The sequence below is a fragment of the Mustela erminea genome, chromosome 9 (genome assembly GCF_009829155.1).
Source record: "Mustela erminea isolate mMusErm1 chromosome 9, mMusErm1.Pri, whole genome shotgun sequence".
Taxonomy (NCBI): domain Eukaryota; kingdom Metazoa; phylum Chordata; class Mammalia; order Carnivora; family Mustelidae; genus Mustela; species Mustela erminea.
Window position 1 is genome coordinate 87,906,864 of NC_045622.1, and position 144,179 is coordinate 88,051,042.

The following is a 144,179-nucleotide window of genomic DNA, read 5'->3' on the forward strand; positions in this document are numbered from 1 at the left end:
CTCCTCCTGCTTGTGCTCGACCTCCCTTTCTCCCCCCTGTCTGTAAAATAAATAAACAAAACCTTAAAAAAGGTTAAATTAAATACGTGTCTTCCCTTCTGAACTGGGAACAACATGAGAGCTGGCACCGTGTCTGTTTTGGTTATTACCTGTAAAACATACGTGGCCCATGGTACCATGTACACATGGTACATGCTCAAGGTTTTCACTGGCTGATTGTAAGTCATCATGTGATATTGGAACCCTAATGCAAGTCTTGGGAATTCTTCTTTGCACATAAATAAGCTTACCCATATAGGTCTTTGATTCATCTGGAAAAATAATTCTTCTTCTCCTAAAGTTATAGGTGGCTCGTGAGATTCTTTGATATTTATACTAACTCAAAACTCCCACATGATTCATAAAAAGGGAAGAAATGTCAAAGAACAGGCAGGTTACCTGCTGGAGGGATCACTGTTAAAGTTTTCTGAGTTTTCCACTTTTTCCTCCTCTTCCTCCTCCTTTCCCTCCTACAGACCTGGGTGAGCTTTGGTTCCTAATCATTGGGCACAGACTGTGCAGCCTGGAGGATCAGAATGGTTGTGGGGCCCACGATTTGAGCTGGGTGTGTGTGTGGGTGGGGTGGGGGGGCTTATAGGGGAGAGGGCACTAAATAACAGCAGCTGAGATTCAGGAACGGTAATAGTCCGATTCAGCAGGAGTCCTATAATAGCTACTAATAATATCTAGCTACTAAGGAGAAAACGAACAGGGGAGGGAAAGAACAGAATATATTGAACAAGAGGTGAAAATGGGAGTTCCTAAGGGTAAGCTGATTACCCGGTACTATTGCACCGTCTGATTAATGCCTTGTGTCCATCTGGAAATAAGTCTCGTCTCTCCTCATCCAGCTGATTGCTGAGCTGCAAACACAAGGATTAAGCACGTAGGGAGGGCTGGGAAGCAGGGCGTCGATGGCAATGGGGGTGGATCTTCTTTCTGCCGCTGCCATTTTTAGCCAGGGACCACATGGTGGCAATGTTGTATCGTTCCTTGCAAAACCTTCACCCGCCGCTGGGCTCCAGGTAAATTCAATTGCTAAGCAATAAATTGGGAGACACAGGACCGTGTTGGTTTAACCAGCGAACATTATACTTGTATTTGGTACCACTGATTGTGTTTTCCATGATAAAATATAGCATACTCCAAGAAAAGTAATACATTTTCACCCCTTGTTAGAACACTCTTGTAATTCAAGCAAATAACAAATGCAGACAAGAGTCTGAATTCCAGCATATAGGCTCAGTTTTCCCCAAGATCGAACTAATTAGTTTTATTCCATCCAGCCAACACCTGTTTGAGAAGAACATTTAGTGTCATAAAACAAACCACCCACCAAGAAATACGGAAACTGTGAAAGGCCCACATACCAACATCATGTTGCCAAGCTCAGCTCCGAAGCAGAGTCTTACAACCTACCCTGCTGGGTTTCTTGGAGGAAACTCTATTTTCTAATATAAGCTCCTCCATAAAAAAAAATAAAAATTAAAAAAAAATTTGGAGTGGTGAAATGTTTCTAAGCAAACGATATTGTTGGGCATCATTTCCCTCTTGAGTAGGAAGCGATCTCTGAGGACAATTTCGGGGTTGAGTTCTTTGAACCATTCTTGAGCCCTGGGAGTTCTGACTGTGCCTGGGGGAAAGGGACCAAATGAATTATGAGGCACAATCAAATGCTGTGAGGTTTGGATTCCTGCCAAGTCTGAGGGACTTGGAGGACCTACTGAATGCCTTGCCACGATTCCTAAGCTGAGGTTTCAGGTGTTAGAATTGTTCTAGAAAGGGTTCAAGTGTAAATGAGTTTCTTTTATGCAGGGCGTGAGAAAGGAGAGTATGCCACTGGCTAAGTGGGTCTTAAACCGCCTGGACAATTTGATCAAACAGCGTGGGGTGCCCCCACCATGGAGTTTCTGATTCCTAGGTCAGGGGTGGGCCCAGGAGCTGCCGTTCTAACAAACTCCCGGGTGTGGTGAATGCGGCTGGTCTCTGAGAGTCCCTACTCAAGACCCGTGTTTCTCAAAGAATGGGCAACCGCGTGATTCTCATTTTCATGCCCTGCTTACTGTGTGGAGACACATGGTCCCCATGGAATCAACAGCTTGCTGTAGGACGTGAACCCGCGAGTTTTCAGGCTCCAAAATTCAGGCGCCGCATAAACGAGGACAGCAACTTCACCTTCTAGAATCGCAATCTGTCCTCCGTAGAACAGGGTTTTCCTCAGATAATCAGGATTTGAATCCTGATAATTACTCTGTGGCTTTGTACATTACTTAACTACTCTGAGTCTGATTCTTCATGGGTTAAAAAAAAGAGGTGTTGGTTTCAGGGTTGTTTTAGAAGGAAAACATTTACTGTTAAGGATCTGCTGCTCCTTCCCTCCCTTTTATTTTTCCTTCTTCAGTTGATTTCTGTACCCGAAAGCACTTCATGAAATATAAAATCTCCAAGACACATTAGTTCATGGTTTACAGAGGCATGGCTTGAGGGGAAGCCTCCCTGGGTCTCTTACATGGTCTGTTCTCATGGCCAGCCTGGTTAGTTCAGGAAAATTGTCTGTTTTCTTTCCATAATCTCACATCTGTTTGACCGAAATCACTGTGCAAACCAGAAGTTTGCATCATGTGTAGCTCAGGTTGCTGCTCGGGGAAGCTCTGGTAATTCCTGGGTCCCTCTCCAGCTTGGTTTGGCCAGCTCTACTTCCCTCCTTCAGCGGCCCTTTTAAAATATATGAATGAAGACTCAGGAATTGGACGACTCCATGGGGGTTGGCTGGGTGAGGAGACCTTTCCAGGGCCCAGGATAGGCTGGTGCACAAGCAGAACGGACTGACTTTTTTCTGTGGAATACTGTGTCTACTGGATGTCAACAAGCCTCATTATAAAGTGAAAAAATACTCGGTCCTACGCATGTTGATGGGAAGACATTAAAGACCTCATTCCGTGTCTGTCTGTAACAAGTCGTGTAATCCTTGAGTTAGTCATTTCCTTTCACTGAGCCTCAGTTTCTCCATCTACAAAATGAAGGGTTTGCATGAGATTAGGCTTCTTAAGTAGCAGTCTATAGATGGGATTGGTGGGCCACCCCCAAACTCCAAATCTTGTGATTGTGCATTTCAGTGGAGAGAGGGGCCGTAGCTTTTTCTCAGATTCTTAAAGTGGCACTAGGAAAGCTTAAGATTTGGTGTTTCTAAAAATCATGAAGTCTGGTCTTGCATCTCTGCACTGCTACATAACCATTTCGAATAGGTTTTTAATCGCACAATTAAAAGGGATCAACTAGCTCTTTCGGTGTGGGATAGATACTGTATATGCGTCCTACCATTGAAGGAAATTAGCCTTTCAAACAACAGTGGGAAAATGGAAAAAGATCAGTGGGAAAGGAAAGGATAGAGACACAAAGTCTCCGTGGTAAAATGCAGCAGCTGCTTTCACTGTCCACGGACTGCAAGGACTGAGCTTTATCGGTATACTTAGAATTGATCGGATTTAAAGCAGTGAAGACTCACCTGTCAATTCACATGAGATTCGCAGATAAACTCGGACGCCAACGTGATTGTTTACAAGAGAAAACTCCTGCATGTGCGTGGGTGGCCCCTGTTCTGGGTGTCGAGCAATATTATTAATCAGTAGATGGCTGAGTGCAGATTCAAAGCAAAAGGAGGCAGATTCCTTTTGAGGAGTATTTGCTTGGGGTCCAGCTGAGGTCCCAATGTGCCAACATCATTGATTGTGGTTCTGGAAGGGCCTCGTAGACTTTTTCCTTTCTCCTATTCAGCGATCCCTTTCTGTGGTTTGTTAGTGGGCGCCCTTGTTTCCAAGTTCTTTGTTCACTCCTGGTACTGCTTTAAGCCAATTATTTTTGTTAGTGAAAATATTCTTAAGGATCATCATGTGCAAACCAAGTTATGTTGTTGAGATATAAGGTGTGCTTTTCTATTCACAACAATCTTTACCTTGTTGACCTGTGCTGGAAGAATCTTGAGTGTCTAACCTTATGTAACACAATGGTAGACGTCATGATTCTTGAGTTTCCATTAACTATTTCAATGAAACTGAGGCTTTTGTTCAAATACCTTTTTATCAGTTGTTCTTATGATAAGAGCCTGTAGCTATAAGGAGTCTCTTACCTCGTTCCTGGCATCCTCTGGGTTTCCCAAGAGAAGAGTCTGTCTGCTTGTTTCTCTACCAACTTGTCAGGTGAGCAAATCTCATAGCGGTTTGGGGATGATCATATTTATTCTGTGCATTCCACACAGGCATATGGAGATCACCAGGACTCTCTGCAGAACCTTGCCCACCCGAGCAGGCATTTTGTAAATTAAATCAGAAGTTGCCATAGAGTTCTAAATATTCTGCCTTCCAAAGGGAAAGGCAGCATACACTGTGAGTGTGCCTCTTAGCAAGCAAGCCTGATGTAAAAAAGCATGCACTTGTACAAAATAGTCAAGACATATTCACTGTTCAAGATGATCTCACAAATTCTCTCCTGGAGTACCTATATTGTGATTTGACTTATGAAAAATTATTGACCCAGAGCCTGTCAGAAACAAATACACCGTAAACAGTGAAACACAAGCTGGATTCACGCTGCCTCATTCTTTGGATGCCAGTGATGATGCAAAATTAGAGGCAGCAGATCTCAGTAACTCAGTCCTACAGAATAGGATTTGAGCCGCAGTCAGACCCCTCAACCTCTTACTGCCATACAATTGTCTACGTACACTTTTATCAATGCCAAGCAGGAAGTACACGTGTGAACCGAGTAAGGATTGCTCTCAGACCCTCAGTCCTCTTTATCCTTGTTTTCAATACAGGATGATAGCCCCGCCGCAGTTACTCAAGTCGCTGCTTCCCCACATTCCCTCTCTATCCTCTGTAACCACCAATGCCCTAGAAAAGTGGCTAAATTTATTTAGATTTCTCTTACGCATAAATGATTGACCGTGGTTTGATATGTGATCTACCTATATGGTGTTTGCATTTTAACAGAAAAAACAAACAAACAAAAGGAATACATTTCTGGCTCCAGAATTTCAGACCATAACAAAATGGTACGTTGAGTTTTGGGGAGTAGTATTGGGGCGGGGGCAGGGAGCACATCCCGTTAACTCAGACTTTGTGCCATATTTCTGGGCCTGAATTCTCTCTACTTGTTTCTAGCTGTGAAATTGATATTAATAACATAATGGTTACTGCCACTCCTTTGAGATCAAGCATGCGTTAACCTGTGGGGTTGTTTTATAGTAATTAAGTGATAAAACCTTTCTGAGGTTGGTGTGTGTATCGAAGGCTTTTGTAGTTGATTAGCAAGGGAGTGAAGATGAAGAGTTTAATCAACCACCAGAGTTGTTATGTTCATGTTGATACCAGCATCTTTGCTATTCTTTATGAAAAGAAGGAAGCAGAAAGGTAGGCAGGTGGGGAGGAAGAGGGTCTTCCATCCACTGAGATGGAGCACATATGTTTTTTCAGTTTTACTGCAGGTTGGAGAAGATCTGTCCTTCCATTTCTCAACCCCACGGTCAGACTATGCTGTGAGCTAACTTTGAGCAAGGGCCGGGTTCAGGCGGCGAGTGGGTGACACTAATAGAGACCGAGATTAGAATTTTCTTTAAGGGTAGAGCCTAGTTTTGTCCCTAGTCCTTTGTGCCTAGTTGAAGGCTCTCACGTAGCCATTCTGTCATCACTGGGCCTACAGTTACCAAGGATGAGGGAACAGGGACCTATCCGTATGATCCATGCCAATGTTGGGAAACGGGGGCCACAGTGAAGTCTGTTGGTAGGGCTGTGGTGATGTCATCTTTGTATGTAAAGAATAGCACCTTCCTCCTGCCTCGTTCATTCATTCATCACATCTTTCTAGCAGCTCCTACTCTCCTCGGGACTTGGTGCTGAGGGAGGTACCAAGATTGATTGAACATGATTCCTGACTTCAAAGAACTTACGGTAAAGCGGGGAGGAAGCTTGATACTGTTTCCGTAATGGCTGTATCAACTTACATTTCCACCAGCACAGTACCTGGATTCCTTTTTCTCCATATCCTCGCCAACACTTATCTTTTTTTTTTTTTTTAAAGATTTTATTTATTTATTTGACAGACAGAGATCACAAGTAGGCAGAGAGGCAGGCAGAGAGAGAGGAGGAAGCAGGCTCCCTGCTGAGCAGAGAGTCAGATGTGGGGCTCCATCCCAGGACCCTGGGATCCTGACCTGAGCCGAAGGCAGAGGCTTTAACCCACTGAGCCACCCAGGTGCCCCTCTTTTGTTGTTTTTAATGATAGGCATCCTAACAGGTGTGAGGTGATAACTCATTTTGGTTTTGAGCTGCATTTTCCTGATGGTTAGTGATGTTGAGCATCTTTTCAAATCTCATGTCTTCTTTGAAGAAATGTCTATTCAGGTCCTTTGCCCATCTTTTAGATGGGCTCTTTGTTTTTTGCTACTGAGTTGTAGGAATTCTTTACACTTTTTGTATGTCAGTCATATTTCAATAGAGTAGGTTTCTTTCTTTCTTTTTTTTTTTTTTTTAAATGTGGGAGAGAATCTAGAAAACTAATATTAGGGCACTTTGTCATATATACTATATGAAGTGAATAGAGAGGAGAGCATTATTGATTATTTCTGGGGAGATACATAGACGGTTTTTAGAGGAGATGTTTGCTGAGTGGCAGCTTGAAAAATAAGTAAGAGTTCGCTAGGTGGAGGAGTAGAAGGCTGGAATGTTCCTGCTGGAAGAAACATACGATTTACACAAAATGGCTTCTGATTTTCACTGGCTAGAGTGTAGGGTGATGGGAAAGAGGGATGGTAGCAGACGAGACTGAGAATGTATGTTGGGGCTAGAAGCAGGCTTCTGGGCCATGCCAAGAATTTTTGGAACATACCTCTTAAGTAATAGGGATCTTTAAATGTTTTTTAATCTGGAAATACTTACTTTGTGATTAAATGTTTAGGAAGAGCCTATGCTAGGGCTATCGTTGCAGGGTTTCTTGGTCATGCCACTTGGAAGAATGAAGAGGTAGACCAGACGAAGAGTGGTGGGCAGCCAAGCAAACTTTATGGAGCAAGAGTGTAAAGTTCTCAGAGAGGGAGGGGACCCAAGAGGGTTGCCATTGGAGTTTCTAAGTTTAGTGGTTTTAGGAGCTCTTTTGCAGAACTATCTTAAGCAACCAGGGTGTGTTGAGTTGTACCCATCAGGGCTTTGGGTCACACATCTGTGTACCTATTAGGTTAATGTCTATGTGCTGATGGTCTTTTTTGCTGACATCTGGGGACTTATGTCTTAACTGCCCCTTGCCTGTGATGGTGACAAATGCTTTGTGCTTAATGGTCTTATTTTAGGATGTTTTGCAGAAGTCATTTCTGCAAAGGCTGCAGAGCAGAATGCTAGTGTGGTCCTGTCTAAGCTGAAAAACAGGATGTCAGTGTTTTATCTTAACTCTCCTGACCCCATATTTTCTTGTTGGAGACCCTGGCCCTGACTGCCTAACTGTCCAGCTCACTCCTAATGCTATGGGCAGTGGATTGGCTAAAGTATTGATAGTGTGACCAAGTAGGAAGGCTGATGTCATGGTCCAGTGAGAGAGGAGGGGCTCCAAACTCAGCTGCAGTGAGTATGGTGGGGGCAGAGATAGCTTGAGGACATTGGCATCTTACTACTCCTTTGTACAACTGGCATAACTTCATTGGCTATAGATGCATGCACATTATGGGAGAAAAAGTAGAAAAAAAAATCCAAAAAAAGGAAACAAGATAGTGAAGGTATTTTTCTCAGAGAAAATGGAACTGCCTCTTAGACAGTGCTCTCGGAGAGGGCTGCTACCTTGGGAGTGAGTTCCGGGTGGGTATTGATGGGGAAGGTTGCAGGAGGCTCCCTGATGCTCAGGTGCTGGGGAGGATGAAAAAAAAAAAAAAAAAAGAAAAAAAAAAAAAGGAGGCAGGAGAGCAGAGTGCCCTGAATGGGGAATGGAGGGGGAGTGCCGCTGTGTCTTGTCAGAGACCAACCCTCCTTAGCCCATCAGGCCAGATTTGGTATTATAATAGTAGTAACAGCAATCAATTGCATAACTCTAAACACCTCAGGTACAGTAGCTTGTTTAAGAATCCCAACACCTCTGTGAGGAAAGCGAAGCTCCAAGAGGTTAATAACTTATCTAAGGTAGAGCTAGTAAGTGGTGGAGCGTGGCTTTGAACCTCGGCAGCCTTGCCCCGGGTTCCAAGGGCTCCTCACGGAGTTGTCTCCCAAACTGTTGGTAAGAGGGAGAGCTGAGCTCCTAAAACCCCACATTACGTCTGCTTCTTTATCTCAACAATTCCAAAAGGGAGTCATTCCAATTCTATATTTAGTTTAGAAGAGAGAAAGAGAGGGAAGGGTATTGTTCTTGTGTCTGTGAGTTCCAGGAGAGAGGCAATTAAGGAAGAGGGAGATCATCCCAGGTTCTGGGATGCCTAGCAGGCTGAATGGTCCTTTAGAGGATGAACTGGCCACATCTGAAGAAATGATGTCTTTTTAGATCCAAGGGTGCTGTCATTAAACCTGGGTCGTTGCCCGTCAGCCCGCTTCTGGAAATAGTGGGCAGCTGAAGCCAAGATAACAAAAAAGATTAGAGGCAACGGAGACCTAGCCAAGTCACAGACCTGGAAGATGAAAAGGTGAGTCTTGTTTGAAATTGCATCTCCTGGGTCTACTTCAATGCCCGAGCTTTCAGACAGAATTGTGGCACACACACTTTTCTTTATTTTTAAAAGGTAAAACACTGATTGTTCTGGAGACAAGAAACTCACCTTAGCTGTGAACTAGTGCCCCGGTCGAATGTAGGGATCAGTTTCTCCATGGCTTTCCAACCCCTGGGCAATGTTTTATAGCAATTACCTGTACATCCAGTTGCTATAGTTACCTCTTGTCTACACGTCAAGAGGAGAAATATCTAAGTAGGCTCGTGAGCAGGGGAGCAATATCCTGGGGTCTGAAAAAAGAGTGGGACATGCAAACATTCTTACCCATACAGCGACAAGTGTTAGAGCATCTGCCCTATTCGCAGGCCCATGATCACGTATCTCTACCTCCCCTGTCTCTCTCCTTTCCTATAGAGATCACTCCAGTTCACGGGGAAGCCCAGAACAGCCACGTTGGAAACAGATGACCACATCGCCCCGTTATAATGGGACCATGGTGAACACCTGACCCAAGCTGGGACAGTCAGAGTCTCTTCCCTGGAAATCAGGGCTGGTTTTTCTTGCTGGTTCATCTGGATAAATAGTAAAATTTGTCCTGTGTAGGCTTGTAAGCCTACGGACCGTATTCTATCCTGTGAAATGGGGAGAAGGAAAAGGAGGTAGGTGGGCAGGGAAGAAACCTATGAGCAGAAGGAGTGGAGGGGGAGAAGTTCTGAGAGTTTTTTGGTTTTTGGTTCCTGTCCCTTCATGGGTCATGATTACATTCCTGCCTTAGAGTTTTTTCTTTCTTTCTGTTGCTGTTGCCGCTGCTTTGCACTTACCAGCAGGAATTAGTTTCTATTGCTTGTCACTAAACACACGCTCCGCTCTATGTACATTATCCTCAGGGTCACCATTATGGGTTAAATTGTGTGCCCCCCCCCCCCGCCCCCGCCCCCCACCCCTGGCTGCCAAGTTCACACGTGGAAGTTCTGATTCTCAGCACATCACAATGTGACCGTATTTGGAAATAGGGTCTTTAAAGACATAATTCGGTTGAAATGAAATCGTTTGGGTGGGCTGCACTCCACTACATCGGGTGTCCTTGTGAGTAGAAGGGATTAGGACAGACGTACACAGACGGGAGACGGCGTGAGGCGTGAAGACGCAGGGAGAAGGCAGCCATCTACAAGCCAAAGAGAAAGACCCTTAGGAGAAACTGAATCTCCTGATAGTTTGATCTTGAACCTCCAGCCTCTAGAACGGTGAGAAAATAAACTTCTGTTGTGGAAGCCTTCTGGGATGCTTTGTTATGGTGGTCCCAGTGAACTAATGCCAGTGCAATCCAACGTCTGAGACTCTAATTCCTGCTCCCTCTTCCCCTGACAAAGAAAACTCAATAATGCGGTAACTGCTGCTGCTTTTCTTAATGGTGATCCTTAAAGACAGCAGCAAAAAGATCTTTTACTCAGGCTAAAAAGTAAGCCAATAACTGGCATTCAAGGACCCTGAAGGACTACAGCTCTAGAGAAATACATCTTCTTAATGCGCTTGTTTGGCTTAAATTAAAAGTGTTCAGCTTCATGTCTTCCCAAAGAGAGGTGCCTGCTAAGCTTTAATTTTGCATGAGAAAATGATTATTTTTTTAACTAATTGGAACGAATGGGAACTCTTTCTTCCATTTATTGAAACGCAGGTGAAAACAAAGCGAGTGGCTTTGCAGGAAGTAAAAGGCCTTGCAGAATCTTCTCACTGTGCTTGAGTTCTGAGGTCAGTGTATGAAAAGGCTTTTCCATCAGTTATCATCACATTAGAGAATCAGAGAAAACCGTCCAGGTCTTGTTTTTAATCAAGCAAAATGAGATGTTTAGGGAAATGGTGTAGAGATTTCAAAAAAAAAAAAAGTTTCGAGGAGAGGTGAAGGCCTGGAGTGAATAGAAAAAGAAAAAGATGACTTAGCTGAGCTACAGTGGCATTTAAAAGGCCATACATAGAGACAGGCTGCAGAAGAAATGGAAATACATTGTTTGTAGGCTCAGGAAACATGATTTGCACTAATAGAAACAGGCACCAAAGAGTTTTGGCATTTGTGTGTGCATGCCCCAAGGCAATTTCTCCTGAAGGGAGGGGAAGAATTGGGGGCATTTTGTGTCGTCTTCACGTTTTTGTGGAGCAACATTGGTTACCGCCAGAAAATACAGGGCAGATAAATTTCAACTTCCATAGCTCTGAATACTTTGGAACATCATCTCCCTTGGAGCGTTGTGTTGGGATGGATTCTGAGGGTGCATTCAGACTCAGTGCGAAAGGCTATCAGTTGGGAGGATTAACACAGGGATACATGAGTTCTCTGCAGGTGCCACTCCTGAGATAAAGTCACCAACTAGTGGCCCATGGAGTAAGTGTGGACTGTGAGAGATTTTGTTTAACCCAGATGGTCTTCTAAAAAAAAAAGAAATGTGAACAAAACATTTAGAGATTTAAATTAAGGGGTGCCTGGGTGACTCAGTCAGTTAAGTGTCTGCCTTCCGCTCAGGTCATGATCCCAGCGTCTAGGGATCGAGCCCCTCTTTGGGCTCCCTGGTTAGCGGGGAGTCTGCTTCTCCCTCACCCTCTGACCCTCCACCGGCTTATGTGTTTTCTCTCAAAGAAAAAAATCTTAAAAAAAAAAAAAAGCCCTCACATTTTCAGCTTCTCTTAAAAACTTTCAATTTTAGCAATACTAATTATTCCTATGTAACAACGGGATGGAGTTGGGTAGTGGTCCAGTTCTCGCCTGACCCCTGTGGACTCTGGAGTACGTCATGCAGGACCATACAAGATGGCCATTTGACAGAGTGTATGAGGACTTGACCATGTTTGCAGCATTTCCAAAATGAATTTGAGTGCAGTCTTTTCTGAAGGGGTTGGCAGTTGGAAGTTCTACAGGGATGGAGCTGTGGAGTCCTCCTTGGTCTATTTAAGCACTTATGTGACTTCTGGGCATCATCTTTTTTTTTTTTTTTTTAAAGGTTTTATTTATTTATTTGACAGACAGAGATCACAAGTAGGCAGAGAGAGAGGAAGAAGCAGGCTCCCTGCTAGCAGAGAGGCTGATGCGGGGCTCGATCCCAGGACCCTGGGATCATGACTTGAGCCGAAGGCAAAGGCTTTAATCCACTGAGCCACCCAGGCGCCCCTGGGCATCATCTTTTATGAGCTGAAAAATGAGACATCTCATCAAACTACCAGCTTATCTTTAAAAAAAACAAAACAAAACAGAATAGAGGTATGGACTAAATTGTTCCTTTGGTGTCTAAGGTCCCATGTCCAACTGTCTACTTGCCATCCTAATTGTGTTAAAGATACTGCAAAGGCAAGTGCCCGAAATGAAACTTAGGTCCTCTCTCAAATCCAGTCCTTTCCAACATCTACCTCGGGGAAGAGCCTCTCCCTCCATTCAGCTGTGAATGAGAAGAACCTCTTGCTCATTACCTGCTTCCTTTCTACCCCGTGGCAGTCATTATGAAGCCCTGGTAATTTTGCTCCTAACTCCCTGTTGACCATGCCTTTTTCTCTTAGGCTCTGCCACCCACCGTCCTCAGCTCTATCACTTATTTATTTGTTTATTACTTTATTTAATTTCCATCTCTTTTGCCATAACAATGGCAAAGACCTCCTAACTGGTCTCTCGCGCTGTGCTGCCTCACTCCAAACTCTCTTATCGTCAGCCACCTGCCGCCATCTTTACAGAACCCAGGGTGGGTCATGTCTCCTCCCTGCTCCACGCAGTCCAACGGCTTCCTGTTGTTCTCAATATCCATGCCCCATATTCCTTTGCACACACTTGGCTTCTCGCAAAGCCTTGGCATTTGCTCTTTTCCTGCCTTGTGTAGTTTGTCCCTTTCCTCTCTTCCTTAGCAAATTGATCTTCATAGGAAGGCAAGTCTCTGCAGTTCCCAGGCCGACGCCTGGCTGGGGATACGTTTCTGTGAGGGAGAAAGAATAGAGACAAATTAGTTGGCTTTTCTTTGGCTGATACTTGATTTTTAATTTCTTCTTTCAGGACTTGCTGTGATTGCCAGCAGTCCATTCTGGACTTTTCCTGCCACTGAACTGTTCATCTTTCTGTAAAACTGATAGAATAATTGTTTTATGTGCTTGTACTGAATAACGATAAAGTGGCACAGTGCCAGTTTGAGAGTCAGGCCTTCTAGTTCTTCTGAAAGCAAATTTTAGAAATACTTGGTTTTGGGCTATAGCTCTACATGTTATCATGTCTTCAGAGGACCGGCCTCCTCCAAGTTGACTTTTTTTGGTCTTATGAGGTCAGATCCTTAATTTTGAGTAGCCCATACCACACTGATTACTAGAAGTGGATAATAGTGTGCAGTTGCTCTGTCCAATATGGTAGGTACTCCCTAAATTGCCTATTTAAATTTATTAAAAGTAAATTAAATTAAAAAATCCCTTTCTTTAGTTGCAGTAAGCATATTTCAAAATCCCAGTATGTACATGTAGCTAGTGGCTGTCATTAGACAGTGAAGATAATGACCTTGCTGAAAGGTCTATTGAACAGCGTGCCATAGAACTTTCCAGAAAGGGAGATGTTCACTTGACATATATGATATGCTTATAGCAACAAGATTCCTTCTAATTAATCTGCTATTGTAAGGGATAATTGTTGTTAATTGGCTTTCAGTAAAACCATGAGGAAGGGAAATGAATCCATGTGGTCTCGAGGGGAGAAAATTGGTCAAATAGTAAAACACAGAATATAGCTGAATTTGAAGAGGGAGCCCAATTTAGGGGTTCTATGGGGATGGAGTGAGGAAGGCTGGATTTGGGAGGGGTTTCCTGTATCATGCTGGTTCCTGTGTGGACACAGACAAGATTATCATGTGAATTGTTTCCACAGTAAAATACAGTGTAGGGCCCTATTAACTTTTTCATAGGATTGGGCTGGTTGTCAAGAAGGAAGATGAGCAGTCCCCATACTGGCAACAGGACAGTTAAATGTCAGTGTTGTGGCACCCTTCCAAAAATTCCGGCCGCTGACACAGCACCTCCATTCATTTCTACAGTACCTTTGACTTTTAAGTTGCCTTCATCCATATACTCTTATTTTGTTGCTACTTCTACTCCCCTCTTTGTTTTCCTACTGAGGCTGTAAGAGAAGTGGATAATTCTATTTTGGTGCTTGGTGTAGGCAGGTGATTAGATTACATTAGAGTTTCGTTGAAGGATTGTTATTGTCCTCCAGCTAATAAGAATAGGAACAGCCAATGTTTATTAAACATTTTCTGTGTGCCAGTATTTTACTGAGGGCTGCATATACTTGATCTCTTTTAGTACTTAGGGTAAAATCTCTGAGGTGGTTTCCATGGTGGGTAAGAATACTGGTCTCTACCCGGGCCTTACCATTTACTAGCTGTGCCTCAGTTCCCTAATTAAAGGCAGTTCATGGTATTTATTTCACTTCTTATGCAATTAAATGAATTATGTGGAAATCATTTAGAATAGTGTTTGCCTATAGGAAACATAATGAGATATCACCTCATGCTTCTTAGAGTGCCTGTTATTAAAAGGGAAGTGTTGGTGAGGGTGTGGAGAAAAGGAACCCTTAAACACTGTTGCTGGAAATGTAGATTGGTTCAGCCATTATGGAAAACAGAATGGAAGCTCCTCAAAAGATTTAAAACAGAATTACCATATGATCCAACAATTCCATGTTCAGAAGTATTCATCCCAAGGAAATAATATCAGGGTCTTGAAAAGATACTTCACTCCCATGTTCATTGCAGCATTATTCACAGTGACAAAGATGTGGGAACAATCTAAGTGTCCATTGATGGATAAATGGACAAAGAAAATGTGGTATATATTCAATGGAATATTATTCAGCCTTCCAAAAGAAGGAAAGCCAACTTTTGGGACAACCTGGATGAAGCTGGGGGACATCATGCAAAGTGAAATAAGTCAGGCACAGACAAACATTGCTTGAGCTCACTTACACGTCTAATCTAAAAGTCACGAAAACCTGAAACTACTGTAACAATCCTTTGACCAAAAAAGTTAAACTCCTAGAAGCAGAGAGTAGAGTGATGATTGTTTGGGGTTGGGGATAGGGAGAAATTGGAACATGTCAGCCAAAGGGTACAAAGTTTCAGTTATGTGAGATGAGTAAGTTCTGGAGATCTGATGTGCAGCATGTTGACTGTGATAACACTGTGTCATATACTTGAACTTTGCTAAGTGGTTAGATGTTAAGGGTTCTCACCACACACACACACGGTAACCATGTGAAGTAATGGACATGGTAATTAGCTTGATTACGGTGATTATTTCACAAAGAACATGTATATCCAAACATCAAGTTGTATACCTTAAATATATGCAATTTTGTAAAAAAAAACAAAAAACAACAAAAGAAACTTCCTTGAAAAAACACCGATTACTTTTACTGTCAGTATCTTTATTTTTGCTGGCAAAGAAACACAGGTTTGAGGAGGCTTAAGGAGGTTGAGTAATGTTCCCAAGGCCAAGTATGTTAGTAGGAGGAGGAGCTGGGGCTAGATTTTGTCGTTTTGTTGTCAAAGTCCAAATGATGACTTGCTAATGAATTTGACCATTAGCCGGCCATGTCAATATGTTATCAAGTAAGATAATGTATATAGAAGTGATTTGAAAATTATTTAGTGAGATGAGATTATCATAATTATCTTTAGCAAAAAGGACTAGCTATGTGCTATCTCAGGTTTATCGCACCAGCTGTTTTTTGTCAAATAAGTAAATCCACTTTCTTCAGCTACTTAAAAAGGAACATTATCATGTCTGTGATTTTGAGCAGAGGTCCTGAAGGGTTTCCAGTATGTAGTAAAATAATACGTTTGGGGAGCCATCCTGAAAAGCAGGAATGCAGCCTTTATAGAAGTGAAGATATCAATTAGGAATTCAGAATACTAAAGACTCCCAGATACTTGTTGGCAATTACTCTTCACAAAGATTTGTTGATGCCGATGGTGTCAGAAACCGTATTAGGCACCAGAAGCCCAATAATAAATTAGACCCGGTCCCTACCTTTGACAGGCACAAACTTTAGTGGAGGAACAGGATCTCTAGGTGTTGATGGATGAGTAGGAGCTTTCTGAGGAGAGTAGAAAAGGCATTTTGAATGGAAAAGGAGAAAGAACAAACTCAGAGCCCTAAAGGAGTATTTCTTGATTAAATAATGAGTTGTTTGGAATGGCTCAAGCTTAGGATACATGGTGGGCAAGTCTCTGGAAATGAACTGGGGCAGGGAAGCTGTGTTGAAAATTATGCTTAGAAATTTGGACCTTATACCAGTTGCTAGGGAACTACTGAAAGTATTAGACAAAAGGATAATTAGATTAGACTTGTGTTGGCAAACCGTAACTTGGCATCTCTGTGGGAGGGCAGGTAGAAGAGGGGGTGAGCCTGGACTTGGAGAGAATAATCAAGTGAAGATTCTGGATAGTTCAAGTGAGAGTGACAGGGGTGTAGATACTGGGGGAGAGGACAGAATCAGGAGACATTTTTGGTGACCAAAAATAAAGAACTAGGGAAGAGGAAGAACTAAAATTCATTTATGTGGTGTGGACTCTGTGTGAGCATCACGTAAGCACTAGAGATCCAAAACCAAGTAAGGGTTCCTGGGTTTCAGTAGCTGGAAGGAGAAGCGAGTAATAATAAATACACACAATGCAATGCCACGTGCACTGAAATTGTACACAAGAACCTGCCAAGAACGATTCTAAGTTTTTTTTTTTTTTAGCTCCAGTGACTTGGTGAATGTTGATGTGTTCTTGAAGAGGAGAGGGAAAATGGAAGAGGAGTAGGCTGCTGGAGGTCTTTAATGCATCAGTTTCGATGTTCACTGGGTGGTTAGAACTTAAGATTTTCCAGCAATAGTCAGTCACAGTCTAGCTCATTCTGGACGTGCAGGAGTTACAGAAAAAGAAAAAGAAATAGTAGTTGTCTTTAAAAAACCCTGCTGGCATAATGCTTTTCCTTTTAAATATTTTGTTATGAATATAAAGAGAGAGAGAGGGAGAGAGCGAGAGTGAGACAGAGAGAGAGACAGACTATTAATTGCCTCTTTACCTCCCACAGTCCTGGCTTGGGTGTAAAACATTCTTCCTGCATTAATTAAGGGTTCTGTCTGCTCACCCTGAAAACTTCTGGTTCAATTACTTAAAAAAAAAAATAGAAATGGCACTGAAGACGAAATTTGTTTTCATTTTGCAGGCAAAAGGATGATATCCTCAGGGCCTCATAATCAGTGTCACCTTCTAAAGGTCAGATGACCTTTATCTTTACAGTGATCTTACCCAATATGGATTCAACAGCAATTTATGGGTAGGCGGAGGTTTATGCAAAACATTCCATAATTTGCAAAGATTAATGAAAGAGCCAAGTGTAAGTATGTTAACTTAACCAGTTGGAAAGCAAGTTTAGCAAAAGGTAGAAACGAGTACAAAACTAACTTTGAGCCTGTTCTAAACTAAACTCAGTATTCTTCTTTTTTAAATAGAAAATTTCTTCTAGGGAGCTCAGCGAATTTGGCCAATGCTATCTCAGTTTCAACACTCATCTGGAATCTCTAATATACTTGTTTGCTAAAGAACAATTACAACCCTGATGTTAGAAATCAAGGATGAGGTACGACTATAGATTTTCCATACGATAGTGGGAGAGAAGTTTTATGCATCACTGCGTTCAGGAGGAAAGAAAGTCAAACTTGGAAATAAACCTAAACAGATCCTCTCTGTGAGCATAAAGAAGGCAACGGAAAGCAGGTGTTATCCCGGGAGGGTTGTTCTCGAACTTTTGGGTTTCACTGACTTATTGAGCGCTGGGGCTTGGGGGACGAGTAACCTCTTATTTTGCCGGCATGAAAACCTATCCTCTACTAAGCACCCTAACGCATGAAAGAGGGTTTCACACGAGGTATAGGAAGGACCTTGCGGCAGGGCTGCTGCGCAGGCCACAAAAGCTGGACTACATTTCCCAGCTGCCTTGCCGGTGACCGCTGGGCGAGGCGGAAGTGAGGGTCTGCGCTTGCTCTCCCGGTCCGGAAATCCCCCCCTCCACCTTCCTTTGCACGTGTTCAGCAGATGCCCAGCCTCCCGCTAAGGTCCCGAAGCTCTAGTCCGGGCTGTTTCGGGGGAGGCAGGAACCTGTGTGCCGGAATGGCCAGTGCCGACCCAGAACATCTTCACTCTGTTGGACTCCAAGTGAGCCAGCGCGGAGCTGAAACTCAGACTATAAGGAGGGGGGACACTGGCCGGTGAAGCGGCGTCCCCCTCTCTGGGAGCCTGATGAGGCTCATTCTGGGAAAGCGGGGGAAAAAAACCTGGAAAGTGGAGCCAGCTGCTTCCAGAATCAGCTGCATCCTCCAGGTAAGAAACTGGTGCTCAGGTAGCATCAGTAGCTGTAGCAAAACAGAGCAACCCGCAGAAACACAGACGAAGAAACAAAAACAGCCCAAGAGAGCACCTGTCCCTTATCCCTCCTCCAGTCTTTCAGTCTCCTTGCCGCACTCCCTCCTGGCAAAACCTCCAGGAAACAGCCAGAAAAAGGAGAATGTGGTTTGCTGAGTTCCAGCCATAGCACCCTATAGCTGAGTATGGAAAGGTGGGTTTTGAGAAGAAAGACAATAGCTTAATCATCAGCACAGTAAGACATATACTTTTATTGTTTTACACAGCTAAGATATTTGGTGGTGGTTACAATAGCCAATCAAAACAGATCCCCAAACGAAATTTAGGTGGAAGAAATTTAATTTCACGAAAACCCATTCTACTACTTTTTTTTTTTTTTTTAATTTCACTAAGGATTTAGTGAAAATTCAGCTCTTGGCAGGTTCATGGGAGGCGTGTGAGAACCGTTGGTGTAGATAGGTCCATCTTTTCTTCTAAGTATTGGAATTCTCCAACATTTGCAGACGCACGGATGTGGTTGTGGGAAAGAAAGGGGGAATTTTGGTTGGGGGCAGGAACAAAAGGTGGCATGAAAAATGAAGTGATGGTTTAGTACCAGTTTCCTTTGGATTCCTCAGAATTTAAATTCCTTGGGTTTAAATTTCTCTGGTTAGTGGAGTACGAATGAAAACTGACTTGTTGGTGTGAGAATCTGGTGGAGGGACTGTCGTCAATAGATGGCAGAACTGTCCAAGAGAAACTTTGGATCCAAGAAGAGCTGCTTTGGGGTCCAAAGTGTGGAACAGAAATGGGGCAGAATTTATATCCTGTGCTTTTCATGGGCTGTAGCAATGCTCTGACAGCCCAAGAATTGAGGGTTTTGAGTATATCCCAAGAAACCACATGAGTTGGCCTCTCTGGCATCAGCTCTGCACCTTCTCCCCTCTCTCACCATCTCCTGTTTCTGGGACAGGCTGCTCCTACCTCAGGACCTTTGCCCTCGCTGTTCTTTTTCCCAAGGTGATCTGACCCCGGATTCTACCAGTCTATTCCTCAGTTCTTTCAGGTCTCTGCTCAAATGTCATTTTACTAGCAAATTCTCTCTATAACCTGCTCACCCATACTCATCTGGTACTCCAGTTACTATCTGACACATTTTATTTTTCTTTGTTTATGCATACTAGAATAAGTTGCTATGAGAGCAGGGTGGGGTTTTTGTTTGTTTGTTTGTTTTGCTTTGTTTTTGTCTGTTTTGTTCACTTCTATATCTCTGGTACCTAGAAAAGCTCCTGGTCTATAATAAGTTCTTAATAAATATTAGTTGAATCACTACTGTTGCTGTTGCTGAAGGCATCCCTGACATGGACATGCTGCTTATTCCCATGACCATTCTTAAAATATACTTCCCGTTTTGTTAGTCCTTTGTTTAAAAATCCTCAGGTGGCTTCTCTGTACTTTCAAAATAAATTTCAATTTCTTTACGTGGTCAGGAAGGCTTTCTCAACCTATCCCTACTAATATCTTCAGTCTCAATTTTGGCCATTCCAAATCTTTCTACTCTCCTCTTCGGCCATATTGAGGTACTTGTAGTGCCTAGTGAAACCATGGTCACTCTCATCCTCTGAGTTTTGCACATGCAGGGCCACATCTGCTTTGAAGATACTTTCCATCCCTCTCATCCTTTAGGATTCAGCTTTGAGACATCATTTCTTCTAGAGAGATTTCCTACCCTCAAGGCTGGGTTAGTCCAACATTGCATAGTATTGATTTGTATGATAGCACCCATCATGGTATATTTTGTTAGCATAATTTATTACAATTTAAGAACTAGACTGTCTTAGCTTGGGCTACCATAACAAAATATCATGACTGGGTGGCTTAAACCACAGAAATTTATTTTGCACAGTTTTGCCGGCTGGAGGCCTGAGATCAGGATGCCAATGTGGTTGAGTTCTGGTGAGAGCTGTCTTTCTGGCTTGCCGTTAGCTGCCTTCTCTGTGCACTTACATGGCCTTTCCTTGGGCCTGTGCCTGGAGAGACAGGGAGAGAGAGACACGACTTCCTCTAATAAGGCCACCAATCTTATTGGATTAGGACCCCACCATATGACCTTATTTAACCTTAGGAATTTAAACCTTAAGCCTTAGGAATTTTAACCTTAAACCTCCTGAAAGCCTTATCTCCAAACAGAGTCACATTGGAGTTGAGCATATGCACTCTCTTTGGGTGTGGACACAGTTCTGTTCATACCAAAGACTCTACTTTGAATTCTATTAGTTAGAATGTCAAACACCCACTGAATAGGGACTAATGTATTTCCAACAAAGGCGTATGAGAATGAAATGGGAGAGAAAGATGAAGCTGAGTGAATCTGGTGGGGGAAAGAGGAGATTCTGGCCATATGTGCCTGCTGAAACGCCGGAGTCTCATGCGACTGTCCACCTGAGAGAGGGTAAGGCTCAGGATGTGACGGCTGTAGCCATCTTTGACATGTTTCAGACAGTGTTTGATCCTGAGAGGACCCGTCTAGATCAATAATATTCCAGGATGCCGTCACATAGAAAAGGGAACAAATGAACAAGACCAGCCCTGGAGGCCTACAAGGAAGGGTAAGATCCAGCCGTCAGAGGGTGGAACCAGGTGGAGATCAGGACTGCGTAATCAACTGTATACTAAGGTATTTGGCAGGGAAACGGAATCTTTGTCTTTTGTACCAAGTATTTTGTTCCAAAGGGACTTGGTCAGGTAATAGGAAATAGGAGAGGCTCAGCTGGGAAGGGCCCAGGGAGTGCTGTGTGTCACAGGTTCTGAGGACATTCCTGGGAACTTGGCAGTGTGGGAGTCTCCAGCAGCTCCGAAGGAGCGAGGCAGCTGTGACTGGATCCCGGGTCCCAGGACTGGAAACCTTAGTTAACTTAACCTCATGATTATTCTCATAGCTCCAAGAGCCTTCTCAGAGCCATGGCCAACTGCGGTTTCCAGAGTAACCTCAAATACAAAGAAAAAGCCATTTCATAACTGGCAATTTTTATTATCAGAATGTCAAGAGCCTCCCGGGGAGAGGGCAGTCTAATGTCTCAAGCTTTGGACCCAGGTTTGTAGCAATCACAGAGGTATCTCTCCACCGGGGAAACCTTTTTTCCCTAATAGGAGGGAAGAGTTTTGATATGGAAACTTAGATAACCAAGGCAAATAGTTCTACTGGATTCCTACTGCCTCAGGCCTTCCACAGTTAAGGCCTGCATCGGGTTGCTGAATATCTAAATTGTCTTTTACATATCGTAGGGGAACATGGAGGATTGTCAGGGTGTCTTAACAGATCTCTCTCTCCTAACAGAAGGAATCAAGCATTTATCTGCAGATTTGTAGGGCATTGAAATAATTCTGTGTTCTAACTACCAAAGCCCAAGTGGTGGAAGAGATATGGGTGATTTCAAGATTGTTCCAAAATCATGTTAGGGTTTTAAATTGTTCCTCCTCACTTTATGGTTTCTGCCAGCCTGATTTACTCTTCAGTCCTCACACCCAAGGTGCCTGTAAATCGTGACCAGCTTACATTATTCTGTAGGATGCTGGAAGACTCAGAGTTCAGGAGTCTTGGGTTATTGACATTGGGGCTTAAGCTTATTAAGCCTGAGCTCAACTTTCTTGCCTGGAGAATGACTTCAATAAGAGTCTGTCTTCCTAAAGTGTTAATGAAACAGTGCTTGTAAATGGCCACACGGTAAACATCCAATAAATGTGAGCTTTATCACATTTACATTTCCCATATTGGAACACACCCTCCACGAGGACAAGGGAGGCTTTTAATTATCTCCATGTCTTCATACAGTCTGTAGCACGTAGACTTTTGAACGTATCTGGACCCCTGCCCACACCTGTCCCTTAGCTCCTACGAAAATGTGGACATGTGGGGGCCTCCCATCAATGGCAATAATATGCTTATAAAATACAAGCCATGAAAGTGCAACCTAAAATTGTAGTACAGTGTAGTATTTCTTCACAGATGCTGCTGGTAGGGGTACACTGCGTTACTGTTCTCAGTGATCTCAAACATTTTAATCTGAGTGGTAATATTATTGTTCTCACTTGCAGGTGCCTGACAGCCACCTGGTGTCCTTCTTTCCTTCTTGCAGTGCTGAATCCTGGGCCCTGTTACTGAGATTTTGAGTCTTAGGTCTAAAGGGGAGCCCAGGAATTTGAATATATATTTTATTAAAGATTTATTTATTTATTTGACTGAGGTGGGGGTGGGAAGTGTAAGCAGGGGGAGGGGTAGAGGGAGAGGAGAATCTCAGACTCCACACTCAGTGTGGAGCCTGACTTGGGATTCAGTCTCACAACCCTGAGATCACTGCCTGAGCCATAATCAAGAGTCAGATAGATGCTTACCTGACTTTGCCACCCAGGTGCAACAGGAATTTTTATTTTTAAAAAGCTCTTCAGGAAGGGGGCACCTGTGTGGTGCAGTTGGTTAGGCATCTGACTCTTGGTTTTGGCTCAGGTTGTGATGTCAGAGTTGTGAGATCCAGCCCTGTGTCAGTTCCATGCTCGGCACGGAGTCTGCTTGAGTTTCTCTCTTCATCTCCCTCTGCCCCTCTCTACTGTGCTCTCTTTCTTTCTACCATTTTCTCTAAAATAAGTAAATAAGTTAAAAAAAAATAGCTGTTGGGGAGCTTGGGTGGTTCAGTTGGTTAAGCGTCTGCCTTCTGCTTGGATCATGACCAGGAGGTCTTGGGATTGAGCCCTGCGTTGGGCTCCCAGCTCAGTAGGGAGCCTGCTTCTCCCTCTCGGCCTGCATGCCACTCCCCCTGCTTGTGCTCTCTCTCTCTCTCTTTTTCTGTCTGTCAAGTGGATGAATAAACTCTTAAAAAAAAAAATAGCTCTCCAGGTATTTCTGGTTGTAGGAGGGTCTTGGACTAAACTTTGAGAAATACTATTGGTTCATTAACTGAAGCTGAGTTGTGCTTGGGAAAAGCCATCTCTTGTGTATCAGTTGAGCCACTAGAAGTATTGTGGGAACAAGGGGTTGACCACAGTAGCTAGAGGTGACACAGCATGGGAGGAGCTGAGGAAGTAAAAGTGTGGAAGGGTAGGGGGCCATCGGAGAACCAGAGGAGCAGTCATGGAACCTGATGGAGACAGGGGAGCAGGTCACACACAGCTTGCAGGACATCACAGAGCCTGTGAGTTCTGGATGCTGAAGTGAACCCGCAAAGGAGGCCAGGAGAGAAATCTGGGGCAGCTGCTGCCTCCAGATGTTGGCTAGAGGCTACCCTTGTTGGGGGGGCGTGCAGTGTGAGAAGAGGGGCCGGAAGCTGGGAGGTTGCCAGTTACCTCTGCCTGCATCTGTCTGTCACCAAGTCTGTCCACTGTGTTCTGAGAATGACTTCTTCTTTTCTCCGGCAAGTTCCTCTTTTGAACAGCTCTCAGCCAGATCCATAAGGAGAGGAAGTTACGTGAGGATATAGTTGCTAGCTTTGGTAAAATGGACGTGGCGCCCTCTGACACATCTTGATGTCCTAAAAATCACACCTATGTTATCCTCTCCATCCTGCTGCTTCAGGCCTCGGAGTGCCAGACTGACCTTCACTCTTCTCGACTTTCTGTGTGTTTCAGGAGTAGCCTGCAGAGGATTCGAACATGAGAAGCTGCAGCTCTTTGCAAACCTTTATTAGAAGTTGCGTAGCTGCGCATGTTTTGTATACACAGTGAACTGCATCCTAGAGCCTGCCTGCTAGAGATAAATAATTAAAAGGTGGAAGATGTAACGTGAGTGAAAGGTGTTTAGAATCCTATCATTAGGAAAATTAGCATTTTGTGTTCCACCAAATGTCTACGCAGACAGAGAAACGTGTCAAGAAAAGCATCCCAACCAGCCTCAAAAATGGCTTTTCCAGAGCTGATGGAATGCTGTTTGCTAGGCAGAGGTGAAGGATGAGTAGGCTGAGTAATGGCTCCCAAAGATATCAGGTTCCTACCGGGAACCTGTAAATGTTGTCTTATGGTTACACATTTTTTATATCAGTAAAATACATTAAAGATGGAAAGAGGGTTTTTGCTGATGTATAAAGTGAAGAACTTAAGAATGTATAAAGTTAAGAACTTTGAGATGGGAAGATTATCTTGGATTACTGGTTGGGTCCTAGATGCCATCATAAGTGTCCTGGTAAGGGAGAGGCAGGGAGAGATTTGACCTAGAGACAGAAGGGGAGGAGGCAGTGTGACCGAGAGGCAGAGATCGGAGTGATGCAGCCATAAATCAAAGAATGCCAGAAGCCACCGCTAGCCGAAGAGTCAAGAGATAGATTCTCTAAAGGCTCCAGAGGTCCTCCATGTTGATTTCGTCCCAGTGATCTATGGACTTTTGGCCTCCAGCCCAGTGAGAGAATACATTTCTGTATTTCAGCCACCAGTTTTGTTGTGATTTGTTACAGCAGCCACAGGAACCTGATTCAGTATTCCTTTTCCACTGTCAGCTTCCTCTTCACCCCCCCTTTGGTGTGGAACCACCTGCCTGTTGGGGTCAGTCATGGGGCCGGTGGTGCGTAGGGGAGCTCAAGCATCCCTGAGCCCATATCAGGGCCATATTGGCTTTCTGGAACTTTACACTCCACAGTGGAACCATGAAGTTATTTCTTTTGTAGAAGCAAGTTTTATTGGCAGGATTCCCCACTATATGGGGAAAAAAACCCCTTTTGTTCCATATTTCGCCAGTGTCCTCACGTCCTCCAATCCTCAGCTCACAGGCCTTGGTGCCCTCTGACACTTTGGAAGTGGTTTATTTTCTCCCTCTGCTCTGACAGCTTAGATGGCTCGCTGAGGTTCTTTTTGATGTCCAGTATCTCCTTCTGCAGGCTATGGTCTACTCTTCTGCTTTTAGGGAAAAACCACAACCCTCCCTTCATTCCCTAGGCATTTGGCAGAGAAAGCAGTGAGGTGTTCTCCTGCTTGATGTAAGTGTTACTGCCCTTTGCCTCGGGGACCTTGGAGGAGTTTGGTGGGGCTGCCATCATGAAATGCCACAGACTGGGTGGTCTCTCCGCTGGACGTTTATTTCCTCACAGGTCTGGCAGGTAGAAGCCGGAGCTCAAGGTGTTGGCAGCATTGGTTTCTTCCAAGGTCTCTCCTGTGGCTTGTAGACGGGCGTCTTCACATGTCTTCTCTCTGTGTCTGTGCCATACTTGCCTTTTCACCAGTCATATCAGACGGGTGCTCACGTAATGACCTCATCTTAACTCAGTTGCTTCTCTAAGAACCCATCTTAGAACCCATAGGGTCACATTCTGGGGTAGTGGGGTTTAGGACTTCAACATATGAATTTGGGGGCAGGGAGTGCAGTTCAGTCCATAACAGAGCTCAGCCTCCTGTGCTGAGGTGATTCTTGTGAAGAGCTCAGCGTAATGTTGGGCACACGGCAAGCACGGTATGAATAATAAGTTAAACAATTACAGGATAGTTATTTTTGTTTTCTCATGTAGCTACAAAACCACCATATTTATCTGTACAAAAATGTGTCTATTTTACAAGTGTAAGTGTAAATATACATTTCTTTGGCACCTTCCTGAGTAAAATGTTAGTAATTTCATTCAAGTAATATTTCTGGGTAGTTTGTTTTCTGTTCCTCAGATTCCTTGGGATATTTAAAATATAAGGCAGGCCCTCTTAATTGTCACCCACCCGTTCATTCTTTCAGCAGAACTTTTTTGAGGGTGTTGTGCTGGCCTCTGGGGTTATAATGCTAAGATTGGCAGTTACAATTCAGTTTACAGGTCATGGTGTGGCAAGTGCATGTACCAGTGGAGTCTGGAGGAAGGGCCTTGTGATGGAGTTAGTGTGTCCACAAATTCTTTGACTCTCTTGTCCATTAAGAGGAAACGTTTCTGTCCCCTCCCCTTACACCTGGCTCGGTTCCGAGAATGCGTTGACCGTGCAATATGGCAGACGTGATGCCTCGGTCAGGCTCTAAAGAAGTAGCAGCGTCTCTTTTGAAATGTTTGCTCTGAGGGGAGCCAGCTGCCATGTCAGAGGTCTGAGTGCTCTGAGACTGCCACGCTGTGAGGAAGCCCAGGCCCTGAGAGGCTCTGGAGAGAGCTGCCCAGTGAGCTCCGACTATTCAGCCTTTCCGCCAAGTGCCAATATCTGAGCGAAGAAGCTGTCTTCGGTGTTTTAATCTCAGCTTGTATAATGTAGGAGAGAACCTAGGAATTCATCTGGAATCCATAATTCTGGCCTCAGACATGCGGCCCCACGCGAATCGTCCAGGCCGTCTCCAGTTATTCAAGCTACCCCAAAGCTCTGGGGTACACAAAGTCCTAGCTTGTGAAACTCTGAGCTTCATAAAATGGTGGCTTTTTTACTACTTAACTTTGGGGTGGTAGGGTTTGTAGCAATAGGCAGCTGGAATAGGACCCAAAACTAGACTTGGAAGATTGTTAATTATAGGTCACAAATCCAACATTAAAGCACAGAACACGGTAGACACCAAAGTCTCAGACAGCCCCTGTCTGCGAAATCCATCGTCTTTTTTCACCTGTGAGGGCTGGAGGTGAGCTCCTCTTTAGGCCTTAGGCCTTAGCAGTCCTTGCTCTGTTGATGAACTCCGTGGAAAATGCTGATTTTGAACGTTACATTAAACGGCTACCTGTGTGGGGCCCGCTGGCCTCCCGGGAGCTGGTACTGCAGTTCGCTATAGTGGCCAGCCTCCAAACGCTCTACGGGTCATTACCACAGGCCGCTTACTCAGCCTTTCCTCAGCGCATGCTTCCATGCCAGGGAATGCTCCCCAATTCTGCCACCTAACCTGCTTTGCCAGGGGTCCTGCCCTCTCTCTCCTCACTAATTAGATTTCTCTGTCCACTGCTACTTCTTTGCATTACTGGGTCCAAAGATCTCTCAAACCTTTATTTGCCCAATTGTTGTTCCTGTTACATTGTGGAAAAGCAGCATAATAGAGAGATTCTGGGTGCAGACCCTGAGGTTAGACTGCCTGACTTTGAAGTCTGCCTCTGCCTCTTACAGTCTGACCTTGTAGTCTCTGTGCTTGCACGTCTGCAGCTACAAAGTGAGGGAAATGGCAGTGCTTGCTTCGTGGGGTCAGCGGGAGGATAGAAGAGATCATTCAGGTAAAATGCCTACCACCGTGCCTGGCACGTAGCCAAGTGTTCAGCAAGTGTCGCTGACCTTTATTCAGAGCGTGTGTCTTGCAGTATGGTAATAGCTACCTGTTTATGGGTCTGCTTGTCACATTCCGAATTCCTTGAGGACAGAGTATCTTAAGCGCTATCACCTGCCCAGTGCCCTGCACAGCGTGTGACACGTGCTAGACACTCAGCTTCTTCCTGAATGAGGGAATGCCGCAAAATCAACGGAAAGACTGTTCTGTCCATGGAAGGTCAATCATGTCTTCGTAAGAGAAAGGCAGTGAAAACTGCATGGCAGACTCTCCATCATTCCAAGAATCAAAAGGACAGGAAGATGGTTGGGAGAATAAGTGTACACACCTGTACTTTTTTTTTTTTTTTTAACACATCTGGATTCTTATGTGTGCTTCTCACATCTCGTTTATTCCTGGGGGCTTACGGTGCTTGAGAACGTAAAGCAATAATGACCAGATTCCCAAAGAAGTTGAAGTGTAGGGATCCTGAACCTGAAACACCTTGATTATTCGTCAAGAAGCTGCATAAATGACTGGAGAACTATTTTTTATGCATAGGACTCACCTTGTTTAAGAACGTGGAGCAGAGAGTCATATAAAGATTGAATAAGACAGAGTGACGCGAGGGAACGGAGTCCTCTAAGTCAGAGACAGGTTAACAAGTGAGATGAAGCTGGGAGAGAGGTTTGTTCCTGAAACGCTGGCTGTGCAGTCCTATGCATTTTTCAGAGGTGAAGCTGAACTTCCTATTGGTTTTTATGTGAAAACCATAAAACAACCAATTACATGAGTCACACTTTGGAATAATAATGCTAACAGCAAGCATTTATCAAGTGCTTACTGGGTGCCAGCTACGGCTCTCAGTGCTTTGCATGTATTAACTTCTAATCCTTGTGTTGATTCTAGGAGGTAGGTACAAGGCCAAGGTCATGAAACACAGTTTTGAAGCTAGGCAATTTGCCTTCATGCTTTTATTTATTTAAAAAAAGATTTTTTTAAAAAAATTAACATATAATGTCTTATTTGCCCCAGGGGTATGGTCTGTGAATTTTCAGGCATATACACTTCACAGCACTCACCATAGCACATACCCTCCATGATGTCCATAACTCAGCCACCCTCTCCCCCTCGGCTTCAGGCTTTTTAAACATACCATTTGTTTGGGAGCACCTGGGTGGCTCAGTGGGTTAAGCCTCTGCCTTCAGCTCAGGTCACGATCCCAGGGTCCTGGGATCAAGCCCCACATCCGGCTCTCTGCTCAGCAGGGAGCCTGCTTCCCCCCTCTCTTTCTACCTGCCTTTCTGCCTACTTGTGATCTCTCTCTCTCTGTCAAATAAATAAATAAAATCTTAAAAACAGTTGTTTAAAACAAGAACCACTAGATCTCATTAAGAAATATGGAGGAGGCACGCCTGGGTGACTCATCTGGTTGGGCATCTGCCTTTGGCACAAATCATGATTCCAGGACCCTGGGATCAAGTCCCATGTTGGGTTCTCTGCTAAGCAGGGGGTCTGCTTCTCTCCCCAAACCCTGCCCTCTGCCACTAATGCTCTCTCTCCCTATCTCTTTTTCTCTTTCAAATAAATAAATAAAATCTTAAAAAAAAATATGGAGGAAACGTGGATGAAATTTTTCTTTCGGTTCTTGAATTTTCCTGGCAGTCTCAGGAGTCTCTGAGAATAGGAGACCCTCCAAGCAGAAAAGGCAATTGAGTGTATGCTCACTCGGTTCTCAAAGGAGACCCCACGTTAGTAGCTTTAGCCTCACGTGGCACTAGTTAGAAATGCCAGTTCTTGGGGGCGCCTGGGTGGCTCAGTGGGTTAAAGCCTCTGCTTTCAGCTCAGGTCATGATCCCGGGGTCCTGGGATCGGGTCCCGCATCGGGCTCTCTGCTTTGGCAGGGAGCCTGCTTCCTCTCTCTCTCTGCCTGCATCTCTCCTACTTGTGATCTTTGTCTGTCAAATAAATAAATAAAATCTTAAAAAAAAAACAAAAAAAGAAATGCCAGTTCTTGGTTCTTTTCCTGGGTGGGCTGCATCAGGCTCTAGAGGTGAGGCTCAACAGTCTGCATTTTAACAAGCCTTCCAGAAACTTCTGATGCGTGTTCAGATTTGAGAACTGCTGCTCTAAATGGAAAGGGGCTTCTCGTGACCATGGTGGGGAGCTTCAGGAGGCTCATGAAATCATGGTGCCAGCTTCAGGGACCAGAGGGACTGGACTCTTGTAGTTGCTACCCTACAACACTAGGAGATTTGATGAAAACCAGTGACTGTGTTTCTGATGAATCCACCAGGCTCTTAGGGGAAGAATGGAATAATTATAGTCCTGCCTCTTCACGTGAATTTGCAACACAGAGTTTGACTGAGTGCTTTCTTTGTATTTTTTCATGAGCTTCTTACACTAGTGTGAATTAGAGATTTTTATACGGAGAAGGTTTTACAGGTGAAGAATTAGAAGTGCAGGGAGTTTGATTTGCTCAAGGTGATATAACTGATACATCTCAGAGCCTGAAGATGCGGCTTATCTCTTCTGCCTCTGTTTCTCAACACTCTCCTCTTCTTTTCATCTCCAGCCACGGCCACTGTCTTTTGCCTGGATTATTGCATGGCTTCCCTACTGTCTCCCTTTATCTACTCTTATCCTCTCCAGTCTGTTCTTATTAAGGCATTCACTTAACGTTTGTTTTTTGAACACCCTCTATAGGTACTATTCTCGGGACTGCACCGGAGCAGTGATCAAAGGCACGGAACCGGTACCCACAGAGCCAGCCTAACAGCAGCAGGGATTCTCTGAAAAATGTAACGTAGATTGTGTTGCCTTTGTGTTTAGAGTGGTTTAAGGCGTTCCCTTTCTGCTTAGAACACAGCTCAGACACCTTGCCGGGGCTGAGGGGGCCTTCCCGGTCTGTCCCTGTCCTCTCGCCAGTCTAATCTTCAGCTCTTGACTTTCCTCCCTATATTCTGCCCCACAGGTTGGATGTCAGCTGCCTGAACACCTCAAGAACTGCCCCAACTCTGGATCTCAAATATCTCTTTCCACTGCCTGGAGTGCTCTTTCTCTCGGTTCTTGTATGTCAGAATCTTTCTCATGCCTCAGATCTCAAACGAAATGCCACATCCTCAGAGAGGCCCTTTCCATCTGTTTCAGGCCATTTGGGATGCTGTAACAAAATACCACAGACTGATCAACTTATAAACAAATTCATTTCTCACTGCTCCCGAGGCTGGAAGTCTAAGATCAGGGTGCCAGCAAGGTCCAGAGAAGCTCTTCTGCCTGGTTCATAGCTGATTCCTTCTTGCTGTGTTCTGACTTGGTGGAAAGGGCTAGGGAGCTTTGTGAGGTGTTTTTTATAAGAATGCTAATTTCATGCATGAGGGCTCCACTCTTATAACCTAAGCACCTTCCAAACATCCACCTCCTAATACCATCACACTGGACATTAGGATTTTAAGTTATGGATTTTAGGTGAGATAAACATTCAGGCCAAATTACCATTCAACATGAAATATCCAAGATGGCTTCTTCACTTAAGTGTTGTCACGTGGCTGGAATGGCTGAAGAACCAGAGCTCACTGGGCCTCTCTCTCCCCACAGCCCCTTCACATAGCTAATTTGGGCTTCCTCACAGCACAGCAGTCTGAGGCCCGTCAGGCCCATCACATGGCAGCTGCCTTCCCCTAGAGCAAGCATCACAAGAGAGCATACCACCATTTTTTAAAGCCTAGAGGAAGCTTCCCTTCTGCCACGTTGTCCTGGTCGGCACAATCCCAGAACCAGGCCAGACTCAAGGGGAGGGAACTTAGACTTTTTTTTTCACTAATGGTGATTGCAATCTCAAGAAATGTGTGGACAAACTTATTCTATCACGGGCCCTTTCTACAACCCCTCCTGGCATAGTGTGTTTTCCTCACTGTGACGGTCAAGCTGAATTCTAACTGCCCAATCCCAGGCAGCATTGTAACCGCAGAGACCAGCACCGCACCCTCAATGAATCTTGGCTGAATGAACAAATGAAAATGAAGAACGTACAGGAAGGATCTGTGTTTTAAGTAACTCTGTGGGTCTGGGAAATGGGATGAGACACAAAGCCTCACGAGGGACCACGGTCTCTCTGGTTTACTGTTACTTCCTCTGCAGGAAGCACGGTTTACGTGCTGTTTGTTGAATGACTGCGTGAATGCATACATGCTTGTGTGGCCCTGGTTCCACTGCTCTTTCGGTGGCCCAGAGCCAAGCCTCTTTTTTCTGCACCACCTCCAGAGCCACCCACATCTCTACCCTTCCTGGTCTCCTCACCCTGTAGCCTCAGGGCACTCGACAGAGACTCGTATCCCCCAGCACCTTAGACCCTACTTCTTGCACGCATGCTCAGATTCTAGAAGCAGGAGTAGCAGTGGAACATGGTGAGTTTTAAAATTCACTCAGCTTAGAGGGAAAAAAAAATGCCTTCAAAGCTAAGAAGTCTCTTAGCTGTAATGTGTAGACTCCTGGAGCTTATTCGGTTCTTTCTTACAGAGGCACATTGGAAAATAGGGAAGTGGAGAGGGCTTGGAAAAGGCTGTGGAGGAGCCTGAGTGCATGGGACTCTTTCCTCTGTGTCTGGACAAAATGCGAAGGACGATATGAACATCTGCGGGAGTTACTGAGAGGCTCAGAATTGGAGTCAATTGTTGCAATGGTAGTTTGCTTTTCAAAACTCAGTAAGATGATTTCTTGTTGGGGCTTTTTGGTTTAAACTTCCTCTTTGAGCTGGAGACCTTTACATTAGACTGCTCACTGGGTCTCACCTGGATATCCGACAGCTGTTTCAAACAGCACTTGCCCCAAACAGGATTTATTCTCTGTTCCCAGGAATGAGTTTTTCCTTCTGTAGATCCTATCGGGATCAGAGGCACCATGCTCTGAGCAGTCAGCCACCTGAGCAGAAGTGTGGACATCATTCTCCGAGCTTCCTCAACATGCGTGGCGATGGATACCATTTATTGATAGCTTCCTCTTGCTGGGTACTGTGTTCGGTCTTTTGCACCCACTAACGTCCTCAGCTCATGTAGCTGCTGTAGTTAATGCTCAGTTAATGCTATCCACTGTAGCCACTGACCGGGATGATGTTGTTATGTCCATTTTACAGATGAGCAAACTTGATGCCTCTTTGCCTGCGGTCCCTCCCCGCCACATGGCAGCTTGACTTGTGTTCTAACTCTGCAGCTGTGATTGTGTCATTCTCTTCCTTCACAAGCTTTTTTTTTTTTTTTAAAGATTTTTATTTATTTATCAGAGAGAGAAGGGGAGAGAGCGAGCACAGGCAGACAGAATGGCAGGCAGAGGCAGAGGGAGAAGCAGGCTCCCTGCTGAGCGAGGAGCCCGAAGTGGGACTCGATCCCAGGACGCTGGGATCATGACCTGAGCCAAAGGCAGCTGCTTAACCCACTGAGCCACCCAGGCGTCCCTCTTCCTTCACAAGCTTTACTTCACAAGCTCTCTTTTGTCCTCAGAATACAGCACTAACCCTTAGTCAGGAGTTCAGGAACCTTCTTGACCTGGTCACTGAGCACCTAGCCCTTTCTAGCTGCTCCTGCCTGTCACTTTCCCCACCCGTATACTGGTCATGCTGGGTACTTGCAACCTCTTGAAATGTGCATATTTTCCCCTCAGTTCATTCAATTATTTATTCATTCTACAAATTCTTCTGGGGAGCCTGACTTGTGCTAGGGACCTTCCAGGAGCTGGTGATAGAACTTGTGAACAAAAGAAATCGAGCTCCTATGCTCATGGTGCTTACATTCTGAGAGGGAAGGAAGATAGTACACAGGAAAATAGCCAAATTTGTGATCTAATGTCATAGTCCTGAGTGCTGCGTGGAGAAATAAAGCAGGGCAAGGGGCCTGAATGATGAGAGAGTTCTGTTCTATGTAGGATTGCCAAAGAAGGCCGTTAGCGAAGGTTCTGAGATGAGAGCTTGCCTGGCATGTTTGAAAATCATAAAGGAGGCCACTGTGGCCTAAGTGGTGAGCCCAGGAGGCATGGAAGGAAGGGGGGAGGTCTCTAATATAGCAAGGACCCATCATGTAAGGTCCTTGGTCTGTGGCAAGGACTTTGAATTTTATTCCAGGTGTGTAAGGAAGCTGTTGAAACTTTGAGATCAGGGAGTGATGGAATCTGATGGACTTTTTACAAGGATCATGCCTTCAGCTGTGTGACTGGTGATCAGACCATGGTGGGGCTAGAGTGGAAGCAGGGAGACCATGCAGGAGACTTTGTCTCTTGTAACCACTGAAGGGATGTTCACCCTCCACTCCCCTCTTCCCTTCTGTCTAGAGACAGTTCTCCACATTTCTACGTCCATCTGAAGATTATTTCTATGCACAAACCTTCCTGTATTCTCTTCCCCATCTTCCTGACAGAACTGTCTCATTCACAGTACTAAATCTCAGTGTTTTTCAGTTATTTATGTGTACATCTGATTTTCCTAACTGGTTGTGAGCTCCTACAGTCAGGATCTTTTCTTATTTTTCTCGTATCTCTCTAGCCCCCTGGCTTGGCGTCTGCCATTGACAGCACTCAAAGAGGGTTTGATGAATAAATGAATGACGGAAGGAACAAAGGAGCAGGTTGTTCGGGTATCACTAAACATTCAAATGCTTATTTGATTGAGCAAAGGGAGGCTTTAAATAATTCACTTCAGTCAAAATGGGCTATGTACCTATAGGCTAGTTTGGGAATATAATGGGCAGATGTAAAGGCATCAGATTTCTGAAATCCTTGCGGAAATCTGATTTGTGGCATCGTGGAGCAGTCCTTTTGATTACAGTGCCATCTGTTGGAAAGAGCTTAAGGCTGTTAGCTCACCAACCAATCTTTGTTCATGATTTCCATCCCCACTCACAGCAGGCGGGGTTGGGCGGGGGTGAGAGTGGGGGGACTTGCATAAGCTGTAGAGCCAGCACCAGCTAACCAGAACCAGAAATCACACCTTTTTGTTTCAGGTTGTCAAGGACTTTTGTAAAAACTCACTTCAACTTCATGAAGGTGTAGGATGTGGCTTATGGCTTCTTAGGTTACCCACTTGTTAAAGAGCCTTCAATTGGTTTTTCTGTATGTCTATGCGTTGCTTAAACTTGATATAAGAAGTTTTTTTTTTTTTACACAAATGACTGAAAGGTGATTTATTCGATAAATGAGTTAAATCACAATAGGAGTCCTTTAACTAACAAGGTTCTTTAATGAATTTGAAATAATGTGATTTGTTAAAGCAAAACATTGACATGCAGCTTTTAAGGGTTCTTCCGCAATTAGACTTGAGTGCTTCTAACTTGGACAGTTTCCATCCCCCCGTGCTTGTTGGGTATACCTGGCCAGGCAGGTCTCTGCTGGCTCTGGGGGCACAAAAGAATGGATGAGAACAGGTTCTGGCTCTCAGCCTTCATGTGCTATGTCTGAAATGTAGCCCCTACTCACATGTGGCTATTAAGCACTTAAAATGTGGCTAATACAGCTGAAAAACTGAATTTTTAATTTAATTGAATTATGTTACAATTAATTAAACATTTAAAACTGATATTTGATGCAGCTACAAGGGAAGTTCTAAGTATGTCTGGAACAACTTAGGTTCATGGGTTTGCTTTTTCAGTTGTAAATTTTGTGAGCTCTAAATACAGATCAGGTAATTCTGGTGAAAATTTTAGTGTACCACTGAGGGTATATCTTATACACACTTGATTTTGAAGATTATTGTAGAAAAAGATGTGAAATTTCTCACTATTGCTTCTTAAAAATACTGATTATATGTTGAAATAATATTTGGATATGTTGGGTTAAGATATGTTAAAATTAATTTCACCAGTTTATTTTTACTTTTTAAATGTGACTATGAAAAAATCTCTAAATTACATACATGGCTCATATGATGTTTCCACTGAACAGTGCTGGCTGTCTTGCTAAGGATGTCCATTACCTCTTTGCCACACATCTTCTCTTCTTTGTGACCCACACAACCTGAGCAGGACAGCCCAGTGTGCCAAGAACCCTGGTTTATGATCTCTAATTAGACCACCTTTGAATTGAGAACCATTTGGTTACTTGTGTGGTCCTTGATGGATACAAATAAAAACATCAGATTTGTTACACCACTCCTCCTGGGGACTTCTTCACAGTGAGCCAATCAGATTTTCTCATCTAGGATTTTAAAATCAAGACTCGCTAGTAAGTTGTTGGACATGGAACTCGGGTTCATTAGAGATAGCCTTATGGTAACCCAAAGTCTGCCTTTGAGAAAGTAAGAGCCTGGCAGAGGATACCAATATGGAAGTGGGGCCACCCACAGAGCCACGAGAAGAAACACAGGGGACCTGGTGGCACCTCCCATGTGGAGTTTTGGGAAATTTCCTTGTATCTTCACCATAAAACTCCCTTGGTTTGACCTAGCTTGAGTGGCTTTCTGTTTCTAAAAGCTAATGATTTCATACTCACACACACACGATTAGGGAAACAAGTCAAACATTTGTAAAAATTAAAAAGGCATCAAAATACACAAACACTGAAATTAGAAAAACGAGCATGTGTGTGAAGGCGGAGGGGACGTAGTGTGAGGGATGGGCCAGAACAGGAGTCCACACGGTGTGATTAGGAGACAACCAGGGGGCCCTGAAGGCCTTTCAAAAGCCATCATAAGGTCAAACTTACTTTTCTAATAATACTAAACTATCACTTTTCTTGATCTCATTCTCTCATGAGTGTCCAGTGTAGTTTTCCGGAGGCAACATGATGCGTGCTGTAGCAACAGACTAAATGTAAAAGCAAATATAAGAAGGCTGTCTACTATTAAACCACACCTTAAAAGAGATTTCTAAAGATGTCAAACATTGCCACGCTCTCACCATTTTTTTTTACATTCTGGAAAGTATAGTTTTTTTTTTTTTTTTTTTTTTAGAAAATATATTATTAATGTAAACATGTAAAGAGTTTATTGAATATTTTGAAGCGTCTCCATTGCTAATATGTTACACATCAGTACATACAGCCCACATGAACAAAAGCTCTTACTCAGTTACTCAGGGACGTTGCTAGCAGTAGGCTCTGAGAGTGTAAACGGTCCCCAGCAGAAAATAGTGATGTGAGTCAGCAAGAGTTCCCAGAGGGACACCTGGCATAGAGTGGCTCTGAGATTTTATTTTCTGTCCATAATGCCGAGTCTCAAACAAGGGCCGAACGAACTCAAACACAGTGCCTTGTGTCAAAATCGACTTAGACGACTGGGTGCGAGTATAGGTTCCCGGGCCTCTGCCCCTAGGTATTTGTATGAGAAAGCCTGAGAAAAGCCCCAGGAATCTGTATTTTTAAACAGGTACTTTAGGTGTGTCTTTGCACAACATGCAGAGGAGCAAAGACAAGATACCATTTAATTGTGGAGAGACAGGAAGCACAGGAGGGTGCCTGCCCCCACCCTGCCTGCTGACCTCTTCCAGCAGCTCTGTGGGGGAGCTGGGGGTGGTGGTGGGAGGGGCTGACTGCAAGGACATGGCCTATACTCGCCCAGCTGCCTCCCCGGTGGCCTGCCAGGGCAGCCCCTGGAGTGGGTTGGTGTGGGTTAATTCACAGGTTCGTGAGGGCACATCCTGAAACCCAGGAGTCCATCAGAGTTGTGAATTGGAAAAGGTGAGATGTTGTGAACATGAGCCAGTCTTTGAGCCTTATTTCTGGAGTCTTAGCTCTTTAAAAAATGTTCTCAGGTCTGAAAGTGGCTTCTGAAGCAGACACTAGCCGTATTTCAAGAGATGGACTGCATTTTGTCATTTGTATCACAAATCAGTGGAAGGTTTTTCGTGTGTGTGTGTGTGTGTGTGTGTGTGTGTGTGTGTGTTCTTGTTTCCTTAAAGGAAAGGCAGCTCCTCACTGCAGTATCTTGCAGACACATACTGATTCCTTCTGAGGGTGGAAAGATGCTGTGTCTGCCCCTCCCTGCTCACATACACAAAGAAGGCATGGGGGGCAGGGTTGGTATAGAATTTTCTTTTCATTTCTTCTCACTCTGGGGTGATATGTTGAGGTGGATTATGGGTTTATTTTGGCTCTCTAGAACATTTTCCCATCATTTGCTTTCTTCTGGAGACATAGCCTGCCCTCCTGGATACAGGAGTCCTATATGATGTAGGTTCATAATGGCCTGTCCTTGGGAACAGGGTTATCTTGTAGCACAACTGTAGCAACTCCAAATGCCACCACTGACCTAGACTTGAATGTGATCGGTGCCCCCTGGTGTTGTGTAAGAGGACAACCTTGCCCTGGAAATTAAAGTGTCCTAGTGTGGAGGCATGAGATCATAGCACCAATCAGACTTTATACCTAGAATTAATCTATGGAAGGTAGAAGAGAAAAATCTCCCTTTTCACTGGGATCGCTAAACAGGGGTGCTGGGAAACGGGGCTTTGGTGATCGTCCTCCTGACTGTATATAGGAAGATCATTGTTAGAGAAAAGGATACAAATATTGCCCAGCAGGAAACCAATTTAGGACTGGAAAGAAGAAACCTCAATGACATACTTTGAGCCTCTGTATCCAACTGAACCTGAAGTGAGACCCATTTTTAGACTCATCAATTCTATGAATCAAAAAATGTACTTTTTCCAATCAAGTTTAACTGTGTTCTCATAGACAAGTGGATTTGAGCAACTTGGATGGGATGTGAAAATACAAAGAAAAAGAAAAAAATTAAAGCCCAGCAGAACATTCGTACGTATTAACTATCCCACATTCTTTTTAAGTAGCTTTAAGAAGCTCTTTGAGAAGCTTAGCGGACTTGTTTCTTTTGATTTTGTTGGCTGTGGGGAAGAGGTTTAATACAGAAATAATACTGATGATAAAGGAAAATAAAGCAAGGTCATCCTTTGAAAGCATGATAACAAAATTTGTAGAACACTTTAAACCTTTGTTTTTGGAAAAAATGTCAATTTCTAAATCTGTCTCACATTTTATGTGCATGATATCAATAGATACTACTTTGTAAAAGTGTCTTCACCTGGTAAAACCACTTCTGTAACCTGCTGGTTTCATGTAATTTACCTCATTGCTTTTCTTTTCTTTTTTTTTTTTTTAAAGATTTTGTTCATTTGACAGAGAGAGAGAAATCACAAGTAGGCAGAGAGGCAGGCAGAGAGGCAGGCAGAGAGAGGGGAGAAAGCAGGCTCCCTGCGGAGCAGAGAGCCCGACGCGGGGCTCCATCCCAGGACCCCGGGATCATGACCTGAGCCGAAGGCAGAGGCTTTAACCCACTGAGCCACCCAGGTGCCCCGCTTTTATTTTCATTTTTAAAATTATTGATATGCTGATGATCATCTCATATATTTTGTTGTCATTTTAATTTCTTTACCTTGAATGATCTATCATTAAGGTTTTTCCAGCACTTAGGTTAATTTATGAAGCATATTAACAATTTTCTCCTAATCTATTTTGTAGATATTGTCTCCTGAAATTGCACTTCCCTTTAAACAATATTTCTTGTTGTGCCTGGGGAGTGTCTTCCTTGTTTTCCACAGATTTTTCTAATAAAAACGTAGCTCATTGTAAAGCAATTGAAATATATATGTGGTACATTCACCACTTCTAGGGGGTCTAGACCAGTGCTGTCCAATGATTAACCACATATGGCTACTGAGCTGTACAGCTGAAAAAATATCTAATTTTATTCAATTTAAATTAATTTAAGTAGCCACTCGTGGCTAGTGGCCACTGTATTTTTATATTATTCTATTTGCCTTCTGGCTTAACAGAGAAACAGTTTCTTATTAAGCCTAAGAAGGGAAAGATAAGACAGAGGAGCAAAGTCAAATGGCAGGTCCGCTTGTGTGGACCTGGAGTGAGTGTCAGGAAGCCCTGGTCCCAGGCCAGCTTCCTCACCTTCCTCACCCCTCCTCTCTGCAACCGGATTACATCCTCACATGGAGGTTGGGGCATGTATTGTGCTGTTGGGGGGCTCAGCTTGAGAGCTGGTTTCACAAGAAAGTGGAACCATGGAGTTGTGAATCTACTTCCTATGACTCACTGTACAGGAACCACGTTCCTCTTTTACTTTTCTGTGGTTTAATCGTGGACCTACCTCTTCATAGATGGAGAGGGATGTTAAAATGTTCTTTGGCCCATTCCTTTCCCTCTGATGCCATAAGACAAGCACATCCTCAGTGGGCTGTCTCTGGGGGAATGCTATGTGTCCACCTGTACGGTGACCATTGACGTGCCCCTGGTCCCTCTGGCTCAGTGAGGAGGCAGGATGTGACTTACTTCCTCTTAGCACCTGAGTGTCAGCAGGGCAGTGGAAAGTCTGGATGTGTAACATATTATCATATCAGAGTCTGGAAAGAACTATGTGAGATAAGCCTCAAAGTTACGATGATATGAATTTTATTATTCCCATTTTTCAGAGGAGAACATATCTAAAAGCCACATAGTGAGTCAGTGGAAGAGCTGAGTCTAGAAGTTGGGCCCATCAAATCCTCTGTGTCATGGATGATTTCCTGTGACATCATGTGACCACTAGCTGTGCATGCGTACACCCATTTTGTCCTTCTCCTTGATGAAGCACGTGTGTGTGTGTGTGTGTGTGTGTGTGTGTGTGTGTGTGTGTGTTTGGGGAGAATGTGAAGTAGTGGAATGAAGGCTGGGATTGGAGCTATAAAATCAGAGATCATGAATATAATGACTGAAATTGGGATTATGACCTATAAAGCCCTCATCAGTTCAGCCTAGACTGGTGTAATAACCAGTGAAATATGCAAGACCATTTTAGTGCTAGTCATCAGAGTAAACATTTCATTACATTCTCGATGTCTGCACTGGTGGTGGTTGGTTTTGGGGGTCTCGTTTCCCTGTCAGTACCCGGCTGTGAGACAGGGACATCCCCTGTGAAGGGATCAGTGTGTCTCTTCAGCAATCACATAAGCTCAAAGCTGGAATGCGAGTGAGTTTTCGTCTTAAGTACCGACTCTAATTGATTGGCGGTGGCTCTTTGGACAGCTGGATTGCATTGGGAAAGACTTGAAGGGGCTTTGGAGCTCACAAGGGCAGTATGCCACTCATTGATGAGTGACGTCTGCCATGAGACTCGATTGTAGAGTCTGCTAGGGCAGGGATTTGTTCATGTCTGTTGTATTTAGTGCTAGGTCCCTGCACACAGCACACAAATACTTGTTAAGGGAACGAGCATCGGAAGAGAGGAAAGGATGGCATCGAAGTTATGTACTTGCCACTCCTGTTAGAGAGCTCAAAGCAGAATGAGAACGCCTAGGAAGCCCTCAGAATAGCCACAGTTGGGCACTGGGTCTGCTTCTCAATCCCCACCTTGTTCTTCCAAGCCAAGGGCATCTGGCTGTATGTGATACTGTACGTGCTTCGGAGGCGAGTCCTCCCAGGATGCTGGCACTTCGAGGATGGATGTTCAGTGTTGGTGGTGCTCACTTGCCTGTTTCCTGGCTGCGCGTTCTCTCTGCCTCGCGGAGTCTTCTGCTGCTCTGGCCCCGACACTCTTGTCTGCTTACATTACTCTAGCTCACAGCTAGGTCTGACCACACCTAGCTAAAAAAGATAATGACTCTTTCTTTAATGACGACTTATTGTTTTCTAGGCATTCTACTTTATATGTAATACCTCATTTAAGCCTCATGGGATAATTACTTAGTATTTGCTGGGGAAGAAGTTGAAGCATGGAGCTGTTCACTTGCTAAAGGTTGCACTGTGAGTAAGCGACAGAGTTGAGGTTCAGATTCAGGACTGCCTGACCTCGAAGCCCTTGTGCTTGACTTAGAGGATACCGTTCATGGGCTCACACTGACCTGCTTGGTCTTGACATGTACACAAACCTCTGAAGAAGTTATGGGTGCCCCTCCCAACATCCTAAACTCCCCCTGGTCCTTATAGGTGGTGATTTATAGGAAGCTCACGCTTCCTCTCCTAACCACACGCAGAAGCCAGACAGGTCAGCTTTACGCAAGCCCTTTCCATGCCTATGCGAGAAACACATCTACTCAAACCGCAGGCAGCTCTGGCTCCCCAGCCCTCCCAGCAGAAGACGCACACTTACAGCCTCCTCTAACTGCACAGTGTGCCCCAGGGCACCATTTTGCCTTTCAGCAAATCTAATTAAATTCCTAACTGTTGCCAGTACTCTCCTTCAGGAAGCCCATTAAAGAAATTTTTGCACAATCACCTTTGGAAATGCATTCTAGCTCTTACCAACTTTGACTAGTAGCGAGTTCCTCTTTATGTCCAATTAGGATTTCTCTGGATTCATTTGGGTTCAGTTCCTCCCCACCTCACTATGCTGAGAGAAGGAAAACTACTGACCTTCCTCCTCCCCTCCCCATTATCTAGCTGAAGATCTCCGCTTTCTCTCCTTTCCCACCTTTGGAAAATAGCGATAATTCTTTTTTCCCCCGCTTTTTTGGTTGGTCTTTTTTGTCTAGAGTGACATATGAGTTTTCCATAGCTGTCATCTCAAATTATCATGAATTTAGTGGCTTAAATAACATTTATTTTAAAATAAAAGAAACATGTAGTCTAAAATTAAGTTTGTACTCTTACTGTTCTGGAGGTCAGAAGTCTGACTTCACACTGAACTGATGTCAGGGAGGTTCTTTCTGGAGGTTCTTAGAAAGAGGACATGTTTCCAGGCCTTTTTTAGCTTTTAGGAGCCACTTGTGTTCCTTGACTTGTGGCCTCTCTCTCCGTCTTCAGAGCACATCCTTGCAGTTTCTGCTGCTAGCATCACTTCTCACGTGGACCCATCCTGTGCGCCTTTTACAAGGACTCCTGCGATTATTTTGGGCTCCTCCGGATGATCCCAGAAAATCTCTCCCTCTCAAAATCTTTACTCACTTCTGCAAATTCCTTTTGCCGTATAAGGTAAGGCTCACGCCTTCTGAGCATTAGGATGTGCCCATGTTGGGGAAGAGGTTGTTACTCAGCCTACCACAAATTAACATGCCCCAACTGTAAGAGTCTTCTTTTTTTGCGAAATTTCTCATGGTTTTTCTGTTTTGCCAGGCAGGTCATTTTTCACTGATTACCTTACTCTTCCGAAAATGTTTTTACAGAGATAATGCATAGTCAATGTAGAAAGTTTAGAAAGTAGAGACAATTAAGATGAAAAAAACCAAACAAACAAACTTGGATTTAATACTACCATCCAGCCGTATTTTTAGAGGAATCTGTTCAACCATATGAGGAAAATTCTGTTAGTCATTAATACTCCCTGAAAGTCTTCAGAAGTTGTAATTTTTCCTCAGTGGCATCCTGATCCTTGGTTCCTGTAAAGATGATCTCATCTCATTATTCTGTGTTAAAAATGAGGCACAGATGGGACGCCTGGGTGGCTTGATGAGTTGAGCGTCTGCTTTCGGCTCAGGTCATGATCTCAGGGTCCTGGGATCGAGCCCCAGTCGGGCTCTCTGCTCAGCGGCGCATCTTCTTGTCCTTCTGCCTCTCTTCCTGACAGTACTCTTTCTCCCTCCCTCTCTCAAGTAAATAAAATCTTTTAAAAAATGAGGCACGGAATAGTCAGCAGTAGTAAATGACTCGTTCGAGGCCTCATACTCAGTAAGTGAAGAACCGGTTGAGGAGTTGGGTTCCCTAGTTCCCATTCAGTGTTCCTTATCTTCAGCCATGCTAATCATTTCCCCAAGGGGAGTCAGTCATTGTTAATTAATTAATTCACTTATCATTCATTTAGTAAACAATAATAAGTGCCTTTTCTGTGTGGGTAATTTTGCTTCGTTTTGGGAATAAGATGGATGTCACAGTCTCTGTCTTCACAGACACTAGAGTCTGTTGGGAGACAGATATGTAGGCAAAATATTAGTGTGGTATGGGAAGCGCAACAATGAGAGCACATACCAGGGGCAGAGGTGTCCCCAAAGAGGGAATGATTCACCTTGCATTGGAAATCACAGAAGGCTTCTTGGAGGAAAAACATCTGAGCCGGGCATTCACCAGGCGCTGGAGGCACTCCCAGCAGTGCATAGTTTATGCCCAAGTGCGGGTGGATGAAAGCTCACATAACTTAGGGGAGACTGTGATGTTTAGTGTCTCTGCAATGCCCATCTTTAGGACAGAATGTGAGATTGTCAGGATAGCGGAGGAGAGGAGGGTCCTTCTAGAATTTTGTTTAATCACTCTGTAATTCTGTTGCCCATTTGCCAGCCCTTGGTGAATGTCCAGCTCTGGGAGGCCCCAGTGGCACTGTCAGTAATGATGTCCCACTTCATCCCAGTGTGATTGGTGTTGGGAGGGACACATGGTGGGGACAAGACCAAGAAGTCTTCTCTGAGATTGATGTATGGTCACCGAGTAAGAGATGCTTTCTTTGCTCTGCAGCAGACAGATTGGGAAGAAGGTGGACCTGTGGCCACTGACTGGGTCCCTGTTGGAGAGAGGCTGCTGGTGGGGTGAAGACAAGGTGTGAGATGGAGGGAGACAGACAGAATCCAGTAATGTTGTTGGAGTCCCTGGATCCACCTTCCTGAAGATTCGTTTTTGGACTTCCCAGTCATATCAGACAAAACCTCCTTTTAGCTTAAAATGTGAGCGTTAGGTTTCCATGAATTGCAGGCTAATAACGAAGTTCTATCAGACCAGGAACTTTGATTTTACTCGATAGGTCAGAGACAGCCAGGATGGGTTTTAAGAGGAAAACTGAGGGGTGTAATACCCAGTATCTTCAGTTTCTTAGTGATTAAGAAGGTGGGAACAAGCTGAGAGTGGAGGGGCCAGGTTGGGCAGGGTGCTATCTGTGGGGACAGTGGCCAGGACACCGGAGTTGGGGCTGCTCAGGGTTTGATGGTCGCTGTTGAACAGCCACATGAGATTAACGTGATGGGTAGATTTCTTGTTGTGAAAGTGTTACTAACAAAATTCATTTCAATGGGGGTTTGAGGTTACAATTCTGAGCCTACTTTTAAAATTAAAAAAAATTGCATTTTATAAACATTTTCACTTGTTTCTACTACATGGTAGCAGAGTGGAGTGCTTCAAAAGCGTGGACTTTATTTATTTATTTTTATTTTTTTTAAAGATTTTATTTATTTATTTGACAGAGAGATCACAAGTAGACGGAAAGGCAGGCAGAGAGAGAGAGAGAGGGAAGCAGGCTCCCCGCCGAGCAGAGAGCCCGATGCAGGACTCGATCCAGGACCCTGAGATCATGACCTGAGCTGAAGGCAGCGGCCTAACCCACCGAGCCACCCAGGTGCCCCAAAAGCGTGGACTTTTGACCCCAAATGGACCTGTGTTCAGATGATATTTCTGTTACCTACTTGTTGTGTGACCAAAGGCAAGTTGTTTGACCTCCTTGACCCTCAGGTTCCTAATGTGTAAAATGGGATAATAATAACACCTGTTTACATTGAGAAAGGATACTTCTAGTTGCATGAAACTAAAAAATTCAAATCAAATGGTTTAAATAGTAAATTCTAGAAGTAAATGTAGCTTCAGGCAGGGCTTGATCTAGCATCTTGAATCCCTCATTTTGTTACTCTTTTATTTTTTTTTTTCCCTTGGCTTTATTTCTTTAGCAGTTGCTCTTGGAAGTATATTCTCTTATGTGTCCAGAATGTCTGACAGCACATAATGGGGCTGTGTGCTTATGTTCAAGTCCCACAGGATAGAAGGAGACCATATCTCTACATCCTTGACAGATTTCCTGAGGTTTCTGACTGTACTGCTCAGGTCTTGTGTGCCCTTGAAGTAATCACTGTGGGCAGGAGGCATATATTGACCAATGAATCCAGTCAAGATTCACTTCTACAGCTGGGGCTGAGGGCAATGACAGAAAACCATTTGGGGGGAGATGGTGAGGCATGTAGCCATCTTGGTTTCTCATCAGTTGTTAAGAGCACTGTTACCAGGAGGCAGGGGGAAATGAATGCTGGCAGCAAATAGCAGGTTTGTCCAGTCAACTCTTTCTCAGCATTGTTGGCAGGATTAAATGTGATAATGAATGTAAGCATTCAACACAGTGCTTGACATGTAGGATGTGCCTAATTAACATTAGTTTCAGGGGAACCTGGGTGGCTCAGTTGGTTCTGCGGGCGACGATTGATTTTGGCTCAGGTCATTATCTCGGGGTCATGAAATTGAGCCCTGTCTGGCTCTGCACTCAGTGAGGAGTCTGCTTCTCTTCGTCTCCCTCTCCCTCTGTCCCTTCTCTCTTCCTTAAAATCAATCAATTGAAAAAAAAAAACCAAAGTGTAGTATTTTAGTTATTTTTTTCTCTCTCTGTACCTCTCGTGTGTGTGTGTGTGTGTGTGTGTGTGTGTATGTGTATTAGCTCTGGGGCAGACAAGAACTGAGTGATAATCAGAAGAAACCTCAAACATTACATCCTTCCCTCCCCCCGCCACTGATACACACACACACACACACACACACACACACACACACACACGTGTATATATATACTTATATATATAAGTGTGGAGGAAGTAGAAACTACAGGTAAGCCAATTGAGCACCCATGACCGCATTCCTTTCGTAGAAAGGTGATGAGCTCAGAACGGCCTTTGGGTTGGCGGGAAACTGCAGCCTTCAGTTGCAGGGATGAGCACTTGCCAGAAGTTCCCCGGGTGGCAGGACAGGAGCCAGACCCCAGGCCAGTTGGCGCCCAGCCCAGGTGTCTTTCCCCTTGATTGTCCTGCTCTCATTAGTTGTCCTGTCTTCCCCCAGGTGCCTCTGTAGAGCTGGACTTGGCAGCCAAACTGACAATGATCTATGGCCCTGGGGGTCCCAGGGAAGGGTACTTTGGAGCTGCTCTGAACACGCAGGTTAAAGGGAGCAGCTACATCTGGAATCCTGTAGAAGCTTCCATCCAAGGAAGTGCTGTCTGTCACTCCCTGCATGTGCCCTTTTTGTTGTCATAATCTGCCTCAAACCTGTCATAATACGGGAAGCTGCCAATTAGGGAGGCCGCTTCCAGCTGTTCTGTTCTATGCCCACTTTGTAGCGATGCCCTCCCACTTCCCCCAAATGTTTCCATTAGGGTGGGAAGGGTCCCCATTATAAGATAGCTCCCTGATGGCAGCAGGACACAAAACAGCCAAATTTATGTCAGAAAGCTGAAATCAGTTATTGCTGACAACAGTAATAGTGGTGTCTCGAACATGACCTAGTTTATTGCTCAGCACCTGGTCCTGGATGATAAATTCTTTTTGAGAGACTGGTCGTGTAGGCATCCGGTGGGGAAAATAGCAGTGGGACGGTGGTAGGTACAGCTTCAGGGGGAGAGAGAGGACATGGAGGAGGGAGGGAGGGAGGGAGGACAAGAGAGAGACAGAGAGAAAAAGAGAGAGATGGAAAGGGAAAAGGAGAGATGAGGAGGAGGAGGGAGGGGGAGGGGCAGAGAGGGGGAGGGGCAGAGAGGGAGCAAGCACGACTGTGCTCGTTTTTTCCCCAGTACTCATTATTACCAGTAGTAATTGCTACCGTTTATTAAGTGACAGGCACTAGGATATGTGTTTTAAATACATTTCCTCTAACTTCTGCCACAGCTGTCCAAAGTTAATATGATTATCCCTGTTCCAGTGATTAGAAAACCAGGGCCCAGAGACATCAAGCAGTTTGCCCCAGGTCACACAGCTTGTAAATGGAGACAACCAGTTCAGACCCAGTTATGTCTGATTTCAGAGCCTAAGCTCCTTACACATTGTGCTGTTTCTGGCATATCACACTCAGCTGGTGTCTTCTGAGTGTGTTTCGTAAAGGGGCTGCTAAAATGATTTCACCTATTCTAACTAGTTGTAGGCTTAAAATCTCCTTTGGATTAGTTTTGGAGGGTTCCTATGGAGCCTGGAGACGCTGATGGGAAGGGTGTGTGCACACGCTTGTGTGTGAATCTTAATTGTACCCTCTGTGGTTGCAGCCTTTATCTGTAATAATATTTTATTAATTGTGGCCCTACATCTCTGCTGGCAGCCTAGTGTCATCCTGAGGCAATAGGGTAGAAAGTGACTAATGAGAATAATTTCTTGATCGATGGGACTGTTCCTTCCAGATTTAAAAAGGCCTTGTTAAAAAGATAGAGTCTCATTTTCTCACTGTATCTTCAATATCTAGCTATAAAAGCCTGAAAAGAAGATAAGACCTTCCAGGAACTTGGAGGACGGCCTGTGGAGCTGGCTGCTCTTTCCTGCCCCAGTACCCTAAGCCAGGCTGATCCCGCAGAGCTCAAGGCCACAGCTCCTTGCAGAGTCTGCCAGTACCAGATGCCACACCTTGCCCTTCTGTGCTCTCAACTTTCGCTTGTGTACATCTCTGTTGCTAGCAAATCACCAGTTGGTAATTAAGCTCCTAGCATGTGCCCCATTGTGTCTCTCCTCTTTGCCAGTAGCAGAGCTTAGCCTTGGGCTTCCTAGGGATGTGGATAGTGCACTGATGTGCTGGAAGTGGTGGTCCGCTTTGGCAGATAGTTTGAGGCACTGATGAAGACTTACTGCCTTTAAAATGTCTTTTTCTCTTCATCAGGTATCATGCTTAAGTGTTCAACCTTAGCCATTCATTTCTTTTAACTTTGAAGAACTTTAATGTTTAGGGAAATCTTAAAAAATTTAAGGTTGAACACCTAAGGTACTATCAGTCATAACCCCTGAGAATTCCCTAAGCCCTCGGGAGTGGAATATAGATCAAGTGTCTGGGCACAGACAGGCACAGACAGGCATCAGGAGGGGGACTAGAGGAGAAGCAAGGACACAAAAGACAATATTTGTATCTCCATTTTATAGAATGGTAGCTGCCAACAGAGGAAAGTTCTAGAAAGGGCTAAAGATCCTGTGGTACACTCAAGGACTATATGGCAAAACAGTCCTTTTCTCAGGAAAGGACAAGTCTTCTTTACGAAGAGCATCACAATTTTATATCCCTGTTCAAAGAGTGTTTGGAGAATGCCAATTGATAACATCCTATATATACTCTTTCTCCAACTGAGTGGCGCCAGGAGCAAGTTGTCCTTGAGGCTGGGCTGTCAACCTGATGCAAAGGCAGGAAACGGTCTCTTTTACAGAGTATGTGAGGAGTAAAGGAAGGGAAGAATGAGACATGTTGCCCTAGAAGACTGGCTTATTCTCATCTCACCAGCCAGAAGATCCTTGTCTTGTTCTTTTTGGCGTCTCTGAAGTGCTTGCCACATGCGAGGAGTTCAGTAAAGGTTTTCTGAGTGTAGTGAGCAAATGACAGCTGGGAGCGCAGTTCGGGAGTGGAGTCTCAGTTAGCAGTCAAGGTCATGTTTTGAGGATAGCGTCTATTCTTTTTTTTTTTTGAGGTCTAATTGTCATGCAACATTATATGGGTTTCAGATGCACATCATACTGACTCGATGTTTGTATATATTATAAAATGATCACCACAGTAGGTCCAGTGAGCAACCATCACTATATATATGTGTGAAATTTTTTTCTCGTGGTGAGAACTTTCAAGATCCACTCCTCTAGTTTCTTCCAAATATGCAATAATAGTATTATTAACCGTAGTCACCATGTCTCTACATTATTCCCCATGACTTAATTGTTTTATAAGCTGGGCAATTATTGATCCAATGTTATTCTTAGTAAAACAAATCCTCCAGCAAGGTGTGTAAATGTGTGTATGGTTATTAGGGCACTCCATCCCTTCTTTAGTCTGTCCGTGTAGCCAGTCACGTGTCTCTGGCCCTGTGCGTCCATGTGTCCATCCAGCCAGTGTTCACCAAATGCTTGCTCTTTGCCACTTTACTTTTAGAAGCTTTGTCTATGTTTCTTTTTCTAATAAGCAGTTTTTTTTTTTAATAAGTAGAATCAAGTACTTTATTTATTTTTTAATTTTTTAATTTTTTAATAAACATATAATGTATTTTTTAGCCCCAGGGGTACAGGTCTTTGAATCACCAGGTTTATACACTTCATAGCACTCACCCTAGCAAATACCCTCCCGAATGTCCATAGCTCAACCCCCCTCTCCCGACCCCCCCCCCCCCAGCAACCCTCAGTTTGTTTTGTGAGATTAAGAGTCACTTATGGTTTATCTCCCTCCCAATCCCATTTTGTTTTATTTATTCTTCTCCTACCCCCTTAACCCCCCACGTTGCAGCTCCACTTCCTCATATCAGGGAGATCATATGATAGTTGTCTTTCTCCGATTGACTTATTTCACTAAGCATGATACCCTCTAGTTCTATCCACGTCGACGCAAATGGCAAGATTTCATTTCTTTTGATGGCTGCATAGTATTCCATTGTATATATATACCACTTCTTCTTTATCCATTCTTTATCCATTCATCTGTTGATGGACATCTAGGCTCTTTCCATAGTTTGGTATTATAGACATTGCTGCTATAAACATTCGGGTGCACGTGCCCCTTCAGATCACTACGTTTGTATCTTTAGGGTAAATACCCAGTAGTGCAATTGCTGGGTCATAGGGTAGCTCTATTTTTAACTTTTTGAGGAAACTCCATGCTGTTTTCCAGAGTGGTTGCACCAGCTTGCATTCCCACCAACAGTGTAGGAGGGTTCCCCTTTCTCCGCATCCTCGCCAGCATCTGTCATTTCCTGACTTGTTAATTTTAGCCTGAATAAGCAGCTTCTTAAGCCAAGTACAATGCTTCGCTGCCACATCCATGGCACGTGTGCTAGGTCCGTCCATCTTTTCAGCATACACTGCTTGAGCACCTGTTGTGTGCAGAGTGACGGGGATGCAGTGGGGAGGGGAACAGAAGTGTCCTTGTCCTTAGGTAGCTGACAGCCTGGTGGGCATAGAATTGAATAGTAACTTCAACAAAAATTTATAACGGCGGTTAAGTGTTTTAAAGTATGAGTTCGTGGACTATAAGAAGGGACACTGGGGGACCTGACCTAGTCTGGGAGGTTGGGGCAGCTTCCCTGAGAGGGAGTAAAGGAGCTGAGATAGAGAGTAGTGGGAGCTGAGGGGAGGTGCTCCAGGCAGAGGGGCCCGCGTGTGCAGGGCAGGAGTGTGTTGGTTCCTTCTGGCTGTTGGGAAGATCACCGCAAGCTCAGTGGCTTGAAACAACGATACGAATTTCTTGTCATTCAGTTGTGGTTGTAAGAAAGTGGATGTCATGGGGCAATGTCAAAGTACTGGGGGGCTGCCCTGCTCCTGGACCTCCAGCAGGGCGTCTGTCCCTCGTCTTCTCCCGCTCCCCGAGGCCGCCTGCGTTTCCTAGCGCGTGGCCCTTCCTTGCGGTCCCTCCAGTCTCTACTCATTACCTCAGCTTGTCCCATCTCTGGACTCTGACCCTCCCGCTCCTCCTGTGAGTACACTGGGCCCGCGGGGATAATCTAGGGTACCTCTCCTTCTCAGGGTCCTTAACTTAATTATATCTACAGAGTTGCTCTGGGTCTGGGAGGCAAGATAGGCACAGGTTTCAGGGACTGGCGTGCAGCACCCTTGGGGGTGGGGGTGATTCTTCTGAAGGAGGTTTGGTGGTGTTCTGAGTAGCTGAGAGAAGCCTGGAGTGCCAAGGATCAGGGCAGGCGAAGCCGGAGTGTTTTGCAGTGGAGCAAATGGGCATTTGTCAAGTTTGTAACTGTCCACGCTCTTTGGTCATCCTTCCACATTTGGGGAATTTCCGACGTCACTCCCTGCAGCTTCTCAGGAGACCCCAGCATTCCCGTTTCCCCACTTGCCCTGCAGCTGGGACACAGCCGTGTTGTAAGCGGCGGCCGTCAGCGCGGTTTCTCCTCAGGAGAGCGAGGCGAGGTCGTGGGTGCCGGCAGCACGCATGCTTCGGTGCGGGTGGCCGCAGGGGAAGCAGCTTTCGGGAGCGGGGCTGGAGGAAGTGCTCGAACCCAGGCTCCGCAAGGGAGGGTGAACTGGGCAGTCTGTGTGAGAGGCTGAGGTCAGGGAGGGCTTCGTGCGGCAGCCTGGGTGCCTTGGCTGTTCAGCCTTCTCCCTGTCTCTCCTAGAGGCTCTCTGAGTGACCGAACCGCCTCCTGTACCTCCATTTCCTGCCAGGTCTGGTGAGAGGGGGGGTCTGTGGTGAATAACGAAGATTCCTTAACTGCTTCAGTTGCCAAACTCTATAAGGTTCTGCAAGTTCCTAGTGAAGACTTTGGTCCTCATCCTTAAAATGGTAGGAAGCTATAGAAGCTTCGGGGGAAGGTGACATACTCGAATACACCCAAGTGCATTCATGTTTTGCAAACAGATCTTCGAAGACCAGACCCTATGCTAGACTGCTGGTGTCTACCAGGCACAGTGATGCAAGAGCCAGAGCCATGCATGTGTTCCGTACCCTGTTGGTAAGTTGTGGTTGGCGGGGGCGTTGGTTTTGATGGAGAGGGAGCCCAGATGCCATTTTGGAGTTTGGTGGAGATCATCATGGGTTCCTATTTCTATTCCCAACGTTTTAAACACCAGTTCAAACATCATTTATTGTAACACGCCCTGATAACTAAATTCCTATGGCATGCTGAGGACGAGGAGGACTGTTCACAGCTGGAGGGGTCTGCAGCTCCCCCGGGCACCAGCCGGTGTGGAGGGGGCAGGCACCCCCTGAAAACACCGGTAAGTCATTTGCAGCACACAGTGTGCCCTGGCTGGACTTGGGGAGCTCTGGGTTGGAGCGCAGGGGGTAAATTTTAACCCTTTGCCTGCTGCTCTCTTGTTTGTGCTGTTTCTCTGTCCCACGACTTCATGGCCTCGGCCCCTCTCCCTGTGGCCTCACTGCTGCCATGCGGAGTGTGTCTGTTCTAAACACAGCATGCTGCTTTCAGTGTGTCAAGTGTTTGAGCTCCGACGGGTTGTCTTTGAAGTGGCCCTTGCCGGCCCCCATCTTTCATCAGTGTTCAGACTGTGGAAGCTGTATCACGTCTCTGCTGCCTTTTAGCCACCCCTCTGTACTACAGGTTCTGTTTGGGGGGCAGAATTCCCTGTTTATGAAAGACCACGCTTCAGTCATCTTTCAATTAAACTTAATAAGAAAAACAGACCTCAAATTCTACTTGGAGGGAAAGGGCATTTGAATCTAGAGAGGCTAGAGGTTCAGGGAAACAGTTGGTTTGAGTAAGGTCACAGATTAATTAGAAGTGGGCTTAATTAAAGCTGCATAAGCATCTGGACGACTTTGCCAACAAAGGGGATCATCTGGGTGTCTTTGAACGGTCTCTTTCTCTGCTGGGTGCTCGTTCTCTGGGTTGGGCCTTGGTTCCAGCTGCTGTGAGAGACTCCTGTGCCTGAAAGTCTTTCCAAGTCAATTACACAGGCTTCTCTATGGCTGGTTAGTTCAGTTAGAGCACTGTTCTAACGCAGTGCGGGCCAATCCCCACGTGGGCCCTTAGTTTTAGTCTGGTCTACATTTCTGACTGTGTATTTCCTCCTGTGGGGAGAGAACACACTACGTGGGCATGGAGTGGATGTAGGCTTTGGGGTGAGTACTCACGTCCCAACCATCTGTCTCCTTTCTTCCTTTGAGGCAGGCATGGCTCCACGTACCGTTTGAATTACAGAGGTGTTCAGCCAGTGTGTCCCTGTAGGGAACTGGATGTAAGACCTTTGTGAATGAATTGGCCTCCGATGAGAGGACCACAGGGCATGCTTTCAGGGCAGCCACACTCATCCTTTTCTTCCTGAAATCCTGTTCTCTGCCTGGCTACCATCTGGAAAGCAGCTGATGAACTAATTCATACCAAGTTGGCAACGACCAATCATGGCTTAAAGTGTGACTTGTATTAGAAGTGCTTATATTTTTGACAAGGAATATACACTTTTTTTTTTTCCCCTAAACCAGTGGTTTTAAACCATTATGAAGATGTATTTAGGGTTGGGTGACCAACCATCCCAGTTTGCAGGGAGCTGAGGGGTTTCCAGGATTTGGGGGGTTTAGTGGTGACACACACCAGTTCCTGGGCAAACTGGGATGAGTTGGTCACCCTAATCTAGGTTTTCTAGGAGAGGTGAGGGTATGAGGGGAGTTGTCTGGTGAGGACCGCTGAACACAGAGCTTGGGGTCCTAGTCTCAGTTTCAGTCAAAAGAGCAACAATTTTTATATGTTTTACATTTTGAAGTTGTGGGTAAGATTTCCCCTGAAAGGCATTTGAGAAGCCTTGCTTTCAAAGACTGTGGGTCAAAAGGAATCTGTAAGGGACAGGAGCAGGGAGGATGTCTGAGGGTAGAGAGGTTCTGAGGTCCCCCGCTTTCTGCCAAGAAATTGTTGCTACTCGGCGGACATGAAATACAGGGTTTGTCTGTAGTCCTAGCAGAGGAAGGAGGGGTTACCTTCTATGCCGTATCAAAGGGAAGGGGCTATTTTGGGAGCAGCAGGGTAATATCTGACATAATAGTTTGAATTTTTCCCTGTGTTTCCTCCTTTCATTTCCCCGCTGAAGCTGGAATCCACGTGCTAGGTTTCCTTACCTCAGGAGAGGTTGTGTCAAGGTGAAAAGCAGAAGCTGCCTATAATGCGCATTTCTTCCAGGCGTTTGTTTTCCGTTATTCTCATCTAGTCGATGCAGTTAAGTAAAGTGTCTTGGAATACACTGGAGGGGAGTAGAGGGATGATTTCTGTAGACTTTAGGAGATGAGAAACTGAAGGTCCTTGAATATTAAGGCTCTAAGAGATGGTAAGACCTCGGAAGACAATAGCTCTTTGTGCACGTAAGAACTTGGATCCAAGTTATATATACGTATATATTTAATCTCAAATGGAGTATGAAAGGATGAATCTGTCTTCCTCTGGAAGCTATTAGGACACTTGGCAGTTTTCCTCAGTCACAACAAAAGCCTAGTCTGCCAGGTAACCCATTGTCACTGTGACCCTTAAATATCACATATTTAAGACCCACTCGATGCATTTCCCTGCCCTTTCAATTCTTCCCTTTATCTATGACTTTGGAACTCTCAGGTTATCATTAGCTAATGCTTCTGTATCCTCAGCATCTTTGAGTGCTGTATTTTTACCCTAAAAGAAACAAGCTGTCCCCTGATAATATCGCTTACTCTGCACACTTCTTACATGAAGTTTATATCTCTCATAAATCAGAGCCTGGAAGTAGAGAATGCGCCTTTCATATTTCCTTCTGTTTCCAAACTATTTCTTCCCTATCTTAAAAAAGAAAATCTCCTCCTTCCAGTTTTAAAATAGAGTGAAGTAGCTCCCGTATCTACTCTTGCATTTCCGAAAAAAGGAGAACAAGAACCGTGAACTTCCATCTTAAAGAACACAAGGAGACATTTGTAACTCTGAACCATAGTATTTGAGGAAGGATTGCCAGAAGCAGTAAAAGAAGCCACATAGTAAAGCCACCTTTACTAATCTGATAGTTTTAAGAGGAAAAGAGAGTGGATGTTAATGACAACTAGCGGTAGTGGTCTTTTTTGTTTGGAAAAGGGAGGATATGTGAGAACTGGCTGCAGGAACTTTGCTAGGCCTTGCTGGTAAAGAGAATGGCAGGCAGGACTGAATGAGAAATTATACAGAGGAGGCATATTGACAGGAAACAAACTGCGGAGGAGGTAGAGTGGGAGAAAGAGAATCTGTATTGTGAAAAGACCAGATGGTTTCTAGTCATTGTTGACTGGGGGAAAGAAGAGTCTAAGACATTTAATTCTACTCATAACTTCGTATAACAAAGTTATAGCTTGGTACATAGTCCATGGTGAGTCCCCTAGATATGTTCTGCAAATGTTTAATTTGGTTAGGACTGAATCTTACTTATGAGTAACAATGGAGAACTAATGACCACAGGATCTATACAAAGACACTAGAAGAAAAAAAAAGGAGAAAAACTAACGGCAGATAAAGAATATTCAGAAAAATCTTGCCTTCAAGAAGCAAAAATTTGGTCGAATATATCACCATTAATAAAAAATAATGTAATGAATTAATTAGAAAACAAGGATCAAAAAGGTGAGATCCCAGAAAGAGGTGATGCAAGTTTGGCACTGGTCAGGGAAGAGATGGAAAAAAGAAATAAGTTTAACACAGGAATGAATGATATCCTAAAAAAGATAGACACCAGTGAAAATAAGGTACAGAAAAGTGAAATGTAAATTAACATGGACATTTCTTAAAAGATGAAAGTAAAAATAACAGATATAGAAGATTGACACAGGAAGTTATATCCATAATTGGTGTCAATGCTGAGGGTAAATTAAATAAGGAAACTGAACTAGTATGTGAAGATGTAATTTAAGAAATCCTTTTGGAAATAAAAGAAAATCTGAATTATGGGTAGAAAGGACATATTGCCACCCAGAAAAAATGGCCTTGTTAAATTAAAAAAAAAAATGCAAGGATAGATTATTATGACAGAGGCCATACTTTATGTACATAAAATAATATTTTTAAATGCGTTGAATATCTCTGACCTTATCTCCAAAGCCTTGCAACAGTGCATGTCTCTGGGAAGAGGGAGTATTTTTTTTTTTTCTCTGAACAGAGAGTGCTAGCTACTTACCAACCATTTATTTTCCTGTTCTATCTTAAAACACAGAATCCTGACTTCACCACCTGATATTTACCCGTCTGGTATTTACCACCTCTTAGCTTAAGCCAGTGGCTCTCAACCAAAGGATGTGCCTCCTCCCACAGGAAATCTAGCCATGTGAGGAGACATTTTAGTTGTTCACAACTCAGGGGCAGCATGAGGGGTGTGTTCTACTGGTATTTGGTAGAATGCTAGCAGAAATGCTGCTAAACATCCTACCATGTAAAGGACAGCCTCCCATATTGAAGAAGTACCTGGCTCAAGTGCCAGCAATGCTGAGGTTGGGGAACCATGGCTTAAGTTATGGATGGTGGAATATAAACAGAAATAACGAGTGGTACTTCTGGGATGTCTCCTTAAATTAAAAGGGACATGTCTTTCTTCCTCCTTCTTCAGTCCCGCTGCTTAGAATGTGGATGTGATGTTCTAAGATTGAGTGGCCATCCGGGACCATGAGGACAAGTGTCACTTCCTAAGGATAATGGAGTGGGAACCTGGGAGGAGCCTGGTTTCTGAGGTGTTCTTTCCTTATTCTATTCTTCATTCATGTGCCAAATATTTATTTCATGTCTACTACATGCCAGGCAATGCTCCTGATACTGGAAATATGACAGAAAACAAAAAAATCAATGCATGTCCTTGTGAAACTTATATTTTAATTTGTTTATAATAGAACAGTGGGCAAGTCAAATACATAGTATGTGAGATGTTGATACAAACTATGATGAAAAATAGAATAGGGAAATTGTTCAGGAGTGTCTGTTAAGATGTGCTTTGGATTTTAAATGGGGTGATTAGGAAAGTTCTTGATGAAAAGAACTGATGAAGAGGAGGGGTTTAGTAGGGTGGGTATCTGGTAGTGTTTCCAGGCAGAAGCAACAGCAAATACTATGCTGTGGTGGGAGTTTGCTTGGTATGTTGGAGGACCACAAGATGGCCACAGTGGCTGGAGTATAGTGAATAAGAGGACCAGTAGGAGGGGTCTGAGTTGGAGGGATGGGGAGGGCCTGAGGCTGTACGGCCTTGTGGGCATTTGTAGGGCTTTGGCTTTTACTCTGGGATAGGGAAACACTGGAGGATTTTTAGCAGAAGAATGACACAATGTGACTTAACATTTTCTTTGCAAGTTGGATAATAAGTGTTTTAACAGATTGGACACCTCGACACAGACAGATTTCAGGCTCAGGTACATTTTCCTTTTTTTTTTTTTTTTTAAATTTTTAGTTAAAAAATTGTGTATTTGCTAATTATAAAAACCTCAGTGCTCTGGGTGTAATCTGGACAGTATAGTTTTTAATAGTGCTCTTCTTTTACTGTGACTGAAATTTTCATCTGCTTCTCTTTTGTAAGGCAGATGACATATTGATTTATAGTTAAGTTTGTGGTCTTTTATCTAAGAATTGCTCCTAAGTTAGTCTTTAATCCAAGACTTGCTCTAAGAACTCCCTATCCTGAGCCAATGCCTTCATTTAAAAACTAAACAAAGCATAGGATTCTATGTATCTATTTTAAATTTTACCTGTTTTGGCAATGGTCTTTAGGTATCTTGAATATTCATCTTTTCCAATGTAAACACACACACACACACACACACACACACACACACACACACACACACACACGCAAGGGTTTTCTAGACTGTGGTTGTCTTTCCTTTGTTTATGGTGACCTAACAGTTTGAGGGATGACTCTGGCTGCTGGGATGAACTAAATTAGAGGTTGAGGGAGGAAGGAGGACACATAGAGAATCATTGCAAAAAGTCATTTAGTTAGTGATGGTGGCTTAGACCAAGAGGCAACAGTGTGCAGGTTGTTGAGAAGTTGTCTGATTCCAGGTCTCTTTTGAAGGTAGGCCTGACAGGGTTGACTTATTGATGGATTGGGTATATGGTCTTAGAGATGGAGAGGAGTCACGATGACTCCAAGGTTTTTGGCCAGAGCAAAGGAAGGATGAGATTGTCATGTATGTCAGTGGCAACATGTAGGAGGGAAAGATTTGGTTTTGGGTAAATTGTATTAGAGATGAGTATTATAAATATAAATTAAGCAGTTGATTTTTAAGTTGAGCTACATGAAATCACCCAGTTTTGACCTTTAAGAAATGGCAGTTTTGTATGACTTAACCTGTACAAGTCTGAAGTTCAGTGGAGAGTTCTTAGTTGGTTTTATACATTTTGGAGTCATCAACATTTAGATGTTATTTGAAACCATGAGATTGGATGATGTCATTGAGAATATGTGTGTAGGTAGATAGACCATGCCAAACCAAAAACAGTATGCTAGCAGAACAGTCCTGTTCACCAGACTGGGAAAACATTTTCTAGTGTCTGCCCCAAACCCCAAGAGAGAATGGGAGGATTTTGCATCTGTGGGCCTTATCATAGTTTGGTACTGATGTCTGAACTGCTTCAGGATGGGGCTGCTCTCTGCTTGGCACATCACGTGAAGTCATGTCCAGTTGGCAGAAAAATAGTGGCAAATGTTGGACTTGTTTCAGTTCATTTATTTTCTGAGCATCTGCAAGCACTGCTTCCTCTTCATTCTTTGCCCCTTTTATTGCCAGTATTGAAAACTTCTTAATGAAATATAGCATAAAAATGGAAAAATACATAGATAATGAATGTGTATTTGCTCAAAGAATTTTCACGAGTGAGATCAAAGTGTAACAGCAGCCACATCAAGAGCATACCTTCTGCTAACATCCAAGAAGTCTCCCTTATGCTCCCTTTCAGTCATCACTGTTCTTATAATAGCTGTCTTAAAATTAACACCATAATACAGTTTTCCAATGTACGAGTTATGCTGTTGATCAGTGTTTGGGGATTTTCTAGTTGGGGAATTATGAATCATGTTCTTGTGATTGGTCTTGTCTGTGTCTTTTGATGAATATATGTATTCATTTTTGTTGGATATCTACTTGGGGATGGAACCGCTGGATCAGAGGGTATGTATTTGTTTATATTTGGTAGAAACAGCCGTGTGTGTGTGTGTGTGTGTGTGTGTGTGTGTTTGTGTGTGTGTGTGTGTGTTTTAAGTGATTGTATCATCTCTCAGTGTATGAGAGAGTTCTGGATACTCCACATGCTTACCCCTTCACCAATACTTGGCATTTTCCATGTTTCCCATTTTAGCCATGTTGTGGTTTTAATTTACATTTTTTATGACTATTGATACGGGCATTTCTTCATGTGCATACTGGTCATATGGATATCATCTTTTGTGAAGTGGGTTTTTTACTGGATTACCTAACTTCTTTCTTGCAAATATTTTTTAAATGTGATATGTGATATGAGTTCTTTGTAGCATATATGTATTTGAACTATTTTTTCCCACTCTGTGGCTTACCTTTTCACTGTCTTAGTGATCTCTCTTGATGAACAGAATTTCTTAGTTTAAATGGCATTCACTTTTTCAATTTTTTCCTCATCTTTATGGTACATTTTTGTTTTGCTTAAGAAGTTTCACTTACTTCAAGATTGTGAAAATATTGTCCTTTTTTTAAAAAAAAGTATTATTTTATTTTTTATGTTTGTACCTATAGACTGTCTGCAGTGAACTTTTGTTATGTCATGTGAGTTATGATTACAACTTCACTTTTTCTCTTTATGGATACCTAATGGACCTAATGTCCTTTTTTGGAAAGATACTCTACTGCATTTTGATGTCATCTTTGTCAAACTGAGTGATTGTGGACACAGAGTCTGTTTCTATATTCTCTTTCATTATTCTCTTTTTCTGTGGTTGCATCTATACCACATCGTTAATTACTATGGCCTTATAAATGTCTTGGTTATTTTATTCTTATATATATTATTTTATTATTATTGTTATATAAATATTGTTATTTTTATAATATTTTATAATAACTATAAATATTGTTACTGTTATATAAATCGTTATTTTTATGTATAAGTTTTGCAGTGTTCTTCCTTTTTGTTGTTATCATGGCTATTCTTAGCCCTTTGTTTTATATGTAAATTTAAAAACTAGATTGTAAATTTCCAAAATAAAGCTGCTGAGATTTGGATTTAGATTTCAATATAGATTACATTAGATTTACAGGTCAGTTTGGGGAGGAGTGCCACATTAATATTGGGCCATGCAATCCATGAGCCAAATATTCCTCGATTTATCTAGGCCTTATTAAATTTCAGATAATAATATTTGGTAGTTTTCTGAATAGGAGTCTTATATATCTTTTGTTGGATGATAGCATTTCTCATTTGAGTCTTTTTATATTATTGTCAATAGTGTTCATTTGAGAATTTCATTGTTTCCCCCTTAGTTCAACCTCTGGTCCAGATCCTGAAACCATACAGAGGGTAGGGATTCATTCTTCCTTTGCGTATACTGTGGCAGGAAGTGAGAGTAAAGGAGAGGGAGAGGCAGAAAGCAATTTCCCCAGTAGGATAAAATATAGAGCCATTTGGAAAATGGAGTGAAATGATGCAGGATCAAGGGAGGGTACTTGAAACATTTTCCCAATGACTACCATTTGCAAAGTTCCAGACTCGATGGGTTCCTGTAACATTGTGACCATGTCTTTTAATACGGAGCTGGTTAGTTCTACTATGAAGAACAAGAAACTTCTCAGAGCAACCTCTTAAGGAATGACCAGCCCTGAAAAAAATTTTTTTTTTTTTGGCTTGATTTTTACCACTTTTGATTTTTCTTTCTGCTTGAGTTCTTTCACAAACTCCCCATGATCAAATTTTATACCTGTCGGTTAGATCATTTCAGCTTTGGAGACAAATGCTTCTGCCCTCAGCATAAACCAAGGACCTTCTCTGCTTCATACTGATAACCTTTGAGAAGCATGGAGGCTTCACTTTTTCCTCTCATTTGCTCCTCCAGCCAGTTAATCATTCTTAAGTGGTAGGATAAAGAATGGCAATATATATTCGTCTGTTTCTTTGAATACAAATAGGACCTCAAACTTCCGAATTTGTGTCTTCTTGTTCCTGGGCCAGATTGCTTGTGCAAATGATGCCCAACAGGGAGTAATCAAGATGGATAATGCAGTCTTACAAGACGTGGAACAAGGCACTACTAGCCAGTGGTATGGGAGATAGCATCATGGTATTGAATAAGTTCTTGTTCTTACTCATGAATGTAGTAGGTACATTAATCTGTGTCTCCCTGCATCTGATCCGCCTTCTTCTTACACAGAACTGTCTCTCATCCAGGCAACCACTTCTCCTTCACTATTAATCTGTTTGCTTTGGATGGAGTTGACTGACACTCTGGCCCCATGGGTGGTTATTTTTTAAAAAAGTTTTAAAAATTTATTTGAGAGAGGGAGTGAGTGAGAGAGCACAAGCAGAGGCAGAGGGAGAGAGGGAGAAGCAGGCTCTACACTGAGCAGGGAGCCCGACATAAGACTTGATTCCAGGGCACTGGGATTATGACCTGAGCCAAAGGCAGGCAATCTAACTGATTGAGCCTATGGGTAGGGATTTAACTCCAGTTTGGCTGACCAGAGATACGTATTCTCATCAGAGTGACTGGCTTTTAGAGATGGGCATGTTGCCCTGTCACAGCTAAGGGGACATGAGGAGGCATTTCTGGGAATGTTGATGGAGAAACACACTCTCCTTTGTGTTGGATTGCATCTTCAGAGGTTTTATTCTGGGAAAGATGGTGGCTACCATATCACCACACCGAGTCTGAGAATGAAGCCAGTGTGTAGCAGAACAGAGCTGGGAGATGAATCGGTAGCTAGCTGTCAGGTCCTGGTGACTTTCTTTGAGCCCCTACAGTTGAGATGCCCTAGATTTTTAAGTTTTGTGAGCCAAAGCATTTCCTTTTTTGCTTCAAACAGTTAAGAATTTTGTGTGTGTGTGATTTGTGTGTATGTGTATGTGTGTATATCTGTATATGTAATGAAAAAAAATATTTTAAAGATTTTATTTATTTGCGAGTGAGAGAGGACGAGTAGGGGGAAGGGCAGAGGAAGGAAAGGCGTACTCTCTGCTGAGCGTGGGCAACTCGAGGCTCAATCCTAGGATCCCAAGTTGATGAGCTGGTCCCAAGACCCTGGCCCCAGACCCTTAACTGGCTGAGCCACCCAGGTGCCTGTGTGCGTGTAATGAAAATATTTCTAATGGATACAGTGTTTGTGAATGAATACAAGAGGCTGAGCTATAAAAACTTCAGGTAAGATTCTTTTACATGGATACTGACTTGATCCTTGCCCATATTATTATGCGATGTTAAGGTTGTTGAAAATATAACACAGTAATTTTTAATTCAAGTGTAGCGGAATTTCTGAATCTACCTCCTTCCGCTAACTTCTTCATTCTCCCTTGCTGTACTGAGACCAGAAGTTACATCCAGGCCAGAACCCTGTGTCAGTTTAAAAAGAGGTTAACAGTTTCCACTACATTTAAGAATAGCCTTCTTGTTTTATTTTCCAGTGTAACCGAATATGACCTTGGACAGATCCTTTAATCAGGGTGGGGCTCACTTTCCTTGTCAAGAATATGGGTTTAGTAATGTCTGTCCTGTCTCCAGGTTACTGTGAGACTCAAATGAGTTTGATTTAGAAAGGTTTCTGATAAGGATCTGTTCAAATTTAATGGTCATTGTTACTATTGTTCATAAAAGTAAAACTCAGGAATGTCTTTAAATATGTCTATGTTTCTAAGCCCCACAGAAAAAGGACAATTCTTTTATACTAAATTCTTGAAATGTTTCCTTACGTTTCTAATCTAGATATCAGTATATTTTTTCAAAGGCAGACTTAATTCATCCGGTTTTTGCTTCACTGGAATTTATAAACCAACCAGAGTGGGTTTACTATCTCATAGACTCACTAAGGGCAGCTTTTTCATAAAGTCTATGGCCTATTTGAATAACAAATTAAAGAACCCATGATAATTGTTGGTGCACCCTGTTGGTGCACTCTGCATTCATTCTCCCTAAGGCTGCTGAGTCCCTTTTTTGTCTCGATCTCCAATCCATCTGTAGCACCAGGACGATCCTCGATCTCTAAGCTGATAATAAGCACATGACATTTCTGTAATGACAGTTATCAATCCAAGGGTGGATGGATGTTCTGAGCTGGCCCAGTCAGGGGGTGAGGCTTTTCTTCCTCTCCTGCTCTGTGTGGACAGGGTTATATTTAGCCCCAACAGTCACTGGCAGCCATATTGCTACCATGAGGGAAAACAGCCCTTGAAGAGAACAGAGAATCTGGGATTTTATGGCATCATTGTGTTTTGGGACTTCCAGTTATAGGATTTCCAGCATTTCCTTCAGTTTGAGTCTTATCTTTTCTGTTACCTCAGCCAAGGATATTTTCAATGACCCCATGTATTTTCAGAGCCTTTCTGGGAACTCTTGGGATGGGAATACATTAAAATGTATTTTATTTATTTATTTTTTGAAGATTTTATTTGTTTATTTGACAGAATGAGAAAGATCACAAGTAGGCTGAGAGACGGGGGAAGCAGGTTCCCTGCTGAGCAGAGAGCCTGATGCAGGGCTCCATCCCGGGACCCTGAGATCCTGACCTGAGCCGAAGGCAGAGGGTTAACCCACTGAGCCACCCAGGCGCCCCCCAAAATGTATTTGAATATATTCCTGTATTCCTAATACATCCTGCTCTGTGTTGGGGGCCTGTTTTACCATATTTGCTAATCTGGAGTCAAAGTTCTTTTCCTTTCTTAGGGAGACCAAGCTGAAGATGTCAGTAATCACTTGGATTCAGAATTGAAAAGGGATTGATCTTTGGCATATTACTATGCCAATCGGTTATTGCCATTTAAAAACTTGTCAGTGTATTTTAGAAGGTACTTATCTGGGAGCTGCTAGTGGGCAGTGAGACTGGAAGCTCCAGGGAATAGGGTTTCCAGATTTAGCAATTAAAATACAGGATCACTGGCAAAGTTTGAATTTCAGATAAATAATATATATTTAAAAATATAAGTATGTTTCAAACAATATTTGGAATATACTTATACTAAAAATTATTTATTGCTTATCAAATTTCTGCAGCTAAATCAATGGCTGAAGTTTTTTTTAAATGCTTATTTTAAAGAGAGAGAGAGAGAGCAAGCAGGAGGAGGGACAGAGGGAGCGTGAGAGAGAAAAATATCAGCGACTCCCTGCTAAGCAGAGAGCCCCGTCTCAGGACTCTGAGATCATGACTTGAGCCAAAATCTAGAGTTGGACCCTTAACCAACTGAGCCACCCAGGCGTCCCAATGACTGAAGTATTTTTAAATCTATGTATATAAATGTGAAAAGGAAACTCTAGGCTAGAGAAGGCAAATCTTTTTTATTTACATTTAGTATCACTGGTGAAATACACATCAGGCTTACCTAACTTTGGAAGTATTCTTAAAATAAGATGATGATAAGACAAATCTATAAATAGACTCTTTATTATGAGACTTTTAGGTACTAGGAGAAGGAGATACTTTCCCAGGTTTTCGCATGTCATATTATATAACTAGCCTTGTACTGTATTTTGGGCCCTTCAGCCCTTGTACTGAAAGTGGGCCCAGAGCATAGATCAATTATTCTATTATTTCTTTCCAGAAGAACATGAGTCTGAGCTAAATTGCTTGTTGTATATTGAAGGGATAAGTTGGAGTTCAAGATCAGTCAGCACATGCAAAGGAGATGAGTATGGCTGTGAAGGGGAGAAGGATTTGAGGGTGAAGACGTAGAAAGTTGCACAGAAACATTTCAGGAATGCAGCAGGAAAGGTCCTGCGTCATGGCTATAAATCTGGCAAAGCTTCCGGTATCTGGGTCACCTTTTGGGCCATTCATATAGAATGTGTATTCTTCAGGTTAACCTTCAGGGTGCAGGATCAGAAAGGACACAGTTATACTCAGAATTCCCAATAATTGTCCCCAGGCTTTCTTAAAATAACAGATCTTATGTGCCTCTCTTCCTCTTAGAGTTTGGGCAGAGGCCCCAGAGGGCGAGAAAAACACAATTAGGTTTCCAGGAAAATGCCAACGTGAAATGAAGTGTGAAGCTACCGATGTAGGGCATGCCAGGGAGGTTGTCAAAGGGGTTTTGCCGGCACAGGAGACCATCCATCCACTTGGGGTCCGTGGAGGAGGCTTGGAGAGAGCTGTCTGTGTTGTGCATTGTCCCACCCCCCTGGAGGAGGCTGACTGTGGCTTCCCTTCACCTTATGTCTAAGGAAAGGGGCTCCAGGGACGCTTGGAAAACTTGAATGTGGTCTCTGCAATTCAGAAAGTGTAGGCATCCCGCTGAGTACTGAGTGCAGAGCAGAGGGGTTCTCTGACCAGAGCTGCCAGGTCCGCTGCACTGAAGTGGAGCAGTAAGTAGGAGGCAAAGGGGCCTGTTTTCCTGGGGCCAAGAGTAAGGTGCCAGGGTGTGTGTGTGTGTGTGTGTGTGTGTATGTGTTTTAAGTATGCATGTGTGTTCTGAGGGCTTCCTCTGTAAGGGACTGCTTAGAGGGACAAACAGACCATGTTGGAGGGAATGTGTGGAGTGGACAGATGGAGAAGAGACATCTTGCTCCTCAAAACTGTGTAGAGGTTCCCAGCAGGGGCATCTCTGAAAAACCTGCCAAACCATCCGTGAAAGAACCAGCTCCATACCCTGGGGGACCCAGCACCACATTACAGTGGCCTTTGCTGCAAAAACTCTGACTACTGTGCTCTTCCCTCTCCCACTCTTGCCCTCTGAACCCACACCTAGAAAGCCTGGATTCCGTTTCTAGAAACATACTGTGTGGGGAGGAGTCGATGTGGCCAGCTCTGCCCTGCCTCCCCTGCAGGCGCTCAGCATGAAGCTGCGGGCAGAGGGGAGATTTTTTGTTGAATGAAGTTTTGATTAAGTTGGACAAGTGGTTATTTTTTTAAGAAATATTTTATTTATTTATTTGACAGAGATCATAAGCAGGCAGAGAGGCAGGCAGAGAGAGAGGAAGGGAAGCAGGCTCCCTGCTGAGCAGAGAGCCCAATGCGGGGCTCGATCCCGGGACCCTGGCATCATGACCTGAGCTGAAGGCAGAGACTTTAACCCACTGAGCCACCCAAGCGTCCCGGACAAGTGGTTTTAAAATTTTTATTTATTTATCTATTTTAGAGAGAACAAGGGAAGGGACAGAGGGAGAGAGAGAATCTCAAGCAGACTCCATGCTGAGTATGGAACCTGATGCTGGACTTGATCTCATGACCCTGAGATCATGACCTGAGCTAAAATCGAAAGTCAGACACTTAATGGTTTGAGCCACCCAGGTGCCCCAGGATTAGCTGTTTTAGTTGCTAAAGTGAAATTGTTCTTGACTTGATGGGACAGAGAACCCATGGCACCTGCTGACTGCTGTCCCAGGGTGGGGATGAAGGGTTCAAAGTGAGCTTAACTAGGTGTAAGAGAAAGATTACAATCAGTTTATGACTGTATCCTATCCCATATTGCCGATTAAGTGTAGCGATTACCTTCGTAAATTCAACATCCCTCTTTATAGCAATGCTATGGAGGTCGGATGTTTGCTGGAAGAAGCATTTAGGTCAGTCTCATCCCAGACTGTGAGCCTCTGTGGCATCTTCTGATTCCTTCTGTTCATTCTCTGTTGATGGTGCAATGGGCAGTAACTGTAATCCTTCAAACTGTCATAAGAAGTAGATAATTTGTAATAATCCTTATAAAGATCAACAAGGACAGGCAAAGTGTGTGATCTGCGTTTGAAACAGATACAGCACTCCCCTAAGTTTTCTGGATTACATCACAGACAGTAGGAATTAATATTCACAATAATAACCACAGGATACTATAGGATCCTGAATCCTAACACATAAATGCTTCTCCAGTCTCCTATTTGCACTGCCATTGTTCTACCAAATCTAATCCAAACCACTGTGGTCTTGCACTTGAAGTCTATGGCAGCTTCCTAATTGGTTTTCCTTCTTCCAAGCTTGTCTTCCTCTAATCTACTCTTTTTAAAAAATTAATTAATTTATTTTTTATATCTTTTCAGCGTAACAGTATTCATTGTTTTTGCACCACACCCAGTGCTCCATGCAATACGTGCCCTCCTTAATACCCACCACCTGGATCCCCCAACCTTCCCCCCGACCCCTTCAGAACCCTCAGGTTGTTTTTCAGAGTCCGTAGTCTCTCATGGTTCACCTCCCCTTCCAATTTCCCTCAACTCCCTTCTCTCTCCATTTCCCCATGTCCTCCATGCTATTTGTTATGCTCCACAAATAAGTGAAACCATATGATAATTGACTCTCTCTGCTTGACTTATTTCACTCAGCATAATCTCTTCCAGTCCTGTCCCTGTTGCTACAAAAGTTGGGTATTCATCCTTTCTGATGGAGGCATAATACTCTATAGTGTATATGGACCACATCTTCCTTATCCATTCGTCCGTTGAAGGGCATCTTGGTTCTTTCCACAGTTTGGCGACTGTGGCCATTGCTGCTATAAACATTGGGGTACAGATGACCCTTCTCTTCACTACATTTGTATCTTTGGGGTAAATTGCAATTGCAGGGTCATAGGGAATCTCTATTTTTAATTTCTTGAGGAATCTCCACACTGTTCTCCGAAGTGGCTGCACCAACTTGCATTCCCACCAACAATGTAAGAGGGTTCCCCTTTATTCACATCTTCTCCAACACACGTTGTTTCCTGTCTTGCTAATTTTGGCCATTCTAACTGGGGTAAGGTGGTATCTCAACATGGTTTTAATTTGAATCTCCCTGATGGCTAGTGATGATGAACATTTTTTCATGTGTCTGGTAGCCATTTGTATGTTTTCACTGGAGAAGTGTCTGTTCATATCTTCTGCCCATTTTTTGTTATGATAATCTGTTTTGTGTGTGTTGAGTTTGAGAAGTTCTTTATAGATCCTGGATATCAACCTTTTGTCTGTACTGTCATTTGCAAATATCTTCTCCCATTCCATGGGTTGCCTCTTTGTTTTGTTGACTGTTTCCTTTGCTGTGCAGAAGCTTTTGATCTTGATGAAGTCCCCAAAGTTCATTTTCGCTTTTTTTTCCTTTGCCTTTGGAGACATATCTTGAAAGAAGTTGCTGTGGCTGATATCAAAGAGGTTACTGCCTATGTTTTCCTCTAGGATTCTGATGGATTCCTGTCTCACGTTGAGGTCTTTCATCCATTTCAAGTTTATCTTTGTGTACAGCATAAGAGAATGGTCGAGTTTCATTCTTCTACATATAGCTGTCCAATTTTCCCAGCACCATTTATTGAAGAGACTATCTTTTTTCCACTGTATATTTTTTCCTGCTTTGTCGAAGATGATTTGACCATAGAGTTGAGGGTCCATATTGGGTTCTCTACTCTGTTCCACTGTCTCTCTCTGTGTCTGTTTTTATGCCAGTACCATGCTGTCTTGGTGATCACAGCTTTGTAGTAAAGCTTGAAATCAGGTAACGTGATGCCACCAGTTTTATTTTTGTTTTTCAACAAATTTCCTTAGCAATTTGGGGTCTCTTCTGATTCCATACAAATTTTAGGATTATTTGCTCCAGCTCTTTGAAAAATACCGGTGGAATTTTGATCGGAATGGCTCTCTAATCTATTCTTAACGTGGCAGCCCTGATGAAGTTATATACATACTCTTGTGGGATTATATTAACTAAGGCATAGCTTATCACAGAGTCTGGCTCATTTTAGGTGCTCAGTAAGTGCCCAGTCTCTTGCTGCTGTCACATCCACCACCACGTTTGTCCTGTGATGACAGATGACCACCACACAGCCTGCTCTTATCATCACTATCACCATCATCATCATCATCATCATTTTTGTCTGCATCTTGCAAGTCTTTTTAGGATCAAATGCAAGCTCCCTAATGGCCTACAAGGTCCTTCATGATCTTTCTCCTGCTTGTTTTTCAGGATTCAGCTCTCACCACTTGTCTCCTTGTGCCCAATACTTCAAACAAATTAAATTTAGTTCTTCAGAAATTCCATGTTCTCTTTCAAGTTATATCTCTGTACATGCTATTCCTTGTGCACTGAGCACAAATTTGTTGAAAAACAAAAATAATCTTCAAGTTCATGTTTGGACATCACTGTTTCTTGGAAACTTTTCCTGCTCCCTGAATCCTGGGTGAGGCATTGTATTTATGTATTCCCATGAGTCCTCCTCTTGCATTGTCATAATGTGTGTCCTGTTATATTGTGATTGCTTCCTTACTTGTACATGTTTCTTTTTTACCATAAACTTGGTGAGTGTTAAGATTGTAACATATCTGTGTATATCTGTTCTACAGCTCCATGGTATTTTATAGTAGATGCTTAATGAATGAATGAATGAATAAATGAATAGATCCATAATAGTATAAAGTAAGAATTACGATTTGTTTTGATGTTGGTGTGGCATTACAGATTTCAATAGAAGCACTAAACTGTATTTTTGCAAAGTAAAAAAAAGAAAAGAAATTTGAAGAAAAAAATCATTAAGCATTGAAATAAAAAGCAATTTTCCTTGACAGCTGACCAGAAGGTCCAAATATACTGAACTCTGCCTCCCCACCATCCCACTGCATTTCTGAGTATGTCTGCTAACCAGGGTTTGTTTACTTGTTTATTTCCTGTGAATGAATATGATTGGATCTCTGATGTTTACCCCTTCAACTTCAGAGACCTTATCACTGAATTTGAATCTTTACATGAACTTTCTCCTGTTTATCTAATACAGCTGTCTGTGTTTTCATAAAATGAATGGCATGGTAAAAGCCCTTAATATAGAATCTGAGGATTTCAGATGACATGAGACTCTTGCTCAAAAATGCTGAGAGAAATAGTTGAGTACTAGAGATTCATGGAACTGGATGGGAAATCCAGTGCTTTGGCCCCCCTGCCTCTGGCTGCTGGACACTTCTGTTTTCACATGCTGGCAGAGGTGGGATGGAAAATTCATGGCTCTCCTGAATAAAAAGCTATGCGTTTAAATCCTAACTCATCCGTGGAACATTACATAATCCATTTGATGTTCAGTTTCCTCACTGGTGAAGTGAGATGATAATGTAATTCTGAGGATTGACCAAGGTCACAAAATCAGAAAGTCTTATCCACAAGGGGTCTTGATTGCAAGTAACAGAAACAACTTCTGGGTGAGTGAAGCCACAGGGAATTTATTGGAAGTACATGGGAGGATTCAAAATTGATGAGGGGCTTGAGGTTTGAGTTTAGAATCAGCAAGAACTGAAGGATTTCTGGAGAGCAAGAAGCAGAACCCTTTTATCTAGAATTGGCTAGGTAATACATATTACTACTCTAACACATGCTCTGTAAGCATTCCTTTTGCCCTTGTAACACTCTTTCAAGATTCAGAGTCCCAGGAGAGAGGGTCTTATTGTCTGGGTTTAAGCAGTGTGCCCTTTTTCTAGCCAAGGAAAGATTGGGACCTAGGCAGTGGAGGGTGGATTCCGGGTTTATCAAAAATACAAACAGTGGTGATGGTAGGATTAATTCCTCACAAGGAAAGTAAAGCCCCAGAAAGGGGATGAATGTTGGATAACCACAACACAACAAATACAAATTAACTCCTTGGTGTGCTGTATCAGTTAGGATATTTTCAGTGAAATATACCAGAAAACCGGGCTCAAACTGTACTTAACAATAGAGATTTTCTAAGTCTACATAAGTAAAAACTACAAAAGTGTACCTGCTTCAGTTGAGGTTAGATCCAGGAATTCATTCGTTATCACCAGTGATGTGGTTTCATTAGGTCTTGCTATTCTGACTTCTAAGGGGCAGTTCATCCTGCTGCAGGCTCCCAGGGCTATTCCTGGGTAGCTTCCAACAGTGTCTAGGATTTCACGTATGCTGTTTCACATCCCGTAGCAGAGACCCACCTCTGCTGGATTATTTCCAACAGGTGGATAATAATTGTAATAGACTTGGATCCCATTTCAAGTGATCAATACCAGTACTTTCACTTGTCCTGTTATATATTCTTCTTTTGCTTTTACAGTCACCACTACTATGACCGAGTATACTTACACCATTTCTGGGCTGAGAACTTTATGTGTGTTTTCATATTTAGTCATGACCAATGATTACCTCCAGTGAAAGTCTGATATTATATTGTTAAACACTTCCTGGTGCTTTTTTTTTTTTTTTTTTTAAAGATTTTATTCACAAGTAGGCAGAGAGGCAGAGAGAGAGGAGGGGAACCAGGCTCCCCACTGAGTAGAGAGCCTGATGCGGGGCTCGGTCCCAGGACCCTGGGATCATGACCTGAACCAAAGGCAGAGGCTTTAACCCATTGAGCCACCCAGGTGCCCCCACCTGGTGCTTTTTTTTTTTTAAAAGATTTTATTTGTTTATTTGACAAACAGAGATCAGAAGTAGGCAGAGAGGCAGGCAGAGAGAGAGGAGGAAGCAGGCTCCCCCCGGCTGAGCAGAGAGCCCGATGCGGGACTCGATGCCAGGATCCTGGGATCATGATCTGAGCCGAAGGCAGAGGTTTTAACCCACTGAGCCACCCAGGAGCTCCACCTGGTGCTTTTTTATGTGTCCCAATCCTCTGCTAAAATTGTCAGCTAGTTGAGGACAGCACTTAGTCTTCCTCCTCTTCATGTCTCCAGGCTTCATTGCAATTTTATTTCCCAGAGCTAGGTCTTCTCATAGGTCAAATAAAGAAACAGGACCGAATGACCTCTAAGGAAAACTTTCAGCTTCTCCGGTTCTATATCTATTTCCCATGAGGCTTGCGGTAACTCTCACATTGACTTTTTGGCATATTGAGAGTTTATACTAATGGAAATTATTGTTGATATTATAATAAGACAACAATATTAGTCTTTTTTTCGTGGCTGTTTCAGCAACACCCAGAAGATAGCTTAGCATATAGTAGGTGCGCTAATAAATATTCATTGATTACAAGAGCTACTTATTACTGAGAACCTTTGGTGTTATCCTGTGTAGGGGCTTTACATACATTATCTCATTAATCCTCACAAGAACTCCAAAAGACAGGCATTATCCTACCCACTTGAGAGATCATGAAAGGGGGCTAATAAGGCTTTAGGAAACTGCCCAAATTTTCACAACTAACAACAGGCAGAATCAAGATTCGGTCTCAGTTTGGACTAACTCTGAAGCTTGTGTTCTTTCTACAGTAGCTTCCCACCTGTAGCACTCTAACTCTCTGATAATCTCCAAATTACAGTTTAACTGACTTCCTCATGGGGTTTCAGATCTGTACCATTTTTGTACCAGAGGTGGGACTTAGGAAGAAGCCTTGGGGAGAAGGAACTGGGAAATAATAGGCCTCACCATAAAGGGGCCATTGTAAAATAAAGAGATTAAAAAAAAAACCATGGAGATGATACATAAAGATAACAAAGATTTAATCCAACTAAACAACTATAAAATCTCCTTAGTGTTACTATCTTGCAAGAAATAACTCAGATTCTCCAAGTAAAAAATGAACCCCATATTTCTTCTACATGTAAGAAGAGACCAAACAGACAGTTGTTGATGTTCCTTATGAGCAGGCGAACAGCTTTGATGCCCTCTCCTTTTTATCTCCTCTCCTATTATCCACAAGTCCGATCAGAACCAGAGCACTTGGATATCTTTTTTATTTTTTTCTCTTTTACGATACTGTTGTTATCACAGAGTTTATGGTTCCCCTTGTATCTGCCATGCAAGCTGGCATAATTCAGCTGCTGCATCACTTTTATTCATCTAAGGCCTTTCCATTTGCTGTGAGTTCTCTAATGATTTGCCCACAATCGAACACTTTTGAAAGAAGAGAAATTAATTGAAAAAGTTTTACTTTTTAAAAATGCGGCAACTAGAAAAATTTCAGTTCCGCATGTGGCTACATTATATTTCTTTCTTTTTGTTTTTTCTTAAATTTTATTTTTTTAGTGCTCCAAGATTGATTGTTTATGCTCCACACCCAGTGCTCCATGCAATACGTGCCCTCCTTAATACCCACCATCTGGCCCTCCCAACCCCCCACCCCCGCCCCTCCAAAACCTTCAGTTTGTTTCTCGGAGTCCTCAGTCTCCCATGGTTCGTCTCCCCCTCTGATTTCCCCCAACTCACTTCCTCTCTCCTTCACCCAGTGTCCTCCGTGTTTTCCTTATGCTCACAAGTAAGGGAAACTATGTGATACCCGACTGTCTCTGCTTGACTTGTTTCACTCAGCACGATCTCCTCCAGCACATTTCTATTGGACATCACTGGCCCGGACACTAATATGGCAGCATTCTTGGACCTACCACCGGCGAGAGACCACATATTGTTTCTTAAAGACGCAGAAGTCCCTGATTTCTCTGCCTCTGTGTCTTTACTCGTGCTGTCCCATTTCAGCTGCCCAGATGGTGCCTCTTACTCACACACTGAAATCCTATCCCTCTTTAAGGCCTAGCTCAAATGTGGCCACCTTTGGGAATAGTTTTTAATGCCCCCTTCTCAGACTTTCCATGGCACTTTATTATGGTTCCAGTTTGGAACCTCTGTTCTAGGGCTAACCACCCCTGGCATCTACGCTAATGCGGTCACACTTTTTGTCCATGACAGACATTGTTACTCTATCATAGCAACCCCTATGGAACCTGATCTTAGTAGGAGAATCCGCAGTTCAGCACTCTGGGCAGCATCCACCAAAGGATCAGAGTAGAGACATGGATTGAGATGCTGAAGTGTATTAATAGGCTGGATGCCCCAGAGGTCTAATATTAATTATAGGAAGATTTCCTCTTCAAGAAGAATTCTCAGGGAGGGATCCAATATCATTGCTCTCTTGAGAGAATGGCTGTGAGGGATCATATATTTGCATAATATCTTTTCCTCTCTCCCGATATTCTAGTAACTTTTACAACAAGCTCGCTCTTTTCTGCATCTTTCCTTAGGTTTTTCCGCAAGCCTGCTGATAACATAAAATTTAGGTAACCTGACTCCTTCCAGGCAGATCGGTTGCTGAGAACTCTGTGGAAGACTGTTTTGGAATATCCTGAACAATGGAGTACCTCCTGATTCTGTGGGATTCGGGTAGTACAATTACAGGAGATCTCCATCACTTTGTTATGAAGGGCATTGAGGCAATGGGGAGGGCTAGAGTCCTGAGAAGGCTAGATAAGAGAGAAAAGTTTTCATGAAAACTCCCTTTTTTTTTTTTTAAAGATTTTAGTCATTCATTCATTCATTCATTCAATTATTTATTTAGAGAGTGCATAAGCTGTGGGAGGGAAAGGGAGAGGGGGAGAGAGGTACCTAAGCAGACTCTGTGCTGAGCATGGAGCCCAGTGTGGGACTCTGTCTCATAACCCTGAGATCATGATCCCAGCAGAGATCAAGAGTCAGATCCCCCGAACCACCGAGGTGCCCCCGGGGGGTTCCTTTTTACAACAGTTTTGGGCATCACTTGTTTCTTCCTGTGGAATATTATGTGGTTAACAGAATTTTCTCAGTTTTTTGAGCTAACCACTGACTGTTACCCTTCTGAGAGTTTAATGTGCTATAGCTGCTGAGGGTCCCTACCCATTTATGACTAATTCTTATTTATGATAATCTCTTCTATAGTACAGGAAACTCATGGGGGCAGAGACTATATATGTCAACAATTATGGGTGTTTTGTTCTTTGCGTGTGTATATGAGAGAGGGAGAAGACGAAGAGAAAGAAGAGGAAGAAGGAGGAGGAGGAGAAGACAGAGGAGGAGGACAGCGTGGAGGAAGAAAAGGAGAAGGAGAAGGTGGAGGAGGAAGGAGATTTTAGGTTAGTGACTGATAGAGGCAGAGAAATGCTAGGCGCTGTGGCTGAATACCACCACCCAGACCCTCAGTGCAGATGACGACATTACACCGTTTGATTTCAATGATGTAAAGTGTAGGCGGTGCAGTGAGATAAACACAAGACCGATTACCAAAGAATTAAGTAACAGGATGATAGAACAATAGAGTGGATACACTAGGGAACAGTTGTGTTGCCAAACACGTTATGCAGACACTGAGTGTGGTGTCCATCAAAGAGTTCTCTGAAGCTTAACCAGTATTTGCCAGGTGGCTGGGCCTGGATGAGAGTATACAGCACTGGAGAAGCGAAATAGAGAGACAGCACTCTCTCGTAAAGGAGTCCTGGCACTAATTTTCTTAAGACAGATGCCCCATTGCTCTGCAGTGTTTAGCAAGGGGAAAAAAGGGTACCTAGCCAGTCAGCTTAAGGGTGGTGGGGTCCAGACACAACTCGGTCACATTTTCCCAATCAGAAGGAGAAACAAAGTTATCAAATACCAGAATAGCAGATCCTTGGATGGAAGGTCTGACTGGTGGATTTGCTGATCCCAGGCAGCCTCGCTGCCATGTTGTGACATACAGTCCACCCCTGAGGTGGCTGGAGGCTAGCCATGCCTTTCTAACAGACCCTAGCCATGTGGTTTTGGAGATGGGCACTTGTTCTCCCTGGATCATCTCCAGGCACTCCAGAGCCTACTGGTGTTCATTCTGGATGTTTCATCCCCTGGCAGGTAGTCATTTCACCATCAACAAAAGTAGAGACAGTGGAGCGTCCTGAGGATTTGCCCTAACAGCGTCTGTGCTCATATTTGCCAGGGTTCACACCGTACTTGCGCTGTGCGAATGAGTGAGGATGATCCAAACCAGGCTGGGTAGTACTCAGGCAGAGGAGGATGATGAATCTCTCTAACACTGTTTCCACCTCTGCCCCCACCCCATGTGTCCTAGTAGCCTTGGAGTCAGAGGGTCTGATTTATTTTTGGCAGCAACCAGGAGGATCCTTGTGGAGATGCAGTGGGGAATCCACCTTGACTTTGCGATCTGACAACCTGATCCCCACCATTCTTCTTCTCCGTCCTGGACCCAGGAGGCAGCTCTTTGTTGACTAAATTCAGCCCAGAGGCAAGGATCAGGTGATATTTCTCTTTCAAGAGGGAAAAACCTTGTGTTATCTTTGACAAAGTATCTTTGTTTGCCTTAGCATTAAGATGAGCCTTAGGCATTAAGATGAACCCTAGTTTACTCTCACCAGCCTTGAAGAGGACAGGCTTTCTCATCCCAAAAGTTTTCAACTTCTGCCAATATCTTTCCTTAAATACAATCATTAGTGGTGTCTTATAAAATGGTGATGACTACTAATAAGGGTCTTTTATTCTGACTATACTTTGCAAAGCATTGTTACTTATATTATCATATTTGATTCTTGTGTTTTTAAATATGTAGCTCTTATTCTAGTCTCGCCCTCAAAGCCAAAACACTCTCACACATATAGCATATGAGTGTCTCAGAATTCTGAAGTTTTCATCACTTTCCTTTTGCCTTTTCCATATTCCTCTCATCTGTGGAGTGCTCAGTCCTTTGGTTGGCTGTTTTTTTTTTTTTTTAATGAATTATCATTTCCTAGTTCCCCAAATGATTTAAATGTCTTAACTATTTAATGCATGGGAAGTGAGGTAAAAATAAATACAGAAAGTCCCAACCCCCCTAAACCAGTTGAAAAGCACTAGGGGAGCCTGGGTGGCTCAGTGGGTTGAAGCCTCTGCCTTCGGCTCGGGTCGTGATCCCGAGGTCCTGGGTTCAAGCCCCGCATTGCATCGGGTTCTCTGCTCAGCGGGGAGCCTGCTTCCCTTCCTCTCTCCTTCTGCCTACTTGTGATCTCTGTCAATATATAAATAAAATCTTTAAAAAAAAAAAAAAAGAAAAGCACTAGATAGGGCTGTAGTTCCTTAGACTTTGAAAATATTTCTCTTTGGACAGAGTGGTTGCCCCAGACTCAGTAGAGAAGGAAAGAGAGCAACCTAAGAAGAAAGATAAGCTGTTAAAAACACAACTGAGTTTTCTTGAAGGAATAGGGAAATAAAAGACGAAAGTATACCAGAGGCATATCCTAATTCTGTGAGAAAAGATGTGACCTATGAGCATATTCCTGGTGTCATTGAAATGGTTATTCATGGTGTAGACATTAAAACGCCAAGCAAAGTCTAGGCTTTTGAAAAGAATGATGGCAGAGGTTTGGTTTTCACTGGGCTCACTGAGAGCAGGCTTCTAGAACCATCTGTGATGGCTTTGGTTTAGGAATCTGTTGAAGGGGATTCTGTCCCAAAAAATGTGGAGACGAGGAGACAGGTTTCATGGGCTCAAACAATCTCAAAGCCTTTGGGATAGGACAAAAAGCATCTGTTTTCAAGGCTAACTCACTTGACTGATCTCACTCTCAATTACCACTGAGGTGTTTGGGACTTAGGGCTCAAAGAAGAAATAGAAATGAAGAGGACTCATATCTACTGAATTAGAGAATAAACATCTCTAATGGCAAATCTGGTGATTGGGACTGATACCATTACAAATTCTTAAATTTTGCAAGAAGATGTGAATATCTCAAATATTTTTCTCTGAGAGAACGTCATCCACCCCCTGCATGTGATGGCCAAAGGATTATTGTTAACATCTTAATGCGTGGTTTCTCATATTTGAGTGTAGGGTCAAATGTAGAAATCTAAAAACGACAATAGATGCCTGACATCCCAATGAGGTTGAAAGCAAAGGATCATCTCTGTCCTTCCTCCTTTTCTGAGACACCCTTGTGACTCTGTTCTGGTCTTTGTCAACAGTGGCATGAGATTAGTTTGCTCCAAGGACTGGTTTGGGCAATGTCAGTTTGTAATTGCTAGGGGCTGGGGTTGACTTGTGTTGTATTTAATGTGGGAGTGTAATTTGGACTCATGAGAACTTGAGATTGAGTAGGTTCAGTTTCAGAAGTTTTTATGGATACCATTCCATTGGAAGACATCAGGCTACCTTTGTTGAAGTAATTGCAACTATTTTGAGACACTTCTGGATGAGATTAAGCAGAAATAAGTTTGGGCTTTAAAGTCTTTGGCCTTTGGAAATACTATAGATCTTAATTGATAAGAAATGAAGAATATAATTTTTTAATTTAAATTTCTTCCTTTAAATTTGATAGTGGGCACAGGTCATAATTGACCTTTTGTTGGTTGATATTGTTGATATTAGAGGGTCTTTATATTGCCTTTTGATTTCTCTGTGACATTTGAGGAGCTGTTTTGAATAGAGTAACTGCATAATTTGGGATGGGAATTTAATTTAGGATGAGGCATAGCCTTGTATTTAATTTGTTATATTACTCAGCCGTTGCTGTAATAACATGTAACAAACTGAACTCAAAACTCAATGACTTGCAATGATAAGCATTTGTTTCTCTTATTCTTAGGCCCACAGGTTAGCTGAGACATTTCCTCGTTGGGCTGCTGGTTGGCTAAATTTGGTTCCAGGTTGGATTTGGGTTCATTCTGTGTGTTCCACAGTCAGCCCGAAGGACCATATTCTTAGGATCAAAGGCAGGTGCTAAGGAGAGAGAACAAAACAACCTTTTAAGGCCTTAGTTCAGAACTAGATTTTGCTCTTCCATCCACATTCCTTTGGTCAAATCCAGTGTCCGTGGAGTGGAGCAATATACTCTGCTGACGCTTGGGCACTTTAAGGTCTTATGACAGGAGGCTGTGAAGAATTGAAAATAATGGTCTAATTTGCCACAGGAATATTCTTGTTTTGTTGTACCTTTTTCTTACATTTTTGTCCATTCATAAGTACAGTCAAGAGTGTACCCAGCTTTGGGGCGCCTGGGTGGCTCAGTGGGTTAAAGCCTCTGCCTTCGGCTCAGGTCGTGATCCCAGGGTCTGGGATCGAGCCCCACATCCGGCTCTCTGCTCCACAGGGAGCCTGCTTCCTCCTCTCTCTCTGCCTACTGGTGATCTCTGTCTCTCAAATAAATAAATAAAATCTTTAAAAAAAAAAAAAAAAAAAAAAAAAAAAAAAAAAAGAGTGTACCCAGCTTCCGTCCAGAATCTTCCATGGTTCCCACATACTCAGGCTCATTAACTAGTTGCATTAGGACTTACCCTAAAATTAACTGAATTTAAGAATCTCCTTGAATGGGCTTTAGGAATTTCTATTTCTTGTGGTCTTGTTAGATGCTTTCAAGATTCTTCTGGATTTTAGTAATTAATCCCCATAACTCAGGAACTCTGCTCCTATTCAATAATGGGGTCAGTCTACTTAATTTATCAGCTGTTTTTAAAATTACTAACTGGCCAGACAGCATTTTTTTTTTTCTTAGGTGTTTGGGGTTAGCTTTAGGTACATTAGATCTCTCCTGGGTCTCCTGTAATTTTCTGCCTTGTCCATGATGCTCCCGCCTTCAGAAAACCTTTCATCCAAGCTTCCTGCTTAAATTCTGCTCCAACCCAAACCCCATACATCTCAAGGTTCATGTCAAAGGCTACTTTTTCAATTCATGGTTTCTTCGTTTGTCTTCCTATATTAAGTATCTGGTCCTGCTTTTTAATAAAGGTAATTGTATATAGATTTCAACTTCCAGATTCCAGATTAAAAGCATCTTGATGGCAAGAACATGCCTCATTGATCTTTGTGTCCTTTTCGAGTTCCTTGTAGGTTACCTTTTCTCATTTTCAAAACTTCCCTGTGGTTCCCTTTGACTGCTGTCTCCCTTGTGACTGTTTTCCTCACCAGCTCCCCACATACCATCTCTCTCTCTGATCTTGGTGATTTTAAGCCCCTGTAGGTTGTGTCTTTCGGTTGTGAGCCATCTTTCTTCTGTTATCACTCCGTGCCTGCACACCTCTCCCTGGCTCTTTGATTTTCACTATTCCAGCTCCAATTTTGCCATTTTTGTCTCTTCTGGTTCTTCAGTTCACTAAGTATATTGCAGCAGGGGATATAGATTTTTCTCTTTGAAGCCTCTGGCTTTAGTCTTCCCTTGAGAGCTTTCTCTATATTATTTTGAAAAACATATCCTGCTGTTCTCTACCCTTTGGAAAAGGGGGAAGCCTTCCCGCTGCAGTTTTGATCATGAGTTTTAATCATATTTAAAAATGTCTACCTAATCCAACTGGAGAATTTGCTTATTGTATTTCATTAGTACTACATTCTCCAGCTCTTGAGCCATTAATTCTTGCTGTTTCCTTAGTGTGACCTGACAGGGAGTTCTCTTTCACTTTGCATTTTCCTGCTTCATTGTTGCACATAAATCTTAGTGGTTCGGAAGAGTCCATTTTTCTTCTGGTGAGTACATTAGGGATTGTTGGGAATGTGTCTCGTCTTCTATGGTGCTAGCTCTAGATATTTGATTTTCCAAGATCATTTTTGGATCACTTCTGTCTTTGTCACCTTGCACTAAAATATAGTTGATAATCTCTTCCCCAAACAAAAATTCTTATTTTCAGTAGGGAAAGTATCATTCCTTTAAATATATTTTATTCTTTCTAATTTTGCAAAAAGATATGTTTAGGTGGGCACAGGTTTTCCCAAATTTGATATAATTGGTCTTTGAACAAGATGAAGGATGATGTAACATAAGTACAATTTTTTAAAGTTATTTTTTGTGTCTCCCATAGTTCCTTTGAAATAATATTCAGTGTGGGAAAGCTTCCCTGCCTCCTTATGCCTTTTATCCCTCTTAGGTAATAGAAAGTTCTCAGGTTGCTTAAGTTTCCAACAAGACTTGAACACAGAAATTAGAGTGCCAACTGGAAGGTGTTAAATAAGGGAGATTTTATGTCAAGTTCTCTGCCTCTTGATATTTGGGGCTGCCTCAGGCTGGCAGCAGGCAGGGGATATGGCTTGTGTCTTTTCATTGCTTCTGCTTTGCACTTTTTCTTTCTCCTCAACTTGCTAGCTAGCTGCTGACAGCTCCTAAGGTCAGAATGGTGAGAGAGAAGAATGAAAAAGGGATAGAAAAGGTCATCCTTGGACTAGTCTGTCTTAAGCTGGTTTCTCTCTTCTTGGTGTGGCAGCTCCTTCGAGTTGATTCTTTCTCTAGGGCAATAGCACAGTTTGTTTCAGAGATTCTCATCCTGGGGACCTTGCTCCATGGCTTTTCTGACTAAGGAGCCTACATCTCCTACTCCACAGGGGGGCTTCTGCAGCCCTTAGAAATCCAGCTTCTCCTGCCACCTTTTCGTGCTTCCTCTGCCCTTTCGGGCAGTTCTGTTGGATGAGACCAAAGGCACCCTCCAGCCGGTGTCCTCCCGTGAGTGGTGCCCTCTGGTCACGCCAGCCAGTTGAGCCCACCACCCATATCACTGTGGACTGCTTCGCTTTCTCAGGCCTACATCGGGGACCAGCCCTCTGCTTCCAACCTCAGGGAGCACATCAGGCCCTTAGCTACTTATCGTATGGTCAGTTCAAGTGTGATAAGATTTCTCTTCGACCACTGGTTTTCTGAGAACAAGAACACTCATTTGTAAGGACTGTAGATTTCCACGATGTCAATACTCTCTTCTTGGCCGATATCAAACTACCAATGTGATAGCATTGAGCAGAGGGAGGAAGAGATCCTAAGAGTCCGTCTATGTGAGCCTGTCAGAGCTGACTCCTGCACACCCCTGGCTTGGTAATTCAGGCAGAGAGAATATGCCGGACAAAAGCCCCCCCTCTTCTGTTTTGGAAGGTGGTTCAGCACCAGTTTTGCTCATCTCTGCCTTTGGGAGCAGGCTTTGAGCGCTTCCTTTATAAAATCACAGCAGCCCCTGAGGTAGTTCTCTCTCCCTACAAACACCCACAGATGAATAAACAGACAAGAAAACAAGCTGGTCTTTTCCTAAAGGTGGCTTCTGGGTCCCCTCCAGAGGTTTGGAAATGGCTTTCGATTTTAAAGTGGCATTCTATTCTTTTCCTTTTGGGTCCTGTCCCACATGGCATCCTGCATATCTTATCTTCCACATACCAAATCCTGGCTGGCCATTCATCTCTGCCCCAAACTCTCGACACTCTGAGCAATGACTGGATCAGCTCACCTTCAGTCAACTGCATGATGGAAAAAGAAAGAATGAGAAGTCCTGTAGCGAGGAGAGCCTTGTGGTTCTCTGTAGGGATGAGGCAAGCAAACACTCTTTATATCCTCCACTGAAGCTGCTGTTTTTGGATATTTCTTGCAATACTATTAAATCAAACAAGCAGGTTGGCATACATGGAGGGTCACGTACATGGTGATACAATCAGAAACATGGGGAATTATAGTGAGTGGTTCTTCAGCTATGTGAGACTGACAGTTCTTACTCTCAGGAAAGTATGCTTCCCCCACCTCCCCTGGAGCAGACAGAATGTCAAACAGAGTTGTAATTGGGCTATATAATTTACATACAGATTAATCCATTATTAGTCTAAGTGCGATTCTTGACTCGGCAAGGTGATATTTATCATCTACTTGCTTTGCTCACGTAATCCAAGTGACTGTGTAACTTTAATTGTATTGCATGTTCTGGAAATATTGCCCATGATTACACCCTGTTTGAAAGATAATTAGGTGGTAATTAGCATTACAAGTTTCTTTTAAAAAATACTATCATTAGAGAGATTTCTAAATGAATTACCTGGCACTGGGGACTAGGTTTTCTTGGCATCAACACCTTTCTCCACAGAAGGGGCAGTGATATTCAGAGGCATTCTTAGGGAGAGCCTGTATTAGTTTGAAATTGCTACTGTAACAGATAACCACAAATTTAGTGGCTTAAAACAACATAGATTTATTACCTACTGTTTCTGTAGGACAGAAGTCTGGCGGACCCGATTGGGTTTCTGTTTAGACTCCAAAGGCCAAAATCAAGGTTAGCAGGCTGCATTCCTTTCTGGAGGTGCTAAGAGATGCTTGTTTATTGCTTATTCGTGTTGTTGGCTGAATTCAGTTCCTTTCAGTTGTAGGACTGAGCTCCCTGTTTGCTCACTGGCTAGCAGCTGAAGTCCACTCCAAGATATCTGAGGACTCCCGCATACCTTGTTTCATGCCCCCTCCCGCCTTCTAACTACCAATGGCAGGCTGAGCCCTCTAACGCTTTGGATCCCTCTTGCCTTTTCTTCTGGAACACTCCTTTGACTTCAGCTGAGAAGATTCCTCCACTTTTGAGGGCTCCTGTGATTAGATAGGGCCCACTTGGACAATCCAGGATAAGCTCCCTATTTCAGTTCTTTAGCCATAATCACATCAGTAAAGTCCCTTTGCCACAGAAGGTAATGTACTCAGGTTCTGGAATTTGGACATGGACTTCTTGTGGGAGGGGGACATTGTCAGCTTCCCACAGAACCAGAGACACACAGGGGTTTCATTGAGCCTACTACTGCTTCTCAGAGATGGTAGTAGTATCATAGTAATCTCTATTTGGGTGAGGGCACCTGTCAATACCTTTGGAGTATTGAGTCACTCCATCAGAAAAGGGACAACTGAGTGCTTTGATGTCTAGAATATAAAGCTAATTTCTATTAAGTAACTTGTTGGTATTTTTGGGAGAGGGTGTGTCATAATGAGCTGTTGATTTTTAAAATATTGGCTTTATGGTGATTGCACATCTATTTATTGAAGAAATATGTAATTGCATATTATGTAATTATGCCAGTCATATGTAAGTCCATGAAAACAAAGACAATGCCTGTCTCATTCACGATGGTATCCACAGAGCCACGAAGAGAGCCTAGCATGGAGTTGCTCAATAATCACCTGATATATATTTATTGAAGAAAATACTTATCTAACAACTCCCTTGATAGCACTTGGCAGTGCTTGAGAGTTCAGAAGGGAAAAAGACCTGATCTCTGACTGCCTGATCTCAGACATTAAATAATTAATTATAAATGGGGACAAAACAGAAAATCTTAAAAGTAGGATACATACCCCTTAATCATTCTATTTAAAAATTTTTTTTTTAAATTTATTTGACAGACAAAGATCACAAGTAGGCAGAGAGGCAGGCAGAGAGAGAGGAGGCAGCAGGCTCCTCTGTGGAGCAGGGAGCCCGATGTGGGGCTTGATCCCAGGACCCTGGGATCATGACCTGAGCCGAAAGCAGAGGCTTTAACCCACTGAGCCACCCAGGCGCCCCTTAATCATTCTATTTTAACTTATAGGATACAGTTGTCCATTAATATTTTGATGCAAGGTCCAGACAGTTTCTCTGAATAGGACTGGCTGAGTGAAGTTCTACAGCTTCCTTCTTACATAAACCATACCCCAAATGCATCTTCTATGATATGAGTTTTTTTTTTCCTCTAAAATGGAGTGAGGACTCAAGATCAGGGGTTGGCAAGCTGTGGCCCAAGCCAAATCTGGCCTACCATCTGTTTTTATTTGGCCTCAAGCTAAGGATGGTTTTTACATTTTTTTCAATGGTTGAAAAAATTGAAGAATAATATTTCATAATATAAAAATGATAGGGAATGCAAACTTCAGTGTTCATAAATACACTTTCATTGGAACATAGCTATACTCAGTCATATAGCTATTGCCTATGACTGATTTCGTGCTTTAGTGACAGAATGGAATAGTTGTGACAGATCATATAGCTTGCAAAGCCTAAAATATTTATTCTCTGGCTCTTTAGAGAAAAAGTTTGCTGACCACTGCTCAAGATATGTGAGAAGTAAATTGAGTGCAGAAGATTCTTAGTAGATTCCTTCCCCAATTATTTTCATGGTGGTTTGTGTAAATGGAGAGGGCATGTTCATGGCGAGGGGCAATAAGATAGGCTTTTACCTATCAATTATTTTTTGATGATTCCACTTTATCAAAATTTTACAGACATTCAATTTATTTTTCATAAGAACAATTTCTTTTATAATTTCCTTAATAGTATCAGTATACACTATTCTTAATTAAATTATCCAATGATTCTAGCAGGTGCAAACTGCCATAAACCAGTTTGGAGGTGTATATGTATATCAAATCTCCATGATGTGCACTTTAAATATCTTAAGATCATATATGTCAGTTATACCTCAATAAAGCTGAAATTTAAAAAAACCCCAAACTCTTAGAATTAAAAAAAAAAATCAGTTTGGAGATAAATACAGCTGACTCCTGGTAAGTGCTCATCTCTGGTGGTGGGGCCTCAGCGAGCACTGTCCTGGGGAGGAGTCTGCTAGCCTTCAGTAATGGATATAGGGAGGTCTTCTGTCTCTACATTTTATGGAGGAATGGAGAGGTCTGGTTAATAAGTAGGTTCATAAGTGGAGGTCATCAATGAGATCGTTGGCATGTAAGATTTGGTCCAAATTAACATAAATTTGCATGGTATAACTAGGACCATGCTATGTAATTGTCATGTAGGTGTCCCCACTCAAGGTACCTTGCATCTGAAATTTTGAAATTTCAGCATCATTAATATGGGGAAGTATTTCATGTCACAGAGCCTCATATCTCTAATTTAAGAGACTTTCTTGCTAGGAACTCTGATTTGACTTTCATAGAAATCCTGTCCTCTAGCCAGTATAGGAGTGAAATACTTTACCCCGCTCTGTGCAGAATGCCATCAGTAATTGTAGTTGTTTTCAGTGCTTTCCTCAGAGAGAATAGTCCCCCTGTAGTCTCTCAATTCATCAGGGAGTAGACATAAAATCTCCTTAGAATTTCTTTTTAATATGCTCAGTCATATACTTCTTTGCTCCCTTAAATCAGTATTTTTTCTCCTGGATATTAATTTTAATTTATTGAAATGAGGACAATCACTGCAAAGTATAGCGAGAATTAAACAGTAACATTTCAGTCAGAAACAGGTGTTAAAAATAACATTGCTGTGGGTTTGGTGTCACTTTTAGTTTAGAAACTTTGTCTTTGCATATTTCAATGGCTCCTTTAGCCCTGAAACGTCACCACTTCAATGAACAACTGGCCCATTTTTATGTTATAAGGCCCTGGGATTCCAGAGGTAAAAGCAACCTCTATCCATCTTTTCTAATGTGCTTCAGTTGATGCAATATGAAAAAAGCAGAGCATTAAGGAAGGATCTTTTCTTTCTTTTTCCTTTCCCTCTCAGGAGCCGAGTTAAAATGGAATACAGTCATTAAAAGGTTATCTAGTGTAACAAGCTCCCTGCCAAAGGCAGAGCAGAAGGCTCTATTCCTCTGTGAGTTGTTTTATGAAGTAGCTCATGGCTGACAATCAGTGAACTAAATCCTTTGACAAGGAGAGATTTACAAGGACTTGTCTACAGAGACGAAGTGTTTCTACAGACTTGAGCAGAGCCGGGACCAGGGATTAGCAACCCTGCACATAAATACGGCTTGTGGCTTCAGGATTCTGCTGCTGGGAGCTTTCAATAGCCACTCTGTGTAAATATGCCTATGGAATTGAGTTCTAAATACCACTGAGTTTTAAGTACTGACTGTACCACATACAGCATTCATGTGGCTTTCAAGATCTGTGGATGGGTTAAAATGGTACCCTCCAGACACACATTCTAGCACTAGGGTTCGTTTTCCTGATCTCTTGGGAAGTTACAGTGCTTAAATGGCTCTTCTACCCTATACCACCCACACTAAGGAAGGGGCTACCAAATTTAAGTTTTCACCCCAATCTCCTTTCTTCTGGCTCTCAACTATATATTGTCCTTTCTAGTAAGTGTCTCTTGGTAAGGAAATTTGTTAGGTGTTAGGAGTGGTGATAGCTCCTCCTTATGTAGTGTGCTGTGGACGTTAGCGATGGTCTGAATGTTCGTGTCCCCCCCCTCCACAAGTTCATATATTGAAATTCTACCTCCAATGTGATGGTATTAGGGGGTGGGGACTTTGCAGGGTGCTCAAGTCATGAGAGTGGAGCCCTCATGGATGGGATTGATGTTCTTATAAGAGATCCTATGGAGCTCCCTTGCTCCCTCTGCCACGTGAGGATACAGTGAGAAATTGCAGCCAGGAAGAGGGCCCTTACCTGACCATGCTGGCACCCTGATCTTGAGCTTCTAGCCTCCAGAGCTGTGAGGAGTAAATTTCTATTGTTTATAAGCTTTCAAGTCTATGGTATGTGTTACAGCAGCCCGGATGAACTAAGACCACTTCAATTACTCATGCTTGTCTTGACATGGCTTTGAACATTCAAGGGTTAATTCTGCTGGATCCAAGGGGGAGAATTCATCAGAGATGAACTGTCCTAGTAACTTGAATGCATAGAATAAGACAGTTTGCAGGGGTATTGAGGATCACACGGGCTATCTCTGTTGATTTTTCATGATAAAATTAGACCTATAAAAGGTGGATGATTTATCCATGGCCACAGGGATAGTTTAGTCCAGTATGGGGATTAGAACCTTCAGACTACAGTAGACGATACTGCCTGTATGGTATCTGGATGTAGTAGGTAGAAGCATGTGCTCTGGAGTCCAATATTCTGGGCTTAAATCGCCTCTGTGTTGCTCTGTGTAGCTGTACAGTTATGGGGAATGTGTTTTACTTTTCTGTGCCTCAGTGTCCTTGACTGCAAATGGAGACAAGGGGCGACCCCATGGGGCTGGTTTGTTAATTGAATTAGCAAATTCATGTAAATCACATAGAGGAACAATGCCTGGGAAGTAGTAAACACTCATGAAATGTTAGCTGGTGTTACCATTACTATCACTTCTACCCTACTACCGTGCTACAATATGTGACTGACTTCCCCCAACTCAATGCAATCTTAATATTTAAAAAGACTCAAAGAGAAGAAATATATTCAGTTAAGCATTTGCATCTAAACGCTACATACGCATATGTACATATGTATGTGTATGTATATTACGCAGGTGTTTAAATCTATTGTGTTTATCATTTGTGTAAAGCTATTAAATAAGATCAATTTGTTCAGGGACCACGTTGTCCCTGAACTAAGTAGGAACTGACTCGTATTTCATCATTCTCACGATGCTGGTCGGCATATATTAGTAATCCATTTTGAATTTGCATGTGATCTCCTGGGGCACACACCATGATGTGTATTCCTGGGGCATGTCTGGGGAAAGCCACTGCCACTTTTTTTCAGCAAGTTGAGACATACAGCAGACCAAATTTTCATTTTGTCTATGAGTAGTGGGCATGTAGCATGAATTTACAAATACTAGTTATTCTTCGTGTTTTGTCTTGGGAACAGTATGAAACTGGTTGAATGAGTCCACTTCTGTGCTGATTCAGTGTTCTCTGGCATAGCGAATTCAAAGATGGGATCCACTAAAGAGAAGGCTGATGGCTTATACCAGTCTTCTAAAGAACTTCACCTCATGGTTCTGCAGAAAGTATCTATTGAGAGAATGTTTACAGTAGCTGTGTTCCTGATCACAGAAACCTGCAGGCAACCTAATGAGCATTGAGAAAAAAAATGGAAAAATAAATTGGGTTGTATTTATACAGCAAGATATGTAACAGTAAAAATGAATGGACTCTAATATGCACCCATGTAAATGCGTGTCGGTAACGTAATGATGAATAAAACCACAAATTCTGGAAGTCACGCATAGAATGGTATACTTTTTAAAAATGTTTAATAATAAACCTAAACAATATATTATTTAAGAATGTGCATATGGTAAAACTTTCCCTATACATATATACATTTGTCTATTTATTTCTAAGTGACAAATAAATGAATAAATAAAAATAAAGAAGACCATGCATTGCTCAGGGACAATATTGCCTTATGATTAATCCAAGGCTATGTACCTGAGGTCCAAGGAAAGAAAAAAAATAATATTTTTGAGAAGAATGATCTCACAGAGCCACTGTTCTGCAGGAAGGAAGACTCCAGCCTGCCGTGTGTTCTGAGCAGAAACGACAGAGTGTGACCCAGGAGTGGGAAACTGTTATTTAAAAATCCTTAAATGTTTTTTGTTTTATTTGATAACATCTGTCCGCTGTAGCCTTTTCCGCTCTGTGATTTCCTGCCAAGACATTGCTATTTGTATCTGAGTCCACGGGGTAAGGCTATGAGATAGCCTTTGTAGGACTTTGTTGAAAAGAAATAAAACCTGGGCACATGTCCGTTCCCTCCAGTCAGTCCCGCTGAAGCCCAGAGTGGGGAAAAAAGGCAACAGATTCTGAGGCTCATCCTTCAAACTCACGGAAAAAAGCCAAGTTAATCCTTTCTTCTACCCCTGGCTCCTCTTTCATGTCTGCTGTTTGTTTGCTTGCTCTGGTGAGCGAGGAGGGATGAGGCCCAGAGCTAGGGATAGGCCAAGAGAAGAGGCACAGCTCAGCCCCTCGAGCCACCTGACAGCAGGACTGTTTGAAGTCAGTGTCTGGGTTTCTCTTCTTCCTAAACGACCAGCGTTTGTGGACTTCTTAGTCTGAATAATAATTAGGAGCAAACGTGCCTATCAGAAAGTACAACGGTGAGCTTCCAGGAAAGAACCGGAGCTCAGACCCTGTTTTCTCTTTGTCCTTATCTCTTCTGGTGACAAGAAAGGCATACTTGTGAGATAAGCTTGGCCTTGTGAGCTGTTTCGGATGTTTTGACTTGGAATGTTCCAACTTGCAAAACTCTGTTCTTCGGGTCTGACGTGGAGAAGTTTGAATGAATTACCCCTACCCCTCTGCAATGTTGAGTGAAAACTACCCTCTCCACCGCCCAGGGGAAAATGAAGCCAGTGCCCCTCAGACTTTTCCGCCAGATTCCCTTTAGCAGCGAAGGACAGAGAACTTGTGTCTCCAGAGGTCTGGCAGCATAAGCCAAAGTGGGTGCTACGAGTTCTGTAGTTTGGGGAAGCAGTATGTTTTCTCTTTACGAATGAAAGCTTGCCTTCCACTTCATGATACCCTCCCCCTTTTTTCTTTTGGATGTAGTCTAGTTAGCACACGAGTGTTTCAGATCTACAGTGCAGGGATAGGACAGTTGTATACAGTATGCTCTGCTTACCACAAGTGCAGCCACCCTCTGTCTCCGTACATTGCTGGTACAATCCTGCCCCAGAGCTTTCATCCCCGTGACTCCTTCATTTCTTGTCAGCCTGTATCCGGCACTGCCCTTCACCCATTTTGCCCATCTCCTTACCCTCTACCTATGTTTGCTTTAATAGAAAAACATTTTTTTCCTTCCCCATTTTCCAAAGAAAAAGCTTCTTCTCTTCATCCTCTGGTTATTCTGCGATTTCTGATGTTTCTGGAATGTGTCACCACTATCTCCAGGAGGATACCTACTTCACTGTGAAAAGTACAGCGAGACTGTACCAGAAGGTGCTGATACATGGTCCCTCCCCCCTTCTTCCCTCGCTCCCTTCCTCCCTCTTTCCTTTCCTTTTCTTTTCCTTCCTTCCTTCCTTCCTTCCTTTCTTCATATGCCTGGTGGTTCCACAAAGAAAATTTTTAAACTTAAATTAAAACTCATTTTTAAAAAATTATTAAATTATTTATAAATAATACATTTATATTTATAAATATATTTATATATATTTATAAATTTATATATTTATAAATTCATATATATTTATAAATAATAAAATTATTTATTATTAAAACTTAAATTTAATTTAAATTTAAATTGATTGATTCCTCAATAATTATTTGACCAAACTCAAGATCAAACCACAGATGTGTAACCAGTAGTGGCTAATTATTACTTTGTTGTATGAATGAGATGCAAAACAAACTAAATACTATTGTGATGTGTAGAAATTCTTAGTACATGATACATTTTCTTTGGAAGTAGCCATAATTCATTTTTTTTTAATTTGGAGAAATATAAATAAAACACAGGTGAGGATGAAAAGGACAACTGCAATAATGCTATATGGCAAGAATATATTTGACTGAATTAATAATCTAAGAGCCTTACTAAAATTGATGGTCTGCTTTTTTCCACATTTCTTCCCATTTTTTTCTCTTCATCATTAGAATTATCTAAAAAAGCACTTATATCACATTCTATTTGTATGGAGCTCCTAAATTTATATAACCAGCTGTCACCTCTCTTCTGAGCCCCAGAGTAGCATATTCCACTTAAATATCTTTTTGATGTTTAAGAAATATCTTGAATTTAACATGGTAAATGTAGATGTCTGTTTCCCATTTCAGTAAATGATACTACAAAATTCCCAGGTACTAAAACCTCAGACCAGATGGGCTTTCTTCCCTAGTTTCTACTTTTTGTCTGCCCATCTCCTCTCATTCCGCCAGAATCTGGAGTGGATTTTTGATTGTAAATCACATTATGTCACACGCTTGCTCAGAGCTCTCGCCTGGTGTCCATGACCCAGAGTGTGCTTTGCCTGAGTGGGATGGGCTCTAGGCCTTCTTCTCTTATTCCTCCTCCCTACCCAACTGCTCTTGGTCAGTTTGCTTCAGCCCTGTTGGCTTTATTTTTGTTTCTGGGAGTCTGGTTTTCACTCCAGAAGCTTTGCACTTAATGCTTGCTTTGTGTAGACTGGATGCTTCTCGATCTTTCCACAGCCAGGTCTTTTGCATCACTCATGTCTCAACTCACATGCCACTTCCTCAGAGAAACTTCCCCGGACCAACTTTAAAAAGTGACACCATCGTCTTCATCACTGTTAAAGCATTACCCAGTTTTATTCTCTTCCTAGTGTTTATCACCTTCTAAAATTATCCTGTTAATTTATTTGCAGATTACCCCATAAGCTTCATCATTGTAGGGACATTTTTCTTTGTTGTTCAGTATGGTATCACCTGTAATAACTAAAATAAATAAATAAATAAATAAATAAATAAATAAATAAATAAACTAAAATTCCTCTTAGTAAATACTGAGTGTTTGTTAATGGCTGGACCATACTCCACTGACTTCAGTGAGTCTCATAACAACTCTTCGAGGTGGACACTGTTACTACTTTTCTCTAAGGGTTGGTATCTAAATTTATTGCTGCATCTTTAGTGCCTTTTAGCAGGTCCATAGGACATGTTTGTTAAAAGATTGCATAATTCTCATTTTATAGGTAAGGAAGTCTCAAGGTTTCTAGAAGCCAAATGACATTCTCCACTGTTATAAAGTATATAAATGGCACAGTTGGGTCTCCAACATTTGTCTTCAGCCTCTTGGCTCCTAGCTATTTGTTATTTCCATTCTAATTTGTTGTTTCTTCAATGGAAGGAAGTGTCCCTTGTAAAAAACTCTTAGAAGAAAAATACTAGATGGTGCCTATTCTATCCCACAGAAACTGATGGGAAGGAGAATAGTTAGGTGTTCAGAAATTGAATCATTTTTTCCAAAAGCATGTAATCAATGTATTTTTCATTGCTCTCTGTGATGTCCTAATTGTTCAGACAGTTCTACTGTGGGATCCATTCATGTCCTAGTAAGAATCCTTGACATAATAAGGTTGGAAATATCACTTTAACACATTAACTATTGTCTTTCCCAAGTGGTGTCTTTCTTGGTTCTCTCTACCTAGCCAAGTCCTACTTATCCTCCATTTGGTAAATAGAAAGCTTTTTGAGCACAAGATTTTATCTTGGTAGTGATATTTAATACAGATTATTCAGCCAGTCTTTGGCTTAACATTATTTGAGCTCTAGTTCAGGCTCTGTTGCTTGCTAATTTTGTGACCCCACAAAAATCTTCAGGTTTCAGTGTTCTCATCTGTTAAATGGACATAATAATAGCATATACTTCCAAGGATTGTTAGAAGAATTAAACAGTGTAGTGACTAATAAGGCCTTAGCCTGGAGTCTAGCACTGATGAGTTTTTAAAGCAGCCAGCTGTTACTACTTTCTGTCTTTGTACTTTTGGTACCTAAGCACAGACCTGGCGTGGTAGTCATCTAAAAATGTTGGTTAAATGAATCCAGAGACCATGTTATCCTCTAGATCTTTAACAAATTTGAAGTGGTTTTATCCCTGCCATCAGTTTCTTAGAGTAAACTAGAATCAAGAGTTGTCCCTCTTGCTTCTCCTAACATTTGTCATACATTGCCTAACCAAACCCCATTTCTGCCCTAGAGCTATTTGGTAGAATTCACAACATATATGGATGATTTCAACCTAAATTATTACAAACATGAAAAAGTACATTGTTGAGAGAGCCTTTGTTGAGAGAGCCTCTGCTTTCCGGTTTGACTTTAAATCGTCAGTTTCTTATTTATGGGATGATGATGACACCCTTCCTAAAAGCTGATCTTTTTGTCTCAGGCCAAATTACCCACTATTAGCCTCTCTCTTGAGCATCCACCTCTTGATCCTAGCATGCTCTGTCACCTTGTTTCCTGTGTTGATGGAAACATATCATTTTTCAGTATTGCCTTTAAGCTGAGAAATTCAAAGATGTGCATAGATTTTTGGAGTCAGGAGATATATGCCATCTGCTGCCTTCTTTTGGATTTAGTGCTGCTGAAGGGAAAACCCAGCACATTTTCTGTTTGCCAATTAGAGGGGAATAACTGGGGAGTCTTCGGTAGAGATTGAAGTTATCATTTCATGGGCGTATATTGTTCACACAGATAGAGAATCTACATTTTTTATATTACCAGTTTTAGTATTGTGTCTGAATAAAGCAGAGATATTGACGGGGCACTAATCGGTCAGGAGAAAGTATGACTTTGTTATCTAAGATGCTCATCTGAAAAAAGACAAGAAAGCAAGGGGAACTTAAGTGAATCAACAGTGAATCCCTTGCAGTACAAAATACCATGTTTTTAACTTTCTTCTGTTTATCAGTCCCTGTCCTCTTTCTGTATATGAAGTTCTTTTTCTTTACAATCTCAGGCTCTGTGAGAAGATAACTTCTTTTCTTAGTTGGATGATAGAAGGAGAGTTGTGTCAAGCATTAGAAGAATGATATTGGGTAATCAGGCTGTTTGTTTGTTTGTTTGTTTTTAGGTGGGGAGAGGGTAGAGCGAGAGGGCAAGAGAAAGAATCTTAAGCAGGCTCCACGCCTACCTCAGAGCCTGACATGGGGCTTGATCTCACAATCCTGAGACAGTGACATCAAGTAAACTAGAATGTATTCAACCTTGATCTTCCCAGAATCATATCCCAGATTAATGAACTCATTTAGCTGTGAGGGAAAGAGGAAACGAATTCTTCAGAAGCTCTCTTAACTGATTTCTGCTTCCTTTGTTCCCCCATGTGAATTAAACTATTTCTGCACAAAACGGAGTTGACCACCATATCTATTGCTCATTCCTGGGTAGTGGACCCCTCTCTAGTGTCTTTCACAGCTCCCATCCCAGGATTGAGTGGTGTGGTCACCAGGACTCGGTTGTGCTTATTCCATACCTGTGTATGCCATTGTACTTGTATTAGGAAATTTAAGATCATGGAAACCAAAAGTATGATTTTTAAGAAAGGGGTTATTGTTTCTGTGGACAGCCAGCTGCACAATTTGAAAATTGTTGGTAAAATGAGTTGATAAAAAGGAAGTTACTGTTGAACAAAGTGTCCAGCCACTTTAAAGGATTAGAAAAATAATAAAAATATAGGAGAATGTCATGCTTGATTCCTTTGCAAGTGTCTTCAAAACAACCTCTTGTTTTATTTTAAAGAAATCACAACCACAAGTTTAGATGATTCTTATGGTGAAGTATTGTTCAAGAACAAAGTCTGATCTCTGGTCTGTGCATCTATATACTCAAAGGGGTACATTGACCCTGAATAGAAAGACTGGAGAACGAAAGCACATCTATATGTTTTAAGTTAAAATAAAACGTCAGAATTGTGTATATATATTTTGGGGGTTTATTTTACCTTACTTTTCCAAATAACTGACTATCTTTAGGCACTAACCAACCAGATAAGAGGGCTTTTACTCTCAAACCCTGTGGGATTGAAGGTGGAAATGGAACAGAGATATGAGTTCTCCAAGGTCTCATGACTTCTCGTTCCAAGGCCTGTTTCTTTCTCTCTGAAATGAAACTGTTGGACTCAACAAATCTCTAAGTTCTGTCTCATTCTTATATTTTATGTTTCTTCATTTCAAATTGGCAAAAGTGATGACCTTTCCTATTTTGTGACCTGCTGAACGGTTCTTCCATGTCCTGTACTTCTATCAGCTATACTCTTTTCTCTTTTGAACATTGTATTGACCCTACAACATTTATTTGATTTTCACCCTGATCTCTTGTTCAACATTCAAAAGATGCTTGTCTGGAGGAAGAATCCAGATTTGATTCAGTTTGGCTTATAGCCATATTAGAGAACCTTACTCCCTTGGTTAAGATCCTTCAAGAACTCACCCTTGAATATAAGGCTTTGTCCACATTCCTTAGCATGCACCTGAATTCATCCATCGCCACACACCTGCACTTAGTACCCATGCCTGACTCTGTGCACTTCTGTTACTACTGAATTGGCTGTTTTATGCCTCTGATACTTTGCACATGCTGTTTCTTCTGTCTAGAATGCTCATCCTGTCTTTTCTAACCAGTGAACTCCTTCGTGTCCTTAATGACTCAGTTCTGGAGCTTCCTCCTTCAGGGAGTCTTTGCCTAATTCCCCCAGGCCAGGCAGTTGCTTCTTCTGTGTGCTCCTTAGAGATCTAAATCTCCTTTGGCCATTTTTATATTGTTTCTTCTCCTAAACCATAAGCTCCTTGAGGAAAAGCACAATGTTTTATTGATGTTTGGCCCAGCACTTCCAGTTTCTAGGAAGTGGTTCAAAGATGTTTGATCAAATGCATTGTTGCAAACATGGAAATTTGGGACTGGATATAAAAGAAATATCCAGACTGCCTAGCTCAAGACCTTCATTTTATGTGTGAAGAAACTGAGGCCCAGAGCAGTTCACAGCTTTGTCTGGTGTCTGGTATCAGCACCGGAAGCTACGATTTGTCCTGCTGTGTCTTGGCATTAGCCTCCCTCCCTGGGATTCCCCAAACTCAAGAGCATCTGGCTCACAAATCTACAGGAAAATTTATTTATTGAACAAGACATTAAAAACTGGCATCATGGAGAGGATGTTGGAATGTTTTTATGCCAGCTCAGATTTCAAAAATGAATAGAGGTGGAGGCCTAGTCAATAAGGTTTTTTTTCTCAGTTATCTCAGTGGGCATCCTTCTGTCTACACCCCACAGTAGCTACCACAAGCTATCATTGAGAGATACTTCTTGATGTTTCTCTTCAGGGTCTCGTGCAGTGATCACCTTCTCTTCTTCTGGAGTCTTGAATCTTTGTGATATATGGCCAGTTATCACTTGAATGCCTTCATCTGGATCAAAACCCTGATGATACTGATTACCGGGTAACCTCAAGGTTACATCAAGCTCAAGGATTCTAACTCTGACTATCCAACTATACCCCAACTTTTTTAAAAAAATTTTTTAATTTTTTATAAACATATATTTTTATCCCCAGGGGTACAGGTCTGTGAATTGCCAGGTTTACACACTTCACAGCACTCACCAAAGCACATACCCTCCCCAATGTCCATAACCCCACCCCCCTCTCCCTAACCCCCCTCCCCCCAGCAACCCTCAGTTTGTTTTGTGAGATTAAGAGTCACTTATGGTTTGTCTCCCTCCCGATCCCATCTTGTTTCATTTATTCTTCTCCTACCCACTTAAGCCCCCATGTTGCATCACCACTTCCTCATATCAGGGAGATCATATACCCCAACTTTAAATGGAAAATTATAAAATGTTTTAGTAGAAGGGAATGCAGAATGTTATTGAGCAGAGGATTAATCATTAGAAAGGCAGTGCTCAAAAGGAAATTAAAGAGGGAGAAGAATTATGGGCAAGGCAAGTTTTAAAAACCCAGGCCTTAAAGGTTTGTGTCACTTAAGCTTAGTGCCCATAAAGGTAGAGATAATTTATTACCCAGACTGGAAATCTTGTGAGAGTGGAAAAGAGGACTGTTAGTAGTGATACAAACATAAACCGCACTGCCTTGGTGAAATCAGGACATATGACTACCCTAAATAAAGTTCACCTCCTCCTTTCTGTGGTTTCATGGTTTCATGAACATTTTCCCAGACAAGACAAGCCAAGCAGTTGGGCTGAAATCATCAGATGAGCTGATCTAGTTTAAACCTTTTCCCACTCCAGCCTGGTCCTGATGTTCCACTTCTGTAGATCTCCATTTCCTGGCTGCACACGCTTCATTCTTTCACTTGTTACATGGTTTCTGACCCCACTGATTTTCAGAGTAGCTTTGGGGTAATTCTACACTTTAGGTCTTTAATAAATGCCTGATTTACATATAAGTTTTGGAAAATATATTGTAAAATCATCATTATTTGACCATCATGGGCAAGGGAAGGCTGGGAAGAAGAAACATTCAGATTAAAATGGTGCTTTTATTTTTTAAAAATTTTTAAAATTTAAGTTGTAGGTAATTAACAGGGAGTGTAATATTGGTTTCTGAAGTGGAATTCAGTGATTCATCACTTACATACAGTACCCAGTGTTCATCACGAGTACCCTCCTTAATACCCATCACCCATTCAGCCCATCCCCCTCCTACTTCCCTCCATCAACCCTCATTTTGTTTTTTATCATTAAGAATCTCTTATGGTTTGTTTCCCTCTCTCCTTTTTTTCCCTCCCCTTACCATATGTTCATCTGTTTTCCTTCTTAAATTGCAAATATAAGTGAGAGCATATGGTATTTGTCTTTCTCTGATTGACTTATTTCATTTAGCCTAATATTCTCTAGCTCCATCCATGTCGCAGCAAATGGCAAGGTTCTTTCTGATGGCCAAGTAATATTCCATTGCATATTTATTAAAACGGTGCATTTTAAATCACTCCCTTTGGTAGTAACTTGTTGGGCAGCAACAGATAACTAATACAGTGACTCTTCTATAAGGCCAATTCCAATCACAGTCTTGGTCTTTTTTCTTTTATCTGGGGTGGTGGACGAGTTACCGAGGTTGCACAGTTAAGTGCACTATGGCTGCAATCTGGTCTTCTTACTCTAGGATCCAGGTTTGCTTCTGTAGCTCATTATTTATGGGCAGAACTCGGATAGTCTCGTAGAACCCTTGATCACGTATTTGAACGAAGTCCAAACTACTGATTGGGAACAAAACAAAATAAATTTTGACTTTTCTTTTCTTGCCATGTACTGCCTGTATCTGAGCCAGAGGACAGTTTAAGATTTTTAGTTTTTTAGTGAAATACTAGTGATTCTGTCTACCTTTGGGAACTTCTGCATTTCTATTCAGTGAGCAGCACAGGGCATGTGCATGGAAGGACCGCAGTGTGAATTTGACTGTTACATACTGCTCCACTAGAGTTCTGTTGAGAAAATCGGTATTCCAATACTAGAGGCAGTTGAACCGTTTATTTTGCCAGATTCGCTAGCTTTTGTTGTGGTATCAGAGCACACCATGAGTTAGCTACCTACTGGAATTTATTACTCTGATTCTGTGTAGAAATTCCCTGATGAAACTACAATTTGAAATTATTCCCTAAACTTTGAAATGAGGAATAGTCATGAATAGAACTACCTTTATCAGCTTTTGTAAAATTGTTGTCAGAGGCACCATTAGTTTGTTCTTCAGTGTTCTTTCATTATGATAAATTCTTTTCAGTTCAAAGGTAGCAAATGCATGTATTTCCATAGTGAACTGGGCACATGTCATTTTAATAAAGGATAAGAAATGTGTAACATTTTTTGCTTTGTCTGCTAGGAAACACAGCTATTTTATGATTGGTTATATAGTAACTATCCTTAGCTGAAGTTTGCTTCTATGTTTCTTTTTGGTACTACATCTTATTACTTGGGATTTATTTAATTAATTTTTTTTAAACCTTTTTTTTTTAGTGGTTGCTTAATTTTCTTTCAGTAGTTCCTGTGGTTTTATTTATTTTTTAATTAATTAATTTATTTTTTGCTTCTGTATTTTAAGCTATGCCATTTTTGAAAGTAGGTGGTAAAATGCTATTTCTTAAATGTTTACAAAAAGGTTGTATTAAATTATACAGGGAATATTTATTTCATTTTTTCCCCACCTATATTGTGAAAACCTAGTTACAGGAGACTAAAATATTTTCCTTTGAAAATTTTAGAATGAAACAGAAAATAAAAATAAAAAATAAAATTTAGAATAAAATAGAATAAGGTATACCTTATTTGTCTTCATCCATGTCGTTGAATAAAATTGAACTGAGGTTTGAAAGTGAGGAGAGTAAGGCGGGGGCAGCATGAGGGAGTCCAGCTTGTGCATGGAGCAATGGTGGGCGTGGTTGTTTCTGGAGCTGAGCGTGATGGGGCCCACTGGGTGCCTCTCTGGGTACTTTTGTTACTAAGTAGGGTCCCAGTGGTGTTGTTAGCGAAGCCGCCTTCTGTGGTTGGCGTTGTTTCTGCTGGAGGAGCTCCTTAGTCAACGCCTCTTAACCCTCTCAGCATTTCTGTGAGTTACCGGGTATCCTTTAACAGATGCTGTTTTATTTTTTACTTAACCTGTCACAACAGATTTTACATTGTGCAGTTAAGAAGTCTGACCAACACAGGCTTATCAACCTACATGTCTCAGAGGCTAGTTAAATAGCAACAGTGACCGAGGTGGGTCAGTGTAAGTGTCAGGGAACATTGCGGCAGATGGGCAGAGGAATGTGTTTGCCTTCCTATAAAGGCATTCAAGTCCAATTAAAAAATTTTTTTTTCTTGGGTGCCTGGGTGGCTCAGTGGGTTGAAGCCTCTGCCTTCAGCTCAGGTCATGATCCTAGGATCGAGTCCCACATCTGCTTCCTCCTCTCTCTTTCTCTTTTTCTCTCTCTCTGCCTGCCTCTCTGCCTACCTGTGATCTCTCTCTGTCAAAAAAAAGAAAAAGAAAAGCTTAAAAAAATTTTTTTTTTCTTCACCCAAACGAACTTGGTTGGATCTGCTCCCTGCATTTGGATTATGGGGCTACCCCTGGGTGATGTGTGACCTTCAGATTGAATGGAGTTGAGGTTATGTTATTTCTATAATTTCTTACTCATCTTCTTTTGAACTTTGCATTTCCACCTCTATATTTTGCCATCATAGCAACATGCCTGTGAGTCTGTGGATGCGCTGGAGTTTCTCAGAGATTAGCTTGCACTGATTTTCCTTGTGATGAGGCCAGTCACGATCCCAAGTAAGAAGAAAAGAATCAGCTCCTGTGTGGTTGGCCGATGACAGCAGCTCTTTTCTCTGGCAAGTCCTTGTCCCTATGTCACAGAGAAGGGGCTCCCTGGAAAACTCTGTGTCCTAAGTGTATTTTAATGTCCTAAATCGTTCCTGGTGGAAACCTAGCTAACATTTTTAATCCTACGATATAGCAGAAATGGGGGGGGGTTGTCTGTTGCAAGTGACATGCCTGAAAATTACATCTGAAAGAGTGATTACTAGGGATACTGCTGGCCAGTTTTCGGAGTGACCAGGTGTCTGGGATGATGTTCAGGAAAACTGTCATCTGTTTCCTCCTTATCCTCAAGAGCAGATTAGCATTAGTCCTTTGAAGAGTAAGATTCAGCAGCTAATAGTTTTCTCTGTGTTTCATCCAGAGAGATGCAGTGCTTTAAGACAACATTTTATCTGTGGTTTGAAAACTGTATTTGGATTGCCTTCTGTCTTGTGATTCATATGTGCATAATGTCCTTCTTCCTCATTGGAACACTGCATCTACCAGCCTCATTATCTCTAATAGACCTTTTAGCTCTCTCAGGGTTATGTGGTTTCAAAGTATTACAAACTCATTCATGTCACTCTAATTTAAACACGATATTGTTGTTATTACTGCATCTATTTTATAAACTACCCCTTGGCTTCCGTTTTCTACATACTGTGTGAATGAGAAGTGGAAGATAACATTCCAATCAACTTCGGAGCTGAAAAGTCTGGATAATTGCGTTTGACAAATGTTGAAACCTCAGATCTCAAATACTTGCAACACTTTCCTTTCTGATACCAACAATAATGGAAACGTCCTGGTGCTAATGAAGAGTTTCTACTCTGAGCCCTTGAACATGATCCAAATTGTTGTCATCAGGCATAAACCATTCAGGTTTCTTGGTATTTCTTTATATTTCAACTCAAGTCAGGCATCCATTTTTTTTCAGAATGACAAAGATATTTTTGTTTTAGACATAAGTCCTGGAATCTCTGAAAAAAGGCAAAAACAAGGCAGGGTATAGAGAGAGTGTGGGAATAAAAAGAGATGATAATGGTTGTGTATATAAGAAAGTCAGTCTTAATGTGGTTGGTTTTCTTTAGCTCCCACAGATGCAAGAGGAAAGATGACCATCAGGGGTATCATTCTTGAACAGAGAAAGTGTTGCTTAAAACTGTAGATTCTCAGGGTTGGGAGAAGGTTAGAAATGGTCTTGTCCAATCTCCTTGATTTGCAGGCAGAGCAGTGTGGTTGAGAAAAATCATAGCAACCTGCCTAGGAAGGTGTGATTGTGAGGTAGGAGGAAGTTGATAGAGAAACAGATTCTCCATGAGTGTAGCTTCTTGGAAGAGAGTAACAAAGAAGGGAGAGTAAATGCCTTTAGTGAGGGACATTAGTCACCAGTGGCAGAAATGTAGCAGAGAAACATTTTTTGAAGTATCTTTTGACTTCCTCCCTTCCTTTCCCTTCCCTTCTTCCTTCTTTCCCTTCTTTTGTTACTCTTGTATTTACCCCCTGCAGCACTTCTACCATTAATTCCTAAGGCATAGTAGAAACTCTGCTGGGCTAATTTTCCCCCAGGGGCACATTTGGCAATATCTGAAGACATTTTCTGTGGTCACAACTGAGGAGATGGCTATTAGCATCTAATGGGTAGACACTGGGGTGCTGCCATGCATAGGACCCACTGACTCTGACCCAGAATGAAAGAATTTCGGATCTAAAATGTCAGAAGTATTGAGGTTGGGAAATCCTATGCATGCCGATGCTTATTGGAAAATGTAAGAGGTTAGGGGATCTTTGGAAGGAAGGAGAAGCTATGATGTGAGTGCTTGTCCGTGTCTTGCGTATCATGACACTGTCCATGAGACTCATGTCCTCTCTCGGAGGACGTACTCTCCTGGAGAGTACGTCACTGCATAGGACATCCAGCTACAATTCTGAATCCACCAGGGCCCCAACAGGAGACATACACAACTCTCAAATGCCATATGAGACCAGTTTAATAAAGGGCCTATTTACAAAGCTGGGAGTAGGGTTAACAGAAATAAACAAGGGATCGAAAAGCGTCTTGAAAACAACAACGATCTGAAGTAGGGGAGGGGAGTGGAGGGTGTAGTTATTGGAGCCCATTGGTATCTCCTGCTATAGGAAGAATGTGTAGTAGAGAAAGGAGTCTCTGCCAACCTGTGGCCCAGTAGGGAGGAAGCCAGGGATTATATATCCTGATCTTGGGCTCTTTGTACCCTCTGATCACTTGCTGGTAATTCCTTCTAATCAACTGCACTGGAAACCAGAAGGCAAAAGAGCTTATTTAATGGAGCCCTTATGGACGCCTGGTTGGCTCAGTCAGTTAAGCAGCGGCCTTTGGTTCAGGTCATGACCCTGGGGTCTTGGGATTGAGCCCTGCATCAGGCTCCTTGCTCAGCAGGGAGTGTGCTTCTCCCCCTGCCTGCTGCTCTGCCTGCTTGGGCTCTCTCTCTCTCTGTCAAATGAATAAATAAAATCCTTAAAAAAAAAAAAAAAGAAGTTAGCCTACTGAAACACAGAACGGGGTAGAGAAGGGGTCTGTAGGGGAAAATGGAGAATATCTAAAACAACTATGTTTGTGGATTTTCTTTGAGTTTGATAACATGGGATCTGAGCTGTACTACATGTAATATATGTGACCTTGAACAGGTTACATAACTTTTCTGTAAATTAGTTTCCTCTTCCTTATTTTGTTCTACCTTATGTAGTTTTGAGGATGAGGGGTGATAATGCATATAAAGTACTCCTAATAGTACCAGGCATGTAATAAGTGCTCAGCAAATGTTAGTGGTTAATTTTCCTGGTGATTTGTTCTCCAGCAGGACAGATATCTGGGGCTGTGACTTGAGGATGTTATAAAATAGAATTTACTCTCCATCTTCAGGAGTATGCCTTTCTGGGGAAATCCTGAACATGAGTAGGAGAATTGGTTAAACTCTACGTTATTGTACCATTGATTTCACACTTATTTAATTTTGTATGTAAGTCTGCTACCGTCTTCTTTAGGGGATGATGTTGAGAATTGCCCTCCTAAGGCCATTGTCCAGTTGTAAATTAAGTGACTAATTTTAGGATCTCATAGCTGTTCCAGTGTTCAGTGATTGGATTGGGCAAACACATAATTGGCCCTTCAGTGAATTTAGAAACAAAAACTGGTCCGTCTAGTTGTTTGGTGTATAGATGCTGTTGGGTGCCTCCTACAGCTCCCCTGCCTCCTTTCAGGATGGAGGCACCTATTTCTCCAGCTGTTGGAAGTGTTGGTAATTGACAGCTGTCAGTGACCTCCTCTCTGAGAATGGCCACCTCCTCCATATCCCGATATGGGTCTGGCTGCCTTGCCCTCCATTTGAGGCAGTTTTAAGAGGTCATCCCATCTCTCTCCTTCCCTGTGTGGTCAGCAGAAGCCTTTGCTGTGATTGCAATACAGTTTAATTGCACAATTATCCCCCACCCCCACCCTGTACAATTCTGCTCCCCTCCCTCCCAGGTGCTGATCCTAATAATCTCCAATAAACTTCCTGCATGCAAATCTCCATGTTGCAGTCTCTTTCCAGACACATTTTACCTGCAGCATTTGGGGTCAGAAGTTCTTTTTTTTTTTTAAAAGATTTTACTTATTTAATTGACAGAGAGAAATCACAAGTAGTCAGAGAGGCAGGCAGAGAGAGAGAGAGAGAGAGAGAGAGAGAGGGAAGCAGGCTCCCTGCTGAGCAGAGAGCCCGATGCGGGACTTGATCCCAGGACCCTGAGATCATGACCTGAGCCGAAGGCAGCGGCTTAACCCACTGAGCCACCCAGGCGCCCAGAAGTTCTTTTCTATAAACCTTTCTGCTGACTTTTGTGCCATCTGGAATGCTCATTAGGTATTTATTGTGATGAACAATAGCCACTTGAAAAGTTGACTGTGGGTTTGGGGTGATAGGATTTTCACAGAAGTCACCATTTAAGTCTCCAGGGTTGATTTGGATGACAGCCCCTTTTCCTCCTCTGCTGTTCTGTGTGTGTTCCACCAAGGCTATATTCTCCATCAGAGAGGACAACTTTCCCAAATAGAGAATTATGCTTTAGTTTTATAATGGTTGAGTTCCCACTGCAGCACCACCACCCTAAAGACCAATTTGATTTGGAAATTTTATTATGGAATTATATATTCCAGTTAACCAGTGCAGAGGCAGTAAAGCTCCATTTTGTACTTTGCACAGTGAATGATTGTGTTTGTGCCACATTTTACAGTGTTTGTGTGCTGTTTTTGTTTGGGTTGTAATAATAAAGTAGCACTGGGTCACTTATAAACTACAAACATTTATTTCTTACAAATCTAGAACCTGGAAAATCCACAATGATGCGCAGCAGATTTGCTGTGTGGTGAGGACTTCCTGATTCGTTGACTCGACCTTCTTGCTGTAAAGGAAGCTCTTTGGGTGTCTCTTTTATAAGAACATTAATCCCATTAATGAGGCTCCACCCTCATGACCTAATCAATTCCCAAAGGCCCCATCTCCTTGGACATTAAGACTTCAACGTATGAATTTTGGTGGCGCACAAAGCAGACTGTGGTGGGTTCCCATAAAAAAACTGCCATTCTAAAGACCAGTTTGACTTGGAGTTGTTATTATGGAATTATATACTCCCTTTAACCAGAGCAGAGGCAGTAAAGCTCCATTTTGTGCCCCGCACAGTGAATCCTTGCATTTGTGCCACATTTTATAGTGTTCATGTGTGCTTAGAGCTCTTTAGGCAGAAATGTCCCCCCGAATGAGGCGCGAGATGACAGTAGTGCTGTTGCCTCATGGCCTGATGTGGATCATTAAAGCTCTTACTCTACTTTAACACTGCTTCACGAGTGTTGGTTTGGCATATACTGTTATGATTAAGAGAAAATGTAGCTCCATTAGCAAAGTCTGCCTTAAGAAATAGCAGTGCCTTGGGAGCTCGCAGATGTCTGAGGCATTGGGTTGACTTTGCCCAGCCGGGGACACACTTCCCTTTGGCCAGCTGGTTGCAGCAGGTGTGACAGCAGCGGCGTTGCCCACAGCGCGTGCTTTAGAGTGTGAGCCATGAACTCTCCTTATAATGGCGCTGACTTGATTGTACTCGCGGCTTTTGTGAAGATCTGCCAGGCTTTCGGGGCAGGTTTTGTTCATGGGCAAGTAACCCAATAGTGCTTTCTCCTATGGCTACAAGCTGGTCAGCCTCTGGTATTTCCACATGGCACCTGTGCCTCTGTTCAAAGTCCTGCATCATAATCAGGTTATATCATCCAGTTTTTAAGTTTAAGGGCTCTCAGTATGGGAAGCAAATATACCACCTCAGTTCCGGATTGAGACATCCTTAGTGAAAACGAGAGATCAGTGCAATATTTCTAAAATGGTCAGTTTTTTTTTTTCTTCTTTTCTTTCCAGTTTTGCTTTCAGTTAGTATGTTGGCCTCCTTTAAATTTTAGGTAAGACATGCACAGACATCCACATTTTAGAGAGGATACAAATGTTTGCTTTGAAATGGGCAGCTGGTTCTAACTGGGATCAGTTTCGAAAGAAATATTTACAAAAGGTTTGTGAAGGGAAAGAATACAATTGAATCCCGAGTGTACAGGACCCAAGCAAACTTGAATTGTCCCCATGGCTCTCAGAGGGAGGGATGCTTTCATACCCCAGAGGATTTGATGAGTCAAGTGATGTGTATATACTGTGACTAATATGGTCTGTTAGACCAGGGCACAGATGGGTGTTTCAGTCAGTAGGAAAGATGCATTCCTGTGTAGATTGAAAAGACTCACAGGAGAACTATATAGCAGTTGAAAAAGTTAAGTGTTCATCTAAATCTGAATATGAGACAATTGGCCTAAAAAAGATGGAGAAATGCATCATAGGCATACTTGAAAAGAAATGTAAATATTCAGTTAAAAAGCCTCTGAGAGTCCCATGTAAGGACACTTTGGTCATGGCTGACCAAAGGAGATGGGTAAGGGTGTAGTCTGTTATGAGAGCTGATCCTTAGGCAGAATCAGGGCTTGACCTGGATCCGTTTTAGGAGCTTATAGGAGAAGTTCTATCTGGGGAAAAAGTGCCGTGTCTGTAGGGAGCGTGGTAATCACGGTCATGATAGTCTAGGCAAACAGTGAAGGGTAAACAGGAAGAGATAGTAAGGGCTCCAAGGAGACTGAAAGAGGTGTTAACAGCAGGGTGGACCCCAGAGATGGTGAATTTAAGGTTGGGTGCTAGTTGGAAGTCTAGAAAGATACTTGCATCGAAAAGACTGTTCAGGACTCCTGTAACAGGGCAAGGCAGACTCCAGTATATTGGAGAGTAGAAGCAAGTGCAAGTCAGACTTCCAGTTTTGGAAGAGATCTTGGAGAACCATGCAAAGTTTAAAAATAGAGACACTACCCCAGAATATAAGGCTCGAATCCAGATAGAAAATAAACTGTGATTGGATGGTGGGGACATAATCACTCCCAAGATCGTTAGGAGTCTATTTCTCACATACTCACGCACCCTTTGAGCGTAGTTTCCATAGATATGCTTGCTATTGATAACAGCAGGCCGTCCTGACAACCAGCTGATTCCAGCAGGATGGCTTCTCTAGTGGTTCTTAAGTCACCAACTCGGTAATATAAGCAGATATAATCTGATTTTTACTATATAATTCACTCTTTAATCTCTTCCATTAGGCCTTGGGATGCCTAGAGACTCATTTACTTTGCATCTGTTTTCATTATTCTTGCAAGTCGTGAATCACTTTGCCCCATGAATGGCAGATTCTCTTTCAAAATCAGATCAATACGTCTAACGGGTTTTTAGAACGGGTCCTTATGATCAATGTGCATTATTTATCACAGAATTGCCTGTGTGCACTTTTTTCTTGAATTTCTTTAAAAGGCAACACTCTAGGTATGCATGTAGATAATATGCATAGTAATCAGAACATTAGTAATTTGTAAATTAATTATTAAATTGGATTGAAATTAAAAGAAACTCTTCTTCCTTCCCATCGCTTATGATGTTCCATTACTGTTTTAAATGAAAATGATTTAAAATAGATCAGTGATAACAGGAACGAAGATAAGTCTATATACTTCTACTGTATTATTTAATGATAGGTAATACTTGTCACAGAAATATATACCTTTATACATGGCAGAAATCATGGACATGAAAACAGAAGTTAGAAATCATATGGGAAAGGCTAAGGTTAATGACCTTGTGCCTTAAATTTGTGCATGGGCCATCAAGTCAAAAGGGAAGGAATCTCTCTCTGTGATGAAAGCTTGCAGGTAGACTTGTCCTAGCACTGAAATTGAGATTGTATGGTGCGGTTGTTAAATAGTGGGTTTGGGACTCAGTAGAAGTGATTTTGAATTCTAGCTCTCTCACTTATTAGTGTGGATCCCTGAGTTAATGACTTCAGCCTTCGGAACCTTAGCGTCTTCATCAGAAAAATGGGTACAGCAATACCTATTCCTTAAGGTGGCCGAGAAACTGGAAATAGGAAATGCATATGAGGGGCCTAAGGCAGCGCGTATTACATGGTAACTGCTTAGTAACTATTGGTCAAAAGTTCACAACACTTGGGGTTTATCCAAACCATTACATTCTCCAGCAGGAAAGATACTATTTGAGGAGAAAATGGGAAAAACCACAATATTTATAAAACAGTGTGAAAATTTCATAAACATAAGAAATATAATTCTTTTCTCCCTGAAGTTTTGTAAAGGTAGGATGAATCCAAAGTGGGTGTTCAAGGCTCATGATAATTAATAAGTTGTCCTAGCTTTCCTTTTTTTTTTTTTTGTTTGTTTGTTTTTAATTTTTTATTTTTTATAAACATATATTTTTATCCCCAGGGGTACAGGTCTGTGATCTAGCTTTCCTTTGTATACTTGTTTGAACACTGTATGGAGGTAAAGATACTTGCTATATCCCACCTTATTGATGAAATGTCATATTCTGAGGCTAACACTTGAGCTTACTCATTACTTAAGAAGGCTAAACTGACAGATGTTTACAGTTGAGTAGTTAAAAAAAATAAATACTTATTGTAAACTCCATGTTCGAAGTTGGAGGCAGGCTTAGTGTTTTAGAAGCTCTAAGACCTCCTCTGCTTGCCCTGGGTGGGCTGGAGCCTCGAGTGGTGTGCTTACTGTGTATGTGGCTGTAAATGCGGCGCTGTGCTGTCCATGTCAGCTCAGCATCACCGCTGCCCCTTTATACGGTCTTTACTGGGTTGCAGAGAATCCAGGAACAGCATTTCCAGGCTCCATTTTCTTCCTGGTTCTGCCAGTCCTTTGACTTTAATCCACATGGCTGAAATTTAAGCTGATGTTATCGAAGGCTGGCCTCTGGTGAGAAACACCAGCCTTTTGGTAATAACTATCTCCCCGCTGATTCTCTTGGGCTCACTTTTGCCCTTTCTGTGCTCTTGGTTGCTTCCTTGTGGATTTTCCTAATGCTAGGGAAAGAGACTTGCTGGTGCTCACTCTATAAAAGCTGTAGTTCCTGACTCATTTTCAGTCTTGGACTCAATTGGTTCTGGGGATAGCGGCTGTGTTGTGGTGATGGAGGCTTTGCAGCTGAGTTGGCCAAAGCCAGCCATCCACCCCTTAGCTTTACCTGTTCTCTGCCAGGATGTTATACCTTAGACCTAAAGAGATGATCTCAACTTACGAGTCAATCCAGCACCTGAGCGAAGACTCCCATTTATTCAGCAAGCATTTATCAGTGTGCCCATGATCCATGAACTCCATTAGGCACTGGGGATGGGGTGCGTGGTTACAAGGTGAATGAACCACCATCCCTGCCCTTAGGTTGTGCAGCAGGGGCTGTGATGGAGGGAAGCAGAGATGGCTACAAAGCCCATGCGGGGTGTCCAGCCACGGTCTAACTTAGCATCAGAATCAGAGAGACTTGAATTTGAAATTGGATTCTGTCCCTTAATAACAATGTGATTTTTGAGAACATTTTTAAACCTTATTTTTCTTGTCTATAGTAACTAGAAATGTAATTCCTACCTGAAAGATTGTATTGAGCATTACATGAGACAGTATTAAATGTTTACTGTAGTAATTACTTCCAGTATTCAATAAATGGTTATTTTATTATTATTATTTCCTTAGACTGGCCACTTCTGTGGTCTCTGCCTTCTGATTTGATGCCCCTCCGTTACCCCCCACCACTTTTGTTGCTAGTATACGTTAACAGCTGTGGGCTCAGTATTCACAAGAATAGTGCCAGAGACTCAGTGACACCTAGGACTTTATGCCTTTGTGCCATCAGATTAGTTGCCTTTACTTTTCCCATCTTGTTTTATAAAATTATATCAAGCATCGTTGCTTGCATGGCTTCCCTTGCTTGGGATGCTCTTCCTAGTCTTCTCCATCTACTTAAATCCTCTGTGTCTTTAAGTTTGCTTTAGGAAACCCTTCTTTTCTTGCTGTGGTCCACAGCAGCCTCCCCCTCCTGGGGCTCCAGTGGTAGCCCCTGTCAGCATATTCAGCTGATCCCAACACTTGGCACCCACTTTATCACAATTTTCCACTTTCTTCTAATCCTGTGAAGGGACTTTGCTTTATACATGTTCTGTATTCCCACCATGCTTTGTGAAGAGTAGGTGGTTAATAAATAGTTTTTGCTTGAGGGAGAGAATCTTATATATCTTCTGCCTCCTTTTGTCCTGTGTCTGTCGGAAATAATTTTGGATGCAAGCGTAACTCCCTTAACAGTGGATTATCACAAAGGGTAAACACTTGTTTACCCAACAAGAAGCTGGGAGGGAGGCAGTCTCGCTGTTCGTTCCTTGGCTCCATGATGTCAAGGTGTTGAGCTGCCATCTTGCAATTCTTCTGACTTACCGTATTATTTCTCATGCGTACAAGACTTCTTCTAGTCCTAGAAATGCTTGTGTACAGCTGTCCAGAGGACAAAGCAGGAGCGTACTTGCATGTATATATGTATGTTATATATATGCACGTGCGCACGCGTGTGCATGCACATGCACACACACACACACACACACACAGAAACTGATAATTCATTGAGGGTCATTGTCCTTTCTTTTATCAGGGATGAAATAAAGCTATCTCAGAAATCCCCTTATGTCTATTGGCAAGAAAAGGCTCCATGGAACCTTTAGCTGCAAGAGAGGCTAGAAATACAAGTGCCTGCCGTTTTCTGTTTCTATGGTAGGAGGAAGGCAAGGGGAAAGACTGTCAGTAGTAGCTTTAGGTAGCTCAATGCTAGTGTCCTTCATATGTCCGTGGCATAGAGTTGGCATAAATTAGTATTGCTGACATCTTGACACGTTGGGGAGGAGCTCATGGGAAGAAGCACTTGGGAGGAAAATCAGAGTGCTTTCGGGAGCTGAACATGCAGCTTTATCCTTTCAGGGGAGGCTTAGAAGTGTTAAGATGAAGTGAAGTCAGATGCCGCTGAGGTAATGCTTGTTGAATGCAGGATTGAAGAGAGGGACTGGTTCTGGGAGAATCTTGAAGGCAAAGTGTTGGTATGAGTTTGGGAGTGTGGATCATGGTCAGCATCCCTTGACGCCAGATGTAGGAACAAGGGTGGCTGCTCTTGGAGTGTGGGGTTGGTGTGAGTAGTTTGAAGATGGTGTGTAAAGTGTTTCCTTGACTATTCCCTTTGTTTTGTTTTTACAAACATTGGCCCTGACAAGGATTTGGGTGCAGATGATGTCTTTGAGGGGTGATCTCAGGAGACTGGGAAAGAAATGAGAAGGGAGGGGCAAAACCAATAAAGGGATATTCATGAGCACATTACCACTGGAGCATCTGGGGTTCAGTCACCTGTGGATCCTCTAAGAGACCATGAGCAAACACCCCAGAATTGTCCCACCAATAAAGTAAGGAAATTGGAATATTTATCCACCAATTTCTATCTCTTGCTGATGGGGGCCAGTCCTGAAGGCCTCTCTATGGTCTATGGCTTGTCTTACCTCTGGCCTTACCACGTGAAGCTGGGCATAGTCCCACAACCAGGGAATTCCATCTGGCAGCAGGTCACAGGAGGTCATTGGCAGGTATGTGAACTGATCACAGGTGGGATCTGGGATGCCCTGAGATAATATGAGCACAGGGCACCCAACAGCTTTGGCCACGAGGAGCATCCTCCTCTTTTGAGGACGGAGAGGTCCCTAGCTCTGTGGCAGTTTGCTGATCGGAAAGCCTATAAGAGAGGAGGTTCAACAGCCTCTCTGTTGCAGGCACAGAACACATGCTTTAGCAACACCTGATAGTGAAGGGAAGTACAACCTGTTACCATCACCTGAATGGTGACGGTATTCAAATGGTAATTCAAATTCAATTTGAATTGAATTTAGTTAACATATAGCGTATTATTAGTTTCAGAGGTAGAATTTGGTGATTTATCAGTTGCATATAACACCCAGTGCTCATTACATCAAGTGCCCTTCTTAATGCCCATCACCCAGTTACCCCTTCAGTTACCCACATCCCGTCCAGCAACCCTCAGTTGGTTTCCTATAGTTAAGTGGCATTCTGAATGGACGGTGCATCTGCAGACGCCTGTGATCTGAAACAGCTGGGCGAACTTGGAATGGAACGAGTTGCAAAATTCTCCTTGAAGGTTAGGCATCCAAACTTCAAGAGCGGTGCAGGACGTGGATACATTGCTGGCCTGCCCATAGTCCCTTCTTACTGAGCCAGTAAGCTCAGAGTCCTACTTAAGGCATGATTTATGAGAACAGGTTGGGTAAAAATTCATACTTGCGTTAGCCACCCATGGCATGAGCTAATGTGAAGAAAAGGAGGAACAGTCAGACACTCTCCTGAAAATTTAAGCTTGAAACTTGGAAAATCTTCTAGTTTAAGCCAATTTCTGCTAGGATTGAACTGAAGTGGAAGGAGAGACCTAATAATCCATATATGTTTATTTTCCAATAAATGAACATCCTTCATTTTTAAGGTATAATTTCCGTGAGTCTCTGTTGTTGTAACTAAAAGAGGGTAACAGAAAACATATATGTGTGGATTCATTTTCCATTTAAATAGTTGATCAAGGGGGTATTGGTTTCTTTACCTTGAACTATCTTGACACACGTTTTTAACCAGAGGGAGAAAAGAGATCAATTGATTTGAGTTATTGGCATTATGAAGTGAAAATAGTTTTTTTTTTTTCCCTCTTTCTTGGTCGTAAGGATATTTAAGATTCATTTGTTCTACTCTTAGAAACAGCTCCATGCACACACCCCTCCTCTGTTTTCAGTCTCCACAGGTATCAAGGCTCTATATTTTATACAAATTTTTTTAGGTTGCCATTTCTTGAGTTTTCCAAGGCAGTCTTAATTTCCAGTATTTTGTCCTGTTGTTTCCATATACTATCGGTGTCCCAGAAATGCCAATATTTTGACATTTAAACTACATCTCCCAGACAGCTTAATTCCCAGAAGTGGAAAATGTCCCTTGTTAGACTTCATGTCCTGATTTTTGGCCTGGAAAATAAGGTCATTGTAGCCTTATTCAAGTCATGTCTTGAAATTTGCAAGTTGTCATGACTTGTCCTTGAGCAATACCTCCAAGGCAGCCTTCATCATCAAAGTGCCAAATTACATGAAATAAGACATGTATTAGAATTTATTTATTATCATTATTTATTATTTTCATGCCCCCTTGGGATACTTACTTATGGGGGTCAGCACACCCAGTGGAATCTTCACTGAGAGAAGGTGCACTGTGGACATCGGTCCCATGGAGCCCGTTGACCTCCTGTCTCACCCCAGTAAAGATTGGTTGGGAGGAGAAAGCTGACTTAAGAATGATATACCATTTTAAGGACTTGTAAACATAATTTTACCTCTTCCAAAAGCTTTTTGTGTTTGCTTTCTGTAGTCCTTGGAGACAGAATTATTATTGTCAGGAAAAAAATGTACTTCATACATTCTTTGTACATTGCTTCCTATGATTGCTCTGACCCATTGAAATCCACTGTGTCTGTCAAAATACCTTGTTCTCCCCTGCCAGACTCCAAGGTTCATGAAGGCAATGCAGTGCTTGTCTAGTTCATGGTCATCCTGCATGTCTGGATTGGTGCTGATTCACAGTGGGTGATCAGTAGAGGTGCAGAATGCATGCATGGATGTGTTCTTAGAGTGTTAGCACTCCCAGGAGTGCCCTGCATGAATATAACTGTTGGGTGGTGCAGAGTAGACCCTTGGTCTCTTGCTGTTTCTGAAAAGTTTCTGGCAGATGATGGCCGGTTAAACCAAATTTATGGTCACAATCATCTTGCTGCCATAATGATTCTCTTTAAAAATTTCCTGTAATCAGGATAAATGTTTACTTGTGGGCTGAAGTTCATAGTCTAAAAGAACCATAAGTGAATCATCTAATTAATTAGAATCATCAGATTTCTTTAGTCATTCGAAACAATGGTTTGTTTGGTCCTTTTCTTACCAATTAGTGTCCTGAATGCTTGTTAAGAAATAATAATGTATATGTGGGTTCCACATTATATTCATTTTGCTTTGGTTTGTGGGATCTAATCTTTGAGAGGGAAATGAAAATGACTCCATTTTCACTCAGTTGGCTAGCAGAACGCTGAAATGATAAATTAGAAGCTAATCATCTGGAGAGATTCCATATGATGATGATGATGATGACTGTAAAAATAGTAGCTGTTTTATTGAGATATAAATATGTGTCTGACACCATGATAACTCTGTACTTGTGATAACTAATTTAGTCCTTGTACAACCTGCATTACAGATGAGGAAAAGGAGGCTCAGAGTGATTAATTAATTTGCCCAATGTCACATATAGAACTAGTAGATGGAGAAGTAGAGATTGATATGTTACAAAAATATGAGGATACGTTATGAATCAGGAGAATTAGTTGTGTTACATTTCCACGTAGGGGAACCAGAGGTTCAGGGATGGGGAGTTGTTATTTCAAGAAAATACGCTTGTTATAAGATGCAAGTTGTGTGAACTTCAAGATGGTAGTACACTTTGCTGTGGGATCTTCATGATTTGATTTTCAAATTAGATTGATAATTAAAGGCTCAGTGAGTCTTCGGAGAGAAAAAAGAATCAAGACATCAGTGTAAGCATCGAATTCAGCCCAGTAGGAATATGGTAAAATCCAGGAAGCAATGACAATTATAATCCCTTCATTACCTTCTCCTCTATGCGGTTGCTTTTCTTCTTGGTTCTGTCACTTTTCTGAACACATTCAGATGGGAGTCTGGCTTACCTAAAAAGGATAGGGGGATTCGTTCTCAGGGTCGAAGCTCTAGTCAGAACCGCCTCAGCATTCATTGAGAGTCACACCTCTGCCAGCAAGTCTATTTTTTTTTTTTTTTAAAGATTTTATTTATTTGACAGACAGAGATCACAAGCAGGCAGAGAGGCAGGCAGAGAGAGAGAGAGGAGGGAGCAGGCTCCCTGCTGAGCAGAGAGCCGGATGCGGGGCTTGATTCCAGGGCCCTGGGATAATGACCTGAGCTGAAGGCAGAGGCTTTAACTCACTGAGCCACCCAGGTGCCCCTTTTAATGTGCTTCTACCTTAGCTTTTCCCAAGCTTAGAACATTCATTCATTATAAGATATGGGAATTGGTGTTAGGTTCCAAAAGGGGTTTCCATGGTCAAATAAATTTGAGAAATTTGGGTCTAACAAAAGTAAATTCATTTCATGACACAGAGCCTAGCATTCTGAAGTACTTTGTGAAAGTCCACAAGGAGTATAAAGTAGGTAGCATCTCTCAAACTTATTGATGGCTTTTTTATCCCTAGAGAAGCTTATTAGACTTAGTGGCCCCCAGAACAAACACACCTTTGGTGATGTTTTTCTTTCTACATTGTAGAAAGAAATATATTTATATATAGAAATACTGTCTAAACACTTAGGTGTAGTGTAAGAGAGAAGAGAATTCAAATAGCTCATACAAGGCAGTGTGGTCCCATGGAAAGAGATGGAAGCCCCAAGATGTTAGGGTTTGGTTTTCATTCTGTCTTTAATTAGCTGTGTAGTAATTTATGGAAATGTGAATATACTCCATCTTAGTTTTTCTATTTAAAATATGAAAGATGCAATAGGGTAAGAGTGGGCAGGTGGGGAAGAGGGCATGGGAAGAGATGGGGAAATTACTTGATTCCAAAAAGAACCAGACCGTAGTATCACGTGGCTAATGATCGTCATTCTGTCCAGTTTGTTCATTCACTGGTTCATTAATTCATGTATTCCATGACAATTTTTTCTGCGCTTCATGTGCACTCGGGACAGAGAGATGAATGAACAAGTTTCCTGCCCTCTCCTACCTTTTCATGTGGGCATGGGGAAATGGAAAGTAAATAAGGAAACAAACTAATAAGCACATGACAACAAGCTGTGAAAAGTAAAAAGAAATGAACCGGGTGTAGTGATGAAGGCTAATAGAACTGATTCTAGTTTCCTAGGATGTGAGGATACGTTCTTCAAAGACCCAGAGGGGAGCAGACTTCCTGTTGGCTCCGGATGGGGGTGGGAGATGACTGATCTCTCCCCCCCCCACATAAATCTTCATGGGGCTTCCCATTATGGCTTTAAAACAATGCAGCATTTCATTGGTGAGTCATAAAGTAAAAATGAGGAGCTGTGATTATAATATATTTCTGATAACTTCCTGCCCAGATGTGCTGTGAAATATTTCCAATTCCAGCAAATATCCTGACACTCCATTACTGTTTCCATTTAGGTCGGGTGGAGGAGAGTCTCCGTGCTGGGTGCCAACGAATCTGTGTCTCAGCTCTGCCGCTGACACGCTAAGCCATCTGGGCAATTCACTCGACCTTTCTTGGCTCTATTTTTCCTCTTCTGAAAAAGGAGGGAATAGGATGTCTTGTCTCAGATGCTGTCTAGCTCTTAAACGTCTAAGTCTTGTTTCACTCTTGTCTTTGGCATTTTGGATCTCGTGCCGAGGCCGTATCCTTTTCTCCCAAACCGTCATTTGTGATTTAGCTCGTTCCAGCAAGTTTATAAGCTTCGGGGAGCCAGCAACTCTCAGGCTCCTATATCACACAAATAGAAACATTAAGAAGTCATCCCCTATGCCAGCCATTTGATGCCTGTGAAAGGCTAATTTAATACTGGAAAATTTAGGTAACTTCAGAATTGGAGGTGCCCATTTACTCACTGTCATGGGTCAGGCAGCTCAAGTTAATATCCACACTAATTGAACACATGAATCAGAGAAAACGATGATTGGTCGCGAGCATGTGTGTGCTTAAAAAAGTGGGAATAATGAAAAACTAACACAAGACAAATTGAGCTGTTAGAACTTGGTAAATGGAAATTTCTGCCCAGGAAAAGAGTAAGAAATATGTTGGGGAGCCTTGAAGGTCCCTAGCGAGCTTCTTCTCATTTTTCCCTGGCTGGGCTCTTTTTCTTTCCAGGTGTAATTCAGTATCATAAATAAAATTGTGTCTGCTGGAAAGGCTCTGAAGGCCTAGGGAGAAAGGAAAAGCCGTTGGGTCTACCTAGTCAGAATGAAAAGATGACATTGCCTCCTAGGAGTTTTTTTTTTTTTTTTTTTTTTTTATTTATTTTTATTTCCAGCATAACAGTATTCATTATTTTTGCACCACACCCCGTGCTCCATGCAATCCGTGCCCTCTATAATACCCACCACCTGGTACCCCAACCTCCCACCCCCCGTCCCTTCAAAACCCTCAGATTGTTTTTCAGAGTCCATAGTCTCTCATGGTTCACCTCCCCTTCCAATTCCCCCCAACTCCCTTCTCCACTCTAAGTCCCCATGTCCTCCATGCTATTTGTTATGCTCCACAAATAAGTGAAACCATATGATAGTTGACTCTCTCTGCTTGACTTATTTCACTCAGCATAATCTCTTCCAGTCCCGTCCATGTTGCTACAAAAATTGGGTATTCATCCTTTCTGATGGAGGCATAATACTCTATCCCCAGGGGTACAGGTCTGTGAATCACCAGGTTTACACACCAGGGGTACAGGTCTGTGAATCACCAGGTTTACACACTCACCAAAGCACATACCCTCCCCAATGTCCATAATCCCACCCCCTTCTCCCAAACCCCCTCCCCCCAGCAACCCTCAGTTTGTTTTGTGAGATTAAAAGTCACTTATACAAACGTAGTGATCCAAAGGGGCACATGCACCCGAATGTTTATAGCAGCAATGTCCACAATAGCCAAACTATGGAAAGAACCTAGATGTCCATCAACAGATGAATGGATCAAGAAGATGTGGTATATATACACAATGGAATACTATGCAGCCATCAAAAGAAATGAAATCTTGCCATTTGCGACAACATGGATGGAACTAGAGCGTATCATGCTTAGCGAAATAAGTCAAGCAGAGAAAGACAACTATCATATGATCTCCCTGATATGAGGAAGTGGTGATGCAACATGGGGGCTTAAGTGGGTAGGAGAAGAATCAATGAAACAAGATGGGATTGGGAGGGAGACAAATCCTAGGAGTTTTTTATTTTTAGACCGCGGTGCATGCACACATGTGCCCATGTTGGGTGTGTGTGCGCGCACACGGGCATGGGGTGTGCGCTGATGTGCAAGTCGCTTTGCCTGGCTCTGCACGCCTGGCAGTTTGTCTGAGGCCTCCAGCTCTCAGTCCTGGTCTCCTGGGGGGTTATTATTTGCTTTATCTTTAATGGGAAAGATGTGGTGGACATGGGGATGTACTGCCCAGATCCCCTTTCTACAAAGGACTCACTGGCCCTGTTTTGGGCATGTTACCTACAATATCCCTACTGTGCCTCCCTCCAGAGGGTACCCAAGGTCAGTCCCCTCACTCAAGCTCAGTCCCTTTACCCAGGGTGCCCCACATCCAGGGAATGTTTGAGGCAGGGGACGATGTACTGGCTTTCTCATCTCATCTCAGGACAGCTCTGAGGGAGCTTTCTGGCTCCTGATTGCCCTGAGGGTCAGGAGTGTGTCAGAGGGCTAGCATTGCCGCCTGGCTTCTCCCTCCGCCCCATCCTGCTTCCACCCTCCCTTTTTTACAGCTGTTGATCCTGTGGTACTTCTTCTATTTTTTTTCTCTTTTTTTAAAGATTTTATTTATTTATTTGACAGAGATCACAGGTAGGTAGAGAGGCTGGTAGAGAGAGAGAGAGAGAGGGAAGCAGGCTCCCCGCCGAGCAGAGAGCCCGACGTGGGACTTGATCCCACGACCCTGAGATCATGACCCGAGCCCAAGGCAGCGGCTTAACCCACTGAGCCACCCAGGCGCCCCCCTGTGGCACTTCTTAACAGACATCCGCAAGCTAATCTCCAACTTAGAGTCCCTTCCTGGGGTACCTGGCCTGCAACAGTAGACAATATTTATGAAATGCAAATCAGATCATGTTATTTTCTTTCTTGAAGTGTCCCCGGGATGAAGTCCAGACTTGTTAGCAGGGTTTAGAGGTCCTTTACAATCTGGGGCTTTTGAGGGGCTCACCTTCTCTGCTCCGTTTCCCAATCCTGCCAGGCTTGCACCCTGGACTCTGCTTTGTGGAGTGCCCCAAACATTTTCATACTCAGACTTCATAAATTATGTATAATTTTATGTATTTTTGCCCTTGATCTTACTTTCCTTGTTTCCTTGACAAGTTTCTGTCTTTTCTTCAAGACACGTCTCATGTTACAGTGATGATGGTTCATCTTCATTGACCCCTGTCATGTGCTAGAACTGTGAAAAGTGTTCTTTTGTTATCACCCATCTAATCCCGAGGTATTTGTAGGGTAGGTACTGTCATCATTCCCATTTTACTGATGAGGACATTGAAGCCCAGAGAGTTTAGGAAACCTGATTCATAGTCACAGAATAGGTAAGTGGTGGGCCAGGACTCAGATGAAGGTGGGGAGTGACCTTCTCTAGTGTGCCAGCCCACCCTGTGCCCCCCATGCCCACCTTGAGGGAAGGGGCTTTGTGTTAGCTGTGCTCTAGGGCTGGCACCTGGTAGACTGTCAAGTGTTTGCTGAGTGAATGAACACGTTAGTCTTAGTCACATGGAGCAAAGGAAGGGGAGCCTCCTCTCCTACACGGTGTCTCTTACTGAGGGGCATGGGGGAGAGGGGTGGCCTGCCATGCAGTCACTGCTTCTATGCCCATCTTTGGCAGCTTTCCATTAGTCTGTTTTGGCTAATGGCCTCTGCTGCCTCTGAGACAGGCACCTGCTCCGAGCCACTGCTAGAGAGCAGCTTGTCAGTGTCTCTGCGGACCCTCTGTTGGGATTCTAGAGCAGGGAGCTCTGGTTAGCCATTCTGCTTTGCCACATTCTCATTCTGGGCTTTTGAACCTCTGTTTCATAATTGCAGAACATGAGCAATCATAATTCACAGGCTTTTTAAGAGAATTAAATGAGATAGCTGGGTATCAAGGTAGAAAACACCAACAGATGCTACTGATTTTTAGGATGGTTTGCTTAGGTTCATTTTTTCAGTGTCTTCCTTGCCTCATCCCAAGCAAAATCCTCAGTCTCATTCTGTCCTCCTCACTCTCCGTCCCATCCTCAAGCCACTTCTCAGGTGGTCTAGTTTCCTTCTCTCTCCAACTACCAGAGTAACTCATCCCTAACTCATCTGTTCCCTGTGTTTAGAGTCAAGGCTCTGATCTAGTGTCTACTTTGGACACTGACTACCTGGGTTCTTACATCTTCCAGGAATGATAAAATATCAGAATTTGAAAGTACCAGTCAGATGAAGGAATTGGAGTCGTGGAGTGACTTGTTCAAGGTCTCAGAGTAAGCCAAGGCTGCCAAGTGCAGTTCCATGGCCTCCTAGTGCAGACCCTTCCCTGTTCCTTATCTTCAGACTTGCAGTTTTATGCGTAAAAGGGCCGTGGAGGAGCTTACATATTCCTTCCTCAGGTGGCTTTCCCTGGTACTGCAGGTGGCTTGAGTGGTCGCTTTGTATGTTCCTGTGGCACTCCTCACTTCCCCTTAATAGAACTTATATCAAGGATCTACTGGATGGCTATTGTCCTTAATACACTTTAAATTCCGTGAGTACAGGGCTTGGGTCTGTCCCATTTTCCTATTTATCCCATGTACCTTGTAAGTTGCTGGCATATACAAAGTGGTCAGTAATCTCTCTGAGAATATGGTAGTAGCCAACAAATAGTTGACTGTCCAAACGAATGTATATTGTGTTATAATTCTTCTTAGTCTCTCTAGCTGGGCCCAAAGACATGAGGCTATTTACATCCTCAGGCTCCAACAGTTTTCTTCTCTCCCTCCCCTTGGGGCATGAAGATTCCATTTGCTCAAATACGTTCCCAGTTTAATCCCTGAACTATTTCCTGTATAATTCCCTTTGTCCATTATTATCTGAGCCAGTAAGTGAAGGAAAGGCAGTTGGCCATCAAATGGCTTTGCAGTTCCTTTCAGTCTTGAGCTTTCATGATTCTTGTCATTTATTCATTCTCAACAAGTATTTATTGAGAATTTGCCATGTTCCAGGCACCATACTAGGTGCTAGAGATACACTGGTGAACAGAACAGAAACAAACTCCTGCCTCATGGAGTTACATTTTAATGGGAGGAGGGAATATGACAGTATACATCCACATAAGTCAGATAGTGGTGTGTGCTGTGGAGGTAAACAAAGTGTGGCAGATGGTGAGGGTTCTAGGAGAATGGAGTATTTTAATTTATAACATTGGGTGTCCTAAGTTTTTTATGGAGACCTCAGGTGACCCAGATCTGCTGTAGGCACATATGAGACCAGGGAAGGATAAAAGTCCTACTCACATCTTCCCTGCTCCCCCTGCATAACCTTTGCTGTTTGCTTGAAAGGCATTTATTTCCATTTGGGCTGATCTGGTTTAGCTGGAACTGAAACTTCAGAGCTAGAAATAGTGGAGGATGAGGCATTAATTTCTAGGGAAAACACCTCCAAAGGCTAATCTGGTGTCAAAGTGATTTATATGTTTCACTGACAGGTAAAAGTTCAGGAGTCCCAGGGACTTCAGTCACCTTAATGCCATTAGAACTATAAATACCCTTTAAAGACGTAGACTGTTGGTATTGAAATATCAGCCAAATGATCTATAAAGGCTGTGGAAATTTACCACTTCCCTTGAGAAGTGACTCTGCACATAGCCTTCTGAGCCTGTGGAGGCTTCTTGAGCAGTTCTTCTAACTCACACTGTACATCCTCTACCAGGATCCTCCACAGTACCCTTGGTCATCTTGGAGGGGGAACAAACTCTCTCAAAACCATTATTAAGGAGGACAAGGAGGGCTATGCCTAGTGTACCTTCATTAATTTCCATTATTGGCTCCTGAATTTTATTTTTTTCTATGAAAAAGCCATTAATGTGGTGTCAAGATCCATTTGTTCCGGCCATTTTCCTTATTGTGTTAATTCTGCATACATTAGGATCAATTTCTTCTAATAGGTTCCATGGGTCTTATGAGAGGACACGAGCTTTTGTTCAAGGGGAAACTCACAAAAGCAACCACACTGGCCAGCATCTCAGCATACCCTAGCTCTTGGGCTTGTTACGTCTTTCTCTGTCCTGTGCTGCACCTTGGGGCTTCATAAACCGGGGATGATGAGGCACAATGAAGGAAGATGCATTCTGTATGGGCAGTGCTACATCGCTTCTGTTTTTGAATCCCTCTGTGCTCAGGGTCTGACATGAACCATTTAAAACGATATACACATGTAGAAATGTAGTGTGACCTGTGCTCTATCCATTTTCAAGTTAGGCATGTCCGAGAATCGGGGATCTGGGGTGGGCAAGGTGAGGGTAGGAGAGGGAAACACGAGGGCGGCTAATGGAGGTCTGTTTGTATGAGGAGCTTCTGGGGTGAGAACTTAAAAGGAAGAATACCTATGCGTGGTGAACTTGACTGATTTATACAGTCTTGGTCGTTGGGGTGTGTGTGTGTGTGTGTGTGTGTGTGTGTGTGTGAGATTATCTGTAGAATGTGGTGCTGGTCTCTCAGATCTGTGCTCAAAGCAGTCTTAGGGACCTGGAGCCGAGCTACAGGGAGAGAGGAAAACCTGCTAGTGATTTTCATTAATACTCTCTCTACTTGATGCTACACTCAATGGGAGGGTTCTGGCAAGGCTGATTATCCTAACTTTGTATGTCACACAGCACTTCTTGGTTTTGGCTGTTCCAGAGTGTGAGTGAGGACGTCAGTGGGAGACTGGTACCCGAGAGGAGACAGAAGCAGCACTGGGGTGGCAGTGTGCCCAGCAAGAGGAGCATGGTGCTGACTGGATGTGCATGTGTACTTACTAATGGACCCCTAGACACGCTCATGAGGTTTGGGGGTCTTTGTCAGAGGCTGAGGCTCTGCATTATCAGATGAGGACGAGGACAGAAAGATTTTAGTATTACTGTTAATGTAACGTTGGTTGGACCCACAGGCTGTGGAAGTGTGTGTGTGTATGTGTGTGTGTGTGTGTGTGTGTGTGTATACACATGATGCCAACTCAAGCATACTCAATTAGGACTCCAGATATCCTTGGAGATTGGAGGCTCTTTCTCAGCTTCTCTGGTGCATATTAGAAATATAGCTGGGGCAGCATGTCTGGGTGGCTTTCCAGTCAGTTTCCCAGGGGGAAGAAAACAGCTCAGAGCACTTGTTAGTCCAAAGGTTTGAATGCACTAGAGGCAAGATAATTAAGGATCTCCAGGAGAGCACGGAGAAGAGTAATTGAGAGAAGCCAAGTGAAAAATAATGGGGGGAAGAAAGGGAAATGAAGGGCCATAACTCACAAGAAGTTTGGCTGGTCCTTGTCTAGATGATAGAAAGGCCGATTTGAGAGCTAGAAAGGATGGGGTGAGTTGAAGGCAAAGGAAGTTGTATTTGAACATTTGTCAGCATGTCTAAACTGAGTGATCCATTACTCTGGGGACACAGAAAGTGAGTCATCTGACTCCACAGGAATGAGCATTCTCCTGGTGGGTGAACAGAGATCAGCCGACTGAGCCTCTGGTTAAGAAAACACCTTTCTGATCCCCGATGCTTCTAATCCTGAGTCGGAAAGAGGCTAGCTTTGGGAGGCAGAACGATCCCAGGAAGACAAGACTTGCGTCCTGCCGTGCCAGTGCCATCCAGAGATGTGAGCAGTTAAAGACCGAGGTGGAACAGAGCCAGGAGACTGATCTTCTTTGGCCAGGCTTCGTGGCTGGGGACAGGCAGTCCACGGGGGGTGTCTCTGCTAAGAACTCCACTTGCCTTCTGCTTGTCAGGAGTGGCTTGTAGCTCAGGGGAGTCCAGAAGCTTTCTCCTGCTTGTTCCTTCAGCTTGAAGGTGTAGACAGGCAGAAAGGAAATGCAATTTGCTGGAAACTCAGAACTGCTTCTGGATGAATGACAGTTCTATATTAGGACAATACCTTTCTGAAGTTGAATCACTGGCATTGAGAATTCCCCACTCAGTCCAAGCCGAGCCCTGTGTTAGATAGTAAAAATGAATCTAAGAGAAACTGCTTGATGACTCCCTGTCGTTAAAATAGCTGTCACGTACTACCTGAGCACTCTCTATGCGCCCATGAGTATGATACCTCCCTGTTATCCTTCCCTGGGCATGAGGTCACCAGCACTGTGGCCAGCCATCCCGATTTGTCTGAGACGGAGGGGTTCCCCCCGTTGTGTGCATTCCGTACGAAAGCCAAAGGAGACCCTGGCCCATCAGGACAGTGGATCACAGTTGCATGGGGGGGCTTTGTTAGTGACGCCCTGTGTGAACATTTTAACTGATTTATTTCATGCATCTCCTCTACCACTTCTGACACAGACTGTTCGCTTTTGTTTCCATTTCATCGATGAGAGTAGCCAGGGAAAAAGAGGGTAGCTAGCTTGCCCAGCAAAATGTTAATGTCAGTTATCTTTGGGTAATGAGATTTCAAGTGAACTTTACTATTTTTCTCTGTTCTACATATCGTTTGAATTTATTAAATGAGAACATGTTATGTAATAATAATAATAAACCCAATAAGCCTCTTTTGCTTATAGAAAAGTAAGTAATTTACCAAAGTCGTGTGTTTAATGAGCTGACTCTGGAACCCTGCTCTGATGGATTCCCAAGGCCAGGCTGTTGACCACCAAGAAGGCCGGTCTGGCTTAGAGGAGAGGCTCCCTTATTACAAGGTCCTTCTCGTTTTTTCGGAGGTTTCCATCCTCATCCCCTGCTGACTTGGAACCATCCTATGCTGAATTTTCTATAATGAAGAATGTTATAACGAGTTTTCATTGTTTAACACCTGCTTGGCTAGGCTGAGCATTCTCTTCTGTGGTGAGCAAATTTCTTTTCAGCTTTGTGATTGTGGATATGAAAATCTTGTTCGTAAGGTATTTAATTAGCACCCTGGGGCAAATACTGATAAAGTTCCTCTATTTCTCATGAATATGGGAGAGTAAATTGGGAGCCCAGTGGAGGGCTCCTAAATTTCTCCATTTTATCACCAGGGCTGTCCATCCCCTGCTGTCCGGAGCATCTGTCCACTTCCCATTGCTGCCTCCGAGTGAAAGTGTGGTAGGGAGGGGTCGGCCAGCTGACCCCACCAATGGGGGAGACAGAGAGGAGGCTTTCAGGCCAGCCAGACTGTAGTTCTCAAAATTATTTAGAAAAGCACATTCTGCTGTACGGTCCAGTCTACCTTGAATGTTCCAAATTAATGGGACTCATGCTTATTCTAAAGCAAATTTCTGTTTGCTGTTTGTCTTTTGTAAACATGAAACATGTAAGAGAGAACTAGAAATTTCCTTGCAGGACTTCTTCCATTTCGTCTTGTACTCATTCATGATTTGGTGGGAGGCACTTCATATAGGGACGGGCTTCAATGACAGACCGTCCCTGCCTCCCCTGCCCCGTTAGCTGTGTGACATGGGGGTAATTCACTTCACCCCTCCATTGTGAATGATTTGATCTCTAAAATGCGTAGCAGTCATACCCACCTCACCAGGTTGTTGGGAAGGAGAAGTCATGTACGTATAAATCCTGCTGCGGGGTGAATGCACGACCCCTGTATCAGGCAGGGTTTCACCAGGCCGGGCTGTGATCACGGGCAGGACTGACCCCACAGGCACAGGCTGAAGATGGGATGCGTGGTTGTCAGGAAAGGAGCATTACAAAGAAGGCTGGAAGTTCACGGGTGGTTTTTGTTTTGTTTTGTTGTAGAATTTATTTATTTGAGAGAGAATGAGAGCAAGCGAGAGAGCACAAGCAGAGGGAAGGGCACAGGGAGAGGGAGAAGGAGCCCGACTCAGGGCTCCATCCCAGGACCCCGAGATCATGACCTGAGCTGAAAGTAGACGCTTCCCTGACGGAGCCCTCCAGGTGCCCCTCACAGGTGTGGTCTGAAGCTCTGGTCTTACAGGCAGGATTTCTCCTCTCTCCCGGGCAAGTCTAGGTCCAGCTTCTCATCCTTCCAACTGGAATAGCCAGGCTCACGCAGGATAATCTCCCTTACTTAGCATCAACTGATCGGGGACTTGAATCACACCCGCGAAATCCCTTCAGCAGCACCTCTCTGAAGTTTTGACTGAGTAACTGAGGACCGAAGCCTGGTCAAGGAGACACATTTTTTATAAAGTTATCACCAGCTCTTAGTTGCTCTTGTCTGTGTTAGCTTCCCAGGGCTGCTGTCACAAATCACCACAAACTTGGGTGGCTTAAAACAACAAGAATGTATTCTTCCCCTGTTCCCAAGACCAGAAATCTTGGTTTCAGTGGGCTGAAACCAAGGTGTCAGGAGGGCCACGCGCCCTCTAGAAGTGCCTGGCCTCTTCCAGCTTTTGGTGAAGGTTGGCATTCCTTTGGCTTGTGACTGAATGGGTTCAGTCCCCGGCTCCATGGTCACATTTGCATTTTTTCTCCTCTGGGGGCATCACATCTCCCTCTCCTTTTCTCTTATAAGAACACTTGTGATTACATTTAGGGCCCACCCAAATAATACAGGATAATCTCTCCAACTTAGGATACTTACTTTAATTATATCTGCAAAGCAATTGTTTTTCCATATACGCTGGCATCTGTGGGTTGCATGGATTAGGACTTGATATCTTTGTGGACTTTTGTCCAGTCTACAGCACCAACCCCATGCAGTTTTAGAGGCTTGCTTTGTGCCAGGGACGTGGCCAAATTGTGGGGACTACCAAAATGGAATAGTTGCAGTCTGTAATAGAGAAACGGAACCATAAATATGTAAAATAAGAAAGTGGCTCATGTGATTATGGGGTCTACAAAGTCCCACAATCTGGCATCAGCAGTCTGGAAACCCGGGAAAGCTAGTGTGGTAGTCTCAGTCCGAATGCAAAGACCCAAGAACCAGGGGGAACTGTTGGTATTAGTTCTGGTTCAAGTCAGAGGGCCCGAGAAGACCAATGTCCCAGCTCCACAGTCAGGCAGAAGGAGTGAATTCTTCCTCCACCTTTTCTGTCTGTGCTGCCAACAGATTGAATAGTACTCACCCACACCGAGAAGGGCGATCTGCTTTTCGGAGTCCGCTGATTGAAGTGCGAACCTCATGTATATACAGCTTTCCAGACATTCTCAGAAATAATGTTTAGCCAGATATCTGGGTACTCTGTGGCCCAGCCAAGTTAACTCACAGAATTAGCCATCACGCCGACCCGCTTTAGAGGAGCCAGAATACAAAGAGGAGAGTCAAAGTGCCTCAGGATGGTTATCGGAAATTAGCCTTGCAGGATTTGAAAGGCGGGAAGAGATCACTTTTGATTGTGAGGATCTGGAAAGGCTTCACGGAGGAGTGAGCCTTTGAATGGGGCCTGGAAGGATAAGATTGTCAAGGCAGTCGGTCTCAAACTCGAACATGAATGAGAATTACTAAAACGCAGATCGCTGGGCGTGCAATTTGAGCAAGTTCCCAGGTGATGCTAAGGGGGCAGGTCCAGGGACCATGCTTTGAGAACCACTATTCTAGACGGGTAAAGATGACGGTGGAAAGGGAGAGCCCCCTTTCCGAGTCCTCTTTTCTCCATCAAATTACTTTTGATCATAATTCGGATATCATTTTCGGAGAGACACTCCTTCTTTAAGATATAAAGAAACTTTTCATTTTTTGCCCTGCTGTTTTCTTTCATATTACTTATCATCACCCTCGGGTGGTTCTTTTATCTCTCTTGCTAGAACAAAAGTTCTGGGGGGGCAGAAACTCTGTCACTTCTGTTCACAGAACTTAGAACAGTGCTTAGCACATAATAGGTACTCCATAAATAAGTATTTGTTCAGTGAAAGAATGAATGATCTCTAGGTTTCACAGAGTTGAAAGTTCTTCAACTCCTCTGACTTTGTCTCTGCAATACTGAACCAGTTACTTCATCTAGAGAACAATTATTTAAATAGAATTAAATTGGTCAACTTGGCTATTTGAGAGGAGTTTCATTTTTTTCAATAAGATGTTCTGGGTGACACAGACTATACAGAACTGAAGATAATTTGGAATTTCCTTAAGCAGTGGAGAAATGCCTATAAAGTAATTAGGGTGGTTTTAAATTCATTTAATTCTTAATATTTCCATTTTTGAATAAATATTTCATGCCTTGCTCTTCTGAGCGGCAAAGAGCCAGGAAATTTCAGCAAGGATATGTGTATAAAATTTCTTTTTTCCCTGCAGTAGCACATTTTGAAAGATATCTCAACAGGTTTTGACAAGTAGAACAGGAAAATATTATTTTAATTTCCCTGGGTCAATTATTAGAATTACTGAAAAATATACTTAAATCGTACTTTATCAGTGTGATCCACTCTGAGGAGGAGGATAGGTGAGAAAGAACTGGACTGGTTTATCATAATTAAGTTTGTGCCCCAAATGCCAAAACGAATCAAATGCTTTGGACACATCTATCCTGTGGCTTCTGGATCCAGTCCTGGAAAGGCGGGGGGTGGGAATGCGGGGGTCAAAGCCGTGTAAATGTGACTTGCTACTATAAAGCAGGTGGTAAAAATCTAAAGAAAATTGTCAGCGAAGTGTCAGTTTATGATTTATGTTCCTAAAATTTTCCTTCCAAAAACAGATGTCATATAATAAACACTAATGAAAACTGAATGTGTGGAAGGACATTTTGAATAATTAGGAATTCATTTTAGTCATGGGGTCTGATGATACTGTAGGGCTCCAACCTAGTTCTGTTCTCTCTAGGCGGAACTAGAGCGGTAGGAATGGGGGCAGGTCAGGCGCCAGCCCGTTCTTTGTGCACTGGTACAGTGAGCGATGAACCCATCTGGTGTGGGACTTGCCCCATGTTAGCACTGATGGTCTTGAATCTTGGAAACCCTTTCAGAGCTCAGCAAGCCTGGACAACTGGTCGCCTCAGGAATAGGCTGGCTCCCTTATTTGGTGTGACACCCAATAACTAGGGGCAGTCCACGGGCGGGGCGTGGGGGGGGAGTTGAATGGCTCTTTCCCTGCACAGATAAAGAAGTGATTCCAGCATGGGGTGGGTCCATCTCTAAGGGGCTTTAGAATGACTGTAATCATCCCCAAACAAATAAGTCCTGACTTAAAGAAGCTAAAGGACTAATTACATTTCTATAAGGTAGTATTTACTTGTGTGGTTTCCTATTTTATTTTAACTTTAAAACAAAGACAGGTGAATGCATGCGTCTGTCATTCTCTCAGACACTTGACAGTCTTCATTTTTTGAGATCATCAGTATTTGACAAATAGGTCAGTGCTGCCAAAGATGTATACAGTTAATTGGTGTTAAAATCTCCTAATCCTGTACCAAGACCTTTTTTTTGTTGTTGTTGGAAATACTGCATGATAGGATTTTTCCCCCCAGATTTTACCATTTATTAGCTCTGCTGTTGATCTTCATTTGAAGCAAAGGTTAAACACCTTTTGTTCTGGAGGACATTTAAACTGTGGCCTGTTTGTCTGTTCTCCCTAGGGGCTATGGATGATGTATGGGTGCAGAGGAGTTCAAACCGGCCTCACATTCACAGCCACAGTGTGGTGTGGGAGATTTTCCAAGGGGAAAGGGGAGGCAGCCAGCCCAGATGGAGGAATGAGGTTTACTTCCTCTTCTTCCTACCATCCTTGTTCTTGACGAATAAGCAGCCGGATGTTTAGCTTAAATCTTGTGTCTGCTCCAGACAGTCAGTGTGTGTATGTGAAGGGAGTGTAGACTGCCTACCTGATACTAATCTTCCCTCATTCTTTGCTTACAGATTCCTAATTTAGTTTGAAGCAGAAGTACGAATAGTTCAAAACACCCCATTTCAAAGCCTCTCTTGCACGTTGGGTGGCCCTGCAGTACAGTTTTGACCCAGTGAGGTAGAGGCAGAAGAGCCTTTTGCTTTCCTATTACTCCTTCTTCCCACTGGAAAGAGGTTGTAATGCCCGGAGGTGCAGCAGCTCTGTTGTGACCAGGAGATAACACAAGTGATGAAAAAGGCCAGCAAAGTGTTACAGCCCCAGTCCGGGCATTGTTAAGCTGCTGAACCAAGGCGTACTTCCAGAATTGTTGTTAAATGTCTTTGTTATGCTTTTTAGTAGCTATAGTGGTAGGGTTTTCTGTTCCTTGCAAGTGATTGCTTCCTAACTGACCCAGAATAACATGATACGGTGGAGAGAATACTATACCAGAAAGCCAGAAAAGTGTGTTCCAGGATGCTTTTTCTGCCTTTTCCTTACCTTGGAAACTTTTGTTAAGATATTCCCTTTAAATCAAGTCCTCAGGCGCGTCTTCTTGTAGTGTGGCACACAGTAGGACCTCTATAAACATAGTTAAATTTGCAAATAGTATAATGCAGATAGAGGAGGTAGATGGTCTTTGTGGACTATTTGAGGTCAAAGAGGTTTAATCCAATTCCACGTCATTTCTGAAGAGAATTTGCTGTTTCAGAGAATTTGCTATATATGTGTGCTGTACTAAAATACTCACTTTTTAAAAGATTTATTTATCTGTTTTAGAGAGAGGAAGAGAGAGAGCTCCTGAGCAGGGGGAGACGCAGAGAGAGAGGGAGACAAGTGGACTCCCCACTGAGTAGGAATCCTGATGTGGACCCAGGACCTTGAGATCATGGCCTGAGCCGAAATCATGAGTCAGATGTTTAACTAACTCATTGAGTCACCCAGGTGCCCCTTACTTTGAAAAATGCATATATGTGTCTATATAAACACATAATGGAAGCCTGTGACAGACAATAGCAATTGTGAAGGGTTTTTTTTATTTGTTTGTTTTTGTTTTGTTTTGCTCTAGAATAGAGCTGATTTTCCTGCTGCTTCTTACTGTTTCTCTGGCAAAGATGCTTGTCTTCTCTGGCTACACTTGGTTCAGATGCAGTCGTGCTGCTCTGTATTCTCCATTTCTACCCAAGATTTGTGTTAAAGTTGATTAACGTTGAGGAATTGCCTGAGCTTCATGGAGATCTAGGATTATTGCAGTTTAAGGAAGGAAGGGCTATGCTGTATGACCAAGATAGACAACTCTATAAGAGAATCTGTTCAATTTTTATATTTGGTAAACTGCATATGTGATTGGACACTGGTTCTTCAATCCACGTGCCCTGTGGCACCATGGAGCTGAAGTGCAGTGAATTGGAAGACCTGGGCTTTGGTGTGATGTCAAGCTGTTACCTAGACAGAGAGGCAGGCAGGGCTTTGTGACTCCTCAAAGTCATAAAACAACCACACTGGGGATGTCCTTGATGTCTTCCAGGATCCAGGCCCTCTTTTCAGTATAATTGAATCCAACCCTTTCTAATTGTCTGGTTTAGAGTAAGATACACATTCCATCTGGAACACAATTTTGAAATGGGGGAAAATAAGGGCACCTGGCTTGCTCAGTGGCTAGTGCATGCGACTCTTAATCTCAAGGTTGTGAGTTTGAGCCCCAGGTTGGGTGTAGAGATGACTTAAATAAATAAATAAATAAACAACATCTTAAAGGAGAAAATAGTTCCTATTTCCTGGGATAATTGCTACAAGTTAAAATGAGATAATGTAGGAATGACATTATCAGGCTTTGACAAAGAGTAAGAATTTTATAAATGATGGGTGTATGTGTATGGAAGTAAATTGGAGTCTAGGTTACATGCTCATACATCTGCACAGCCTCATTAGCATTTCAAATTATATTTACTTTTAGTTATTTGAAAGTATGTTTATATATGTGTTTAATATAAATTTGAATATGTATATAGGAACATTATTTCTGTTCCGCATCTGGTAGAAGTTGCTAAGTGGTGTAAATTTCCAACTTTTCTTTAAATTGTCCATTTTTATTTTCTCTAGTCCATCTTTTACAACAAGCTAGTTTCATCTTTCTCAAAGCGTCAGTGTACTCTGTGCTCAGACTCTGCAGAGTGAGCCCTGGCTCTGGGCACTGCACACTGCCCGTTTGGCCCCAGCTCACGACTCGAGCCTCAACTCCTTCTGTCCAGCCTTCTGCACTGGTTCCATGCCCTGATTTAGCCCTCTAGTCCTCGAACACATCTTACTATTTAATATCTCCATACCTTTGCAAGAACTGTTTCATCTAGACTCTACCTTTTTTTTTTTAAGATTTACTTATTTATTTGAGAGAGAGTGTGAGCACGAGTGGGGGAAGGGGCAGAGAGAGGGAGAGAGAATCTCAAAGCGGACACCCTGCTGAGAGCAGAGTCTAATAGGCCGCTCGATCTCATGACCCTGAGATCATGAGCTGAGCTGAAAACCAGGAGTTGGACTCTCAACTGACGGTGCCATCCAGGTGCCCCTGCCTCTATCTTGGATTTGGGAAACTTTAAGCCTTCTGGAGTTGTACCTAAAAGTGTCATTCCTTTCCCCCATAACTCATCCCCTCTGGGTTCTTATTTCTGTACCTTTATTATATTATCTGTTTTGTTGGACTGTAATGATTTGTTACTGGAATTTCCCCTCCACTACTTTGAACTCCTGTATCTCCAATACCTGATACAGATCCAGAAACATGTAAAGATTCCAAAACATACTTCTGCTGAATGTTGGAATGAGTGTGTGTAAACATAAAACACTGAACATGATGTTTACATTAAAATAAAAACAAGCCACAATTTTTTTGTTCTTAACAGGCAAAAAATAGATTTAATTCACTTTTACCATATTATTAAATAAGTCTTTTAGCATTTGCTTTAAAAAGTATCTTGTAGACCTTCACAGTAGTGTCAGTTGAACTTGATGCAAGACGAAATATCTGTGCTATCCAATATGGTCGCCGTTAGTCACTTGTGGCTGTTGGCACCCTTAGTGTGGTCATGGTGGCTGAGGAACTGAATTGTTAATCTTATTTAGTTTAAATTAATTTAAATGTCAGTCGTCATATGTCATTAATGCCTGTCATATGGGATAGGGAAGGTTTATAGTACCTAGTGAAAAATTCCAAGTTCAAGTATAGGATCAAGGGTTATTTTAAGGGGTCCAAGATTCAGAAAGTAAATTGATATCAACTTGAGGCACCTGAAAGACAAAAGAGTATCCACCTGAGATTACTAATTAATCATTTTAATTTATGTGAAATGTTAACTCGCCTTTAGAAATTAATCTATTATGCTTAGCTTCATTAAATATGATATAATAGGGGCCAAATTAGGGAAGCAGCATTGCTGTAGTTCCAATAGAATTAACCTCTTTTTCTCCCTCAGGACTGGTTAAAAAATCTTTGACTTCTAAGCTCATGCTAATAGGTAATTACTTTTAGTTCTATAGAGAGCAACAGCAAACAGGTAAATTCCGGTACCTGAAGGGTACTCTCCAATACTACAGAACTCCAAGGTATAATTTAGTAAAGCGTAGACTCAGTGTAATCTTTTATTCCATCGGGATACCATTTGAGCCCATGAAGCAGTAATTTCCTAAATTGCTCCCTTGTGGCCTAAATGTTAATTCAGGTTCCGGAGACTTCTAGTCAAGGAGTAGGTTTTACACTATGAAATCTGGGTCTGCTAATTTTATTTCCTTTAAACCTCTAGATTAAGAAATCACAGCTTTCAAAATGAAACCACAAATTAATAGGTGGAGGAAGAGTCAGCCTTGAAGGACTGACCTGCATACTTCTGAAATTTTTTCAGATGCTGAGAATTTTTTGACTCAGTTTCTAGGAACTTGAAGCAAAGTTTTGTGGTTAATTTTGGCATTAACTACCTCAGGAAGCTAGTTATACCTACTTCTTTATTCATTTTAATTTCATTGGTCTCCTTTTTCATTGCCCTGTTTTATAATTTGCTTGGTTTTATAAGCTATATCTGGTAGTGGCAAATTTCCCCTTTCCACACTCAGATGTGCACAGGAAATGCATTTATTTTCTCACTTTATTGACTAATAACATCCCGTATGAACCCCACATTTTGGGGTGGGATAAAGGCAATTTATTTAGTCCAATCTGGAAAATTTAATAGTCTCTTTATGTAAAAGTAGATTCTGAGATGTTTTATTTTTTTCTGATTTTCACATCTCCTCTTCTTTGCTTTTTTTTTCCCCACAGAAGATAACAAGTGTGTGAGTGCAGCTTACGTGACAAGGGGAGGTGACACTTGTGAAGATATGGGGTCAGTTTTTATATGCCCCTTCCGCTGGATGATAGCTGTGGAGTGGCAGCAGTTTCTGGACTAGAAAGGGCTACTGAAGTCCTGAGTGTGTTCTCCTTCCCTGTCCTCTTTCCCAGGGAGAGGCAATGACCAACGGCAGGTGCGTCGTCTCCGTAGACACTCCTGTGCTGTGGGTGCTGTCTCAAGTCTGGGCGTGGATCTTAGTAGGGAGTTACTGGGCCCTTCCTGCTCTCACACCAGTGCATTCTCCAATCTGTCTACACCACCACTGAAAGTAGTATTTCAACCCCCATCTTTACTCTTTTATTATTTCTCAAACTGTAGTGGTGGTGGCTGGGATGAAGAAGAGGGTATGCCCCTCAGATACTCCCCGTGCACTTGACAAAGATGGGAACAGGAAGACATAAAAACGTGGAATTTTGTATTTGTGGAAAGACTTCTGGGGAGACGGAAGATGAATTCTTTGACCTTAGTTGTATTACTTTAATTATTTGTTTCTTCCTTTCCTTCCTTCCTCCTCCCTTCGTTTCTTCTTTCCTTTCCTTATTTATTTATTTATTTTTGTAGTGTTGGTTATGGTCCAGTCTAAACTATCCACCGGGCTTTGGCCAGTGGAAGGACTCTGTTCACCCTGTTGTGTTTCTTAGCTGAATCTCAGGGCCACTAGGAAGTGTCTTTGGTTTTGGGATGATAAGCATTGACCTTTGTCAGGGGTCAGGACAGGACTGATCTAGAAAAATGGGATATTATTAGTAAATAAAGTGAGAAAAGAAATGCATTTTTCTATGCACATCAGCGTGGAGAGGGTAAATTTGCCACTACCAAAACCAAGCAAATTATAAAACAGGCCATATTTCCAGTTTACTTCTGTCCTGACCCGACAAAGGTCAATGGAAATAAAACAGGGCAATAAAAAAGTAGACCAATGAAATTTAAATCTGGAAATAAAAATATGATTCTCCTTTTCCATTCTTCTGTTAAATTCTTTGACTCTCTCTCCACCACAATATGCAGATTTTGCTTGTGAATTATAGGGAATCAGACAACAGCTTTACCAAGATAAATGAACTTTGTTAATGAAGGAAAATAAAACGAAGCCCCTACTGTGTTGGTATCAGGCTCAGCTTGGGTTGAGGAGAAGGAAGCTTGACAAATTATTATAGATCTGAAGCCCAACAAGAGAAAAAGTTTTTATCTGAGATGCTTTACTCCTGGAATTACACTGGCATTATGTTAGAACAGGTAGCCTCAGTCATGCCCAAATTTGTGAATGCCACTAAACCATATACTTTCCAGGTTATGCTCACCAGTAAGTGGGGGCACCTGACAGAATCATTTCTGCTGTTGAATGAAATCATGTTGTGTGAAAGAATCACATCACATCAGCATGTATGACTCAGACGTGTGCCTCTGCAACACCACAGATTACTGTCTATTACTTGTGTGTGAGTATAGTGATTGAAGTAATGCTTGTTAAATCCGTGAATGCCAAGAACTGGATACATTCAAGGACTCTGCATCATATTTTTTTTTGGGGGGGGGGGTGTGTGTATAACATAGTGATTTGACATTCATATGCGTTGTGAAATGATCACCACGGTAAGACTAGTTGCCATCTGTCGCCACACAAAGTTATTCCAATATGATTGACTATATCTCCTTATGCTGTATCTTACCTTCCCATGACTTATTTGGTTTATAATTGAAAGTTTGTACCTCTTCATCCTTTTCATCTCTTTTGCTCATCCCCACATCCCATCCCGTGAGGCAGCCACTAGTTCTCTGTTTTTAAGTCTTTTTCTTGCAGCATGTTCCTTTGTAGAGCAAGCCGTTCTGTAATTTATTAGGCAGTCCCTAGACTTTTTTGTCTGGGGGTTTAGGTAGGTTACTGCATTTCAGTTTTCTTAAAAATTGGTGCCTGTCTTCATTTTGCCTTTCCCAGGTGCAGTGAGTATGGATGTGCTGTATTCTGCAGGGTTTGAGGAACCGTCGGTGTTTTCAGAGGAATCTTGCTGTTACCAGGTTTGTTTTGCAGGGAGAGCAAGCTCAGTTTAGCATAACTTTCTTAATTTGGCAATGGGTGAAGAAAGTGATCATGGGAAATGGCCCATCAGATTGGTGCTGGTCTGATGTGTCCTCCTAGCTAGCTTTGCTAAGCAGTAAAGAGCAGAGTGCAAAAAGAAAGTTATGTAGTGGTGCAATGTATGGTTACTTTAGAATAATATAGTCATGTGCATTCAGTCTCTGGCAAATCAAACCCTAGAGCAAAAATTACATTCTGATTTTCTCAGCAGCCATATTTAATGTCAAGAGTCACTGTAGCTACAAATCTGCAACATGACACAATGGGAGAAATGAAAAATTATCCATTTCAAATCTGCTTCCCCACCGCCATTCCAATAAAGATCTAGATGATAATTAGTAATCATAAATTTACCTCAGAGAGTCTTTATTGAGTACTTAGAGGTGCTTGGGCCTGGGAAGGATCCAGTAGCTTTCAACAAGGTCTTTGCCTCATGGAATGTAAGTGTCAGAAGGAACATCTTCACAAGAACTGTCAAAGAATGATATGAGTTTAAAATGGAATGTTCAGGGGGTGCCTGGATGGCTCAGTTAGTTAAGCGTCTGCCTTTGGCTCAGGTCATGATCCCAGGGTCATGGAATTGAGCCCCACACTGGGCTCCCTGCTCAGTAGGAAGTCTGCATTCTCTCTCACACTTCCCCTGCTCATGTTCCTGCTCTCGCCGTTTCTGTGTCAAATAAATAAATAAAATCTAAAAAAAAAGAGAATTCAAAGTGAGTGGTGGTTTTTGTAGGTTTAGGAAGTCAAGAAAAGTGAGCTGTGAAGAACAGGTAAGAGAGAAGAAGCAGGGCTTGAGGACTAAATTCAGAGCGAGGTGAGACATAAAAAGTAGATATTAGCCATTGCTACTAGAAACTACATTGGGCTAATTAGCTTGGCTGGTGAAGAGAGTCTACAAGGCGGAACTGTGATTTTGAGATCAGACTGGGCCAGCGGGTGATGGCCAACATTGACAGGGTTGTGGAAATGGAACCAACGGGTTTGGCTTCCTTTTTGCAGGCAGTTGTTAATCACTGGAAATGGTAGGCGTCACCTTTGGGAGGTAGGGATCCTGGTGATTGGAGCCGAAATGATGGGGGGACTACGGACTGATGATCACTAGATGAGTTTATTTCTTACAATCACTTCATTTGTACTTTACACAAGATCTGGTTACAACAGGATATAGATTTATGTGCAGGACGTGAACTGCGTGTGAGATGTGAGCTACATGCAGAACGTGGACTACGTGGAGGATGTGCGCTACATGGAGGCAATCAAGTACGGCAAGTGAACAACAACGATTATCTCTTAGCTTTAAATGACAGGAGCAAGTTAAGGATTCTCCACACGTAGCAGATCCATCTAAAGGAGGGCATGAAAGCACTCCAGGGATTCTCCCATGTTTATTCCGGGCGTCAGCCCAGGAAGACTCTTGCCCTCCATCTCCTGGAGTTTTCTCACAGGATCCAACACGACCCCAGTCACATTGGCAGGGATCCGGGTTGTGTTTCAACAGTAGGCATGTACCGAGCCTTGGCACACGCATGGCCATGGGTGTATGAGGGCAGAGTTTTGCCAGTCTTAAGTTAGGAATAGTGTGGAGTGCTCCATGTAGAGAATTATTCTGGATTAGTTTCAAGGAAATTCTTTTTCAGGCCTCAGCGTGGGGATTGCTGTGGCTGGCAAAAGAGTAAACTAGTTTACCCTCTGTGGAGGGTCTCCCAAAAGGTCAAGAGAAACCTTCATACATGACTTTGATTCTTTGCCAGGAAACAAAATCTAGTGGTTCATTTGTGTAAGCCATGTTCTTGTGGTTGCACTCTTACTAAATGTGGCTAGTTTTTGCTCTGGCTGTTCTTCCTGAGTTGTAGTCATCTTGAGGTTGCCTTTTCCCAATCCAAGAAAGAGGAAAAAAACATAGGAAAGGATAAGAATAGAGCCCTTCTTGGAACCTCAAATAGTCACCAACCCAGTCTGCTTATGTACTACTTTTATAATGTCATTTTCTGTTTTTAAACCTAAAATAACTACTGAATTCCAACTTTACTCTAAGTCCCTTTAAAGATCTGAAACCACTTGTCTTTCTTCCTATTTCTGTAACTCTTCATCATTATCATCTTACTGAATTGCCACCATTAGAGATTTCTGTTCTTTATTCTAGTTAGACTTGGCCTCATACTAACTTCCATGACGCCATAGCCATTCCTGTTTCCATGGACATATTCCTGTTTCCCTCTGTGGGAAAGTGACAGATTTTTGGCTTGGATCCAAATTCTCCCCATTCTTCAGGATCCATTCTCAATCCCCACCTACTTCATTAATTTTCCTCTCTCAGTATGAATCTGGAATGATCTCTGTTTTCTTTAGACCATTAAAGGACTTGAAAAAAATAGAGCATAGAATTAGAAAGGATCAAATCATTAGAATGCTGACAACTCTAGAATATACTGCATTATAATCTTTAGAAATGCACTTCTAGTTTTATTTTAAAAGGATCAAGACTATTAACCTGTAGCAGTCCAGTGTTTGTTTAATGTATTTCCAGAGCCAGGGAAATGCCAGCCCAATTCCTTTTGTTTTCATTGTGACTTTTTGTTTATTTAAAAATTTATTTTTTTTTTTTAATTGAGGAATAATTTACATACAGTGTGGAAAAATATCATTGGTATTTTCATAGGGATTGCACTGAATCTATAGAATTGCTTTGGGTAGTATGGACATTTTAATGATATTCATTCTTTTACTCCATGAGCATGTAATATCTTTACATTAGTTTGTGTTATCTTCAATTTCTTTTATTAGTGTTTTATAGTTTTTGGAAATACAGGTCTTTTATCTCCTAGGTTAGATGTACTCCTAGGTATTTATTCTTTCAGTGCAATTGTAAATGGGCTTATTTTCTTAATCTTTTTCTGCCAGCTACTTCATTATTAGTGCATAGAAATGTGACAGATTTCTGAACATTAATTTTGTATCCTGAAACTTAACTAAATTCACTTATCAGTTCTAGTAGATTTTTGGTGGAGTCTTCAGGTTTTTCTGTTTATAATATCATGTCATCTGCAAGAATTGAAACTTTTACTTATTTTTTTTACCAATTTGGATGCCTTTTATTCCATTTTCTTGTCTAATTGCTATGGCTAGGACTTCCAGTACTGTGGAATAAAAGTGGAGAGAGTGGACATCCTTGTCTTATTTTTTATTTTAGAGGAAAAGCTAACAGTTTTTCACCTGTGAGTGTGAGGTTAGCTGTGGGGTTTTCATATATGGCCTTTTTTTATGCTGAGGTATTTTCCCACTAACCCACTTTGTTGAGAGTTTTTATCATGAATGAATATTGTACTCTGTCCAGTTTTTTCTACATCTACTGAGATACTCATATGGTTTTTTTTCCTTTCTCTTTTTGATATGATGTATCACATTGATTAATTTGTGAATATTAAACCACCCTTGTGTCCTGGGAATAAATCCCACTTGATTGTGGTGAATGATTTTTTAAAAATGTCTTATTGGGGGGTGCCTGGGTAGCTCAATCAGTTAAATGTCTGACTCTTGATTTGGCTCAGGTCATGATCTCAGGGTCATGAGATCAAGCCCTATGTCCCTTTTGAGATTTTTCTTCTTTCTTGAAGTTGGCCTGTATTGCTAGAGTCTTTCCTCTAAGAACAGCCTTTGCTGCATTCCAAAGATTTTGGACCACTCTATTTTCATTTTCATTTGTCTCCATGTATTTTTTAATTTCCTCTTTGATTTTTTGGTTGACCCATTCATTATTGGATACTGTGTTATTTTGCCTCCATATATTTCTTTTCTTTCTGGATTGTTTCTTGTGATTGAGTTCTAGTTTCATATTATTGTGTTGGAAAAGATGTGCAATATGACTTCAGTCTTTTTGGATTTGTTGAGACTTGTTTTATGCCCTAAATTCTGATCTAGTCTGGAGAATGTTCCATGTGTACTTGTACTTGAAAAGAATTTGTGTTCTGCTGTTTATGGATGGAATGTTTTGAATGTATCTATTCGGTTTATTTTGTCCAATGAATCATTCAAAGCCACTATTTTTCCTTGTTGATTTTTTGTTTGGATGACCTAAGTGATTTAAATGGGGGTATTTAAATCCCCTGATATTAGTGCCTAACTGTCAATTTCTTTTTTTATGTTTGTTAATTCTTGCTTTATATATTTAGGGGCTCCCAGGTTGGGTACAATTGGCATTTGCTCTTACTGGATCATTCCCTTTATTATTATGTGGTGTCTTTCTTTGCTTCTTGTTCTAGTCTTTGTTTTAAAGTCTATTTTGTCTGATATAAGTATTGCTACCCCAGCTTTCTTTTTGCTTCCATTTGCATGTAAATATTTTTCCATCCCTTCACTTTCAATCTGCATAACACATTTCTTTAGGTCTGGAGTAAGTCTCTCTCTCTCTCTCTCTTTCTTTCTTTCTTTTTTTTTTTAAGATTTTATTTATTTGAGCTAGAACACAAGCTGGGGAGGAGGGGCCAAGGGAGAGGGAGAAGCAGACTTCTCACTGAGCAGGGCCCGACGTGGCTCAATCCCACGACCCTGAGATCATGACCTGAGCTGAAGTGAGATGCTTAACCTACTGAGCCACCAAGGTGCCCCTGGAGTGAGTCTCTTGTAGGCGGCATATAGATGGATCTTACTTTTTTATCCATTCATTCAGTCACCCTATGTCTTTTGATTGGAGCATTTTGTCCACTTACATTTAAAGTTATTATTGTTAGGTTTTTTTTTTTTTTTTTTTTTTTTTTTTTTAATTAATTTTTTATTTTTTATAAACATATATTTTTATCCCCAGGGGTACAGGTCTGTGAATCACCAGGTTTACCCTAAGGATACAAACGTAGTGTTAGGTATGTTTTTATTGCCTTTTTGTTACTTAGTTTATGTTTGTTTTTGAAGTTCTTGGCTGTTCCTTTTTTTTCTTTTCTTTCTTTCTTTCCTGTGTTTTGATGGCTTTCTTTATTGTTACGCTTGGATTATTTTCTCTTTGTATTTGTGCGTCTATTATAGGTTTTTGATTTGCGGCTGTCAATACATTCATATATAATATCTTATGCTTATGGTAGCCTGTATTAAGCTGTTGGTCACTTAAGTTTGGGCTCATTCTAGAAACACTAAATTTTATGCACCCCTACGTTTTATGTATATGATGTCAAAGTTTATATCTTTTTATTTTGACCAATTTTTATAGACATAATTGATTTATATTTATATTTATAATTGATTTTACTACTTTTGTGCTTTAATCTCCATACTGGTTTTTGTAAGTGATTAACTTAAACTATACTTACTATATTTTTACATCTACATTTCCTGGTCTTGAAAGAAGTGCCCTTATGAAAAAGAAGTTCTGTGGTGCTCTGTAGTGCTTTGTCCCTTGTTCACCAGAACCAGGTAGTTCAAGTGTATCTCCTCTTTTGGCTGCATACACCTTGCTGTTGCAACTAGGCTGTATTTGCCTTCAGTCTAGTTGGCTGCAATAGCTCACTTTGCCTGTTGTGGTTGCACCAGGCAGGGTTTGGTCCCTCTGCTGTTAAAGGGCCAGTCTGGGGCTGTCATGGGCTTGTAGTTGGGTGGAGTCAGCAGTCAGACCAGATGCCTGCCCTCAGCCATTAGTCACAATGTGGTTGTCTTCCCTTCTCTCCACGGTAGGAGTTACTTTGGAGTGGCAGTGATCCCTGCCAGGGCTGCTGCAGAGTATGTTGTGTGTTTGTGTGGGGGGCGGGTTGGAGTCACCTTGGAGATGACCTGCAGAGTTGGGCAGGTTATATCTACAGAGAATGTTACAGTGGGATGTCATGGTGCTGGCAAGATAGGTGGAGAGTGTACTTCTGTCCATGCTGTGGGTTGGCAGAGTTGGTGGGGGAACAAAATGGTACCCACCAGCTCTTTTGTCTTTGGAAAATTTTCCTAAAGATCCCTATCCCTCTAACAGACTAAGATTAGCAAATAACATGAGCTTCATATATACCTAGGTATATGTGGGTTTTCAAATTGCTGCTTATATCTTGGCAGGGTTACTAGTTATGCTTGCTCTTCAAGGGTGAAATCTTCGTTTCCTCTTGCCCTCTGGGTCTCATAGAATAAGCCTGCTGATTTTTAGAGTATCTGGAGATAAGCCCCACAGATTGTAAAAGCTGGCAAAGTTAAACCCCATTGGTTTTCAAAGCCAAATGTTATGGGGACTTACCTTCCTAGTGTGGGTCCCCTATGCCTGGGGTACTTGCTATGGGGTCTTATCTTCTCCCTTCTGCATGTTCACAGTATCCCTCCCATTTGTGGTTAGACTCGCCAGAAGTTTGGTTTCTGACCATGTCCCCACCCCTCCTACCCTTTCCCATATGTCCTTCTCTGTGAATAACTGTGGAGTCTGTTCTGCCAGTCTTCAGGTCATTTCCTGAATTAGTTATACTGATGTGTCTGTTATCTTGGTGTGTCCATGGGACAGGGTGAGCTTCGGATCCTAGTACTTTGCCATCTTTTTTGGACTCAGCCCATTCCCTTGTTTCAGAAGGGCTTCTTTGGTCTATTGTCTTTCTTTTATATGATAGAGGCAGAGCAGAGAAATTTTCTTTCTTTCATTTTAAAAACTATTTTTATTTTTTAAATTGAAGTATAGTTGACACACAATGTTACATTAGTTTCAGACATATAACAGAGTGAGTTCATGATTCTATATGCAGAGAACATTCTTAAATGGCTCTGTATTGTGTGATGCATCACAAATATATTGAGCAGCAACTGGCTTTCAGGCATAGTACTGAGCAGTAGAAATAAATGTTAAGATGAAAAAACACAGTCCCTTACTTCAAGTACTCGTAGTAGTACTCTGAAAGTGAGCCTAGTCCTAACAATGGACAACAAGCATGATCAATAAATGCTTGTTGAAGAAGAGAAGAAAAAGAGACAAGAAAACCATCTATTATCACAGTCTCTTGGATTAGACTGACGGGCTTTGAATCTGGCTCTGACACTAGTTGTTTTCTAAACTTTATCTTAGTTTTCTCATTATAAAATAGAATATTAGATTTGAATGAGGTCGTATATAGAAAGTGCTTAATCCCTTGTCTGGTACGTAGGCTCTCCATAAATAGATGACAGTGATTTATTGGGTGCAGGCGTGTGCAGAATGCTATGGGAACACAGAAGAGGGCCATTCTACGCAGACCAGTTCGTGGGAGGCCGGGAGGGCCTGGCCCGGGAAGGGTGTGAAGGGCCGTCCTCTGGGAAGCAGGAGCTGTGCTGACTCAAAGGAAAATGTGTGTTAGCACTGGAACAAAACCAGATTGGACCTTTAAAAACTAGAAGACGGTACAAGTGTTCTTAAGCTCAGTTAGAGGTGTCATTGGTAATGTGACATTATTCTGAGAATTTCAGGGCAAGTATTACTTTCTGTGACAATAATTGACTGAAATATTTTACCATGTGCTAGCTCTGGGCTCAGAGTTTTTGTAAGGCATGTCTGAAAATATCTGTAAGTAAGAAGGATGAACAACTAAAAAAAACCACTAAGCAATGTATTAATTTTTTATAAGCACCTGTACTTCTAACATGGTATTAAATGCAGAGTCTGATCTCCTTAGTTTATTGGGGAAAAAATACCCTCAGCAGTCAAATGTTAGAGGGCCAGATGGAGGGAATTCTATTTTCTGTAATCATATGTGGAGTTTTGCTGTTGATTTTACTTTTAGGCACTGGGATAGAAATTGTTATTTTTACATATTTCTGGGCAGAATACTCACATTTCTGGATATCTCATTTGCCAGCTATCAAACAAGGCTATATTTTTGAAAAGAATAAATATTTTTATAGTTTTATCTCATAACTTTTGGTAGTCAAAGATGGGTAATTATTATTTTATTCAAAGCACAGAGTGCTATCTAGCCACATTAGTGTATGTCCTACTAAAATTGATACTCAAGCTCTTTATGATTTCATTTTTATAATATAATGTATGCATATATACATCAATATTTATAATGTATGCAGGTATACATATAATCAGAGAAAAAGTACACAAAGGTGTTAACAGTAGATCACCCCAGAGCTGTGGTTAAGTAGAATAGATGGGCTTTCATTTTCATAATTTATACGCTTTTGAATTAATTAGAGTCGTCAAGATATGCTATTTGCTGTAGCAAATAGGCTGAATGGAGCTGATGGCTCAAAGAACATAGAAGTCTGGTTTTCCTTTGTGTAACCAATATATGGCAGCTCTTAGACACTAGGAAGGACAGGAAGGAGCTCTACTTCACAGTATTCAGGTGCCTATTTAACATGATGCTTACAAGGTTTCCTGGCTCTTATACTATACCCAATCCTCTGAGCACTGACCCTGAGTGGCAGAAGTGAAATATAGAAAAATTTTCATTGGAGGTGTGGTGGATGTATGTGTGTTTGATGAGCCAGGCCCGGACATGGCGCTTTTGCTCAGAATTTGCTAGAACTCAGTCGTATGACCACGTGTAATTGGAAGAAGTCTGGGAAAGAGAATCTGTGTTCCCGGGAGGAAGAGGAGAACAAAGTTTGGGTGAACAGCTTGAAGTTCCTGCCATAATCAGGTTCTCTGATCACCAGATAATCCAGGTTCTCCCTTCTCTTTGCATAGAGAACACACTTACGCTCTTCCTTAAGGGAGATGGTTCTGAGTTTCATCTAAATGCTGTGTAAGATTCAAAGGCCAGTGAGTGTCCCAGGGTGATGCACCTGGTTCCTATTCAGATATGGTTCCTTGTGTGTTAGGAAGACAAGGCCTCTTCTCTTCCTTTCAGTAGTGTGTGTACACGTACACACACACACACACACACACACACACACACACACACACACACACTACAATAATGGGGCTGGGACCGGATAGCTACAGCAATGATTCCCATTCAGGAGGGGGAAGAATGGGAGTCAGAGAGCAGTCACTGACTCAAGGCAACAGTGAAACTCTGTGGCGTAGGCACTGTGAAGGCCCCATTCCTGGCAGCAGTGGACGTTGCTTAAATAAGTCCTGATTCTGCCATCTTGGAGGAACTCCCTTGTCTACTGATTGACCCCAACCCCCTGTGCGGAGTGCATCTTGTTCATTATCCTCCAGGGCCATTTGTGAAGTGAGCACAAAGGACACACCTTCCTCAG

General features: G+C 42.5%; 1 long non-coding RNA gene across 3 annotated transcripts; it reads left to right on the forward strand.

Annotated features, from left to right (window-relative positions):
• The first annotated feature begins 284 nt into the window (after positions 1-284).
• On the forward strand, positions 285-53,344 carry LOC116598935. Of its 3 annotated transcripts, none has more exons than XR_004289199.1 (5): positions 285-5,089; positions 8,551-8,689; positions 9,128-10,462; positions 16,467-18,093; positions 51,443-53,344. It is a non-coding gene; the product is annotated as an uncharacterized LOC116598935 (long non-coding RNA). The 3 variants fall into 3 exon arrangements; XR_004289201.1 differs by lacking the exon at positions 51,443-53,344 and having other exon boundaries at positions 9,128-9,372; positions 10,389-10,462; positions 16,467-16,898; XR_004289200.1 differs by lacking the exons at positions 16,467-18,093; positions 51,443-53,344 and having other exon boundaries at positions 9,128-11,134.
• Positions 53,345-144,179: the final 90,835 nt, after the last annotated feature.